This window comes from Talpa occidentalis, unplaced genomic scaffold, assembly GCF_014898055.3.
Source record: "Talpa occidentalis isolate TD23 unplaced genomic scaffold, MPIMG_talOcc4v2.1 talOcc4.9, whole genome shotgun sequence".
Classification (NCBI taxonomy): Eukaryota; Metazoa; Chordata; class Mammalia; order Eulipotyphla; family Talpidae; genus Talpa; species Talpa occidentalis.
The window spans coordinates 42576155-42720333 of NW_023605305.1; the positions used below are offsets into that span (position 1 = coordinate 42576155).

At 40.9% G+C, this 144179-nt stretch overlaps 3 protein-coding genes across 5 annotated transcripts; 1 reads left to right on the forward strand and 2 right to left on the reverse strand.

The window, feature by feature from the left end:
- Positions 1-3512: 3512 nt before the first annotated feature.
- On the reverse strand, positions 3513-19018 carry DNASE2B (deoxyribonuclease 2 beta). 2 transcript variants are annotated; one of them, XM_037498900.2, is made up of 6 exons: positions 18664-19018; positions 14548-14725; positions 11162-11243; positions 8700-8861; positions 6876-7073; positions 3513-4232 (listed from the first exon to the last, which is right to left on the reverse strand). In XM_037498900.2, the coding sequence occupies exons 1-6, from the start codon at positions 18885-18887 to the stop codon at positions 3892-3894; spliced, it is 1185 nt and encodes a 394-aa protein (XP_037354797.1). In that variant the 5' UTR covers positions 18888-19018; the 3' UTR covers positions 3513-3891. The 2 variants fall into 2 exon arrangements, with proteins under 2 accessions (XP_037354797.1, XP_037354798.1); XM_037498901.2 differs by lacking the exon at positions 18664-19018 and adding an exon at positions 16609-16626 and having other exon boundaries at positions 3516-4232.
- A 1706-nt stretch (positions 19019-20724) lies between these two features.
- LOC119235842 (uricase) lies at positions 20725-49987 on the forward strand. Its single transcript, XM_037499417.2, has 8 exons — positions 20725-21003; positions 29439-29657; positions 32083-32199; positions 32298-32376; positions 42386-42572; positions 44760-44883; positions 45891-45974; positions 49138-49987. Exons 1-8 carry the CDS (start codon positions 20896-20898, stop codon positions 49210-49212), a joined length of 993 nt encoding a protein of 330 aa, XP_037355314.1. The 5' UTR covers positions 20725-20895; the 3' UTR covers positions 49213-49987.
- Positions 49988-72207: 22220 nt separating this feature from the next.
- Positions 72208-117710, reverse strand: SAMD13 (sterile alpha motif domain containing 13). 2 transcript variants are annotated; one of them, XM_037499977.1, is made up of 4 exons: positions 117656-117710; positions 112947-113031; positions 90264-90375; positions 72208-73362 (listed from the first exon to the last, which is right to left on the reverse strand). In XM_037499977.1, exons 1-4 carry the CDS (start codon positions 117663-117665, stop codon positions 73219-73221), a joined length of 351 nt encoding a protein of 116 aa, XP_037355874.1. In that variant the 5' UTR covers positions 117666-117710; the 3' UTR covers positions 72208-73218. The 2 variants fall into 2 exon arrangements, with proteins under 2 accessions (XP_037355874.1, XP_037355875.1); XM_037499978.2 differs by lacking the exon at positions 117656-117710 and adding an exon at positions 114398-114599.
- Positions 117711-144179: the final 26469 nt, after the last annotated feature.

Sequence of the window (144179 nt, forward strand, 5' to 3'; positions counted from 1 at the left end):
ACAATAAAATTGGCACAGATCCTCTTTCATACCCTTTGAATAACGTGTAAGTTCATTGGGCTGTACTTACATTTACCCAGTGTTACTGTCTTGACTGTGAGGATATCAAGAGAACTTTTTTTTTTTTTGTGGGACCCTCACCGGTGGCCAGGGAACAAACTGGCTCTGCAGAGGCTGCGGGTAGCCTAGCAGCCCAGCACTCAACCTCTGCACCACCAGGGGAGGCCCAAGAGACCTTTGATTTGTTGTGGCCCAAGGACACTATGAATACTAGAATTCTTCAGTATTGTAACTCTTGTCAAAAAAAAGATGAGGTAGTCAGAAATAGATGCCTGAATTATAGGGAGAACCTACTTCACACTGATGCCTGAAGATTATCTGATTGTTTTCTCAGTGCTTACAATCTGATTCATTAAAGAGCTATGTGAAGGTCATATATACTGGGGATGACATTTGAGATCATGGATAGAAGACATTTGGTCCAGTCCAAAGTATCCAAAGACCTTTTGGTTTGGACCACGCATCTCAATGAAACTTCTGGATGGGACCTAGAGTCCTGTAAAGTAGATAACACATTCTATTCAGTTTTGAATAGTAAAGTTGTGTTTATCTATCTCTCCTGCTTTCTTTAAGATTTCTGATATTTCAGTACATTTCACTGTCATTGATTGGACATGGAAATATCAACTCATTGTAGGTAGTTGTGTTCTCTTCTAAAATTGCTTTGCAGAAGTTTTGATTTAGTTCTCTCTAACCATTTCTTTTTACCTTCTTTGTTTCAATACCATTCATCTTTACTGAAAAGAGAAATAAGAGTAACAAAGATTGTTTTGGGCATTTACAGATTACTATTATTTCCAATGTAATCTTAATCCAACAATAAACTGGATTTTTTAAATCTTTTTTTTTAAACATTTTTGCCAAACTTTGCAGTAAGTAGTCATTGCAGGTTCATATATCTTTGCATACAGGCTAGTGCCATTCTTCTATTCTTCTTTGTTTATTAATCTTCTTAACCTCCCATCTTTCATTTGCACCTAAATTATATATGACCTTGTGAGAAAGTAGGTTGTATAGTCACATTTCTCTACACCATTTCTCTTTTCTCCATCATGGAGAAATTACATAGTCAGAGTTTCACTTTTAATGACTTTTTAACATCTTATCTTGAACTGCATTCCTTTAAGAATCTTCTGCCATGATACAGTAATCAAGACAGTATGTAATGAGAATAAAAACAGGCACACAGATAAATAGAATAGATTCATTGGCTCAGAAATTAAACCATATGTATACATGGGCAACTAATTTATGACAAATGTGCCAAGAGCATACAATGAAGGAAGTAAAGTCCTTTTAATGGCTGGTACTGGGTACTAGGGTACCAGTACTGGGTACTAGGTACATGTAAAATAATGAAACTAACCCACTATCTTACACTATATACTAAAATCAACTCAAAATGAATCAATGACTTGAGTATAAGACTTGAAATCATAAAATACATAGAAGAGAACAAAGGTAACAAGCTCTTTGACATTGGCCTTAGTGATGTTTTTGTGGATTCATCTGCAACAGCAAGAGAAACAAAAGAAAATATAAACAAATGAAGCTACATCAAACTTAGAAGCTCCATACAGAGAAAGAAACAATCATTGGACTAAAAGCCTACCCAAGGGGAGATGTTTGCAAACCATGAATCAGACAAAGGGTTAATATCCAAAATATATAAACAACTTGCACAACTCAACAACAAGAAAATATACAATTCAATTAAAAAATGGGAAGAAGATTTAAAAAGGCATTTCACCAAAGAAGATATACAGATGGCCAACAGTCATATGGAATGATGTTCTTCATCACTGATCATTAGAGAAATGAAAATCAAAGTCATAATGAGATTTTACTTCATGCTGGTTTGAATGGCTTTTATCCACAAGTCAAGAAATAATAAATGTTGACAGGGATGTGGAGCAAAAACAGCCCTTGTCCACTGTGTCAACAGTGAGGGAATTATGTGAAGTGAAATAAGTCAGAAGGAGAAGGCTAGATACTGTATTATTTCATTAATTTGTGGGATGCGAAGAAAACAAAATCTCTTTTGACTCTGACAAAAGAATGGTGGTTACCAGAGAGGACGAAGCAGGGAGGGGATTGGTAGAAGATGCCGATTGGTTGGTGGTGGGTGGTGAATGGATATTTGGTGGCAAAGATAGTAAGAAAATGTATTCTTGGAATCCATCCAAAGTTGTAAACAAATATTATTTCAATTAAAGAGAAAAGAGAGTATCTAAGGCAGGTTGACACCTGAAATTAAGGCAGCAGTAAGGAAAGAACTAAGCAAATTTAAAAGCACAAAAATGGAAGTTCATGAAGATGGTTGACAGTTTGCAGGTGTCATCATCCATAATGAGGTGGGAGATTCTTTGGAATAGAAGTTAAGAGCATACTCATAGAGGTTATATAAAACTCTGTGTTATTGGGAAAATTATGGGAAATCTGCTAGCTTCAGTTTCCTTATCAATAAAATGAGGACAGTAACAGTTGCTTCATAACAAAGACAACCCATTTTGTTATGAAGATTAAACACTGCTGTGAAGATTAAAAAAGGAAATGTGGGGGCCTCCCTGGTGGCTTAGGGGTTAAAGACAGCGCTATCAAGCTATCGCCAGCCACAGCAGCATGAGTTCGATCCCTGGCCGGCCAGGGAGCAACCCACATGACATGGCAGACCTCTCTTGTCTCGCCCACTGCTCCCTTCAGCAGTGTATTTCAGTAGATGTGCCTGTTCTGCTCCCCACTCTGTTGGGTGAATCCTCTCACCACCCCCCACTCCACACCTCTGGCTTACACCCCAGTTCTTGTATGCATAAATAAATAAATCTTAAAAAAAAAAAGGAAAATGCGTTGACTGTTTCCTGTGAAGTAAATACTCAATATAGGAGCTACTTCTAGTTACTGTCTGTTGTGATTACTTTTGTTAAATTGTAAACTTTTTGAAATTGGGAATCATACTTCAGACTTTGTTAAGCAATTAGTACTTAATACAGATTTGTTGTCATTCATTTGTATAATAGTTGTGCTTAGTGTTAGTGATAAGAACTCCAGAAAATGAAATAAACTGGAATTAATATGATTCAATTCAATTTGTTTTCTTTATATTGTACTTTTTTATTTCTTCCAAGTTAATGGACTAGTTTTTTTTCCTTTCTCCTAAAATGACTCATATATATTTTTTAAAATATTACTTATTGGTAAACTTTCTTTTGTTTTATCACATGGGTAGAGGAATTCAGATTCAAATTCCACCAGTATTTTCATTGTTAATTCTGTGTCAGTTTCTGTTTCAGTACCTGCATTTCATAGGTTAAAAAACCAAGGCTCAGAGAGTTCAAGTGAATGGCCCAAGACAATACAATTTGTAAGTGGCAGCTGCATGAATACCAGGAGAAAAAACCAGTGGAAAAAACTTTAAGATGAAAATGACAAACTAGTATGAAGTAAAAGGACAGAGAACTGTTTTTTCTTTAAAAATATTATGTGGGGAGAAGAGTAAGGAAAGTCTTTATGAAGGAGATGAAATTGAATCTACAAGATGGTCAGTCAATCTATGAATAACTGAGAGTTGACTAATTTGGAACAAATATTTGTCCTTTTATTCCTTCGATTCTCATTTTAGTTATATGTAATAGTCAGTGTACATGACCTATAAATGCAAAGTAGACAAATTGCAAAAGTTGAAAGATGAAATTGTAAACATGGGAGAAAAGTGCTTTATCTGATATGTGGACTATAGGCAGTCACATTTTTTTAATATATAGAGAACAGATCTAATGGAAGAAGACCATTATCGGTGTTCAAAAGGACAGTATGTATGTCCTTTCAATGACTTTAGTCACAGTTCTCATAATACAAAACTAACCCTTGAAATGCTTGGTAAATATGCTGATTCTGGGTACAGATGAACCCTCCACTTCTGAAGCCTTGGTATGGACTCCGATTTAGGTCTCCAATACATGTCCAGCGATTTTTGGCGCCCTTTTTGGAAACACACCATTTGGCATGATCCTGAGAAGACCTGAAATAAGATTGTCCTGATACCTTAATTGCTTTGACATTGTAGACATGGTAAGGAAGGGAGCAGTTTGAAGGAAGCTCTTGTCTCTTCCGCTGCCAGGTTTCTGTTAACAAGTGTGTCTTCAACCACTGAGCCATCCAGGCTGCAAAGATGTCTAGAGTTTATAAGAAGAAATATAGTAAGTTTAGTATTTATACTTAGATAAGTCTCTGAAAATATCCTCTGGAATGGAAATCATTAACTGCTGATATGTGGATGTCATGCACACATTAATAAGAACATAATTGAGATAGTGAATGGGAGAACATTTTGTAAACACTAAGGTGATATGCAAATAAAAGTTATTATCATCATTACTATGATGATATTAGTGTCTGAAATATCTTCTGTTCCACACAGGCAATAAGAGCAAAAGACCTGAAAAGAACTTTGGAGAGAATTAAGTTTACAGATGTCATCAGGGGCTACCTCTTGGGGATCTTTGTAGACCATGCTAAATGTTTGGATTTTCCTAAAATCAAAGGGGATTTCTTTTTTTTTAAAGATTTTATTTATTTGTGTATACAAGAACTGGGGTACAGCTCAGCGGTGCGTGTGTGGGGAGAGGTTAGAGGATTCACCAGAGACAGAGTGGGGAGCAGAACATGCAGACTGACTGAAATACACTGCTGAGGAGAGCAGTGGGCGAGACAGGAGAGGTCTGCTGTGCCATATGGGTATCTCCCTGGCTGGCCGGGGATCGAACTTGTGCTGCAGAGTCTTTTGGACATCTTCACAGTGCTGTGCTTAACCCCCTGTGCCACCAAGGAAGCCCTCAGTGGGGAATTCTTTAAGGAGTTTTAGTGGGAAATTAATAGAAATTGGTTTGTAATCATACATATCAATTAAGAAGCACTGTGAAGGATGGATTTAAAAGGGTGTTGTAGTTAAGAGAGAGGGAAAACAGGTTTTTACAAAAACTAATGATAAACGCAGGTAAAAACTGGTGATGGCGAAAGTTTAGAGAAAATAAGACAAATGTGAGAGTTATTAAGGACCTAGGGCTGATTGAATGTGTTGATTTAATAGCGAGGTGAGAAAAAGGAGGGATGTAAAGTCTCTGGAGACTATGCAAAATATCAGAAAAAAGAGTACATTTGTGGGGGATTATGATGAGATGTGTTTGGCATGTTTGTTTTTCTGGTTTTTTTTTAAAGATTTATTTTTTTATTTTATACAAGAACAGAGTACAGGCCAGATGCACAGGAGGGCGAGAGGATTCACCAGAGACAGCGGGGAACAGAACAGCAGACTGATAGACTGACGAAATACACTGCTGAGGGGACCAGTGGGTGAGACAGGAGAGGTCTGCTGCCCCATGTAGGACCCTCCCTGGCCGGTTGGGATCAAACTGGTGCTGCAGAGGCTGCGGACAGCTTCACAGCACTGCGCTCAACCGCCTGCGCCACCAGGGGAGGCCCAATGTTTGGCATGTTGAATTTGGTGTGGCTGTACAACCTCCAACTAGAAATAGAGGACAGCACTGCAATTCAATTACCCAGGGAGTAGGCAGAGGAGGAGGATCTGGCAGAAGAGACTTAAAAGAGGTAGGAGGAAGACCAAGCTCTCTACATTCCCACAAAATAGTAACAGAGAATGTTTTAGGATGGAAAGTGTTTCAACAGTGCCAAATTCTGCAGATAATATTTCTGTCCTGTTAATTTTGGGATCCCTAACATGCCCTAACACAGGACATGGAAAGTTAGTAGGCAATCAGTACATTTTTTTCAGTCTATAAAGGATGGAAGGAAACAAGTAAGGAAGGAAGTCGTTGAGGTCAACTAAGACAGTCATTAGTAACTGGGGAGAGTTGACAGTGTCTGCAGACCGGTAAGACTACAGTGAGGAGCACTGAGCAAGTGGAATTCCTGAAGATTTTTTTTTTAAAGATTTATTTATTTATGCATGCAAGAACTGGGGTACAGACCAGAGGTGTTGGAGGGGGGGGGTGAGAGGATTCGCCAGAGACAGAGTGGGAAACAGAACAGGCAGAGTGATTGAAATACACTGCTGAGGGGAGCAGCATGCTACGCCATGAAGATTATTTTAAAAGAAATTTAGAAGAAGGTAAAAACAAAGATATAGATGATTTGAGATTGAGGGAGGGCTCTTAGGCATGTGTAGTAAGGAGACAAAGCTTGTGGAGAGGGAAATGAAGGTAAGTAGAAGAGGGAGAACAGATCCATAAAGCAGATGACTCCAAGTATCCTGAGGGGTGAGATAAGCTTCAGGGCACAACCTATATCTAGAGGCAAGTCATTCTTCAGCTTCTGTTGGGAACGGAGGAAACTAGCAAAAAGGAATGGAAACAGTGAGATTGTTGCCAGAATGTGGTGCACTATTGAAGTGGCTTTTCCTTGGGGAATCACTGTTCTATCTATGAAGGAAAAAAGTGCAGTTGGCTCTGAGGAGGCAGGGTGATGTAAAGGACATGAGAGTAAGGAAGGCTTAAAGTAACTAATGGAATGGAAGAAAGGGAGACATCTGTGGCCCAAAGCCCAACAGAAGCTGAAGACTGATTTTACTAGGCCCTGGATGGATGGTTGTGAGAGGTCCTTGTTGGATTAGCACCTCTGTTCTTCATGTGGAGTAGTCAGATGTTTAGCTTCATCCTTGTCTTTCCTTCTCCTTTTCCTCCTCCTTTCTTCCCCCCATTTTTATTCTTGCCTTGAATAATAAGAATATTTTCCCTAAGCAATCCAAAGTGATTCAAACAGCAGAGTTATATAGCTTATTGTTTGGGGATGGTTTTGCATACCGTCACGATAAGAGGTAGGCTTTGCAAAATGGAGAAATTTTTGTCCCCTGGCTGACCAAAGTGTCACAAGGCTCCGGCCAGGGAAGGTTGGTGGGTGAGACCTGGCACACAGCTGGGGCATGTGGACGAGCTCCTGGTGGAAGGTGGCTGGGATGGAACAGCTATAAATACTTGGGTTGCAGACTAAGAGCTGTGAATCTGAATCAAGAGAATAAAAAGTTGGGCGTTAAGACAAAAATGGACATACTTATAAATGATATAGATCTTGTAATTAATCAAAACAAACAAAATAAAAGCCAGTATTTTTTTTTTTTTAAGTCCATAGTCGACAAATAACTTTGTTTAAAACAGCTGACACCTATTGAGCACTTTCTGCTTCCCAGGCATTTTTCTGCAAGTTTATGCTCACAATATAGTTTAATTTATAGTAAGTTATAATTTAATTGCATAGCAACTATATAATTCTGTAAGTTCTTCTTTTATCAATTTCTTTACCTTACAGATGAATTAGTGGAGAATTTACATCACATGTCCAAGGTTATAAAACTTGACATTCCAACTCACTTTGGAATGAGGTCATATGTTTTTTTCTCCCATACACACACATACAAAAGTAGAAAACTATCTGTGTCAATCATCCAGCTCCAAAAAATGATCAGCTCATCAGTTTGTCCATCAAATCTCTATGCTATTCATCCTTGTAATCACCACGTGAACTCAGCTACTTCGACTATAGACTAGAGCTTATTCTTGGGCAGGAGGTTTGGTAATTCTTGACATAAGATGAAAGTTTGATGAAAACATTTTCTAAGCATCCTATATCTAGAGGCAAGTGATTCTTCACTTCTATTTAGCAGTCTCCTCAGTACAAAGTGATGGTAAAATAGTGTTGCTACCTCTCCTCCCTACTGTACCTTCCAAACCCGAGGGGATTTTTGGCCATTTGAGCTGAAGATTTTATTTTTTTTTAAAGATTTATTTTTATTTATACATCCAAAAACTAGGATGTAGGCCAAAGGTGTGAGGGGTGAGAGGATTCACCAGAGACAGAGTGGGGAGCAGAACAGGCAGATCTACTGAAATACACCGCTGAGGGGAACAGCGGGCAAGGCAGGAGAGGTCTGCTGCTCCATGTGGGTCAGCTCCTTGGCCGGATAGAAGTCAGGCTGTGGCGGTGACAGGTGACAGCGCTGAGCCTAATCCCTGAGCCACCAGGGAGGTCCTTGAGTTGAAGATTTTAAAGGAAGATCACTTGGCTCAGAGGTGTCAGGTTGCGGCCTGCAGGCAACATGTGGTCTGCACAATTTTTTTTATAAATAGGATTAAGACCATATTTAAAAATCAGGATCTCTCTGTCTCCATCTGACTCTGTATCTCTCTCACACACATACAACCCTACTAGGTTTCTGTTTTTTCTTAAACAATATGGAGATCTGTAATCTGCATTCCTGCAGAGCCACAGCATAATGGAGTTGAGGACTTTGAGGGAAGCAATGGTAGAGCCAGCACCCTACTTGTCACTCTTTCCACTGCCCAAGACATGTCTGTCTAGCTGTGTCACTTATTTGTTACCGGCCTTTTCCCTGTAGACATTCAAAACTCCTGTCCCTAATTAAATTCAAGATTTCAGTGAAGGATCAGTAAATCAGGGTTTACTAAGTGGCCCAAGGTCTCACTATGGCACAGTCAGTATTATTTATCTAGGTATCAGAGGATCTAGGAACAGAAAAACAAATGAAATAAAGAATTTATTGATGTATTTCCAAATTCCTTTTTCAACATGGCTCTCTATGTCTCTTTCTCTCTCATACATTTTAGTGTTACCTATTTTTTCATACTGATTGTACTTGAAAGTTACGCAGATGCCAGTTTGTCCATTTCGTCTCCCTGTGGGTGGATAATCATAGCCTTCTTCAGGAATTGGAGGAAACCCGGGAATAGAATGAATCAGCCAGAACCCCTGTACTCTGTTCCACAGCAGAAAACCTACCAAAGATACAGTTAACATAGATAAATTAGAAAAACAAAGCTTTTTTTAAATACAAAACTTCTTGTATTTTTTTTAAATAAAAATACAAAGCTGCAACATTCAACCCATTTATACTTCAGGCTAATGTTTTATTAGGCTGGTAATCACAAGGGTCATGCTCATTCTTCAAAGATTTCAAAACCAAGTTGGGTACGCATCACAGTGCCCCATTACTGATAACAAGCCACCTCAGAATGGGAGCCAGGGCAGCTACCCTGTGAAGAGTTAAAAGGAATTTCTTGTTGAAACTACATGGAAAATTTGTGTGGCAGATGCAAATTTGCTAAATTGGAATTTGACCTTGTTAAACTACATAGTTACCAGGCAAGCTTCAAATAATGTCTTCAGTGCTAAGCAGCTAAGCTATTTTCAAAAGCTGGCTGAAAAACAGAGTTGAAAGAGAAAATATCAAATGAAGACACATATTTGCAGTAAAGATTTGCAAAAAAAGACGCTCATTTATTTGTAGGAAAGTCACCCAATTCCACAAGTTCCTCAAAAAGAGGCAAAGAGAAAAAAAGGGAAGCCATTCTAAACCCCCCTGGTTGATTGTGTTCAGTAAAAATCTCTAGAATAAAATAACATGAAAGCCAGAAAGGAAGAAAACAGAAAGATTTTCATCATCTTTGACATGGCAAAAAGAACCCTAATACACATTTATGACTATTCCTATGTTTATAAATATATCAGGAGAGTTTTGGTATGTTAACTAGACTTTCCAGTTTGCTTTTGACTCTGCAAACATAAAACTCATCCATATTTGCCTTACTGATCAGGAGAAACCAAATGCCTGCCAGCTACTTCTCTTTCAAAGAACACACCTTAAGTAAGCACATGATTGTTCTCTCAATGGATATAGAATTAATGTCTGTAGGGGGAGGGAAAATGTTCAAAGTTCTATTGCCTAACAGAGATGAATGACCTTCAGGGCTCTCGTCTGCTCAGATGAATGTGCTATTTGTTTGAAATCTCAGCTTCCTGGTGTGAATGCCTTAGGATGTCAAGGGCACCGACTGGCAAAGAGAACTTCCCCACTAGACATCAAGTTCCACTCTTTCCAGTCTTTATTTCCCCTAAACCTTTGTAGCAACTAACAGGGTAGAGAGAGAGTGGTGGTGGAGGAGCTGGAGAATGTGCTGTTATAAAATTTGTCAGATTCCATGTAAATAGGACCACCAAGCAGGCAACGGAGCTACATCAAAAGCTTTCAATGCTCATGACATTTGACAGTCATTACAAATAATTTTCTTAATCAGAGGTTGCAAACTGGCAATCCCAGGTCAAATCTAACCTGCAGAAACATATTACAAGGCTTGCATTTTTAAAGCTTTGAACTCACTGCCAACTTTCAAAAACTGGCAAGATTTCCCACAAATGCTCTTTTTCAACATCTGAAAAATCGCATCTGTATGAGGCAAGCTGAGTAGTAACTGCCCCTCCAGTTAGGCATGTGTTCTCCACCTCTCCAGGTAGCTGCTAATTCAGCCCATTTTGCATGCTGGCATCACTTGCCTGGCCTTGAAAGTATTTTAGTTTAGAAATTTCTGAAGAAAGTTGTTGCCATGGCCAGTCATAGTAGTCTTAAAAAAATGTTTTACAATATATAGTATAGGAAAGTAGAAAGGATTAAATGTGCCCATCTAATATGGATTGCAAATTTTTTTGCTTTCTGGCATTTTAAATTTTCCTATAACACATACACATTCATAGTTTACAAACAGAAAACTTAAAGTTACAGAACAAAAATCACTATAATATATAATAGCATTATATAACAAAATATGTAACTAAAATTTTATACCATGCAAATATTTTAAAATACCTTTTCAAAAACATTTATTTCAGATGGAACTATATATGTAAATATATTTAAAAATATTTATATACATTTATATATATAAAGAGTGGATTTTTATATAAACTATACCTCAATAATTGTGACTAAAATATGTGTGTTTTCACACACACACAGATACACACAACTACACACTGGCTGATATTCCAGTAGTCAGTACATGGATTTTACTATAAAGCACGTACTAACCAATGTTAAGAAATAAAGTGGGATTTGTGAAAAGGAGATTGCCAGGTCAAATTGTATAATTATAATCTGAGGTAATAGAAATCATGCATTTTGATAACTAAAAATAAAGAGAAAAGCTATCTTTTTAGCATGAACTGTAAGAACATTTAGGATAGCATGTTTTAGAAAATGCTAATTTCCATAGGAAAGAGAAACGAAGAGCCTTTGACATACCTTTGGTGTGTCCATATTTTGTACTGTAATTCACAGATTTAGGGACTCCATCATTGTATATTAGATAGGCAGTATTGTTATTCTGCAGGAACATATTAGGGTTATAAGGGCATAAATCATCTGCTCACAAATGCTCACAACATCTCTACCAGCTACCCAGTCCGCAATACAGAGCTTTCATTAACACACATGAGAAGCCATCCATTCCCCTAATAGGCAGCTTTCCCATCAATATGAATTCTGTGGCACGCAAGACCTAGGACAGGAGGTCCAATCTCAATCATGCATGGTTTTGTCTTGTGTGACAGGAGCCCTGTGCATTGTGATGTGTGTGTGAGGGGGATAAACTATCTCTCTTGGTTGTTTCATAGCCATGTTTCTGGCTTAGCAACCAGTGTATAATAAAGGAGTACTTAAATATTTGCTCAGGAAATGAAGGAACAGCCAGATACGACTGTACTTCCCCCCGCCCCCCACCATTGATAGTATAAGCACAGTGCAGACCCCGCTGTCAAACTGACTTCTCTGCATACATGTGCTTCACAATGTGGTCAGAGAGCTGTGTTTAATCAGGATCCCTCATTTTCTGCTCCCCCTAGCTCCCTGATAGGGGAGGATTTTTCTTCAATCTATTTCTCCGTGTCACTTCACCTTTCTAACTTGATATTTTACTGCCTAGGAAAAGTGGTGAAACCAAAGGTGTGATTTGGATTTCTTCTGCTGAGGCAAAATAGGAGTAAATTCTCCAAACAGTAGTTCAAATCTCTGAGTGAAAATGAAGTTCTTACAGTATCTCTGTGTCATGTTTTGGAAACTTGCTTATATTTGCTCTGTGTAGTTTCATTTCCTTCGAGTCATGATACAGTGACTTTTATTGAATCCAGTAGTGTCGATACTTAGATCTCAGCGACATAATTAAAAGCAGGAAAGTTCCACCCATCTATTTTTAAAGGGTCCCTTTTTCTCAGAAAAAGAAGTCAATAACTGAGTTCTCTTACAGTACCTTAGTTATTTGAGCTAATATAAAAAAACTTTAAAAAGATGTACAACATAGTCTGTAAGGATCTTTTACTACTATGCCTAGCAATATGCAAGAAAATAAGCTGTTTTCTTATTCTCATTTTCCATAATGGACCACAGCTACCATTGGCATTCATATCCTCCTCTGGAGAACTCAGAAAGTTTTTCTATGAGCCTACCTTGAGGGTGGTAACGATGCCATTGTGTGCTTTTGGGGTGCATAGTGGAAGAACTCTGGGAAAATTCAGTAAGGAGCTTTATTCCTATAATTGATGACTAACCAGGGTTATACCAGCTAGCTAGAATTAAATAGGCTGCAACCTCAATGAAGTGAGGCTCTCTGATAAAAGGGAAAGATCACGGACTTAAAAATAGGTAAACCTATGTGCGTGCTCCTTGACAGCTCAATTCCCTTAACACATGTGTTTGGTATAGTTTGATTACTGCATACTGAACTAGAGAAGTCTTTACCTGGAGTCTAGCAGCAAAAATAGACAGACAAGGACAAATAACTGCAATATAATAGAAGTGCTAGTATGAAGGTAGAAGGAAGGTTCTTGTTTGCAAAGGCAAAGAAGGGAAATTACTCCAAATGTAACCCAGATAAATTGACCTAGGTCACCTTGACAATTGAGATTTAAAACCACTTGTTCTGATCTTGCATTTTATTCTGCGTTAGAAGTTCAACTCCAGGTCAGGAGATGGGGGAATTATGTTCTCACGGTCACTCCTGGCACCTAGTTCCAGCTTCCAAAGAACACTCAATCTCACCTGGATATCACCCACTATTGTTGCTCTTCTTTTTCTGGTTCCATGCCAATCAGACATGGAAACCAGCCCCTTTGCTGTTATTTTCTTCCCAGAATCCATCACTCAAGTCATTGTGTGTGAGCTGATTTTATGGAAGGTCTGAAACATTGACTGATTTTAAATCACCACACTGCCCTGCCCCCAATCAACTTTCTTACACATTTTTATTCCTAGCTCCCAACTATCCCCTTTTATTTTGCAGAGCAGTTTACCTCTCCCTCTTTCCTAGGCTCCGGGGCTGATTTTGCAGTCATAAAGATCATTATTATATACTGCCAAACTAAACCATCTGCTCCAGCTGAGGTAAAGGACAGAGATTTTACAATACTGCTCTTTCCTTTTCCCTCCCCCACTTTCTCTGTGGTCCGGAAGGGAAAGATGTCAGTGTTTATTTTCCCACTGCTGGCTTTTTGCTCCTAGTCTCCCATCCCCAACTTTGGAAAGCAGAAGCAGCTGCAGGCACTTTCGATTTTACACAATAAATCTATTTATCCAAAACAGGGTGGTTACTGAGATTAAGTAATTTTTAAAAGCACCTGGAACAGTGCTTGGCCCATCACATGTACTCAGACAGCATACAAATAACTTTTGACTTTGTACATTAGCTCTGAAGTTTGGCTTTAATGGCTCGTGAATAAAGTGACTATTACCACGCACAGTGACAACTTCCTACACATTTTGAGTAAATACTCAGATAAACATGTGCAGCGGAGCTAGAGCTTAATAAAGAATTGTTGTGGGCATGAGATTAGTTGACATATATAAAGGTCCAGTACAATGCAAGTGCTGAGTCCTTTTTATATATTTACTGTTCTGTAAGTTTATTGTTAGGAAATGCATACACGAGGATGTTAATTATTGTTAAATTTCACTTGTCTTCTTTGGTTGGAAAGCAGTAGTCACTGAACAGCAGGTAGTGTTTGGAACACTGGAAGATAGCCCACATTGCACCAGCAGGCATGTTTACCTGTGGCTCTTTGACTGGTTAGCTCACTGCCTGATGAAGTCCACGTAGCAGGTTACTCTCAGTCTAGGACCTTGAACTATAACCCTTAGCTCAGCCTACCATTCTGAAAGTGATTTATTGAGAGGAAGACTGGCTGGGATTCTTTTACTTGGGTCACCACTACTCATCATCACCATGGCACAAATAAGACAGCTCCTGGCATAACAATTCTAGACCTATATTGCCTGTAACAGGAGAGGGGTCTTCTCCCCATTTCCATTAGAGGTATATGAAAGCAAGTACAAAATGACGGCAGAATTTGGCAGCTGGAAGACTTCAAGATATAATTACTTCGTACTTGCTCAGAGATACCATTGGACACTCTGCCACAAGTACCAACAATTAGACATTGTTCCAGAATCGGATGACATTTTCCTTATGGTTTTGCTCACATTTATTCAGACTGTTGTTATGGGTTAATACGGAGCTAGTTTATTTCAAGTTGCTAGAACTGGAGGTTGGGTGAGTGAACATGTAAAATCCTTTTGCAAGTTTTTGATTCAGTTTCTTGCATATTATGTGATTAAATGAATGATTAAATATAACATACCTTGGAGGCATGTGCTTCATGCAGCTGTTGTAATGTCCTTCCCAAAACACTGCTGGAAGTATTGATTAGTTGCTTACTCTTCCTCCAACTTCTGGTTGTAGAATCTAGATAAAGGTACTCTAACCCAGTTTCTTTACTTTTCTTGTCTTGCCCTTTAGGTAACTTATAAAAGGCAAACCTAAAAAAGGAAATCATTATGAATTACTAAAATTTACTGCTTCCCTAGAGGCAGCCACTGTGTTAAGCACTTTTACTATTCACTTACATTTCACAGAAGGCCTCTAAATCTAAGGAAGGGGATTAGCTGAAACTCTCTGACTATCTTCCCACTCTTACCTTTGCTCCTCCCAGAGAAGGAAATGTAAATCTCGCTGGACATGTGCCAAGACATTCTCTGGCTGAGGTGGGGTGCCTGCAGAGGGAGTCTAGGTACACTGAAAGTGGTTTCTCTGTGTTCCCACTGCCCATGTGGCTGCAGTGGGGAGAAGGCCAAGACCCAGGAAGTGTACTTAGCTCATTTCTTTGCAGCTGGCTGGCTAGGTCTGAGATCTGGATTTGGGCTCCTGGGTAAGTGGAGGCTCCCTTGAGCCTCTGTCCTAAGCCACAATCTCCAGCTCAGTTTATCAAAATGTTCTACGTTGATGATTAAAGCCAAGAGCTGCTAATTAAATAGGCACTTTGCTTTCTTTCACCGCAGACTCCTGTTTGTTTATTTCTTTTGGGCATCTCACTGAGAAGACAGGCAGTTGGGCCCATGTAGCATTTGGGTGTTTTTGTATCATCTGTGCAACCCAGGGGTTCTCAATGTGCTCTATTCACATTTTGGAGCGCGTCATTATTTGTTGTGGGAGACTATTCTGTGCATAGCAGGATCCCTGGCCTCTACTTATTAGATACCAGCAGCATAGTAAGTTCTTAATGTCATCATTAATAAGGTTCTTGAAAACTGTGTCTTTTAAAAATGATATATAACAAAACTAATTTTACCATAGGCTAATTGATATAAACAAGATTTAAACTTTTATGCCATACATTCGCAGCAACATAGATGGAGCTGGTAGGGATTATGCTCGGTGAAATAAGTCAGAGGGAAAAAGAAAAATATTGGATGGTTTCACTTATAGGAGTAATATAGGGAAACTGAACCAGGGGCCAGGAAAAAAAAAAACTTGCAGGCAAATATAGAACTGAGACATATCACAAGGGAGGGGCAGGAAGAGGGGTCAAAAAAAAGGAGGGAAGAGCACAAGAGACTATGGTGAATGTTCACAGGTGATTTGGGGTGGGAATTTTATGGGGATTATACCTGAGGGGAAAAATCAAACATTATACAAAAATGAACAAAATGTAAAATAAAATAAAATAAAATAAATAAAATAAAAAGCTTTTATGGCATAGTGTTGGCCACAAAAATATGACCAAACTTTGTAATAAAGACCCAAAACACTTTTAATTAAATAGCACTAATATGATTAAACAATTTGTATTCATTCATTCATTCGTTTATTCTCCAGTTCCAGATCGGGGTCTCAGGTTGATTAGAGCCTGTCTGGACAGCTCAGGGCACATGCAGACCCCACCATGGACAGGATACCCTTCTACTGCTGGGTGCGATCCCACCCACACGCACCCAGCCTGGGTCACTTCTCACATGCCAATGAGCCTAACGTGCACATCTTTGGGATCTGGGAGGAAACCAGAGTCCCAGGAAAAATCCCACCCAGACATAGAAGAACAGGCGGACTCTACACAGACCGAGGCTCTGGCTGGAAATGATTTATTTTTCCTCATCAACATTATAACAGAATGATGTTATTCAAGGATCTGCTGTGTTCCCAAGTCATGATCATCCACATGTCTCCAAACATTATCAAAACCCTAGAAGGCAAAACTGGTCCAGCCAAATACTCTCCAGTAATGTGGGCCTCTCCAAATACCCACCATTGACACTTGAACTCTCACAGTGAACCAAATAACACACATTTACTATTAATACACGGTGGCGTCCCCGTAAAAGCACACTCTTCACCTGGTTCTTTTCTGTCTGATACTTCTACATACCTGCACTCTTTGCTGCTCCCTCCAAGCTTTCTAGGAGGGCAAGTTTCTCACATGTGGCAGGAAATGGGAAATTATTCTTCGGTGCTGATGATGGTCTCTGCCCTTTGACTCTCACTGTTACTCAGCTGCAGCAGCTTGAGACTGTGTCTTCCTATCTGCTCAACTCAGCATTCCTTCTGATTGACATTGCTAAGTCAGATGTCCATTTGGTTGTGCAAAAAAAAAAAAAAAATGTGTATCAACTGCAATCTGGCAGCCTTCCAAGGGTATGTGAACTCTCAGTATGCTGTGGCAGAAAGTAGAGTTTTTAAACATTTTTCCTGTATGATCATCTCCAATTATGTGCTGAATATCTACTTCTAGCCCAGACTGCTGAGCTAAGGTGAGGGAACCCCAAATGCAAAGATGTTCCAGAGACCTTCACCTTCCTATTTTTGAAACCAAGTTGATAATATTTTGCTCCAAATCTACTTGTTCCCTGCTATATAGGGTACACACCTACACAGTCACAAAACCAACAACCCAAACACCTCTGATTTCTTCCTCTCTCCTAGGTCCTCAGCCCATGCATTGTCAAGGCTGCTCGGAGGGTTCCTTCCTTTCTGCTTCTACTACCGCTGCTTTAACTCAGGCCCACACCTCTCCTTATCCGTGATGCTGCAAGCCTCTTAGTCTCAGGACTCTAGGCTCATCCCGCCACAGGGCTGCCACTCAGCGCACTAAGGCTTTTGTGCCCTATGTCTCTACGTCTCTGCTCACCAACCTGCTATTTCCTCACATTTTCCTGAAACACCAGCAATACTGAACTGCTTCCAAACTCCCCCCATGGCTTTCTGCCCCTGGACCTCCTCATTGCTCCTTCACTGGCCTGAGAGGCCCTTTCATCTTCCTTCTTTATCTAATGCTTATAATTGTTCTTAAAACTTAATTCAAAACTACTTCCTCAGAGAAACCGTTTGGGTTCTATGCTCTCCAATACCCCCTCTATGCTTTTAATACCTACCTGTGAGCTTCGTGGCAAGAATTATCATTTGTTCATATTGTATTTTCAAAACTCTGCACAGGGCCTGTGGTCAGTAGCTGTTTGCTAAATGACTGATTGAGAGCATCTGTGGCCGCCAGACTGATGTTTACACTGAGCTTATGTCAACTCTAATGGCAAACCCAAACACCCTAATTAAAGCGTGAGAAAGTGATCAAAGCTTTAGGAGCATCCAAGACTATTACGCAGCCCGGTATTTAGACTGACACTGCTTAGATGTCGGTTACCTACCACACACTCCAACAGCTGCCTGTGTGTTGCCTAATATATGGATTAATGAAACAGCGGTGTGTACCATCAAACGTTTTCTTGTTTTCTTAAGAAAGTGCAAGCTCCAGTGTCAAATGAAAAGAAATCTTCCTTCTGCCCCTTGTCAATATCCATAGGAATATCGGAAGCGTTCGTTAGAAAAGCCTCAACACAATGAAAGGAAACTGCCAAGTGAGAGAAGTTGCCAGCTCTACCCCACGTTGTGGCCCTGACCCTCCCCTACACCCTCACCAAAAAGCAGTGCATCAGGCCCAGGGATGGGGGGATAATGCTCAGCTCCTTCTCAGAGGGAAACCACCTCCCTCAGAAGTTTACCCCCATCTGGATATTCGGTCCATTCATGCACTAACTTCTTTCTCTTTAAAGGGGATAGGAAGTGTCCCCCTGGGGGCGCAAGGGGTTAAGCACCACACTAAGAAGCAATCCACAGCCTCTGCAGCACAAGTTCGATCCCCGGCCAGTCAGGGAGAAACCCACATGGCACAGCAGAACTCTCCTGTCTTACCCACTGCTCCCCTCAGCTTTGTATTACAGTCAATCTGCCTGTTTTGTTTCCCACTCTGTCTCTGTCCTCTCACACACACACACCCCACCCTCTGCACCTCTGGGCCTGTACCCCAGCTCTTGTATGCATAAATAAATCTTTAAAAAACTAAAGGGGAGAGGCAGTGGGGGATCCTTCTTAGGAACTTCACAGTGACTTTCTATTTGCATGTACCTACACTTCCATTTCATTTACCTACCAATCCACAGCTTCACCATCTTCATTTCTGCACGATATTGTTGTGGTCTCCAGGACCCCAAAGAAGCCAAGGAAGAGCAAAGCAAGGGTGTTTCTCAGAAGCCGTGAGGGCGCTTTTTGTCGGTGGCCTCTCTCCCCTGCCACAGCAGAGAACTTCCCCATAGGTGAAGGAATCCGAGTTTCAGGTCTCTCTTGGGCCGTGTCAGCTCTGATTTCTGATTCCATTTACCTCTTCTGTTCACTATCTGGGCATTTTCAGAATGCGATGAGTCCCATGCAATTGTGTGATTCTGTCACAACATGCCAACGTGACTCCAGCTGCCTTTGTGCTGAATTGTTTTCTGGTTTGCAGAGTCATCTAAAAGTTCTGGGCAGAAAAAAGGGATATATATAGAGAGAGACTTCACTCTTTGGCATGAATGTCATTTAGTAGGAAGTTCAGTAGACAGAGGAACTCGTGTTAATAAGTAGAGGTGCAATTAAATATACTTTGTAGTTTTTCACCCTCATGATTGTCTCTCTCTGAGGATGACAAATACTTGTGGGTCACACATTAAACAGAAATGACCCTTGTCTGTTAGTAATAATTAAAACCCTATCCATTAGTAATAATTAGAATCTATCACTTGTAATACTCTCAATACTAAGGAAATAGTTCCTGAAGGGTACTTCAAAAAGGTCAAAGAGCAAATTCAGTTGTATCTTACGAAAGATGTTTACATACCCTCTCCACCTCCTGGTTTTAGCCACTCAAGGTGGTGGTGCTTTACTTTTTAAAGAGACCTTGGTGTCCAATTGGCTGTAATGTAATCAGGTAAACATATTGATCACATGCTCTTCCGGTGAAATAAAAAATGTTACAATCATCTGTTTAGCCCAAACTATTCTTTCTCATTCTTAAAACTGAATCTGACATTGACGTTAAGAGAAAATGGCCTATTACTATAATGATTATAAAAAGGTGAGATCATTCTCTTTTGGAAGGTGGGGAGGGGTCAATAAGCATATGAAAAGAATGTCTATATGTGTGTGATGCTTTTGAATGCTGACATAGTTAATAGCAGTTTATCTGATGTCTGGTAAACATTATGACTGATCTGTTTTCTCATCAGGGATCCAGATCAGAGTCTCTTTGGGATCTAGACAAAATAGGGGGCAATTTGCAAATGGGATCACTTCTTTGGCTGGGCTGGAACTATTCAGGATTCTCAAGGTTTATAGGAAAAGTGGGGCTTGGAACTTTGTTTCTCTTAAGAAACAAAGAAACATTTTCCTGTGGTGTCCATAAAAGTGACGGAATTCTTAGCCTCATGCAAACCTTCCAGTTGGGTTCATGAATCTCCATCTTTTACAAGCTTTTCTTGGTGATGCTCGTGCACCCTAAATATTGGGACTAATTGACCTGAGGCCAAGACTGTGTTGTATATGGTAGATTCACAGTCCATCAAATTGATAAATCAAGGAATACTTTTTCTGACATTCTGTGGGTAGCGTACTGTTTTATATATGTTTTCACTGCATTTGGAAAAAGGATTTCAACTGCAACCTTTTCATCAATATTTTAAAGGTTCCATGGCATGTTCACTTTCCTAAGTTAACATGAAATAAAATATTTTTATTTATTTTATAATACCTTTTGGTAGTAAATGGAAATAGCTGCATACACCAGGCTTTGGATTCACTGATGCCTTTCAGTTATGTAAGCTAAAGATCTTTTGTTGAATAGGATATAAAATAATTCCTGTTTTCTCCTCGTTATATGCTTACACAGTGCCTGGTAAAATAGCAAATGATCCACAAAATGTTAGCTAAGAATATTTTAACTACAATTGATCCCTTTCTGTGGTTGGACTATCAGACATCTTCTGTATTAGGATGGCCCCTAAATCTAATTTTACTAAATCAATTTTATTTTAAGGTTTGCAAAAACACTGTTAGGCTGTTTGCTTTCAGATGCTGCATTCAATAGTGTTCTTATCTCCACTGTTGCTGCTGGTGGTGCTGATTGTGAGTTAATAAAGTCTCTTATGAAATCACTAGGTGTTGAACATTATACCAGAATTTTGAGGGACTCCAGGGATTTCAACATTACCGTCCAGCCTAGATTCCAGTGTGTCCCTATTTTTCTAAAAACAACAAAATACTGTGGAAAGAAACAGTGAACTTATTAGATGAAGACAAAGCAAACTGGACAAAGTGTTTTCACCCACTTCTGAAGCTTCAATACAATATTATGAAAATATCATGTCTCCTTCTCAACATAATTAACTCCAAAAATAGTAGAAAATTCCTTCATTGTAACTTGGCCAAGTATAGTGAACAAGGAGAAGTTCTTCACTTGGTAATGGGTTTTCTTATTTTATGATTGAAAGTTTACATTTATTCATTTAAAAGTTTCAATCTTTATTCTTTTTTGCTTTAGTGCTTCCCTCTTATTTAATTAGCATACTATAATTTTAAAAATTGAGATATAATTGACATATAACATTACATTAATTTGAGGTATACAACATGATTTGATAGTTGTGTTTCAAAATCATTACCACAATCAGTTAGTTAACATCCATACCCTCTACATAGTCACAAAGGTATTTTTTCTTATGATGATAAGTTTTGAGACTGCTTTCTTAACAACTTCAAATAAGCCAGAGAGTATTATTAACTATATTCACCAGGCTTTACATGATATTCTCATGATTTATTTTATTTTGTAACTGGAAGTTTGAAATTTTTGACTCTCTTTACCCACCTCTTTATTTCTTGCCTCTATTCTATGTATCTATGAACTCAGTCTTTGTTTTGTTGGTTTAGACGCTACATATACAAGTGATAACACAATATTTTATCTTTCTCTATTTGACTTCACTTTGCATAATGTACTCAAGGTCCATCCATGTTGTCACAAATGGTAGGGTTTCCTTCTTTTTCATTTTTGAATAATATTCCGTGTGTGTGTGTGTGTGTGTGTGTGTTTACCACATTGGAAAATCTCAGTCTTGATTTCTTTAAATTGTGCCTTCTCCACATTTTCTCTATCATATCCTCCTTTTAAATTTTATATCTCTTTCACATATTCTATATTCTATATGGCATTAATCCCTGACTCTTTATATGAATTTATCTTTCAGTTCTCTAATTCTCTCACTGGCAACATTAATCTATTACTTAATCTGTTTCTTCCAAATAATTAATTCTTTCTGTGTTTAATTTGTTTTACAAGCACTTGTTACTGCATTTCTAGTTCTGTTGTATTCTTTTTCAAATTTACTTGACTTCTTGTTTCTTGCTCAAGAGAAGATATACTCTATGTTGAGAAGATGTGCTCAATTTTGTCTTTTATTTCTGTAAAAATGTTAATTTTCAGATTTTTGTACATGATAATCCCAATATTCGAAGTTGCTGCAATCATACTTTTCTATAGATTGTTTCAAAAACTCTCTCTCTCTGTACCTTGCTACGGTCAATATTTTGGATTGGGGGCTTTGAGTTATCTGTGAGAACATTTTGAGATAGAAATAAAGTCTCAAAATCTGTGCTGTATTCATGAAAATTCAGTCATCCTGTGAGAACTCCCAGGAGTCAGCCCGCTAGCTTCATTTGTTTTCAATAGTTTTTTGAGTTATGGTTTATATTCCATAAAATGTCTCTGTTTAAGTTCGAACTTTTATAAGACTGTTGATGAATGGAGTACTGAGTGAAATGTACAATGTAACAGAGAAGGAAAAGGTTGATGTACTTGCTATGGGAGGAAGGAGAGGGGACTTGGAGTATTTTGATGAAAGGAATGAAACAAGTGAGTGTGCTCACCAACTTCTCTTCTGAAGGTGGAGTTCCTGATCTCTACCTTCAAAGAGTGCATTCTGATGCTCTGTATATATAAGCTCAGGCATTTATCTGGTGCTGCTTAAATGATAGTTCCTTCCATCCTTGTTTGCTTTTCTTCCATGACACAGATATTTCCTTGTCCTTGCAGATGTACTAAAAACAATCTTCTGATGATATGGTTCTGATGACCACAAATAAGCCCACATCACTAATGTTTTCAATGGTCTTTATCCAGATAAAGGTCAATGTTCAATTTAAATGTAGTTTCCTGTTGTTGAAGGCATGAAATGGAGCTTTCATCCTGCCTAAAGGGCAATCACCCTTCGATTCTCCCCCTTCTTTGTAGTGTAATCATGCTGGCTATAAACGCGACACCAATAAGAATTAGAATACTATAAATGATTGACATGCTATAAAAAGTGATGGTTTGGACAAGGGGGCATCTCTTGGTGTGTGGTAAGTTCTGTCTATAGGATTGTATACTTAAGAACTCAACAATCTCAGAAAACCCTGTCAGTCAGCCTTGTGAATTTGGGCAACTCACTTAACATCTCTGTGGTAGCTTATTTTAAAATTGGATTTTGTTTTGCCAAATTTTAGGGGGAGTTGTGAGAAATAGAAAAGGTAATGTAGGTTCCAATGGGTGGTGAATTTAGAAACGGTATAGAAATAAATTTCTATAATAGCATGACCATTCCCCTCCTGTTGGGATCAGGATGAATCTTCTCTATCATCAAAGAGTGGCAGGAGGAGCTGGCCATCCTTGGGGAATAAGGACCCTGATGTAGTGGGAAAGAGCATCTCATTAGGGGGCATATGGTTTGGATTCTCTTCCAGACTCTGTAACCACTTAACTGTGTGACCTTGACAGGTTACCTAATCCCACTGTCTCCCTTTGTCAAACTTCATAACCTCACTAAATGGTTGCTACTATAAATTTTTATTTTCAAGATTTACACCACAAGAGACATCTTTCAATGTATGTTTTTTTCCATAAAATTATCTTCAAACCACATTTTTGGAGGTCTTCATCAATTCTTTATGGGCTTCTTGGTCACAAACCTAGAAGCACTTGAGGGCCTTATTTGGTTCCCTGTCCTAAGGCTTTTGTAAAGAAACTGGCAAGAAAATTAGTATTTCCCTTTGGCAATAGGCTGAGGTTTGAAAGTAACTGAGAACCTGTAAATGGAGTCCTCACTAGGTAACAGGTCACCCTTTCTTTCTACCATAATTATGCATATGAATTGTTATACTGTTCTTGAAACACCTACTTGACAAATCCCTTTAGAGTCACACTTTGAACACCTCAGGGCATAACCCCCCTTGGTAGCAAAAATAAACTACAGCCTAAAGCAACATGACATTTTCTACTAGATATCAACATTTTTCCATCTGACATTTAGTAGATCCTAGGCAGCCAAAAAAAATAATACCAGCTGCCTCTAAGGTTATTATTCATCATTATTGTTCTATCATTATGTATTGTTAAGATCCATCAAAGTGATATTAAGATTGTTCATATGAGTGCTTCTTTTTCTCGTATTACCATTTTTCTCTGAAGTCTTTTTGCTAACAAATGCCCAAGAAATTAGTCAGGCAAAGGAAAAAACTAAGCAGAGAAATAGAAGAACTGCTTTGGTCCATTCCAAAGACACATATAGAGGGAAAGACTATCCCCTCACCCAGGCCTTTCATCTAATGCAGCACACGGAAATGGAATTGGTATTATACAGGTGTAATGGGCCCTACATACTTATAGTAGTTTTTAAGTCAGAAAGAAAAAGAAACATATCAGATGGTTTCACTTGGAGGAGGAATGTAGAGGAAACAAATAAGGGATCGGGGCGGGGGGAATCATAAAAAATTAAAAAACAAAATCAACAGGCAACTATAAATCAGAGACATTCTGTAGGAAGGAGGAGAGTGAAGGATCAAAACAGGGTTGGGAAGAGCACAAGGGACTATGGTGATGGGAATGGGGGAATTGGTGGTGGGAATTCCATGGGGACAACACCTGAGAGGAGAAAGCATACATGTACAAGAACGATCTAAAATATATATATAATAAAATAAATAATTAATTTAAAAAGTTTTTCTAAGACTTAAGAGAAAACGGTAGTCATTTAAATATTTAAGCTTATCAATTTTTTCCTTATTTTTCTTAGTAATTTTTCCTCCTTAAGTCCACCTCCTGGGCCTTCTAGAAGTTAACAGACTTCAGGCTAAGTACCCATAGACTTATAGTGAAAACCTACGTCATTTTTAATATGGCCTGGAAATAAGAAAACACTCACTATGTCATTGTAGATATAAAAATTCCGAAGATACATTTAAAATCTCTGAGTCCTCGCCAACATTACTTGTAAGCAAATAATCTTCTTTACCCCTTTATATGTCAAGATACGTCTAGGAATGGAGAATTAACTTTTTTTTTAATTGAAGTAACTGTATTAAATATTATGTAAGTTTCAGGTGTGCATCATTGAAAATCAACAAGTCTAGATACTGTATCAAGTTCACCGTTGAGAAAAAAGGGGATTTTTCTTTGTGTAGAGCCAGGTCAAGATTTATTCTTATTGATATTTTGTCCAGTGTGTTACTCACTTGAGGAAGTTGATGAACTTATGAATTGATGACTCAAGGAAATTTGTGACTTTGTTTCCTCAAGCCACTCAAGTCTGAGGAAGGTCAAGCACAGATGAATGCAGGAGATGGCCGTGTCTCTGTGTCAGTCTTTGATTTTAGCCATCCCGGTTCTGTATTGGTGTGTAGCCTGGGTATTTATTCTTAATGGTACCTGGAAGTAACTGTGATGTAAAATATCTATCAAAGATAATTATAACATTTATTGAACACATACTATTTGCCAGCCACTTCTTTTTGAGTGTGTAGAAGAACTGGGGTGTAGACTGGAGGTATGGGGCTCAGAGGATTCACCAGAGACACAGCGGGGAGAAGAGCAGGTGAATTTACTGAAATACACTGCCAACGGGAGCAGTGGACAAGACAGGAGATTGAACTCAGGCTTAGCAATGCTAGTACAGTGACTTAACCTCTAGGCCACCAGGAAGGCCCCAGGCACTTTTTTTAAAGTTTAAAGGCACTTAATGTTTTTTCTCATGTAATCCTCACCACAATCCTGAGGGGTGGACAATGCTATTATCCTTATTTTATAGATGGAGAAATTTGCCTCCATTCATAGAATAGGTGTCAGAACAAAGATTCACATTTGGCTGCTTGCCTCCAGAGCCCACAGCCCACCCTCTCAGCACCTGCCCACCCTCCAGAAGAGAGCAAACTTCACATTTCACTGTTCTGTTACCTTGGACATGACCCCCGCACCACACTCAGCATTAGACACACTAAGAATCTGGCATCTGCTTCTGATTTTTCTGAAGAATTATGAGACTGGGGAGGCCTTATTGAGGAACAGTTGCAGTTGTGGTCTGGACCATTATTCCATCAGGTCCTGCTGAGAGACTCTTGGGCACCTCACACTGTTCTTGCTCTATCCTGCTCTAGTCTCTAGTGGTTAGTCCTTTTAATTCCTGCTCATTGCTATGTAAACTTGGTAACTCAAGTTGTGTTAGAGTGTCACCGCCTGGGCAGGAATTGGCTAAGGAGCGCTAACCTTTCCCCTGTGTGCTGTGCATGAACTCTGGGGTGGCTGTGCTGGGGTTCTCTGTCTTAGCCTCATGAACATGCCATGTGGCACTGAGTCTGTCTACACTCAATCCTGCCCTTCCTGGGTAGCTCTGTCCTCTGGGTAGCTGTGCCTATAATCTCTAAGGGTGTGGTGACCCCAGGGCAAAAGATATCTTCCCCCATTTTCTCAGGAAGAGGAACCTTTTGAAATAGAGTCTGGGCTGATTTAATACCAAAATCTTTGGGTATTTTAACTAACTCTTCCGTGTCCACTCACAAGCAGTGGAAGTGGTGGTACTTCATTCATTGACGACAAATTCATCAAGCACCTATTTATGTTCCAGGCACTGTGCACTGGGGTTCCTATGATGGCTAGGATGGAAATTTTTCCTGCTTTCATACTTTGCCAGTTTGGAATGAATAAGACTCATGAAGAGGAGATTAGAATTCAATTTAATATAGACTCTGATAAGGCGTAATGGAGAATTTTGAGCACCTACTACTCCAGGCTTGACTGGCTAGGACAGGTTACCCAGCGGACGTGACATCTGTGACTCGAAGGATGACTAGAAGTTAGGAAGGTAAAGAGGGTGACAGTCTGGTAGAGAGGAAGGAAAGAGTTTCAAGAAAGAAGGAATAATAAATTTAACAGCCTGCAGGTAGAGAAAGCGTGCGAGGTTGGACAGACCTAGTGAGCTTAGGTTAGCTGAAGCAGAGTTTGAAATAGGGAGGGGTGAGCAGGTGTGGGGTTGTGAAGGGTGGCCACCATTAATTTTTCTGTGTCAGGTACGGACCACTTCTGTTCATGGATTAATCACCGTCACTTGGGTATCTGGTGGCAGTGTACTGAAGAGTCACATTTGTGGAGTTGTGTATGCTGGGAATGATGGATGATCTCAGAGACCTTTGGTCCTGGTTCTAGCCTGTACCATCCAAGGGCCCCAAGTCAGTCATTCTTCTCCCTTTCCTAGGTGGAATCCCTGTTGCCCAAGACACACATAGTTTTCCTGCTGCTGCCAGCAGTGTTCTGCACTCCAAAATTTAGAGTCTTTACTCAAGGTCCCCAATGATGCCTCTTTCCCTATCAGCCCTATTGTTTTTGAAATAATATTGGTTTACAACACTTTATATGATTTAGGAATAGGTTCACACCTATTCCTCAGATGTTTGTCACCGTATCACATCCACCACAGTCCTCCACCCACCATAGGCCACTAGGCCTCTTCCCCATTTTATTTCTGCCCCTTCCTTTTTTACCCCTCTGGTAGCCTCAATTCTATAGTCAGACCTTTAGGGTTTGTTTTGGTTAAGTTTTGTTTGTCGTATTGTTTCTCCATATTCCACATATGAATGAAATAATCTTGTATTGTCTTTCTCTATCTGACTTATTTCACATAGCATAATCCCCTCCTGTTCCATCTATGTTACTGCAAATGGCAAGAGTTTGCCTTTTTTTTTTTTTAACAACTGAGTAATATTCTGTTGTGCATCTATATCTCGTCTTAATCTACTCCTGTTTCCTGGGGCGCTAAGGTTGTTTCCATCACTTGGCTATTAAAAATACTATAAATAGTATTACACTGAACTTGGGAGAGCATATATCTCTTCAAATTAGTGTTTTTCATTCTTTGGGTAGATATCTAGGGGTAGAATTGCTTATTAGGCTTTCTTCTTTTTTTTAAGATTTATTTATGCATACAAGAACTAGGGTACAAGTGAGAGGTGTGGGGGGTGAGAGGATTCACCAGAGACAGAGTGGGGAACAGAACAGGCAGATTGACTGGAATACACCGCTGAGGGGAGCAGCGGGTGAGTCAGGAGAGGTCTGCTGCACCATGTGGGTATCTCCCTGGCGGGGGATCAAACTTATGCTGCAGTGGCTGAGGAGAGCTTCATAGATTGCGTCTTAACCCCTTGTGCCACCAGGGAGGCACTTATTAGGCTTTCTTAAGTCTTCTTTTTTTGGTTTTCTAATTGACACTTTTCTGAAGATGCATCAAGACCTAAAGATTGGGTCACAGGCTTTTGAGGAGCCTTTCCAAGAGTTGCCCTTTAAAGGTGTCCCTCCCATATCGGAATGACTGAATTCAGACACTGCAAACCTCCAGAATATATTCAACCACCAACAGAAGCATGCACCACCAGTTTCTCTCACCAGTGGCTGACAGCCTCCCTCCCCCACTTTGATTAAGAACAAAACAATAACTTCTGATGTTGGTTAGTATTTTAAAATTCCTTCCAGAGGACCTGGTGATTTTTTTTACCAAAACACTGTTAGGCAGCCTTTGGCCTCTCTGCTTATTACCTAAGTCTGTCACACTCCCAGACTCTCCCTGCATGTTGTTTTTGATTTGCTTTTATTTTTGTCACCTTTTTCCATTACCATTTTAATGTTCAATTTCCATGCTAAGTAAAATAGGTTTTCTGTCCCTGTTTCCTCCTACCTCTCCTCTCAAACACCAATAAAGCCCAGGGGCCGTTCTCACAGATCCTAGTTGCAGGGAGGACATTTTCACTAGTGAAGGCTCTAGCTTCAGACAAGGGCACTAATGAATCAATCATCAGGCTTTTATTAAGTGTCTCTCTGCTAAAAGCATAGCTTTCTCGGCAGCCAGATGGCCCTAGCTCTGCACTCCTGAAGGTAATCTGGACCCAGTCACTAATTACTCTTCTTCCCAGCAGCAGAGAGAAACAGCAATTTTTAAATTGTTTCTATTGATCACAGGACCTTTTCTCCAGAATATCACTCTCTATAAAAAAGGGAATATAATCATTTCTAGTTAACATAGTTTAAAAAAAGTTATAGAAGAAAGGCAGTTTATATAGTGAGTAGGAATACACAATTTGCAGTCAGCAGACCAGGGTGTGAATCCGGGCTTCATCCTGTACTAGCTATGAGAAGAAAGGGAAGTCATTTTGCACCTCAGTTTCTCTTTCTGCAAAATGGAAATCATATTTCACAGATCTATCTATTTCACAGATCTATCTATTTAATCATATTTCACAGATCTATTTCACAGATCTGTTTCACAGATCTATTTGACAGAGGAGGTACTGTTGCTTTTGTTATTAAGAAAGTCATCTGTCTGTCTGATTTTAGACCAATCTGATATATTTTCATCTTTTTTGGGGGATTCTCCTTTCTCCATACAAGTCCCCATTTTTCTTCAAAGGTGGGGCATGATCTTGCTGTCACTAATACTCTGTCTAACTTTTTATAATTACAGCGAAAATTAAGGTTTAAAGAAGCTGACGTTTTTCTTTCATTTCTCTTTCCTCAATGAGATGATTATGTTCTCTTTATAGAATGATGAGGTGGAGTTTGTTCGAACTGGCTATGGGAAGGACATGGTAAAAGTTCTCCACATTCGACGAGATGGAAAATATCACACCATTAAAGAGGTGGCAACTTCAGTGCAACTCACACTGGCCTCCAAAAAAGATTACCTGCATGGAGATAATTCAGATATCATCCCGACAGACACCATCAAGAACACAGTACATGTTTTGGCAAAATTAAAAGGGGTATGTGCTTCCTTTTCCTAAGATGCTGCCAGTCTTGATGCAGAATTCACTGTACATGTGGATATTATTTTTTCATTTCAAGTTCCCTTAATTTTTTAAAAAGATTTATTTATTTATTTATACAAGAACCGGGGTACAGGCCAGATGCGTGGGAGGGTGAGAGGCTGCACCAGAGACAGAGCAGGGAATAGAACAGGCAGACTGACGAAATACACTGCTGAGGGCAGCAGCGGATGTGGCAGGAGAGGTCTGTTGTGCCATGTGGGTAACTGGCCTGGAATCAAACTCGGGCTGCAGAGGCTGCAGACAGCTTCACAGCGCTGCGCTCAACTACCTGCACCACCAGGGGAGGCCCAGTTCCCTTAACTTTAAAACCCACTTTTACACTTAAGTCATTAAAAAATTCTTTTTCTATTCAAACATTTGCAACCTCACAGAAAAACTTATGTTAAAAGAAAACATTTCTTTGTTTTCTTTTCTTCATTCTCAACTGACTGCAACATCTTTTAGGCAAAGAAACCTATTCAACAGCTATACATCCCGTTTCTTAATTATCATCACTGGCAAATCAAGACCCTGACAGGATTTCAGGAAACAATATAATACATTTTTGTCATGTATTTCTTGAAGTCATAATTTTTTTCCTTTAGAATGGTGAGCATATGTAGAAGAAAATACTTTTTATTTTCCTGTTGTTATTACAGAAGAAATTTTTAGTATAAGATACATTTTGAAATCTATTAGCCCAACTTTTAATGCCTTCTTGATTTTCTCAACTCCATAACCACTTACTATCTGTGTGTGGTGGTAACTGTACTCTTCAAAGGGGTCTCATAGCTGATAGAATCTCTTTTTTAGCACTTGAGCCTCAGGTTTCTTTATGTGTAAGTGAAGTGTTGTTGGATCACCAGCAGATAATTTTATTTGTGAAAGAAGCCTAAAAAGACAAGAAATGTATACTGGATATCTTCTTTTCTCGTATTTTTGTATGAACTCTGCATTCAGTGCATGAAATGAATAAGGTAATTGAAATATAATTTCTGCAGGACCTGTCTCCAACCTGAACCTTTCTCTTGCTTAACCAGCATTGCCCAGCAAGCAAGATAGGCCTATGGAAATAGGCATCACTTAAAAAAAAATAAACTGAAAATTGCTTCTGTATTGCCTTGTCAAAAACAGCCTGGTAACAGGTCTACACTCTGTAAAAGAGCAAAAAGGAACGGACCTGGATATTATAAACAACTTAAATTCATTCTTTGTAGAGAGAGTGACCATATAATTTTTTTATCCAAACCAGGACACTTTTGAGAGTGAGATCAGATCTATTAATAATTATTCTGGAGCAACAGGTATAAACAGATCTGTCCCAGGGAAACCTGTCCAATGGCCCACCATAATTATCAGCAAAAGCATAAATTGTAAGCTATGCTAGGACCATATAAACATGACCTCGAGATTCATATGAGGAATTTATATGGAAATGAAAAGTTGCTTTGTGAGATGGAGAGGTAGGGATGGTCAATAGAATGCCAGTATACAAGACAAGGAAACTTCAGGACCCTTAATTTACACTTTTCCTTAAGAAACTATGATGCCTGTTTGCTGACTTGATAAAGAGACCCTAGAATTGTGGAGTATATTATAATACTGTCTTGGTATTGGTGATGTCTAGCTTGCTGGGAGGAGAATCTGAATGTTAAGTTACTTTTTAGTTCATCCATTGATGAACACATCCTCTTTGCAAAACGGGCTTCTTTGAAAATCAGGATAGAGCCTAGCCTGGTGATGGTGATCTATTTACTACACTTAGAAACTCTGATGAAAAACTGGCATAAGGGTCAGAATGGGGCATTTGCAATTGTATAGGGGAATATAAAAATAAAATTTATTATTTAAAAAAAAAAACTGGCATAAGGACCAATACATTCCTCTCTCAAGATTCTTTCTGTGTTTCTCTGATTCTAAAAAGCACTTGATCGAGAAAGAGAGTTCCATGGGTATTTAAATTTTATTTTTATTATTTATTTATTTATTATTTTTAAACAGCTTTATTAAGATACTTCACAAACCATGAAATTCACCCACTTAAAGTATATAATTCGGTGGGTTTGGTATATTACATAATTAATTTTAATAAGCTGTGGCAAAACATATATCACATGAAATTTACCATTTTAGCCATGGTTGCATGTACCGTTCAGTGGCCTTAATTACTTTCACTATGTTGTGTAACTCATCACCACTATCTATTTATAAAACATTTTCGTCACTCCAACAGGTATTCTGTAACCATTAAGCAAAAACTGCTCATTCCTCTCCCCCACTTCCCCCCAGTTCCAGGCAACCTCTAATCTACTCTATTTTTAAATTTTATTTTTAAATGGAGCAAGTTTTTTTGCTCACTAGTGTTTTCTTTTTTTTCTAGATCAAAAGCATAGAAGTCTTTGCTATGAATATCTGTGAGCATTTCCTTTCTTCTTTTAACCATGTCACCCGAGCTCAAGTCTACGTGGAAGAAGTCCCTTGGAAACGTTTTGAAAAGGTTACCCCACTTATTTGTGCTCTAAGTTTAATGAACAAAATTGGCTTTATGACATATGCTGAGAGTTTACTGGAAATGATTTTTTTTCTGATTTTCAGAATGGGGTTAAACATGTGCATGCATTTATTCACACTGCCACTGGAACGCACTTCTGTGAGGTTGAGCAGATGAGGAGTGGTAAGAAAATATTTTTCATTTCTCTGACTTTTTCTTCTCAACAACTCTGTTTATTAACACTGAGAGAAACCATAGCGAATTTTGAGGCCTTTTCAATCTGAGGTGGCAGTGAACGGTGTACCTTTAGGTTACATTGAAGAAGGACTTATTTTTTATCTTAAAAATATAAAAATAAAACAATATGATACCTTTTACAACAAATTTGAGGGCTGAATGAAGCAGATAATTTTCATTACCTGATTTTGAGGTGAAGGAAAAAAAAGAAGGTTGATAAGAACCCAAATCTCTGAATTTTCTGACCAGTGCTTTTTACATATAATTATAATTATAATAATTTTTATAAAAATATCTAGTAAACAACAATCAAGTTCTGACATTTTATTTGCATAATAATAAAACCACCTTTATAATTACAATTATTAGGAACTGAGCCTCATTTAAAAGAGCAATAACAGGGCCTTCCCAGTGGTGTAGCGGTTGAGTGCTGGGTTGCGAAGCTGCCAGCTTTGATCCCAGGCTGCTCCCCGGCCACCGGAGGAGGGTCCCACATGGCGCGCAGACCTCTCCTGCCACCCGCTGCTCCCCTCAGCAGTGTACTTCGGTCCTTCTGCCTGCTCTGCTCCCCGCTCTGACTCTGGTGAATTCTCTCACCTCCCTTGCTTCTGACTGTACCCAGTGCTTGTATAAATAAATAAATAAATAAATAAATCTTAAAAAAAAATAAAAGAGCAATAACAATTATATCATTCTTTCTATTTACCATGAAATTTAAAAATTAACTGTGGGTCATATATAAAATATAGACCTTACTAACACTGATTGAAATTTAAAAATTCCTAAGGCTGTCTTCCATTGATTTGTTGAGTTTGCCAGATCAGAGTTCAGTAATAGACTGAGTGAGACCAGGGAGCTCTAAGAAACATGGAACTAAACATGGTAGAAATGTTTCTATTTTAATACAAAATAAACTTTAATGATCATTATAAATTGAGAGTATGAACTCTGAACTCTTTTCTTTCTCTCTCTTCTTCTCTTTCCTGGCTATTCCTTTCTGTTCATTTCCTTTTCTTTCTGTATCTCCTTCTCTTTCTTCCCTACTTCTCTTCAGTCTGAAATTATAGTGACACTTCATAAAAATCAGAAATATTATAAAGGTAATAAAATATAAGTCCCTTCTCATTCTAATTTCTGTTGGATGATGCCTTCCCTTAGAAAGTTCTAATCTAGCTATCATTTAAACTTTGTCACTGTATTAAATTGTAAACACAGCTAAGGCCTTTTCAGTGATTAAAAGTAATGACAGGAGAGGAAATATTCCAATTGATTTTTTCACATCAAGGTCTAATTAACCAAATGACTTTAGAAAAATTGTTCAGAATGTGCTGGACATTGGAGAAAGAAAATTGCAGGCAGAGGAAACAGAATGTATGTGGGTAGGAGGCATAGAGGGGTAGAAGAGGGAAATTAAAAGAATTTGAGTACCAGTCTTATGCTAATCACCATACTGGGCAAATAATTTTATTGTAGAAATGGCAAAGAATTTGAGGAATGGGAGCAAGTCCAAAGGGTCTAGTTAGTAGAATGTAAGAGGCAGGAATGAACATGAAGAGGTTGATTTGGGCTGAATTTTTAAGGGCCTGGTGTACCATACTAACAAGATTGATGTAATTTTGAAGGCAGTTTTGAACAGTGGTGGAGCTGGTAGATCTTGGAATCACTCTACACTGAATTTGAATCTGAGTTCTGCCACTTAATAACTTTATGCCTATGAGCAAGTTATTTACACTACCTCACCACCAATGGTTTTTCATTGGTAAGGTGAGGATAACAGTGTCTTCTGTCAATGATTGTCAAGAGAATTAAAGGAGACAAATGTCAATTTAGCAGAGTACTTGGTACATAGGAAGCACTCCTTAAATGACAGTTATCATTATTATTACTATAGTTATTATTACTGACAAGGAAAATTGAGATGCAGGGAAGATGTGTGTGTTGGGGAATGCACCAATCCAGAAAGTTATTCAGGAGCCCAGTTTGATTCGACCATTAATTTTTTTAATTTGATAATGAATATTTAGCTATTTTTATTGCAATAACATTGGTTTCCTGACAACGTATTTGATTTAGGGGAATAGGTTCACGCCTCCTTTGATATATGTCACCACACCACACCCCCTCCAAATCACCCATAGTTCTTTACCATATAGATCATTGCACTCCCTCCCCACTTTGTTTTCTACACCCTCCCTCCCCCTCTAGTAATCTCAGTTATGCAATATTATTTCTAGGGTTTATTTTAATTTTGTTTTATTTTTTGCAATGTTTTGTTTCTCTATATTCCACATATGAATGAAATTATGCAGTATTTGTCTTTTTCCTCTTGACTTATTTCACTTAACATAATCCCCTCCAGTTCCATCCATGTTGTCACAAAGAGCAAGAGTTTGTCTTTTTTGTAGTTGAGTAGTATCCCATCATGTATATATATCACATCTTAATCCACTAATCTGTCATTTGGGTACTTAAGTTGTTTCCATAACGTGGCTGTTGTAAAGAATTAAAACAGTGCTGCAATGAGCATAGGAACGCATGTATTTCTGGTATTATTTTTTTCATCCTTCAGGTAAATTTCCACAAAAATAGAGATGATTGGTGACTTCTACAAGAATATTCTAGCAGAGTATGAGGTGGACATAAGAAATCAGGCTGTTCTTCACACCCTTGTTCTTTCCAGGAATTGCCACAAGTTGTCAATCTGAATTCTAGACAACTGGCTGCTACAGTGTGGAAAACTAGTCACCATATTTAGCGTAAGGCTTTTGCTTTCTGCAGGAGGTTACAGTGCCTCAGGGTATTGCCATCTTTGTGGCTGTGTTCCCAAAGTTCCAGGTTGATGCATCCAGAGTCCAGCCACACACAAATATCAAGTGAAGCTGGCAGGAATCAGGGTAGGGAGAGAAGCATAGGAGCCCTTACATATATGCAGTGTGTGCTTGTGCACAGAGATTGTATGAATGTGTGTTTCTTTCAGTGTTACAACTGTGAAGATAATACTTGTATTCTCCTTTGGAGTGTAGGCTCTATGTTCTTTTGGTAGCAATGTTTGGTTCATCATTTGATTATTATACATGAGCTAAATTTGCAGATATTTTGAGATCAGTCAATGTGTGATCACTGTCATAAAAATTGCCTTTGCATAGCCTTAACTGAATAAAATAACCATCCACATTCTCTCTCTCTTTCTCTCTCCTCCCCCCTTCTCATGCACACTCATGCACGCACACACCAATTCACATGGTGAATGCTGTTGCTATAAAGCTCTAAGTAAGGCTTTCGGTGAGGAACTTAGTAGGATGGGGAGAGTTCTGCCCCCTTGAATACATGTACTTACATTCAGCCATGCAGCTCCCCAAATAGATTTTCCCCAACAGGATATGTAAATAGGTTTCTCCTGGTGAATTGGATTCATTCTTATCAATTCAACATTTATAGAGATCCTACCAAATCCTAACCACGAGAACTGCTGTAAAATTAATATTACACTATTTTTTTTCTTGTGGATATTTTAGTTACATCAGTAAATATACTTATAGATATTTTAAAGTCTGCTACTTCCATGGGAGAATATTGAGAGAGACAAATAAATTTTGTCACCCAAAAGAATGAGGGCTGGTGTTATGTTTGTGACTTCCTAAGCTGTGCAAAGAGAAGTTAAGTCCTGCATGTGTGGTAGAGACTCATGGTTTAGGTGTTATATGGATCCTCAATTTTTTCTTCTCATGAGTCTCTGTGAACTACAAGCTTAGTCAAGTCTTGATGTCATCAGAAGGGTTGAATCACTAATTTGAACTAACTTGACTCTCAAACCTCTGTGTTATTTGAATTATAATGCACAATGATTTAAACATCACATTTCTCCCAATCTGATACTAAATATAAAAATTCAGCTAAAGCATAGCTAAGTGGAGAAATGAAAGATGGAGAAGAGATGCCAAATAAGAAATCCTGCCTTTTAGTAGTGAAACAAAGATCCATTGACATGGACAATAGATTAAGAGGTGTCACGCTGAGCAGATGGAAGAAGAGAAATGTGGAAAATAGAAGACCTAGGACAGAAGTGACCACTGCCAAGAAGGCTGTTTGTGTTCTAATATCAAGACTCAATGCTCCTCAGTTCCTCCAAAAGAAAAGTTCTTGGCAAACACAAGGTCTTTTAAAATCATCTTAATTATTTAACTCATTTTACAAAGCCCAGTTAACTTCCTTCCATCCGGATGATGTCACCTCTCCCCCCTCAGAGCTGCAGGGAAGAAGTTTTCACTCACCCTGTGTGAGCTAAATGGACTCTCAAAGGCAAATGATATTTAATTGATCTTCACTTTTTCTAGCACTTTTTACAAGTTTGAGGTTTTCTACTAGAATGATTTAATATAATTTTAAAATATCCTCCTTTTAGCTATTTATGTCCTTTCTGGGGGTGTTAAATGCGGAAGCAATTATCCTCTTCATGACAGGATTTTTTTCTTGGCTCAGGAGAGCTTTGTGCTTTGTGACACCTGATGCGTAGGTAAGGAGTTGGGCTTGTTTTCTATTAATTCCCAGTGAGCTTCTTTCCCTTAGAGAGCTAAAGGGTAGGATGTATGCTTCTCTGAGAGATAAATCACAATCTGTTAAGTGTGTAGGAGGACACTAAAAGCTAGAAAAGATTATGTTCTAGCAAAGTAAAATGTAAAAATCTTTATTTTGCATTACTCTATAACCATGGCAGAAAAGGGGTGGGGGATGCTGATTAAGTAGTTTCATGGGAAGGAACATAGAAAAGGACACTCTTTTTGGTTGAATTACTTCTTTTTGGTCTAAATTGGAATCTTTTTTAGACTGTGTGAAGCATCATATTTTTAGTTGATGGGTCCATGAATTTGAAAGGCTCAGGTTCTTAAGTGTTCAGGAAGCTGGGGCCCAGCCAATAGAGAGATAAAATAAGCTCTCTGATTTCATCCAGTATCTAATGTGTGCCAAGGAAGTATTTTTTCACATTCACAGGGAGAGTTATCTGTTGTTGTTTTTCATAGAACAATGAGTGCACCAGAGTAGATGGTTTGTGTTCTGCTAGAACGGTGGCAATAGTTAATTGTCTTTGGGAATGTGAGACATCTTATTCTGTGTGAAATTGAGGTTAAAACACATTAGAAAACACAACTGCTTTCTCCAGTTTCAGATTCCAGCAAGAAAGTAGATCTTTTCAAAGTTGCCTAGTAAGACTGACACGACCCTAAAATAAATATATCTCGTCTTAGCATTGGGGATGGAAAGGGATGGTACATCTGAAGTACTTTTCAGAATTCAGTGAGCCTTTGGGAGACATGGGGAATATTTAGAGGTGGTTGAAATTGGTAAGAAAAAGTCGATTATGGCAAAATCATCATAAAAGCCTTAGATGGAGCATTCTACTAAGTTCTTTCTGTGTATTTTCTCAGACATCTATCACTCACTAGGCATGAGGATCACCTCCATTTAACAGATAAGAAAATCAAGGTAGAGAGGGGTTAAGTAATTTTTTGAAGGGAAAAGTGCTTGTAAAGAGGAGAGAGGCATGGAGGGCACTGGGTTTGAATCAGTCCCAAGGCTATGGACAAACCACTGTGCAACACTGCATCCCGGAATCCTTGCGAAATTAAGACCATTGGAGAAACAGAAGTCTCATTGACTTACCGGAATGCTAGTGATCAAGGTCAGCTGTCTAGGAAAAGATGAACTGGGGAAAGATTGCCTTTGGTTTTCCATCACTTCTTCTTATCCCCTTTCAAGGGTTGTCACTACTTCTAGCCTGACTCCTGATTGCAAGCCTATGCTTCATTTCTACAGGGTTTTTTTTTTTCCCTCCAGGAGTAAATTATAATTTTAATTTCTAAAGACTTAAGGAGTCACACCTTTCGTGAGTCTTTCTATTTCAATAGTGAATTTTTAAGGAATAAAAAGTTTTCAAGGAAAGTAGGAGCCATTTCTAAAAATAATGCTTCAATTTCCATTTCAGATCCATGGAGATGGTACTTTCAGGTTGGAGGTGTCTGAGGCCCCCACAGCACACTGGAAGGGGAGGTGGCAACCTTCTTGACTCCTGGAAAGGAGTCAAAGGAAGGAGAAAACATTGTGTGGAGGGGGAGTGATCCAAAAAGGAGGTGGTAAAGCTTGGAATCTCATAATGGGTGCTGTGTTTAAACTCCACCTCTGCCAGTTTTTCTATGCAATGATGGACACATAATTAAGTCACCTGTATAAAGAAAATTAACATAATGGAGTTGTGAGGATGAAGTAAGATAAAGACTGAAAAAAGCAGTAACCAATTGCATGCTAACAGTCAAATCTTCTTAGTTAAAGTGGACCCCTGACCCCCTCCTATCCCAGGGGAGGGGCTTTGAGAATTGAGTGGCTGGAGGGGTGCAATCATCAAGAAGGGAAGCAGAAAAGATTGGTGAAGACTTGTTTGGAAGGGAAATAGACTAAGTTGTGAGATACTTATTTCATGAAGTGAATCAGTCCTGTTGCACTCACTTGTTCATTCAACCAGCAGATACTTGTTGATGCTTCCGCAGTGCTTTTGCATTTGAAATTTAGACGCACTTGGATCAGCTCTATACTGCATTTAGAAATGCTGATCTTGGAGAACTATGTCTGCATACATTTATAATTTGATAAAACCAGCCAGCTTAAGTCATTGCTGGTATCTTTCTCTTGAATCTTCTTCAGATTTAACTTCCAGAGAGAACTTCAGAATGTGAGACAAAGATTGTTTTATATCTTACTATTTTATCCTGGAACATCTGGCCAGAATCCCTTATTTAATTAGTACCAATTTAGTAAGAAGATCTAGCACTAGTTACTGGTCATTTCTCTCTGCTATGTGAACATATGTGACTGGGAAATCATCAAACTATCGCATTATGTACCTGTTTCTGAAACTCCACAGCCACTGAGTTAACCACAACCACATTGAAACCACCCAGGTGCTAGAAACCATTGGATTATTAAGATCTCCTCTGGATTTTTTTTAAAAGATTTATTTATTTATTTATACAAGCACTGGGTACAGTCAGAAGCGCGGGAGGGTGGGAGAATTCACCAGAACCAGAGCAGGGAACAGAACAGGCAGACTAATGAAACACACTGCTGAGGGGAGCAGTGGGCACAGCAGGAGAGGTCTGTGTCGCACCATGTGGGACCCTCGCCTGTGGCCGGGGATTGAACCGGCACTGCAGAGGCTGCAGGCAGCTTCGCAGCCCAGAGCTCAACCGCTGCGCCACTGGGGGAGGCCCTCTTCTCTGGATTTTAATTAAGGATCATGAGTTTCATTTTTGTCCTTAAACTAAGACCATGCACATTATAGTGATGCCTGACATCTACAGCCCCTGACTGAAGATTAAATAAGTCAGGAAATGTAGGAATTAGTCTAGACTCACTATGAAACTCACTATGAAACTCACTAAACTCACTATGAAACTAAAAAGAGGTGACTTTAGTCATTCTGCTATAACACTGTACTTTGGAGGTTTTGTACCCAATTGTCCCTGAATGTCCTAGCCTCACCAGCCTGTGCATATCTATAAGACCATCGTGATGTTGCCATGGTGATGTTAATTCCTGAAATTTCCTGGTCTTGTAGCTCTATCATTAAAAAACTGCTGGACCTTTCTGGCCAAACTCTTTCCTTCTGATGGCCTGAAGAACGGTCTCACACGTGCTCAGGGAGAAGTTTGCACCCGCCGGCTATAGCTGCAACCCCGGCTCTACTCAGCTTCTGCTGAACCAGTTGCCTGTGCTCTTTGGGAAGAATATTGCTCTCCACAGAGCATCATCCCCTGGGGCTTCCCAGTGAGTCAACTGGCATCATGTTCTCTTCAGGCTTCACTGAACTCTGGAACTACACTATGTCCCACATGGAAAAAAGAGAATCTTCCTTTCCTAACTCTGTACCCCACCTGTCACTTGGGCCTGCTGCTGGAAATGTTCAACACAGTCAACAGATTCTTCAGAAAGGGAACTGTTTATTACCCCATTACTTCTCCCATTCATCTCATGAGGTGATCTGAAGGGCTGTAGGCGATACCTACCACCTCCTTCATTGTTTTCAGTTCTGCCCCCTGCCCCCAGGTTCACATGAACCAACTTGTCCTTTTCCATTCAGTCATTTCCAAAAGCCTTTGCAGCTATCTACTTAGGCAGATCTATACCTTGTGGGTGATAATCTCATCTTCCTATTCTGGTAGGTTCAGCCAGACCCACCCTATTTCCCGTTCATGAAGTTGTATTGGTTCACCGAGCTCATAACCACAAGATAACTGAGAGCCCACCCGAGTCTGGTTGTGGTAGGAGCCATCAGTCAGTGTAGACAATCACTTGAGGACTACTCTCCATCCCGCTCTATCTCCCCCACCCCAAAGAAAAAAGGGAATCACAGTGGCAGACAGAGGAACTGTTCAGGAGGAACTTTTTTTTTTTAAATACATTTTATTTTTATATTTCCCATACAATTGCAATCCCCTTATTTTGACCCCCATCCTTTCCCTCCCCCCCCCACCATCCATAGAGTGTCTCTGTTCAGAGTTGTTTGATTTTCACTTTCTTATAGTTATTCATTTTCCTGGTCCCTTATTTAAGTTTTCTAGATTCCTGCTATGAGTGAGACCATCCAGTAATTTTCTTTTTCTTTCTGGCTTATTTCGCTGAGCATGATCCCTTCCAGCGCCATCCATGTTGCTGCAAATTGCATGTGTTTGTCTTTTTTGAATGCTGAGTAATATTCCATGGTATATATGTACCACATCTTCTTGATCCAGTCATCTATTTTTGGGCATTTGGGTTGTTTCCAAAGCTTAGCTATTGTAAATAATGCTGATATAAACATAGGGGTGCAGGTGCTCTTTGGAATTGATGTTTCTGTGTCCTTTGGGTAAATACCTAGGAGTGGAATTGCTGGATCATATGGAAGCTCTATGTTTAGTAGGTCCAGAAATCTCCACACAGCTCTCAGGAGGAACTTGTTAACTCATTTCAGTAGGATTGTTTGTTGAGTGAGCTGGAGTTCAAAGTGCAGAAGGTAAATTGGCTTGGTACACACCTGCATGTAGCTGAGAGGAGGACATTCATTTCCTTGGACTTCAATACAACATGGAGGCAAATTCTCTGATTTTCAGTTATCCTAGGGGAGGAGAGGGCAAGGAGTCGAGGTGTATAGACAGAGGAAATGTTACAGGGCAGGGAGAGGGGCACCCCAGAACCCCCAAACCTGCCTGCTCTAAATAGGTTCTACCATCTGCCACATCAAGACAAAACATATAGACTTTTAATGGAAAGGAACTTTAATACAATTAGTGTGTAATACAGAAAAGACAAAATATAGTTTGCAAATCAAACACCCAATGTTACCCATCCCCTCATGGGTAAATGTCTGGCCAAACAGGATTGACCCAAAGCAAAGCCCGAAAGCCAGCCACCAGTCTAAAGTATCTTCTGGCAGGGAACCATGGAAAAGGGTCAGAAACAGCCAGACAAGTCTGGGAGGAAAAGAGCAAAATCAAAATCAAGAGAAAAATTGCCATTGTCAACCTCCCCATGGGTCTCTCACCCACGTCTGTTTCACCCAGTCCAGGACCAAGAAGCAAGCCCATGCGCCTCCTCCAGGTCTCCTTCTGGCTCTCCATCCTGCTTCCTTCCTTCTTCAGTCTCCTCCCCAGCTACCTCATCTCCTTGCTCAGCTCCACCCACTTTGGTGGGGCAGGGAACCTGGAACCTCCCCTTTTCCTGGGGACCACCCTGTTACAGAAACAGCAACCCATCCTCATCACTTCAACTTCAGAAGAGACAGGGAGACAGAAAACATGGGCCAGGATGCAGTTTTTGTACAAATATAACATGTCATGTTCTAATGCCCTGGATCCTCAGGACCAGGTAGCAGTAAAAAGGAATTGTTTTGCTTATGACCTCATCCCCTCTTACATTTTTACTTAAATAGGAACTCCTGTCATTCATTCTGGAATCAAAGACCTCAAGGTCCTGAAAACAACCCAGTCTGGATTTGAAGGATTTATCAAGGACCAGTTCACCACCCTCCCTGAGGTGAAGGACCGCTGCTTTGCCACCCAAGTGTACTGCAAGTGGCGCTACCAGCGGAGCAGAGACGTGGACTTTGAGACCACCTGGTATGAGGGTGTGCTGGGGTCTGGTGCTGGCGCAGGTGGTGAGATGGTGTCTGCCCTCTTCCCAAGCCCGGGAATGCATGGAGTCTTTGATCTGACAGGGAAATTTAGAGGCCATTTGTAGTGGCAGGAAGGCACAGAGCAGAATCTCTATGATCCGAGCAGATGGGTAAAGGAGAATCCTGGAGCCCTTGGTGGTGGCTTTTTCAGGCTTTAATTGAGTTTTTACAAGGCTGGGGGGCCAGGGGGCCGGGAGGCTGGCAGGCCTCCCACCCCCTGGCGAATCTTCACTCTTTCTGGGCTCTCTTACCTTCTCTTGTGGTCTCTGCTTCTACTTTGCTGCTCTGCTAGTTCTTCTCTTTCTTGTTATCTCTTCTGTTGATTTCTTTGGTGTCCCCGTGATGCTGCCCTTATAAGCCCAGTCTCCCAGCCCAGGTGTGTCCACCTATGCTTGCCCACAGCCTACTCCAGGTGTCCACCATCAGGCATGCATGTAGGAATGCAAGGATCATTCATTAATGTTAATAGTGGGAGGGTGGAAAAGCCTGACAATTTTTTACTTGGCCCACACCATTCAACATCCCCATTGCTCAAAATCCCCCTTTTCTTTTTCTTTTTTTTTTTGGATTTGGAATACCAAAGACACTGGTCTTTGAATTAGTAAATCTTCACTTGAATCTTAGATGCTGTTAGCTACAAAACCTTGGAACAGCTAATTTCTGTTTTTAAAATACTTAAATCAGTAGTTCTCAAACATTACTACATATCAGAATCACCTGGAGAGCTTGTTAAAGTGCAAATCTCTGGGCCTAGCCTGAGCGATTCTGATTCTGTAGGTCTGAGAACTTGCATTTGTTTAACAAACTCCCAGGTGACACCAAAGCTGTTGGACCAGGGGCCATACTTTAAGAAGCATGGTCTCAAGTGAGGATAATGATGTTTGGCCTTACTACCTTGTAGTGGATGCTGAGAGGGCTAAACTAGGATAACTAACTTATCTCAGTTTGCCAAGAACTTTCTAAATTTAACACTGAAATTCCCATGTTCCAGGAAACTGCTTGATCCCAGACAAAGTGGGGCAATTGGTCAACCTTGGCTAAACTCAAAATGAGATGGTCATATTCACAGAAGCAATGAATACATGATAAATACCTCAATTGTGTTAAGGCTATGGCTACTGGTTATTGCAAGGGTATGGTACAGTATCCTTGACAAACTGTAATTAGGCCTCTAAAATCACAGAGTTGGCATTTTGATCAGGTATCTCGTCATCTCATTCCTTAGCTGAAATTCTCTTTGTTAGCAGCTTGTACCCTGCGAAGAACTGGAATCTGCTCTCCACCCCCCCAACTCCCTCCACTGGTATAGTTTTGTTCTGCTCCTTTAATTTTTTGATAAGGGTGAAAACGCTCTAAGAAAATCTTACCTTGATCTTTTTTCCTTTTTAGTTTATAAGCATTCCACATGAGTAGAAAAGAGCCTCGCGGTACTATTAGGACCTCCCACTGAAGAGAGGGAGTTAGTGTGGATACTTGACGTTTAGTATATGAGCTGCTGAAGCCAATGCAGATCCCTTAACTTTGAAGTTCAGATTCCTTATCTATAAGTTGGGGATAATAGTAGCACCTGCCTCCGGCACAGTGAGAGAATTTGATGAAGTAGTCTCATAAAATACTTAGCATAGAGTTTAGTATGTAAGAAAAGCCCTAAATATGTACCAATTCCAGGAACTAGTCAAGCCCATCCCCAAGGGGGTTAGAATTCTTAAGAGTTCACTTCATTGGTTCTTCAAACATAAAGAGAGATATACTAGACACTGGTGCCATGTTATGAAGATCACCTACTGATGCTCAGTACCCTGTGGAATTGTGGTAGTGGGTGGGGGGGGGGAGGGAGAGAGAGAAAGAAAAATAGAGAGAAGGGAGGAAGGGAAGGAGAGAGGAGAGAGAGAGAGCATGCTCGCACATGGGTAAGGGAATGTGGAATGTGATTTTTTTTGCATTACATGATATTAATCTCTTGAATTCATGATATTACATGATATTACCTGTATCTTGAATTACATGATATTAATCAGCAATAAAATTGTTTTCTCAGGGGAAAAGGTTACAGCTTCTTAGTTTACAGTGAATAATTTCTGAAAGATCGTTGTGTGAGAGTCCTCTGTTCTCTTTCTTTTATGTGTTTTAGGGACACTGTTCGGGAAATTGTCCTTGCAAAATTTGCTGGCCCCTATGACAAAGGCGAGTACTCACCCTCTGTCCAGAAGACCCTCTATGACATCCAGGTGCTCTGCCTGAGCCACGTTCCTGAGGTATGCTTTGTCATTTGCCTTTCTGAGAACTGAGAGAACTCGTTGTGTCTCCCATCAGGTCTGAGAAAGAGTTGAGAATTAAAATAAGAAAGTGGAAGACACAAGAAATCTGACATCTGTTGTTGTTCAAAAGCTTGATATAGCAAGTGAGAAGAGAGCAAAAAATGGAAAAATCTGTCCAACCTGAAAACACAGACCATTGCTGTAGTTCTTTAGTTTTGTTGAAAATTCTTTGAATCTCTTGAAGCTGCTACACTTGAAGCCTTATATTCAGGAATCTGGAGGAGGGGCAATTAGACCAAGGATCTATATTTCAGGGGGTGCAGCAGATGAAAGCTAGAGAGAGATTTCATCCATTCACCTATTCATCTATCCATCCATCCATTTGATATTATTGAATGATTATCAGGTCTCCATCAGAGTGGGCTAAGGGGCAGAGGATTTAGGGAGTTGTGAGAGAGAAATTGGCCTGAGCCAGGAGCTGGGCACTGGCACTTCACACACCACCATGTCCTCCGTGGCACTCCAAGGAGTCAGGAAATTTTAAATTAGTAGCTGACTTTCCAGGTTGTTATGAAGGTATATTTGTCAAGTTAGAAGGATAGAACATACTTCACTTAAGATCTTAGCTTGATTTGTAACTTTTACATCTTTAGACATCTGGTATGTGGGCCTCTAATTATATACTCTTACCCCAGGGCCTGCAATGGTAGGGATAGGCCTGGTAAGGAGGGAATGCAACGAAGAGGACTTTAGGAGTTTGAGTGGCCGCAACCAGGAGACAGGTTGAGCGCTGAAGAAGTCTCTAGGTTTCTGAGAAGCTGGTTTTGTATATAGAGGGGAGAAGGGTGGACTGGCAGAAGAGAACAGTGGCAGCAATAGAGGAACGCAAGAGGCTATCTCAGGGACAGAGGTGGTGCCTGAGTGATAGGCAGTGGGGGAGGTGGGGAGTGACAGCAGCGAGTTAGACTCACAGTCACCCATCTTACACATATTGTGGATTCCAGATAGAAGATATGGAAATCAGCCTGCCGAATATTCACTACTTTAACATAGACATGTCCAAAATGGGACTGATCAACAAGGAAGAGGTAAGATATTTAAAAAATATTTAAAGCACAGCTTCCTTCCTCTTGCTCCTCCCTTACCCCTCTTAATAAACTTGGGACTTAACAGCCATTGCTTCTGGAAAATTTATAGTTGCCTCTGATTAGAGCCCTCTTAGACTCCAGGCCTTTTAATACCTGAAGGTGGAGTACTCTAGAAGTGAATGAATGATTACAGAGGAGGGTTAGAAGCCGCAGCCAAATGGAAGACAAAGAAAGAACAGACTGTGCCCGAGGAAACAGCTCTGAGATCTACTTCTCGGAAAAATGCCACACAAGGTCACATTATTCTCCCATCGTGAGGTGACGGGGAGAGGAGAGCAGCTCTATTTTCATTTTGTCCATCACCTTTAACTTTCAATCAAGTAGTTAATGCACACAACAGGCACAGAAAAGATGAAAAAGTATTTGTGTTTCTAATTGTAGCTTAAAAAAGCAGATGAGGAAGTTCAGTTTTTTGAAAGAAAAACCTAATTGGAAAATGTGTTCACCCTGTCGTATTCTCAGCCCTGAGAGGGGCTGAGCCAGCGTAACTGACTAGTTTGACTGATCTCCCGAGAGAAAACCTGTAGTGACCATCCTGAGAAATCAGAATGTCCCTCCCCCCGAAACCTCTTGCAGAATGGCAAGATTTTTCTATTTGATCCATTCCCGTACAGGCTTCTATAATTTTGGCAGCTTCTTTTAGTGTGTGTAGAGGGAGTGAAATAGGGACATACCATTAATTGAAATGGCTCTGCTACCCTTAAATCATAGCCTTTGGTGAACAAAGGCCAGTGTCCAGAATGTCCTGCATTCTGGGTCTGTGGCCCAGCAGTCACAGCAGCCTTAGTGGTCACATCCCTCTGGCCAGTCCCCTTGTTTCTGTCCTGCTTGTGGCTCCATCATACTCAGTGTCACCACAGAGGTAGGTGGAGGCTGCAGAGAGGAGCTGGAATTTAAAGGTTGTGCTTTGATGCCTGGTCTGGCTGAAATAGAATGCTAAGTTGCAAAAGAGAACAAGCTTGATTTACATGCTGTGAGAAGAGAGAAAAAAAAAAAAAAAAAAGGAAAAATCTGTCCATCCTGAAAACACAGGCCATGGCTATAGTTCTTTAGTTTTGTTGCAAATTCTGAGTCTCTTGAACCTGCTACACTTTAAGCCTCATATTCAGGAAACTGGAGGAGGGGCAATTAGATCAAGGGTCTATGTTTCAGGGGGTGCAGAGGATGAAAGATACAGAGAAATTTCATCCATTCATCCATCCATCCATCCATCCATTTGATATTATTAAGTGGTTATCATGCCTCCATCAGAGTGGGCAAAGGGCAATTGAAAAAGGACTGTTAACTTCAGAGGAAGGAAAGGATATTGATCATAATGCCATTAATGAGAATGTCAAGCCTTTTTTAAAAGATTAGTTTCTAAAAGATTACTGGCAAAGTTAAGAGAAAGCTGGCTTTGAGACTGTGACAGCCCCATCACCAGTAGGAGTTCCCTCTTGGCTGAAGAATTCCTTAAGTCACTTGTGATGCTGGAAATGTAGTAATGAAATGAAAGTAATACTGGTCATGGCCATCACTGGTGAAACAAATGCACCCCAAACAGGAAAAGGGTCAACTGTCATGACTAGAGCAGTACTTAGATGAGGACTCCTCCAGAGAGAGGGGGTGCTCAGGGATGCTTCTGAGGCCCTCCTGACATTTTGGGCCTGCACTGAACCCAGTTCTAAGGCTGGCTGATGGGCTGCGGCCTTTCTGTAAGTCAGCTCCCTCCTACAGCCCAGCCAGGGACCCAGAGGCAGGAGGCCTGGGTTCCTTTGGGTCAGGCTCTGCAAAAAGGCACCAGGGAGACTGAACAAGCTGTCCTGTGTCTGTGTCTGCACTTTGGGGATGCTTTGGAGCCACTCTCAGGCCCTCCTAAAGCATGGAGTACAAAGTAAAGGCAACACATGAGAAGCACGGAGTCAGGACAAACTGACAAGAGAAGGGAAGTGATAAATGACAGGGCAGGAAGACAGGAGGATTCTAAGTATCTGCAGCCATTTAGCATCAGACTAGCAGTCCTGAGGGCCTCAGCTGCTCCTGAGGGCACAGCGCTATTATAGCCTTGGACAGTGATTGATGTTCAAAGTGAGTCATCAAAAAAAAGGTCAAATTATCATCACTACATATAATTTAAAAAGCAGGGATATGTAATAAACTTGAGAAACATTTGTATCTCAATGATCAAAAATTTCATAAACAAATTATCTGGAAAATCAAGTCATTTCTCAACTATTACCAGAAAAAAATGTATTACCATACTTTAAGTATGTTAGCAGGAAACATGCATTTTCATGTTTAGTTGTGTTTGTTGATTTAATATTGATTCACAGAAAAAAAAAGGAGAGACCTACTTTATTTATTTCATATATTTTTTACATCATTTTTCATTTTTGTGCAATATATGAATTTTCACCTCAGTTATAGTCCCCATGAAATTCCCACCACCCATTCACCCATGATCTATCACCATTGTCCCTTGTGCTCTTCCCACCCTTGTTATGATCCTACTCCCTTCTCCCCCCCTGCAGAATGTCTCTGGTTTATAATCGTCTGTTGATTTTGATTTTTACTTCATTATAGTTACTTTTTTAAAAATTATATTTACTTTATTATATTTACTTTGTTTTTCCTGATCCCTTATTTGGATCCTCTACATTCCTCCTATAAATAAGACCATCCAATATTTTTCTTTTTCTTTCTGGCTTATTTCACTGAACATGATCCCTTCCACTTCCATCCATGTTGCTGAAAATTGCATAAGTTTATCTTTTTCATTGCACATCTTCTTGATCCAGTCATCTATTTTTGTGCATTTGGGTTGTTTCCATAGCTTACCTATTGTAAATAGTGTTGGAGAGGATGTGGAGAAAAACGAACTCTTTGCACTACTGGTGGGAGTGCAAACTGGTGCAACCACTATGGAAAGCTGTGTGGAGGTTCCTCAACCTACTAAAAATGGAGCTTCCATATGATCCAGCAATTCCACTCTAGGTATCTACCCAAAGGACACAAAGACATTAATCCAAAAGGACACCTGCACCCCTATGTTTATTGCAGCACTATTTACAATAGGGGAGACCTATTTTAATGCCTCTGAAGTTGCCATGTGGTTTTTCTGCAGGTCTTGCTGCCATTAGACAATCCGTTTGGCAGGATTACTGGTACAGTTAAGAGGAAGCTGACTTCAAGGCTGTGACATCGCCATCACCAGTAGGAGTTCCCTTTGGGCTGAAGAATTCCCGAAGCTACTTGTGAGGCTGGAAATGTAGCATGCAGATTATCAGCCGAGTATGTTGATTTAGAGTGCTCATTTCCCTCCTAGATGAAAGAATTCCTCTCTTCTACTCAGCAGTAATTATAACATGCTTTGTGGATAGTTTACTTCCCAAATGCTAAGCAATATTTGAACAATCATAATCAACATTTCTTCTTAATAATCTTGTGCCTACCTATCTTATAGAAGCTTTAGAATCAACAAAGAAAATAATCATGAATTAATGGAGGTGTCTAATCACAAGTTTCAGAAGCAAGTATTGTTTTCAAACTGATGTTAGAACTTTGCTTCTGAAACTTTGCTTCTGAAACTTTGCTTCTGAAATACAGAAAATGTAATGATAAAATCATATTTTGAAAAATATCATTAGGTTGAATATTTGGATTTTTAAGGATGCTCTAGCATATGTATCATTGGGAGTCTATTTCTTAATGTATTGGCTTTGTAATTTTTACAACATTTAGAGAATATTCAGTGCACATTGGGGCACTGGAAAAACATGCAAATTATTTTAATTTGAATAATGCATCACTTGGTACAAAGAGTCACATTTAATAAATGCCAGGTTAATACATAGATGGATGAATATACATATAGAAAAAAGACTAGAGGCTATATATGAAAATATCAGCAATGATGATTTCTGGGTGGTGGGATTATGAGTGAGTTTTATTTTTTTGCCATGTGATTTTCTGAATCCTCCAAATTGAACATTTATTACTTTTATAATCAGAAAAATAAATATAATAGATGATTTTAAAATGCATCTAGATTTGAGTGATGATTGCCTTCGTATCAACTAGCGCTACAAATGTATATGCCATAAAGCTTCATAAACTATAAATTTTAGGAACCCATGGTGAAGACCTGTTCACCTGAACATTCTAGATGACCTTCCTCCACTTTTTTTTTAAAGATTTATTTATTTATTTATACAAGTACTGGGTACAGTCAGAAGCGCGGGAGGGTGAGAGAATTCACCAGAGCCAGAGTAGGGAGCAGAACAGGCAGACTGAAGAAGTACACTACTGAGGGGAGCAGCAGGTGCGGCGGAGAGGTCTGCGCGCCATGTGGGACCCTCCCCAGAGGCCGGGGATCGAACTGGTGCTGCAGAAGTTGCGGGCAGCTTCACAGCCCAGTGCTCAACCACTGTGCCACCGGGGAGGCCCACCTTCCTCCACTTTTAAAATCTCCATTTATCTAAAAAAATTTAAGTCTCCCATTAAAAGATGCTTATATAAGAGCACTTGGAATTATTTGATAGCTCTTCTTCATTCACCTTAAATAGTACTATTTAAAGAAGTTTGGTGTATCTTTAATTGCACAGATTCATTTAAATCCTAGCTGCCCCTAGGGTTTACAGAAGATGACAAGTTTCATCTTCTGTAAAATGGAGGTGAAATGCATCCCACCTCATAAGTTTTGAAGATTAAATAGGTTAATCTTTCTCAAATGTTAGGTAGTATTAATGCCTGGTACTTAGAAATTCCTATATATGTTTATTAAATGAAATAGCCTGCATATTTTTCACTTGTTATTATACCCAGGTAGAAAGTTATTACTGGGCTGTGTGGATGAGATGAGAATTGGGATGTCTGAGAGCAGCAAACCCTAGAAAATGCTGGAGGCCATTCACAAGCTAGTACCTGCTTGAAAAGGACATGAAATAAATATAAAATCACTATGTGCCATATTGAATACTCATGTTATAAAACAGGTTCCTTCATCATGTTATTTACATGGTCACATGGCTAGTACATTTTATTCCTTTACTTATTTGACAATTCTGTTTTCAAAAAGGAATTTAGAGCCTAACATTATTTTTCCTAAAAAAAGAATAACTAAGTGAAACACTTCTTCCTTCATATTTCCTTGGTCATGTAAATTTTAGAAACATTGTTTGCTGTAAAAAAGAAAACTGTTAGAGCAGAATTCTTAGAAATTGTGGCATGTTTTATACTTATATGTATTTTTGCTTCTCCAGGCTTATAAAATGTTTATTGTAAAGGGTTGCAAATGAACTATTGGATGATATATCCCAGATTTGTGGCAAGAAAACCTGTAGAATATGATATTTCAAGGACTAGGGTTCTGTCTTATGGAGGATGTCTTCTTGCAGTTTGGATAGTAAAGCTGACAACCAGGCTCTGAGTTCTACCTGCTTCTTTCTGCCCTAACTGTAAATACCTGTGAGGCAATTTGTTTTAAAACACTTGGTAATTTTGTTATGGAAGGCTCCATGGACCCTACTCCAATTTTTTGGGAAACAAAGCTGTTCTCACAACACTCTTCCCTGCCCTGTCTCCATTCTTACTTCTACTCCACCTCAAGTATTGGGTTGTCAGAAAAGTCATGACGCATTTTTGCTTGAAAAACATAGAAAAAGTACACCATGATTTTTTCCAGCAACCCAATACTTTCATGGGGAAATAGTGTAGGGGATCCCAGCACATTTACTGCCTGGGTGGTTGTTTGCTTGTCCTCAATGGGGCTTGATGTTTTGACAGCCAAGATTCTGGCTAAGACTTGTTCCAAATCATCTAAATCTCATCTCATAACTTTTCATTGAGACAGACTCAGAAAATGTGTCTTGTTCCTTTTTCTTTTCAGGGTCAGACTTAAGTTCATTTCATTCTCTAACCTGTATTTTCCCCCCAATATAATAGAAAAAAATTCTGTTAAGACAGCATTTTACTTATTTGTCACTGAGACAGAATGTACCTTTTCAATCACCTGCAAGATTCAACTACAGAAATCTGAACTTCTGTCTAACCTCCTAACCCTCCTTTCAGAAAAAAACATTTTCTTTCCTTCAGACTCAGGGCTGAACGAACTTGGTCTTTTGTAATCTGCTTTGCAAAACCTTTGTGTAACTTCAGCTTCTTGACCTGCATTTATGAAGAATCCAAAGTTTCTTTCTAAAGACATGGATTTTAAGTCTCCTAACCAGACACACCAGCTTCTACTTGCTTTCAAATACTGGAAATATAATCGCTTTGTGTTTTTCATCATCTTTGTTTTCATTTCTTTCAGAGCTCAGCTACTTCTCAGTCTCCTATTTGCCCATACTCTTTCTCAGAAATTCCTAGGTTTTTTGATCCTTAGGACATCCTATTGAAAATATAATGGCTCTAACCCTTCTTCCCAGGAAAGTGCTCATTCCTGTCTCTACAGGTGCCTCAGCATCTACTGAGGAAGTATTTTAAGCTCTCTCCTTTATATGGGGACTTTAATGGTTATCTTGATAATACCATAAAAATTTACCACCTAAGGAATATATTCAACCAAATTAGAAGATACATGATCACCTTTACCCAAGAAAGGGAAATAAAGAGTATTTAGAATGAAAGAGAAGGATCCGAAGTGTGTTAGTTTCTTGAAGCTGCTATAACAAATTAACACAATCTTGGTGATTCATAACCTTATTCCCAAATTGTTCTGCAAACCAGAAGTCCAAAATCAAGAGGTTAGCAGGCTTCCCAGACTCTAAAGGAGAGTCTATTCTTGTTCTTTCAGCTTCTGGAATCTTCAGCACTTCTTTTCTGCTAGTCTCCCATGTGTAACTCTTAGAAGAGCAGTTGTCATTGAATTTAGGACCCTCCCAGTTAACCCAAAGTGATCTCTTCATCTTTAAGATCTGTAACTTAATGATGTCTACAAATAATTTTTTTCACATAAGGTCACATTTACAAGATTCTGGCAATTCGGATGTAAATGTAGGATTTGGGGTTTACCACTCAATCCACTTCACCAAGTCAAGGGACAGCAAGCTTCTCGAGGACACCTCTCATGGTACATAGTGGATCTTTAGCTACACACAGGCTACCATTCCCTTCAGATAGGGGAGATCTCAGGAACCATTTGACAACTCAGGGATAGCATTAGGGACTCAGGTTCATTACATCCTTTGTTCTGCCATCCTCACTTGTGGTAATGTTTCCCCTATGGCCCCAAGTGGGTAATAAATCTCCTGTTAATAATGTTGTGTTGTGGGGCCTCCCTGGTGGCACAAGGGGTTAAGTGTCAGCACTATGAAGCTATCCGCAGCTACTACAACACGAGTTCCATCCCCAGCCATGGAGTCAACCCACTTGGTGCAGCAGACCTCGCCTGTCTCACCTGCTGCTCCCCTCAGCAGTGTATTTCAGTCAGTCTGCCTGTTCTGTTTCCCACTCTGTCTCTGGTAAATCCTCTCACACCCCCATACCACTGGCCTGTACCCCAGTTCTTTTTTTAACATTTGATTAATATATTTTAGTATCACAAAACACACACAGAGGGGAAATTTAAAAGGATGAGATAAAATGAAAATACTTAGGAAGGAATAGATCATTTTGAGCAGATGGAGAAGTGGGCATTCTCCACAGTGTACCCCAGTTCTTGTATGCGTAAATAAATCTTTTTTAAAAATAATGTTATGTTGCATCATCCAGATTTCCCTTGGGACCAAAGCCCTAAGATGCCAGAAGTGTTGGTCTCTATGGCTTATCGTTGGGTCTCTCTGCAGGAATTGCAGTTGCTGAAGGAAGCTGTCTAACCCTAGTTTATACCTGCTCACTGGGAGCCTTCCATATTCAGTGCTAATCAATGTGGGAAATACAAAATCCTGATCCTTTTGCTTTAAATAGGACAACGCAGGGCCATTCCAGCTCCAGGGTTCCTGATAGGCTGAGGCCACTGTTATAACTGTTATAATTTAACTTCTTCCTCTGTCTGTTAGTGCCTCTCATACTCCTTATAGGCACCAGTTCAGAGAGCACGCTTCAAAAAAACCCCTGCATGAAAATCTCAGGGCCTCAATGTATGTTTCTTGAGGTGTGGTTCTAAAAAAGAGGCTTTAAAATGGGGTTTTTGGAGATGATCACCCACATCCAGTTAGAAACGATCAACTTGAATGTTGTAGTTATGCAACAGTTAACCTTTCCCGAGAAATGAATTGAGATGTATAATGGAAGATGGGAATGTACTGGCCAGGGACATATCTCAAATGCTTAAGAGATTTGGAAGAAGTAATTACTATGAAGACTGTGAAATTTGGATGGGTGTCAGTGGGGACCATTAATGTATTAAGAAAGACAATGGAAACCTGGGGATGATTAATAGCCACTGTAAGGAAGAGTATGAAAGCTTCCTTGGCAGTATATAAAAAGACTACAGCCAGATGACAAAAAATGTTTAAGGTTGGACCCAGGATGTCATTATAAGAATAACAGAGCTCTGAGGAAGACTGCATTCTCAATCCTGACAAATCTGCCACACAAAGGTCAGGGTCCTGATAGATGCACCTAAAATACTGAATTTTCAGATTTCCCTGATTTCTCTGGGTCTACAAGTAGAATATTTTTTCCTGTTTAAATCTACTAACCACTCTCTTGCTTGATGCCATTGCAGAGGCTTATGCCTAACAAGAAAAAAGTGCCTCTTAGCATCTATTCTCTACCCCACTCCTGGCTCTCAGACTTCAAATTGGACCAAATCATATCAAAAATGAGTCAGAGACTGGTCAAGACTGCTAAGGGAGGAAAGGGCCAAAAGAGTGAAATGACTCAGTCAATATACAGGAGTGAAAGAATGTGTAATACTTTAATACACATACATGTGTATATATATATATATATATAGAATATAGCAAAAGTATAAATACACATAACACTGGGTCTTAAGGATGCTAGTTAAATCCTATCAGATGTTCAACTCAAGGGCCTCTATGGTGGCGCAAGGGGTTAAGCACAGAACTGTGAAGCTGTCCACAGCCTCTGCAGCACCAGTTCAATCCCCAGCCAGCCAGGGAGCTACCCACATGGCACAACAGACCTCTCCTGACTCGCCCGCAGCTCCCCTCAGCAGTGTATTTCGGTCAGTCTGTCTGTTCTGTTCCCCACTCTGTCTCTGATGAATCCTCTCTCTCTCTCTCTCTCTCTCTCTCTCTCTCTCTCTCTCACATACACACACACACACACACACACACACACCCCTCTGGCCTGTGCCCCAGTTCTTGTATGCATAAATAAATAGATCTTTAAAAAAATGATTTTCAAATCAACAAGGAACAGAAACATTTTCTACTCACATGGAATGGAATTTTGTATGCTTTTAGGGTCTACATTAACTCTCTTGCACTTTGTTTACGGGACCTGGACCATCTGGATAGTCCATTGAACATCATATTGTTTCATTGGTCCATGATATCATGATAATTGGACTAAATGAATAAGAAGTGACTCTGGAGAAGGGTAGAGAAACCCATTAGAGGCCACCTTATTAGTTTAGTTTTTAGGAATCCAGTGGTCCGGGCAGGAATTGGTAAAATCTGCTCCACCACCTTTTTCTATAAGTAAATTTTTGTTGGAACATGGTCACGACAATTTGTTTATGTGTTGTCTATGGTTGCTTTCATGCTGAAATGACAGAGTTGAATAGTTGCAATAGAGACTAATTGGCCCACAAAGCCCAAAATATTTACTCCCTGGCCCTTGACAGAAAAAGTTTGATGACTCCTGTCTAGAGCCTCCCTTTGAATATAAAAAACACATCACTCTATCTCAAACTTTTTACCTTTAAGAAATATGGACACAAACTATATCCATAAAAATAAACTCCAAATAGATTAAAGATTTAAATATAAGACCTGCAATGGTAAAATACATAGAAGAAAACATTGCTAATACATTTCATGATATCAAAAATAAAGCTATTATTGGTGACTCAACCCCTAGGGCAAGGCAATTAAAAACAAAAATAAACAACTGGATTACCTCAAGTTAAAAAGCTTCTATACAGTAAAAGAAAATACATGATTAACTAGACACCCCGATTAAATGGAAGAAAATATTTGTATAATATATAACTAATAAGGTATTAATATCAAAGGAATATAAAAACTCAGTCAACAATAAAAAAACAATAACCCAATTAATAATTGGACAGCAGACTTGGCCAATTCACCCAAAAGGACATCCAAAAGACCAAAAGATATATGAAAAAATGTTCATTGCCACTTCTAATAAGAGAGATGCAAATTAAAACTATAGTGAGTTACCATCTTAAGCCAGTAAGAACAGCACATTAAAAACACCTCCAGGGCCTCCCTGGGTTAAGTCTCAGCACTATCAGCAGCCACTGAAGCACGAGTTCAATGCCTAGCCAGGGAGCTAATCCACAAGGTGCAGCAGACCTCTCCTGTCTCACCCACTGCTCCCCTCAGCAGTGTATTTCAGTCAGTCTGCCTGTTCTGCTCCCCACTCTGTCTCTGGTGAATCCTCTCACCACCCCCAACCCCCTCACCCCAGCACCTCTGGCCTATACCCCAGCTCTGGTATGCATAAATAAATAAATCTTAAAAAAAAAAAAACAATATGCCCAACATATTTGGAGATGATGTGGAAAAAAAGGAACCTTATTACACTGTTGGTGGGAAGGTAAACTGGTATAACCACTATGGAAAGCCTCCTGGACTTACCTTGAAAAAATGGAAATCCTGTGTGACCCAGCAGTCTTGAACTATTCACAGACTATGAAACCATCAACACAAACACCGCTGATATTCCACAATGTTCATGGCAGCATTATTTGCGAGAGCTAGGAGATAGAAGCAGCATAAATGATCATGTTTCTCTTGATCGAAGTTAACTCAGGGCCAGAAACCATTCAACTAAAGGTAAATCTTGAGCACCAAAGAATGCAGGAATTAGTCAAATCAGCCAATACTAAACTGTTTACTCTGCACTGTCTTATCTTTCCCATGGAAACCCCAAAAATGACTCAGGCCTAGGTTGTCTCTTATTTACACTTCTAACTACTGACCAGACCTGATGCTTGTCCTGTAGTTCTATAGCTTTCCTATAGAAAGGAGATTGTGCTCCTTTCTTCAGAAAATATAAGTGATAAATTCTTTCAAATAATTACCTCTTCATGTTGTCACTTAGTCATCTTTATCAATTAAGCCTAAGCATAAGTAACTGTGGGAGTGGACTTTAAATGTGAAGATCTTTGCATCATATAATGTTTATCAAAGGATATCAACCATAGGAAAAGCATTGATCAACCAAGTAGACAGAATGACTTGGCCAGAGGGTGCCAGTCAACTTTTGTCACTGGCAACACCAGTGCTGGCATGATGAGCTCATTAACAGAGTAGCCATGCCAACAGAGATGGAGGCCATACCTGGACCCCCAGGCATGGGATACTACTTTGTATTACTGACCATAACTGTTGCTAACAAATATCCAACTTTCTAGCAGTAGAGACTAATATCAGGTGAGATCTTGCTAAAGCACCAATTCTTGAGAAGACTAACCATCACTTGGCAGCAAGTTGAATGTGCTGCACCCCTGCCGCTCTGAAAGGGCTGGTCCCTCATCTGAACTAGAATTGTTATATGTATGGTCCTGGGGAAGGCAGTCAAAAGTATCTGACTACCTGCCGACCTATGAGCTGGATCAGGGTAATTGATGGTATCTCATCCCCTCCCTTTGGAATGTGAGTTACAGTCTTGCTGTTGATTTTTAATTTAATCTTACGGTGGTTGTGGAACATACTTTGTTTGATTTTAATCCTTTCCAATTAAATTCAATGATTTATGTCCTTGTGTATGATCTATTCTGGACAACATTTTATGCGCCCTTGAAATCTGTGTATTTGGTTTTGAGGTCATACAGGAACATTCTGTTCATACATAGAAGTCTTTGCTAAATTAACATAGCAAGGTTTAAATGATAGCCAGCTAAGCTTGTCCTTACTAAACACTGAAATGTCTCTAATGAGAAAAGCTGTTCTCCAAAATATGCTGGTCTGGGACATTATTCCTGCATTACTCCTGCAAGAAGGCATCTGTACCATTATCCAAACAGAATGCTGGATATTCATACCAGATGAATCAGCTAATGTATCATCTTCATCAAATCACATGAGAACACAAATGAATGCCCTGAGTGATCGAACATCCAGCCTAGGGAAACGAGTAAATAGTGGTTTGGATGATGGGGCTCTTGGTGGAAAAAGTTGTCACTGATTTGGAAATCAGTCATAACCAGTGTTTTTCACCTTGCATATGAATATGTTGCTGTGATCTGCACCACCTATGTAGCCAGAGAGATGCCAAAAGAGCTCCTTCCAAAAGCTCTTGTTCAAGTTGCATTATGGATGGTAGGGGGTGGGGCACATAAGATTGTATGAGCTAGTCAGGAGTGTTGGGCAAAGCAGTTAAAAAATGGGACCATCTATTTGACCCAAGAGCTAGACTCTGGTGATTGGAAAGTCAACCAGTGAAATAAAATAATGGGCCCTGCAAAAGAAGCATCAGCAGAGAAAACACCATGCGGGCCATCAGACTCTGTGGGTAACATGGCCCTTATTTCTTATGCTTGTGTGAGTAAGGGAACACCAGGGATAGAGTGGCTCCTTTAATATGTCCTTTCTTTTTTTAAGATTTATTTATTTATGTATACAAGAGCTGGGGTACAGGACAGAGGTGGGGGAGCAGTGAGAGGATTCACCAGAGGCAGAGTGGGGAACAAAACAGGTAGATTGAAGTACACTGCTGAGGGGAGCAGCGGGCAAGCTAGGGAGGTCTGCTGCATCATGTGGGTAGCTCCCTGGCCGGCCGGGGGGCTCAAACTTGTGCCACAGTGGCTGCGGACTGCTTCATAGGTTGTGTCTTAACCCCTTGCACCACCAGGAAGGCTCCTAATATGTCCTTGTTGAGAAACTGCATAGCACACCGTGGCAGGGAGTGGGGTGAATGGCGCCTCAGTGGGCTGGCCTCGCCTGTGGGCTGTTTGACTGACCACAGTTGCTGGAGGCTGAGGCTCAGGTTAAAATGTTGGATTAAGAGCTAAGATTAAAGAAGCATACCCTAGGTTCTTAAGGGAAAGTTGGTATCTTCTCTGTCCCTTGAACAGGTAAGTGTAATCAATCTTGGAAATGTAAACATTTCAGGAGATAACCAATACAGTCTGCCAATCACTGATGATAACAAGGGTGAAGACAGAGGGTTTTTAAAATATAGAATGCTAAAGAAGCTCCCTTGCCATTCTAGTTTTCATTAGGAATTGAAGATTCCAAATGGTGAAAGAAAATGAACAATAAGGTAAAGTAAAGTAGGTAAGGAGAAGAGAATTTTGGGGGAAGGTAAGGAAGGAAATAAAGGACATAGGTTTTGTCTGATAAAGGAGGTGGGGGAAGAAATTTGGGGAAAGTTGCAGAAGTTTTGTGGAAAAGGATTCTCAAAAGGAATTTATGTGGTCAACATGACGAAGGTTGGAATAGATTAACTAAATTTAAAAAAGGAGGACCTCCCCTGGTGGCGCAGGTGTTTGAGCACCACGCTATGAAGCTGTCCGCAGCCTCTGCAGTGCTGGTTCCATCCCAGCCGGCCGGCGAGGGTCCCACATGGCGCAGCAGACCTCTCCTGTCTCGCCCGCTGCTCCCCTCAGCAGTGTATTTCGTCAGTCTGCCTGTTCTGTTCTGTGTCTCTGGTGGATCCTCTCACACTCCTGTGCATCTGGCCTGTACCCGGTTCTTGTATAAAATAAATAAATAAATCTTTAAAAAATTAATTAATTAATTAAAAAGGAAAAAATGCATGTCACAGAAATAACTGAATTTCCTTGTCAATTGCTTTATAATGATCTTTCATCAGGTCTTTAACCATGGGCATTTAAAAAGTCTTTATATTTACAGCTGATAACTGAGATCAATTTGCCTTTCCTTGGGAGGCATAGCAGTGAACATTTCCAGTGCTTTCCCCAAGCTTTTGCACAGTCCCACAATAAGTCATGGGCTGGAACTGGAGACCTGTCCCTGTTCTCCTTCCCACATCAATAAAATAGGCCAAGAAAATGTTAGCACGTGGAGACTTGCCTCTGCTGCAGGACACTGCAGGCTTAGCTAGAACATCTACACAGGTGAAGATAGGTAGTGAATTTGAAAGAGTGAGGTAGAGGGGCAGTGCCCAATAAAAAGGTCACTGCCTGTGGTTTCTTCACCTGTGTGCACAATTGTAAGACCACAATGATGGGGCTTATTTATAAGCAGGGACTACAACGAGTTCCTAAGGCCACAAGTGACTGGCTGTCTCACCCCAGATAGTGTCCACAGTGTCCAGAAGTCCCAAACAAAAGGCCGCTTATCCAACATGGCACGATCCTCTCCATGAGAGCCTAGAGCTCGTGGCACCAGCAAGCAGCAGGCCAAGATCCAACTCACCAGAGCTGAAGCTGCTCACAGCGGGGCCGCTGAGAAGACACCATAGCAACAGTCTGAAAGTCAGGATGGGATACTGGACCAGACAGCAATGGTGCTCGATGACCAGGATTGGTTAACAGCTGTCAGAGGTGACCTGGACACAGACTGCTAGTCACACATCAGCAGTGCAGCGCAGCACTGGCCAGTAGTGCTGGTCACCAGAGGTAGCATTAGAAACACCAGCTCTTTTGTGAGTTTTTGGCCCATACCAATGACAAACAGTTGAGGCACCAGGCTAGGGGGACTTTTATACTCCTTCCAGGCCATGTCAGAGGAAGGCTGGGGCAGGTGTGGCCAGCCCAGCCTCTGCAAAGCTCTTTGGCTTCTCTGAGAAGCTTCCAGTTTCTCTTTGTTTGGAGGTTGGCTACTGGATGCTTCTTTTTTTCTTCTTCAGAGGCCAGGAAGAGCGCCTCCCTCAGGAACAGAGAGCACAAGTGGGAGAGTGAAAGCTTGAGTGCCGAGCTGGTGACTGCCCTGCCTTTATCCTCTCTAAGGGTGCCGCCCCAGCCCTCTCCCCCCACCTAAAATTCTGATTGGACCATTTTTAATCCTATAGCTAATTGGATCATTTACCAATGAGCTCATAGCTCACACCTGATGGGTCCATTCTACAATCCAGGCACCAAATCCACAGGCCTCTCTGCTGCCTCCAGCTGGAGGGAGTCACAGTGCTGGAGTTGGCACAATGGGGCACCCTGCAGCCTGACCCAGGAGCTGCATGTCCTAGGGCAGCATGTTAGGAGACCACTTCTGTCCGCCATCACTGCTGGCCTCTGCCTGTTGCCTGAGCCCCAGTGGAGCAACTGTGGCGTGCGATAAAATGCTGTAATGGGAGCAGGCAGCAGGGCAAAGCGGGTAAAGGAGAGTCCTGGAGCCCTAGGTGGCTTTTTCAGGTATTTAATTATCTTTCTACACCATGTGTAGTGAGGTAACCAGGTTGGGGGTTGCTCTCTGGGATCCAGGCCTCTCTGGGATTCTCTGCCACTCTCCACTGCACTCTGTTGTACTGACCTCTGCAGCCCCTATATGCTCAGTCTCCAGGCTCAGTTGTGCCCAGTTATGCACGCCCACACCATACCCCAGGTGTTCACCATCAGGCATGCGTGCCCTGAGCCCATGCTCCCAAGCACCTCCTGCATTCAAGGCCACAGGTGATAGCCACAGAGGCCAACAGTGCCAAAGTCTGAGCAATCTTCATTTACCCTACAAATGCCTACCACCTGCTGTTGCTTGCATTGCCTGCAGTTATTTTCTGGGGCTGGGCACTGGGACCCTGAAAAAGGAGGGTCTTCAGTTTCAAATTCACAGAAAATTCAAGACACTGCCACTGCCATAAATGTTCAGAGAGTTTGGTTGTGTCAGACACGTGGTCCAGAAGCCGTGATTGCTAAGAGACTAGTCTATCCAGCCGCTGAGACTGTGAAAGAGGCACAAGCCTTTGTAGGGATTTGGCACGTGGGAGATTTGTTGCCACATGATGCTTCCTGTCCTTATTCTTTTTTTTTTTTAAAGATTTATTTATTTTTATACAAGAACCGGGGTATAGGCCAGATGTGCGGAAGGGTGAGAGGATTCACCTGAAACAGAGTGGGGAACAGAGCAGGCAGAAGGACCGAAATACGCTGCTGAGAGGAGCAGCGGGCGAGACAGGAGAGGTCTGCCCTGCCATGTGGGTATCTCCATGGCCGGCAGGAATCGAACCGGCGCTGTAGAGGCTGTGGACAGCTTCGTAGCGCTCAACCACCTGCACCACCAGGGAGGCCCTTCCTCTCCTTATTCATCCTGTAAATAAAGGGCATGTGTTGAGCTGGGAATCAGAGCAGAAAAACTGCCTTCCAGAAAGCAAAATGCCTAGTGGAACAGATTAAAGCTCTGGGCATCTCCCAAGTGGGACTACGATTTGAGTTAGATATGCCTGTGAGTTAGGAGTCAGACACGTGGCATAGATGCTAGAAGGGACGTGTACTCCTAGGGTTTGCATGGCATGGATGGTGGGAAGCTGAGGGCTGAATGATCAAGAGCAGGCCTTTGTGGAGGCAGGATATGTGTAAGGATATTTGGATTCACCTGCGGAGACCTGAGGCAGTCCTCATTTTTTTCCACATCCTGGCTCAGGGGGCATGGACACCCCTGGCAATCAGGAAGCTGATGCCCTCTTTAAAATACTTGCCATAGAAAATGACCCTTCAGAAGATACAGCAGATCAGACACATAGAAGGGACCACAGAGAATGACGCATTGCCAAGTTGTCCTTGTCATACAGTAACTTAATGCAGTAAGAGCTTTACCTGTGTATTGTAAACAATAACAACACCCAAAGCCAAAGGAGGTTGGATCTATCCACTGGAATTCTCAAGTTAAGGAGTGGTAGGCAAATTGATCATACTGGCACCCTCACTCGAAGTGATGTTTTGTATGGACACTGCATCTGGCCTAACCTGCAAATAGAAGGGTTGATAGAAAGAAAAATGAAATAGCCAAGCAGCAGACTATATTACTAACAGATAAAACCACTTTGGCTGGGTCGACTAAAGTATGGTCTGTCTTTAACATTTAAATGATCAACCAGTGGGGCCTCTTGCCTAAATGCCAGATTGAGAGCCGTGGTGAGGTCCTTGAAGATACCTCAATGATATGAAACACACAGGAAGCACGCAATGCCCCAACTCTTCACAGTGGAACCAAGTGTGAAGTTGATGACAAAGCCAAGCCCCACCGCACCTGGGGTAGGAACCATCTACTGGAATTTGCAATGAGAGCTATCCCATCAGAATAGGTCAGTTTCTTGGCACCTCTAGGTGAAAGGGAACTACCCATTGTCCACTGGGATCCTATTGTCCTGGTGCAAGCTGGTTGTGTTGAAATGCACAATGTCTTTTTTTGTTGTTTTTAAAAATTTATGCATACAAGAACTGAGGTACAGGCGCCAGAGGAATATCCGCCAGAGACAGAGGGAACAGAACAGGCAGACTGACTGTAGCACACTGCTGAGGGGAGCAGCGGGCAGGCCAGGAGAGGTCTGCTGCACCATGTGGGTAGCTCCCTGGCCAGAGCTCAAACTCGTGCTACAGTGGCTGCAGACAGCTTCATAGGCTGTGTCCCAACCCCCTGTACCACCAGGGAGGCCCGAAATGCACTATGTCTAGAATGGAACGTGCACCATTGAATGAGGGAGAAAGTGGAGTTCCTGGTCTGGCATATCCACCTCCCAGCCCATCTCCCCACACCTGACAGTGTTCCCTCCCCTGGTCAATGTGTTTGGCATGCACAACGAGGTCAAGTTCCTAAAGCTGCCAACCTCCCCCTCTTCAAGGCCAGGGAGGCACATTCTGTTCACACATAAAAGCCCTTAGTGAATTCATCCAGCAAATCTTAAATGATAGCCAACAAAGCCTTTCCTTACTGAACACTGAAGTGTCTCTAATGAGAAAAGCTGTCTGCTGTCCTCCAAAATAGAAGGGCCTTGGCCTTTATTATTGCTTCACATTGAGGCATCTGTGTCATTATCCAAACAGAACACTATGTATCCACACCTGATGAATCAACGAATGTGTCATCTTTATTAAATCACATGAAGGCATCAGAGAATGCCCTGAATGATCCAACCTTCAACCTAGGGGAATTAGGATGTGGTTCAAATATGGGACTCTTGGTGGGAAAATTGTCACTGATTTTGGGGAATCATTATCTTAACATGTGTTTTTTCCCTTCATGTGCCCACATTGTTGCCGTGGCATCTGCCTCCAATGTAGCCAGGCAGTTACCAACTGAGCCACCTCCAAGCTAATGAAACCTCTTGCTGACTACCCAGGGCGCATCAGAAGGTGGGACAGGGGATGGCAGGTGAGACTGTAAGAGTTGGTCAGGACCGGCAGAGTGTTGGGAAGGCACTAAAGAATGTGATCACCCACTGACTCAAGAGTTGGACATGGGCCATGAGAAGCTTCTTGTCTCCTTGCCTTGGAAGGTGGGTTATAGCCCCTTAGAATGTGTGCTCCCAGATACCACTCCAAGGATACCGCCTGAGAAGACATGTTGCACTGTGTAGGTTCTCTTGCTCATTGAAACTGCCACTGTAGGGTAAATGGTTTTTCAGGCTTTTCTGCCCTGCCACGGTTAGGATTGCCCTGCCACGGTTAGGATTGCCCTGCCAGATGGGTACCTGCAGTGGTTACATTGTTGCAAGCTATCTTATTTACTTCTGTGGGCTGTGGGAGGAGTATTGAGAGAGTCACAGAGAGAACCAGAAACAGAGGAGGCAGGAGAGAGAAGGGTAGAAAGAAGGCTTGAGAAGAAGCCCAGAGTGAAGACTTGCTGGGGGCTTGGCCTCATGGCCCCCAGGCACCCCTGCCTGCCGTGTAAATGGTTGCTGAACTACATGTAAAGCTCAAGAAAAGCCTGAGAAAGCCACCGAGGGCTGCAGGACTCCTCCTTTACCTGTCTGCTCAGATCATAGAAAACCTGCTCTGTGACCATCTTGCCCCTACAGCCACCTACCAGTCTGGAGCAATTTGCCTTTTCCTTTTGTCTCGCTCTGCCATCTATTTATGGGACTGATTTCTGCTGACACTTGGGATGCTCTGGAGGTTGCAATCTAACGTATGGGTATGGAGGTATGGATTTGCCTTTCTGGCCCACGGGGACTCAGATAACAGCACCCTCTAAGGGATTATACAATTCTGCATAATATCACTCAGACCAAAGGACCAAAGCTCTACCAAAGATAAAAGAGATGCAGCAATCTGTAAATGATCATATGACCCACTTGGTCTTATCACATCTTATTATCAGAAGCTGGTGGCTGATAAAGTGCTGGAATGATTTTTTTTCAAGATTTATTTATTTATGCATACAAGAACTGGGGTGCAAACCAGAGGTGCGGGGGTTAAGAGGATTCACCAGAGAGATTGGGGAACAGAACAGGTAGATCTACTGAAATACACTGCTGGGGGGAGCAGCGGGCAAGCCAGGAGAGGTCTGCTGCACCATGTGGGTTGCTTCTGGCCTGTGGGGGATCGAAATTGTGCTGCAGTGTCTGGCGAAAATGTGATAGTGCTGACTTTGAGCCCTGCGCCACCAGGGAGGCCCTGGAATGATCTTTTAAAGGTGTTAGCTTGGACATGATAGCATATGTGCATGGGATACCATTCTCCAGGATGCAGTGTATTACTCTTACATGGTGCTATGTCTCTTAAAGATGGAGCACTTGGGCCTGTTAACCAAAGGATTGAAATGGGAATGACCCCATCCTTCCCAGTGACTCACTTGGAAAACTGGAGCTTATCCATCCCCTCAACACTAGACTCTGATTGGGTAGTAGTCCTAGTTCTAGAAAAGGGAGACAACTTCCAACAGGGGACACAGAGTGATTTAAATTTGAGGCTGTAAAGTTGTACAATTAGCAAACTTGACAATATATAAGAAAAAACAGCTGTTGCCAGCCTCCTGCACAGCCAAGAAGGAATCATAATCAGACCAAAATCTGAGAACATTTATGCAGGGGAAACGACATTGTAGAACATAATAATGCTATGAGTTTTAATTGAATGGTGGAGTAGATCCGTGTCACAAATAACTCAAGTTGGGTTCTTAGAAAATTAAAGAAATTGAATGCTTAAATTTCTAGTTGGATTTATTTATTTTCCATGGGAGGCAGCTGAAGCAAGATTTTACAGATAAGTCAGGAGTGGATCTGGGGCCAGAACCCAGGTCTCCTGACCCCTGTTGTAGTGCCAGGAATGGCCAGAGCAGGTTTTCTACAATTCCAGCAGACCAGACGGGTAAAGGAGCGTCCTGGAGCCCTCGGTGGCTTTCTCAGGCTTTTATTGAGCTTTAGCATGTAGTACAGCAACCAGGTACACGGCAGGCAAGGGTGACAGGGGGCCAGCTCCCAGCAAGTTTCCCTCTCCGCTTCTCTGGCATTCTTTCTCCCCTTCTCTCTTCCTGCTTCTGCTTCTCTTGGTGGGTATCTCAATACTGCTCACATGACCCACAGAAGTAAACAACATAACTTACAGCAATGTAACAACTGCAGGTGCCCCATCAGGCAGGGCAATCTTAATGGTGGGAGGGCAGAAAAGCCTGAAAACCATTTACCTTACACCTGTCCAGAGTTCCTTTCCCCCTCCACTCTGGATCCGTAGTTCTCGGTTTCCTTTTTAACTAAGTGTGGGTTAAGCCACCAGTAAGTTACTCTGCATTCTGTGTGTGCATCCTGCAAAAGGCTGATGAATACAGACATTCTGGTGGCTGGGAGAAGTTCCCTTAGCATTAAAAATTTATTAGGAAATCTTCCCAAATAGACAATTGAACAGACTGATGTCAAACTAATTGACTCAAAATAATGATGCAGATCTATTGATATTTAAATTTTTTATTGCTGAGAAGTTCCCTGTTTATTTTTGACCCACACTTTTTTATTAAAGATTTATTTATTTATGCATACAAGAACTGGGTGTGAGGGGTGAGAGGATTCACCAGAGACAGAGTGGGGAGCAGAACAGGATCTACTGAAATACACTGCTGAGGGGAGCAGCAGGAGAGACAGGAGAGGTCTGCTGTGCCATGTGGGTCACCTCCATAGCCAGGGATGAACTTGTGCTGCAGTGGCTACTGATAGCTACTGTGTTAACCACTTGTGCCAGCAGGGATGCCCAGACCCACGCATGTCTTTATTAAAATCACAAAGGTAGAAGAGGTGTCCCTTTCATTCTTCTCACAAGACCATTCTGAAAGTCATTGAATGTTCATCTTGGACTAGGGACAGGATGGATAGAGAATGCACCAAATGCCTCAAACTAACTTCTCTAGCTTTTTGGGGACCAATAAAAACTAACAAGCATTTTGCTCAGCACATTTCCCTTAACTCAGCATACCAATTTTTCATGGAGCTTAAATAATGTAAGTTTTTCCTCTTTTATGTGCCCTCAAGAAGATAAAGCATCTCCAAATCACTCAGTCTTCAAGGACCTAAGAAAGCAATGCTTTTATCTTTTAGCAATTATTAGGATGTACCAAATGAGCAGTAATTTTGGCTCAGTATGTTTGCTAATTCTATGACTTGGTTGGACCCGAAATGGAGTGATATCATAGTAATTAAACCATATTTTAATGCAGTTTTCATGTACTACCAACCACTGTGCAATGTACTCTCATTCAATCCCCAGCAACCCTATGAGACTGGCATTTTGGAAGGATTGCTAGCTTCTCCACAGCTCTACCATCCTGTCCTTGTTTAGCTGAATAACTGGCTGCCTGAAATAAAGACTACAGTTTCCAACCTCTGTTGCCACTGGTATGACCAAACAATTAAGTTCTGTTAAAGGGATCTAAGTGGAAGTGCTATTTGCAAATTCTCAAAGCAGATTCCCCTCTTTACTTCTTTTTCCCTTGATTGGAATACAGTTGTGATTACTGAACATAAGCAGCCATCTTAGACACAGGAAGATATGAGATAGTGATCGTGGTTCACCCGTGCACCACCACCATAGTCCCTTGTGTAAGAACACATTCCTTCCTCTGTTTTCACCCCCTCCTACCCCTCCCTTGCAGAGTGTCTCTGATTAATAGTTGCCTGTTAATTTTGTTTTTTAATTTATTACAATTATTTTTTTCCTGGCCCCTTATTTGGTTCCTCTACCTATAAGTGAGACCATTCTTATTTTTCTTTTTCCTTCTGGCTTATTTCACTGAGCATGATCCCTTCCAGTTCCATCCATGTTGCTGCAAATGGCATGAGTTTATCTTTTTTGATTGCTGAGTAATATCCCATTGTGTATATGCACCACAGCTTCTTGATACAATCATCTATTTTTGGGCATTTGGGTTGCTTCCATGTCTTACCTATTGTAAATAGTGCTGCTGTAAATATAGGGGTGCAGACCTCCTTTTGAATTAGTGTTTTTGTGTCCTTTGGGTAGATTCCCGGGAGTGGAATTGCTGGGTCATATGAAACTTCACACAGCTTTCCATAGTAGTTGGACCAGTTTGCACTACCACCAGCAGTGTAGGAGAGTTTCTTTTTCTCCACATCCTCACCAACATTTGTTGTTTCCTGTTCTTTTAATATGTGCCATTCTTGCTGGTGTAAGGTGGTATCTCATTGTGGTTTTGATTTGCATTTCCCTGATTACAAGCCAAGACTAATTCTTAAAGGCAGGAGCTCCTGGTTGCTTAAAGAGTTTTACAAGTTTTTCCCCCAAATATGCTTATAATATCATGAGTTTAGTGGTATTATTTTTCAAATTGCATATTTCTTAGAATGTAAAAATAAGATAATTCATTGAAAGAAAATGAAGTACTACTTACTGAGTGATTCTGCTACCTTCAATCCGGAAAGATGTTTAACTTGAAATTTTTGCCTTGGGAACATCCACAGGTGACAGAGCTGGAAGCTTTGGTGGCTGATCTTTCCTTGGTTGCTTTACCTGATGTTTCCAGAAGCTTAAGGCCTCTAAGCTGTGTGACCTAAACTGCCCCTTCGGAGGTGCCCACATGACACCATGAGCTATCTTGTGACACATTTTCTTATCTTGTTGCTTGTAAGTCTGTGTTGGGAGCCTGCTGCCCTAAAGGGAGGTGGAATTTTGGGAGAATACCTGTTTACTCTGCATACAGAATTCCAGGACATTAGCAGTTCTGCAAACAGAACTTCTTCCCAGAATCCACTCCTGTTCTCTGAGGACGTGCTGGCTTGTGCGCATGTTTCCTACTAACTAGAAAAGCTTGTTTTCAGCAGTAACTTATTAATCTGTATAAGCAAAAATACAATTGTGTGCTATTTTCTTGTTCCTTTGTTCGTATCTTTAATAGAAGCTTGGGCTGGGAGAGTGAAAGGCAGAGCTGCTCTTGATGGCACTCTCCCCAGCCTCCCCCCACTGCAAATTCATTTAGACTCTGAGTCTTCATTAATGGCAGAGAACTTCATCGGCTGTCCTGTCTGCAGCAGGTCTGGTTGCCTGGCCAGGGCCTGCTCCACAGGTAATATGTTCAGTACTACTTACACCTTTACTCACTAATCTCTTCCCCACCTGCACTTTGATAAAGGTGATAATCCTGCCCTGTGGAAGAGGAGTCACATTTTCTATTTGCAATTGTCTGGTTTCATGATTACTCTCTAAAGACAACTGTAGGCAGGATCCCCCTGCCTAACTGAGGTAAAGCAACATCATCTTCACTGCCCACTTGTGAGCAGCAAACACTTCTCTTACTTTTCTCACAGGGTTCGCCATTATTCTGTCTCCTGGCTAGATCAGACATAGGTCCTCGAGGTTTACAAAAGCATAAAATAGCCACAGTTAGAAAATGATTGTTTGACTCTCTTTCCCCTTGTGAGGTACTACCACCACGGGCTGAAAATGGTGCTCAGACTATAGTTACGTGTGGAGCTGCAGTGTGGAGCTAATGAACAGCTATCGGATGTTCCCATTGCTTTCACTCCTTCCTATGACTTTTGTTCTTGGTTTAGAAACAGAAATAACAAGTTTTCTCCTAAAAGGCATGTCTATCCTGCAGCAGTCAGCTCTTTGAACATTTAACTTCATCCTCCAAAGCATTGCAGAAAACACTTAATGGCTCTGTGCCCGGACCTGACCCCAGCAGATCCCGTTGGCAGTGACCATCAAGTGCAGATGGATCACCACCAGCAAGTACTTTTTGCATTTGACTTCCAAATATGGGAGTGGTTGGGCAACTGTGAGTCATTAGATCTTTTCAAATTAAATTCCTTCCAAGATGTATTTCACTAATGCAATGGAAGGACAATGTGTGTCCCTGACAGTGGGACAAAATTTATGCTCATATAAGATTTTCATCGAGGAGGATGGAATAACAAGACAGGCACCAAGTGGCCTCTTTTTCTTCCTATTCATCATGTCCAATTTGTATCAAAAATGATGCTCAAATTTGCTGCACATTTCAATGCAACATGCCAGCGTCTTTTCAACGAAATTGACATGCAACCTCCAGCTCCTGAATCAGACTTACCCTAAAGAGGCTCTCTTTGTGTTCTTTGCTTTAGATCAAGATCCTAACAGTTAATACAAAAATGTGAGGTTGTCCATTGCATGATATTAGGGAATGAAAGAGACTGTAATAAATTGGAGCAAATATTAGTTATAAAAGAATGCAAATATTATAGTTATAAAATAACACACATACTGCTCTGGCCACAGGAAATCATGTCAGCTTAGATCCCACTGAAAAACAACCAGTTTGTGACCTTGCCTTTAAATCAAATCATTAAATCTCCTTTGCAGAGTCTGAATAAGAGATTCAAAGGTGGGGTGGGAGGGGAGATGGAGGGGTGATTCCTTTTTTAGATCCCTTGTGATTCTGTTATCCGGCTTGCCTTTTTGGTTCAGAATAATCAAATTCCACAGTAAACAACTCTCACATAAATGTGTTGGCGTCAGGGCGTGCTCATCCCCACTTACATTCATGAAGTGGTTTCCTACCTGGCAGTGTAATCGCTAAGAGGTGCAGACCCAGGCACATTGATAGAAATCCAGTGTGATCTGCAAAGGAATCAGACGTCTCTGGTTTCACAGCTGTCTGGAGACAAAGCCTGCCTACCTGCTGAATTTCAAGTACTTCCAGCCTCCCTCTATGTCCTATTTTGATCACACTGCTTTCCCCCTGGGCTGGAGGAGGGAGGCAAGAGAATGCCTTCGGCACTTGCCAAAGCACACATGCCCCGCCTGTCTTAAGCTTTTATTCTGGTTTAGGAAAGGCAGACTATCTTTAATTTGCTAATTTTGCCTGAAGGCTGTCAACAGAGGCCGAGGAATGATTTGATTCTTTTGGGTTTGTTTTTTAATTAGCATATTTTCCTTTCCTCCCCCCCCCCCCCCCCCCCCGCCACTCTCTGGCAAGCATTTATAGAGCAATCCAGGCTTGAAACTTAGTTAAGCAGTGTTAGTGACTAAAGCTTCCAATAGTTGTGGGAGGTGACTGTGATAAAAACATCCAGAGACTAAAAGGAGTGTGAGCCCCAGTTCAAATCTAGAGAAAAATACAACTTAAGACAGATACACTTCGGTGTTTTTTACTCTAAGTGTTCAATGGCCCGCTGACAATTGTCCCCCAATCCCTTCTCCCTTAGTTACAGAATAATGGGGCTTTTGAATTTTAGTTGGCCCTGTGGTCTCAAAGAAAAAGAAGAAATATTTCAGGCTTTCCTAGCTTCTCAGTTAGGTGTAGAATTGTGAATTCTGGATGGCAAGCTATACGAGGCAGCAACACGTGTAATTTCCTCAAAGTGTCCTTACAGGATAAATTCTTCTTTCCTTCTCCAACATCTACTAAGTTTTATATGTAGAAAGATGAGTTTTTATCTGGAGGGAAGGGCCATAGCTTTCTCCAGAATTTAAAAAACAAAACCAAGGAAATGGTGTACAAGGAAATAAAAACGTCTGTGGCTAAAATGACACCTAACATTGGTTGCTGGGTGGGGGTAAGAGAAGGTATAAGGCCTACTTGGACAATTCAGCTATAGATTTATCTACATAGATTTATCACATATAGATTTATATATTATTTTTAAATTTAAAGGTTTTATTTTTTAAGGCTTCACCTTCTCTCTGTGGTTTCAAGGAAAGCCCTTAATCCTTAATTCCAACAGAAGAAGCAACCAAACAGATCAAATATCAAATATGTTTGAATAAACATAAATAAACTGAAGCAATGCTTTATTGTGAACACAAAGCACCAATTCAACAAGGCATTGACACACAGAGATTGAACAAATGTCTCTTTGAACAGAGATGTAATGAGCCCACTTTTTCAAGTTCTTAAAAACAAGTACTCAAACCAGAATCAAACAAAGCAATTGGAGCAATTAAAAAAATATTACACCATCATGAAGGAATATATATATAAAAATATTCTGTACTAGTAACAAGGTTTTTGATTTATAATTCTTGGCAAATTTCTTCAGAAGCAAATTATTTTAAATACAAACTATAAGGTAAAGAAATGCTTTCTTCAGAAACAAAAAACCAATTATAAAGCAAATCTATGCAGAAAATACCATTACCCTTGTGTGAAAGCTAGCAGAACGTGGATGGATATCCCCAGTACACAACAGTTTCTCTTTTGAGAGCTACCTTTCTGCTCCTGAAGGGGCACGATGGACGTTCATTTCAAACATTGCAGCATATCCCAGTGAAACCTTAATAAGGTCAAGTGGAGGACCCTCTATAAAAAAGGGTGTCGGCAATTCCATCCAAATATAAGCACTAAGGAGCAGAGGATTCAAGGGAGACAGCAATCCCTTTCTTTCTTCCCCTCCCCATGTTTTCCTGTTTTACATTTTCCTATGTCCTATAACCAAAAGATGTTTCGTTTCATCTGATTCTTTTTTAAGGATTTTGGGCAATCTATGAAGACATGAAGCAAATCCTCATGACTTCAAAGCCTTTCTGGGGATGGGTGTCTAATCATGTCAAAGAACATTCCATTTGACAGATCCCACAAGAAAACCATCCCGTCCACCTGCTGTCCTTGCTCCTCCTGGCTGAAGGTAGGTCAGCCGACGGATTGCCTAGTCTATCCAATAGGATAACGTTTCATTTGGTTGAAATTCTTTACATATACACATGTATGTATTCTGTTTACAAAGTTTCATCACATGAAACTAAATTATGTCATTATGTATATTTTGAGGTCTAAGACCCCAATTTGTACTATGAAGAGTTGTTCTTTAAATGCTTAGTCTGTAGAGGTTTTATGTGATACTCGTAGATTTTCAAAGCAGGCCCCAACTTTAACTGAAGTCCTGTCAATACATCATTTCTTGTCATCAATAGCAGGGATTTTCCATCAATTTCCTATAATGGAAGCAGAGAGTAAAGCCAACATGTAAGTCCAAAAGTTCAAGGATAATGAAGAAAAAAAGGAAGTTCAAAGGAAAACACCCTACTACTGTCCACAAACTAAAAACATTCTTTTTTTTATTGTACCAAAGTGAATAAAAATGGGATTCTATCATGTTCATGCGCCCTCTTCTACTTTTATTTGTGAATTAAATACAATTTCTAGCTGGATCTTGTTTGCAAGATCACATCACAAATGTCACAGCTTTAAAAACTGATATCAAGTTTGGTGTGAGCCAAGTTTGGATGTTGCTTTGTCAAAGGAGTAATGAATGAGGCCTTCCATTTACAAAATATATAAAAGTTTATACAGAATTTGTGTGTCCTTAATTCCTAAACAACTCTCTAAGTTAGAACAAGCAGGCGTTATCTTCTTAATTTTACAAACCAACCGAGAAACTAATCTGTCGAAGAACAAGAATTTAGGACACGATGGCATAGGATAGGAACTCTCCTCTACCTATTGGCAAAGCACGTTCTTTTAACGCCCTTCTGTTTCTCTTGAAGCTTAAAACTTGCAAGTTGACCACAGATCTGAGGCATACAGCAGGGGAGGAGGAGGAAGGGTCAAAACAGGGGAGAGGGCATCCCTGGTGGCGCAAGGGGTTAAGCTCCGCACTATGAAGCAATCCGCAGCCTCTGCGGCACAAGTTTGATCCCCGGCCGACCAGGGAGCAACCCACATGGCTAGGCAGACCTCTCCTGTCTCGTTCGCTGCTCCCCTCAGCAGTGTATTTAGGTCAGTCTGCCTGTTCTGTTCCCAACTCTGTCTCCGGTGAATCCTCTCACCCCCTGCATCTCCAGCCTGTACCTCAGCTCTTGTACGCATAAATAAATAAATCTTTAAAACAAAACAAAACAGGGGAGAGAAGAGCACAAGAGACTACGGGTGATGGATTGTGGGTGCTTTGGTGATAAGAGAACTATAGGGACAGAACAAATACTGTCCAAATATTAACTATGATGTAAAGGGAAAAAAAGTATACATGTGTTGTTGTCCAGACCAATGGGGACCAGAGTCTTGGGTTTTCTGCAGTCTTGTCAGTCACAATGGACAGTGGAAAAAGATCCCATCCTCTGTGAACTTATTTTCTATCTCCCTGAAAATCAACCTCTCATACTGAGGGCCCTACCAGTCTCCCTTTTAATGGATCCCCAAGATTTCAAATAAGGCGGTGACGGGTGGAACACTTCCCACCACACATTTCCTCCCCTGGTCTGCTCAGAGTCCATTCCCCAAACCTTGAGGCACCCAACTAGATATCCTTCATTTCAGGTACCCTGGAGACTACAAAGCTCAGACTACAAAGCTTTGGGGTGAAATAAAAATGAAAGGGATGAGGACCCCAATTATAGAACAGCGGTTTGGGACTTTGAAAATGGAAGCACTGAGAAGAATGCTGAATGCCACCTGTGCATTGTGGTGAGAAGCTGTCTATAGTGGGGTAAGAGATGGACCAACTATGCATAATTGTGAAGCCTAAACATAGCTTTTCATGATTCTATGCATGTCTGTGCCCACCTCCCCCATTGACAGACAAGGGGTGCAAGTATACAGTGTGTAGCTGCAACTTCATAAAACACTGACTCCCTCTTACTCCATCCCCATGTATTTTGTGAGGCTGTGAAAAATACGTGCCTTGTTATGTCCAAGTGTGTAGGAGGAAGCACTGGGCTAGGTGACTGAACACCCCCTTTGTGACCTTAGGTAAGCCCCTTCCTTTTATCTCTTCAGTCGGTAATGTAAGGATTTGGGGTTCTGACAGGATTCCCTGAGATACTCTTGCAAATGCTCCCAGGCTACAAGTTACACACTCGCTTGTCTTTATTCCTCAACAGGACCATGGTTCTCATTTCACTGGTCAGCCACCTAACACAAACCAGAGCCAAAGGACAAGGAAGTACTTCCAACTAGTCTGCTGTGGTTTTGAGTTTTAGAAACTTTTATTTTGGTGACTACTAGAAAACAAACTGTCTCACATTAACTTGCCGAGAAGACTATTAAAAACTATCACACATAAAAAAGCAGTCAGTTGATAGGGCAAGACTAGAAAATTACTTAAGGAGCTAGGAATTGACTTCCCAATCAGAAAGTATTTTTTTTTTTTTCCTATTTAGGCAGCCCGTCATCCCCAAAGACAGTGTAAGACTCGCAGGTATGAGATTTGTCAAAGGAACAACTGTTGACATCTGAAGACTACAGTAGGGGTTCTGAAGGCAATGATTGTCGGGCCACAGGAATCTGAATCCAAGATTACTTCAAAGCTTATGCTTTATCTTACATACTGAATGATTCATTGGAATGCTTAAAAAAAAAAAAAACAGTGATCCCCTCTTTCCTCTGCTGTGGTTTGTTTGCATTTAACTTAATACACATTTTAAACAAGGCACCAGGGAGACAATACTGCTTTTATTTCTATACGAAAAGAAAACATCCTTGAATAACTGAAAGCAAAATTTTGAACCTCTGCTATGCAAAAAGTCCTTCTACAACTCAGCATTTCTGTCAAAGGCCCTGTATATATCCATGAAAAAGGCTTAAATTTGGATTTTACTTAGGACAAAACGGAAAATCATATTTCATACACAGTTTGATTTTCCCTTTGTTCAGGAGCCACGCTGCAGTTCACATCAGACTAGGGTTGGTAAAAGAAAGTTCCATCTGGAAACTCTCACTTAAAAAATTTCGAAATGAATATAATTCATACAGACAACAAAACTTTCCTCTTAAGCCATGACTACAGCAGCTCAGATGAATGTGTGCGGAATGGGACATAATGGAAAGTCAGATTGGGGGTTCAAGCAATCCACAAACTGAACCTTGTTTCTGTAACCATGAAATTCTTGGGGGAGCCAAAATGTCACAGTTGGTGGTTTCTCACCCTCGAGCTTACAACTGTGGCCTGACATGACTCAGGCCCAGGGTTCAGCAATAACGGGGTTTATTTATAAAGGGGAGAGAGATAGAGAAGTTGGGAGAAAGAGAGAGAGAAGTTGGGAGAATGAGGTAAGAATTAAGGGCAAGGCCAGAAGCAACAGCAACGGTTTGAAGGTTAAAGGTAGAAGGTCTTGAAGGTCACAGAGGTCTCGAAGGTCTCTGTGAAGGTGTCTGTGTGGTGGCACCACAGCAATCAGCAACAGCAATCTGAAGGCCGGGGGGGGGGGGGGGGGGCAGCACTGAACATCGAACCAGTCAACACCAAAAGGCACCGGGGGTGGTGCTAGATGAGTCAGGGGCCGGGACCAGTGTTACAGCTATAGTAGGCATAGAGCCAACAGTAACCAGCTCTTTTAGACACACCTAGGACAGGGCCAGTGGCCAGTCAGCAGGTCATATCAGAGACAGAACTGGAGGTCAGGTTGCAAAGGCATGGTGCCAGGGACGGGGTTCAGTGTTACAGTTCAATGAAGGTCTTCTGATGAATCTGACTCCCTCTCCCACTGCCTCTTCCAGTCTCCAAGTTTCCAATTCTTTTTTTCTCCAGATCTCCTTTCTCCTCAAGCTCCCTCTAAGCTGGTTGGAACCTGGCTTAAATACCTCCAGGGTGCCTGCCTTTCAAACCTGATTGGTCCTTTTAGCTGATTGGCACCCTTGAGAGCTCCAATCATATCGGTCCTTTTATAATCCTGTATTTGCATAAAGAACCATAAGAAATGGGGTGTTTGGGGGTGTGGGGCGCCAATAGACATGCATTGAGGTTAGAGCAGGCTCCTGGGCTGGAGCTAGCCAGGAGCTGGCCTCAGTGTGGCCGGAGGCAAGCTACACCTAATAACCCTTCACCTGGTCTGGGTCTAATAATTTAGGGGGCCCTGCTTCTAGGTCCCTGTTTCAGTTTCCACAACTTACTGTGTGACCCTGGGTAAGTGACTTAACTTCTCCAAGCCTGAGTTTTCTTACTTGTAAAATGGAAATAAAATTTTGGAGATTAGAAATGATTCACAGGAGGCCTCTAATGCAGCATCTGACATACAGCAGGTTCTCAGTGACTCCCAAGTGGGAATTTGTAGGCTTTGAAAGAAACGAGATGTATTCTCATTCCAACTCCAACTTCTGCTTCCTTTCCTGCCTGAAAGCCACTCTTTGCTAGAAGGATGCAGGCATATTTTTGTGAAATTAAAAAAGTTCAAAGTTCAAAGACCTAAGTCATTTATCTCATAAAACCTGGGATAGTTCCTTGATTAAGAAAGCTAATCAGGGCCTCCCCGTTGGCGCAGCGGTTGAGCGCTGGGTTGCGAAGCTGCCCACAGCCTCTGCAGCGCCGGTTCGATCCCTAGTCGCCAACTAGGGTCCCACATGGTGTGCAGACCTCTCCTGTCACCCGCTGCTCCCCTCAGCAGTGTACTTCATCAATCTGCCTTCTGCTCTCCTCTCTGGCTCTGGTGAATCCTCTCACCCTCCCGTGCTTCTGACTGTACCCAGTGCTTGCTTGTATAAATAAATAAATAAATCTTTTTTAAAACAAAGGTAGCCCTAAACTTAAAAAAAAAAAAAAAAAAGCTAATCAATCACTTGTTACATGACTTTTACAAAATACTTTGCGGCAAGTGAAATTCAAAATTTGCCCACCAGTATGGTGTATGAGAATGAACATGAGACTGGAAACTGGAAGAGAGGTGTTAATAAGACTCTCCACGATGAACAACTCCTTTAGATTCCAGTCTATTTATTTAGTATAAATGAAGGGCTGAAAGTATGACCAGTTTCAGTTAAAGAAACAAAAAACCCATGATTTTGTTTTGACTTTAATCATCATGTACACACAAAATCTTGAGATCCTGTATTCATTTCTGTGTTAAGGAATAGTTATGTGTTAAGGAATAATCATTTGAAACTTTTCACATTGTGAATATTGTGTCAGAATAACCAAATTTTTGTTAAGCAATAATATTAAAAATGTTTGCATACTTACTATGTTCCAGCAAGTACCCATGCATCGCAGTATGGTTTAAGGATGACAGATGTAAATTTCAAAAAAAAAGGCAAGACCTTAGATCTAAAAATAAATGTGTAGGATCCACAGATTTTAGAGCTCAGTAGATAAGCATGTGTTGTAGCATAAGACACCATCTTATTGCTCATTAGGTAGGGCCTGGGGCAAATTATTTAATCTCTCCAGGCCTCATTTCCTTATCTACATGAGGGGGAAAAAGTGGTGACTGTAATTCACAGATGAGATGAAAGGATTATTGAGATAACACATGTGAAGTAGATTCCAGAAAACTATCAGATTCAAAAGTCTCATAGGAAAGTCTCTCTGTGAAGGAACAGAGTAGCAACTCCCTCCCAGTGAGGGAGTTTTCTTTTTCTACTTCAGTCTTCCCACTCACATTTTCTAGAACTTTCTTTGTAACAACTCTCTTGCCATTCACTATCTGACTGCAAGTGGTGACCACCCTAAAGCCTGCCATTCTACTGCTTACAAAGGCTACAAATGTACCAGAAGAAGGAGGACCTGGGCTAGAGCTCAGGGACACAAAAGTGGAAAATCCTGTGTCCAATATGGGGGTCACATCACGGAAGGACTAGAATTCCCTGGATCTGCCCGCACAGTCAGTGGAAAAATTACCTCCTGAGAAGAGAAGACATTTTGAAAGTCATAGTGTGGCCTCCCAAACCACAGAGCCTCCTCCTTCAGATAGTTTTCGTTTTCTCTATTTATCCTGTTGATAAGGATCCCCCTAGACTTGTCTGTTTCTTGGCATTAGACAAGACCATTTGCACCTCTGCTAGTTGTTTGAATTTCTCCTCAGGTACCCCCTCATTTTCCAGGTTCTTGTCTGGGTATACCTAAAGAGCTAACTGATGATAAGCCTTTTCAATATCCGGGGAGAAAGCACTCTTAGTACTCTGTAGTCATTCAACATGTTTTTTCAAAGGGCCTTTCTTCACTGAGTCACAGAGTTTATTTTCTGAAGAATTTCCAAATATTTATGAAAAGGGAGACAGTGAGCTACACAACTCTACACCAAGACCTTTTGAATCTTATCACACGGTTCTTGGAACAGTCCCTTCTTTATTTTTTTTAAGATTTATTTTTATTTTTATACAAAAGCTGGAGTACAGGCCAGAGGCGTGGGAGGGTGAGATGATTTGCCAGAGACAGAGTGGGGAGCAGAACAGGCAGACTGACTGAAATACACTGCTGAGGGGAGCAGCGGGTCCAACAGGAGAGGTCTGCCACACCACGTGGGATTCTCGCCAGCCGGCGGGGATCGAACCCTCACTGCAGAGGCTGCAGACAGCTTCACAGCGCTACGCTCAACCTGCTGCACCACCGGGGAGGTCCCAGGAACAGTCCCTTCTTGAGGAGAAATTCCTCTATAACAGTCCCTATCCCTCCTTGCCCTCCAAGCTTAGTGTGGGTGGAGTGACTGTGATCTCAACATCATCGGTCAGTGACTCTCAGCTGGTGCTGTGCCTGCCTTGTGTTCCTATTGGTAGACAATTTGGGGTGGATAACCTACATACTGAGGAAACTTCGCCTTGCTTGAAAAAAATCAATAGATAAGCATGTGTTGTAGCATAAGACACCAAGTAACTTGTTAACAAAGAGAAACTATGGATAAAGCTAAAAGAAGTCTTTACCTTATTTGTTAAATAATCAGAAGCAAAATGGATCTCGCACTAATCAGTTGCAAGATTCATTTTGACTCACTGTGAGGGCTAATGCCTTCTGTGACTCAATGTATCCTCCAATGTTATTCAGTATTTGCTCCTTGAACAAAGTGGGTGATAAAGGTGCTCTATTAAACATCTAAAAAATCTTTTTACACATTTCTGATGAAGGCAAAAGAAAGAAATCCACTTCATGAAATGAGGAAACTGGATCACAGACATGTCTGCCTAGATTTAAAAAAAGAATAGACTTAGGGAACAAAATTGGAAGTGAAGGCTTCCCACGTATGGTTAGATAAGACGTCTTCAGTTCATCTTTTCATGTTGAACGCCTTTTTGCAATCTATCTCTGGACTTGAGAATAAAACCAAATAGCAGCATCAAAATAGCAAATTTGTTGTAAAAATGGATTTAAATATCAAATGTACTAGGGGCTGCTGGTTGCTCCTTTGCAAGGATACACAACTACGCACTTGCCAGACTCCCTTGCAGGCTAGTATAGTCACACGACTACACTTTGACCGCATGTGAAGGGATGAGGTGCAGCTGTCAGGCTTGGCACCTCCAGCTATCCACACATTCTCCTCCTTGCCCTTTACCATGACACCAACTGGATGCCAAAGCCCAGATGATTTTGAAAGCTTCTGGCTCTTGAAGCAGAACATCCCCACCATCTCATCCTATTCATATGGACAAGAAGTAAACTTCTACTATAATTTAGCCATTGCTCTAATACACCAACCACTTCTACAACGTCTTTACTTTTAAAAATGACTCCTATAATGTCATTAGCCAGCAAGAGTCCTAACCCATTACACTAGAACTCCAATATCCCATTCTATCTCTCTCTCCTCACTCCCATTATATTCACTTTTTCATTTCAGCTCCACTTTCTCTAGCTTATGAGTGCCCTTCAGACTCTTCTGTACTAAGTCTGAACCTCTTAATTGACCTTTGAACTAATTTTTAACATGCAAGCTCTCTTAGGTTATCAGCTTTCCATGTGCCCATGCCATGAACCCAAGAGCAATCTAGAATTTAGGTTCTTTCTCTTACACTTGGTGCAGTTGGGGAGAAAAAAAAAAAATCAAGAGACCATAAATAAAAAACACTATATATGCACAGTGTACCAATCTCAGCTGGGCCGACAGTATACTACAACAGTTCTTTTATCTATCTCTGATCAGTTCCCTCTCCCATTCTCCTTGGTGGCCATTCTTAACTTCTCTTCTCTAGTTCTTCATTACACCTCTACCCACCCCTTCTACTCCAAGCAGAGGGGCTTGCCACTTGTTCAGCAAAAGAAACAGAAGCTGTCAGGAATTTTCTTAATGCTCCTGAGGACGAGGGCAATCTCAGCTATGTCTGCACATCTCACCTATGTTCCCAGCTCAGAGAAAGATATCCCTGTCTTGCTGAGAACTAATCCATATATATTCATTTTTCAAAATATTTTATTCACTAAATTGAACCATCATTATATTATGACTGGTATTACATTTTTTAAAAGATTTATTTTACTTACTTATACATACAAGAGCTGAGGTGTAGGCCAGAGGTGGAGGTGTGGGGGGAATGAGAGGATTTGCCAGAGACAGAGTGGGGAGCAGAACAGACAGATCTACTGAAATACACTGCTAAAGGGAGCAGCAGTCGAGACAGGAGAGGTCTGCTGTGCCATGTGGGTTAGGTCCCTGGCCGGGGATCAAACTCGTGTTGCAGTGACTGTGGATAGTTTGACAGTGCTGAGACTCAACCCCTCACGCCACCAGGGAGGCCCTGACATTACACTTTTTAGTGTTACATGGCAATACAAACACCACACACACAACATGGTCTAGATCACTTAATTATTTCTAAGCGTTCAAATCAGCAATATTAATTACATTCACAATGTTGTGCAACCATCACCACTATCTCTTTTTTTGACTCTTGCATTATCTCAAAAAAAAAAAAACACCAAAACTACAATAATTCCCTACTTCACCCTCCCTCCCAACCACACACATAAATGGAAACATACAAATACTTGCCTGGCTTATTTCACTTAGGAATGTTTTCTGAGCTCATCCATACTGCAGCATGTTTCAGAACGTCATTCCTCTTTATACTTGAATAATACTCTATTGCATGTGTATACCACATTTTGTTTATCCATTCCTCTGTTCATGGCTACTTGGGTTATTCCCACCTTTTGGTTATTGTGAAAAATACTGCAATGAACATCAGTGTACAAGTAGCTGTTTGGGTCCTTCTTTACAATTCTTTTGGACAGAATTTCTGGGTTACACGTTAATTCTTTGCTTAACATTTTGAAGCACTGTCAAACAGTTTCTACAGTAGCCATACCATTTATATTCCTACCAGCAGTGTACAAAGGTTCCAATTTTTCCATATCCTTGCCCTTCCTTAGTTTTTGATATCCCTTTTCTTACCCTCAGGGAATCTGTTTCATTTAACAACTCTCAATTTCTTTCAATTTTAGCTTGTCCAATTCTTCTGGCAACTTTCCTGAATGTAAATATGTTTTGAGTGTCTGCTCTAGCAACTGGCTCTCCCTCAGGTAAGGTCTCATTTTGGTGCCAAGCAAACCAGTCTGTCCGTTCTCTGGCCCTCTCCCTATCTTCCTTTCTTATACCTTCATGCCCTGCTGCAAACCTCTAATTCCAAGTTACTTGGAGTTCTCAAGATGAACTGTGTAACTTCATACCTCCTTGCATTTGTATCTGATCCTCCCTCTGCCCATAATCTTCTGTTCTTTCTCTAAATGGTTCTCATACCTAAGATGGCCTTATTAAAGTAATGAGTAAGATAATAATAAATGAGTAAAATGATAATGAGGATTATTTTACTGCAATAGTTTTTTATGTATTTTAATGTGTGAGAAGAAGCTATAATAACTGTGGAAACAACTGAACAAGCAAATGAGTCAGACATGTACTATCTTATAATGTCTTATAACTGTTCTTATTTCAAATGATGATTTAAACAACCATTTCAGATTCTCGGTTTATAGAAAACTATTCTATTTCAGTAACAAACTCAAGAGGTTCTTTCCTTATCAGTTTTGCTTTCAAGTCTCATGACTATTTTTTTTTTTATTGTTAGCCTTGCCCATTTGCTTTTTCTTTCAACTCTTCAAAAATTTTATGGACTGAAAGGACACATTCACAGAGTTAGAGTTGCCACCTCCCCTGCTGACAATGCTATAAAAATTTTTAAGCACTTCAGAAGGCTTCAATGGCTAAGACATGTCAGGTGTCAATGCACTCTTAATATTTTCAGTACTTGATATTGTTAAATACTGGTAGATAATAAAATTGATTTTATGAAATTTATCTAAACTCCAATTTGTGGGACATTAACTCATCTAATTCCGAGCTGGACTAAACACACAGCTAATGAAGCTTAAGTTTTGCCTTAACAGTTTTGTAATTTTTTTCCCCAAGGAGGGCTCTTAAAATTGGATAAGCCTAGGGCTCCACAAAAGCTGGATTTGTCCTGCGTCTAATTAGAAATATCCATGTAGAGTAGCTACAACTGAAATCCATGTGTTCAGGGCTGCTCTGTGGGCCTCCCTGTTTTACTAGTCCACTTAATCTCATTTGTGCTACTTCTATTTATTAAGTCATTGGTCTTAAAAATATATCCAAAGCTAGCCATAGCCATCCGAAAAGATATGCAATCTTTTTGTTTCAAATGAGTGACTTGAACCACTAGTTGAGCACTGCAGAGTTAGATATGGTTGTTAGTCATGTGGTCTGGGGGGAGGGAGGAGAGAGTAGTGTAAAATGAATTTGTCACAATGAGTTGTGCGTTTTTTGTCATGACACTGAGAAAAAAATTATCTTAGAGAGCTATCATTTTCTTTCTGTTTTTTTTTTTTAAAGATTTATTTATTTATTTATTTATTTATTTATTTATACAAGCACTGGGTACAGTCAGAAGTGCGGGAGGGTGAGAGAATTCACCAGAGCCAGAGCAGGGACCAGAACAGGCAGACTGACGAAGTACACTGCTGAGGGGAGCAGCCGGCATGGCAGAAGAGGTCTGCGCGCCATGTGGGACCCTCACCGGTGGGCCGGGGATCCAACCGGCGCTGCAGAGGCTGCGGGCAGCTTCGCAGCCCAGTGCTCAACCGCTGCGTCACCAGGGGAGGCCCAGAGAGCTATCAGAGACTTCTCTCTCTGAGGCTAGTCAGAGAGTTCTCTCTTAAAAACTAAAGCTCTTAGAAAAGTAAAATTGCTCAGTTACTTGTGACTCTTGAAAACCAAGCAAGCCAGATCCCTTGCAGCTGCTGATTTTTTATCATCTAGTCACATCAATTCAACTGTGCACCTACAACTTTAAGTGGTTTTGCGCTTTATGCTGTGCATCAAAATAATAGTTCATGAGGGCTAGTTCCAAGAGAACCCTTGACTCTTAAAAGCAGGAGCCTGAGCAATATTCTGCTGCAACTCCACATGCACTGAGTCCTAGAAAGGCAAACTCTCCAGCATCCCTCAGTGACCATGAGACAATCAGGAGGAAAGGAACCGGAAGTCATGACTCTCATTCATGCCCTTCATTAACAGATCTGTCTGCTGAGAGACACTTAGGAAAACAGCTACCGCCCTATCCTGAATGTTGCAAAGGGACAGATGGACAGTGTGGTCATGGCTGCCTTTTCACAGCATGGTTCCCCCTGCTGCTTGCACATCTGAGCCAGTGAACCCTCTGGAACACCATGTTAATGAGGCCCGTGGGCTAGCCTCTACACATAACAGGTACAACCCTGAAGACACAAGCCACAGGTGAACTTGTAGGAGAGTGACATCACCAGTCATAAAACAGAGATACAACCAGATCAGTAATACAACTGAAAACACACACACTGTTGGTACTGGGTCACTTGGGGTGAGCGGGGAGAAGTGGGGAAGAGACTGGACTGGATCTTAAGGCTTCCCTCCTGACAGAACTTTTGGCTTGTCATTCTGGCTCACGCATAGCCAGAAGAACTTGATGGAGGAAACAGGACCGGAGGGAAGCGTCATGGAGATGACCGTCACGTGACAGTGTGCCCGCATAGAGAAAAGGAGGTGATGCAGAGATCACAGCTTAATCCAGCTGCCTCTCCACAACTCGGGGACATGCGCCATCATTTCTGCCCTTCGGATAAATCTCACTCAGTGGCCTGGCATCTTCTAAGGGGGCAAGATGCTAGAAAGCCACATCTGAGTCTGGTTGCTACAGCAACAGAGTATCCGGTTACATGCTGCCGGATCAACCACGAAGATACACACTCTCCTGAAAGCCAGTCCATCTGAGGGTGAACATGCCTGGCATCAACATTTGTACCTTATGTACCAGTCGGCTTAGGCTGCAATTTATAACGAGACATCATTGATTGGGTGGTTGAAACAACAGACATTTTTTTCCTCACAGTTTTAGAGGCGGGAAATCCAACAGCAGTGTCCACATGGTTAGGCTCATAGTGCGGGTCCTTTCCCTGGCATGCAGAAGGCCACCCTCTTGCACCCGTACATGGCAGAGAAAGAATAAGCTCTCCGGTCCCTTCATTTTAGAGAACGAATGGTATGAGGGCTCCACCCCCTGACCTCACATAAATTGAAGTACCCCCATCCCACCACCTAATGCCATCATTGGGAGTAAGGTTCCAATATATGAATTGGGGGAGGGGGACACATTCATTCAATCCATAACAGTGAGGAAACTTAGCTCCCCATCATTGGAAACTGGGTTATCCTTTCTGGACCTGACTTCTCCTAAGGTGATTTAGGGGATGCTCTCCATCCCCACCCTACTTCCTTGCAATGGCAGGACAAAGCCTTCCCTGAAGATATTTAAGGGTATGGCCCTTATGGTTTCTCAGCTGCTGAGACCTAGAAGGATCCTGTGTTTGGATGGGGGTGGCCTGCTGTCTTCCCATCTGGGATGCTCTGGATAGGTGACTATGGACCCCTTAACGTTCATTGCCAGGAAGATCCCAGGAGGCGGAAACACAGTAGGCCTCTGAAGCAGAGTGATGGAAGAGATTGGCTAGCACTCTAGGGGATCCTGGTCCTCTGTCCTCATGAAAATCACAGCTGCTACTCGTTTTATCAGCTTGGGCCTGGCTGTTGATTCCCTCCTCACTTTCTTACCTCCTTGAAGAAGAGGAAAATGATAAGAATTTCACAGCAGGAGAAAGACTGGGATCCTACCCAGAGAAAAACTCAAGGCAGGCTCTTTTCCCCAAGCACCATCCTTTTCATGAGAATGCAGGAACTTGAGCTTCTGGACCACACTGGCAAAACTCCAGTCTCTTAGGAATTCATTTCTTAGGTTTCCCAAGTTGGTTCCCTTTTGCTTCACCGTCCCTGGTGCCAGAGTGATGTCTTCCCTTGGAGAAAAGGCCTACTCTGGCCCAAGCTCAGAGCTGGCCCAGCTCCATTTCTGCACAGAATCTGGGAGGGTCCTAAGAACAGTGCCCTCCCCCCAACTTGCGTTATCTGCATTGGAGGGTCTCAGCAAAACCTCAATCTAAAGAACACTTTCAGTCAGCTGGGATTATGGCCAGGAGACCTTTTAGCGAGGTCCTTCTTCTTGTTAACCTTTCACGATATTATTTAAATTTAATTTTAGAAACAAGTTACTCAATTGCAATGACACAAAGGGACATTATACTATTAAAAACCCAAATAAAATATGTTCCAGCTGATTGACCTTCCACTTTCCAACCTGAGCTGTCTGCCTCAAAATTTTTATTACAAAAATTTCCAAGGACAGGGGGCCTCCCTGGTGGCACAAGGGGTTAAGCACTGCACTATGAAGCAAACTGCAGCCTCTGCAGCACGAGTTCAATCCCCAGCCAGCCAGGGAGCAACCCACATGGCGCAACAGACCTTTCCTGTCTTGCCTACTGCTCCCCTCAGCAGTATATTTCAGTCAGTCTGCCTTTTCTGTTCCCCACTCTGTCTCTGGTGAATCCTCTCACCCGCTGCGTCTCTGGCCTGTACCCCAGCTCTTGTATGCATAAATAAATAAATCTAAAAAAAAAAATTTCCAAAGACAAAGCTGTAAGACTACTATAGTAAATACCCATATTCCCACCACCTATATTCGACAAATAACATTTTCTATGATTTTATTATGTCTACCCATCTACTTATCCCTCTATCCAATTCATAATCCATAGTTTGATGCCTTTCAAACTAAGTTGTATACATCACTATAATTCTCTCCTAAAATACTTCAACTTACATACCCTTAATAGTTTAATATTTTTTATAGCCCTTTTCTACTTAGGGTAAAATTTACAGGTTGGTCATACATAAATGTGAATCATTTGCACATGCATTTGCAGTCACAAAAGCAGATACCTTTATGTGGGTCTGCTAAACTTAAGCAGCCTGTTCAGCTGCCATTATGGTTACCTACAGTTCTGCATTCCTATACAAAGGTCAGAACTGCCCAGTCACAGTCATATGAGTCAAACCTTACAAGGTGTTTTTTCAAATCCAATCAAGAGCAGAAAGCTTGATCACGCTGGGAAGGGTATGCATCACGAGGTATGACTGGGAATGCCTGGGGTGCCGAGGACCGATATATGACAAGGGACCCCAGAAGCTGATCAGTAAAATGCCTTGTTGATAAGATTAGGACCATGGCCAAGGGTCTGGGGTCCAGTTTCAATTACAACTCGGTCATCAAGCTGATAATATGGTCAGCAGACATTCCTGAGTTTCACTCATCCTTTTCTCCTTGTCCTCCTAACGCACGTAGCTGATGCTGTATGATTAGTCTAGCAATAAAAATGGCCAGAATCTTGCTCTCAGCAGCATCCTGCATTATGTAGCCTGCGCCACGACTCCTGTGTCTTTGTCAGTGTGGTGTTGCCCAACGCAACACCTTTACCCCAAGCCCACAGAGCATCGCCGTCAGCCAGAAAATCACTCCCCTTCCTAATCACTCCCCACCTATCCACAAGCAACTGTTGTGGTTTTTTCCTACCATTGATACATTTCCTGATCTTAGTCTTTATCAAAATAGAACTGCTGTGGTCTCAATGGTGTCTCCCCAAATAGTATGCTGAAACCTTACCCCTAAGGGACATTAAGCATAACAGCAATGGTACGAGAAGGTGGGGCCTTCGGGAGGTGATTCAGTCATGAGGGCTGTACTCTCATGAATGGGATTAGTGGCCTTTTAAAGGAGGCCCCAGAAAGCTTTGTTATGCCTTCCTTTATGCCTTCCGCTACATGAAACACAGCAAAAGACAACTATTTGGCCTCCCTGGTGGTGCAAGAGGGTTAGCACAACACTGTGAAGCTATCTGCAGCAACTGCAGCACAAGTTCGATTCGCAGCCAAGGAAGTGGCCCACATGGCACAGTGGACCTCTCCTGTCTCGCTCACTGCTCCCCTCAGCAGTGTATTTCAGTCGGTCTGCCTGTCCTGTTCCCCACTCTGTCTCTGGTGAGTCCTCTCACCCCCCTGCACCTGTACCCCAGTTCTTTTATGTATAAATATATAAATAAATCTTTAAAAAAAAGACAACTATTTAGGAAGATACCAGCCACCCATCCTGTTGGCGCTTTAATCTTGATCTCTCTAGCTTTAAGAATTGTAAGAAATAAATGTTTGCTGTTCATGAGTCACCCAGTTTATGGCATTTTTGTTATAGCAGTTACAGGGTAATAAGACAGGAACTGTTAAGTATGGTCTTTTTGTGTAAAGCTTCCTCGCTCAGCATGTTTTGAGTGCCAATCAAACTGTTGTATGTATCAGTAGTTCATTCCTTCTTATTACTGGGTAGTATCCCATTGTGAGATTTTACCAATGTGTCCAGTGTACTAACTGGACACTTAAGCTTCCAGTTTGGGACAATTATAAGATTTATGAATAGATCATGAATATTCTGCATAAAGATAAGCTCAAGTTTGTAAAATTCCTTTGCAGACATGTTTTCACACTTTTGGGGAAATACTCAGGAAATGAAATTGCTGGCTCCTGGGGTAGATGCATGAGTGTTTATTTTACACTCCCCCAGTGATGCAGGAGCATGGGGTTGCTCCACACCCTCACGTCCATGTGGATTTATCCATCTTTCTAATTTCAGCTGTTTTGGTGGGTGTGGAATGATTTCTGCTGCTATTTTGGCAAACCCTCCAAATTAACAAGAAATATATATATACAAGGATCAGGATGAAGGAAATAGTGATTGAAGGAGGGCTAGAGATCACCATAAATGATGATAGTAAAATTCACCAATCCAAACGCAGTTGAAGAGAAAAGAAACAGCTAAAGGGAGGTGAAAGCCACACTCAGACACATCCGCAGTTTATAGTTCTGTCAAGCATATTACAATATTAGAAAAGTAAATTTAGGACTCAGAAAACTGCAGACTTCCTTAGGGTAGGAACCCTACTTCCCTACAGAGCTCGTTTGCTGTGGCCACAAAGTGCTCCCCCAGTTTGCTTTCTTAAGGTCAAAGCCCCTTCAGTACCAGCCTTGAGCCACTTCAGCCTGAAAAATGGAGTCAGCAATCACCCAGACAATTGGAAGGAATCCCCTGCTCCTCCCTCCTTATTTCCAGTAGGAACCCTGGACCTGAGAGATGGGAAGTAACATTTTGGGGGCATCTACACCATGCCAGGCCCCACCCTTGGCACTGGGCATGCGCTATGCTTCATCCTCACAACACCAACCTATCAAGTGAGGCACTGACAATCTCATGGTATAGATGTGAAACCAAGATTCAAAGATAACTTGCCTGGGGCCACACAGAAGCAGAAGCAGGATTTGACTCTGAATCCTGTTTTCTGTCCACCCCACTTTACTAAGCACTGCAAGGCAAACTGGAGGAAGTTCAGTAGCTGAGTTGGTGCCGAGGCCAGCAGTAGACAGTGCTCAGGCCTTTCAGACCTGCCTCCTTTTCCTGTCTTTTCTGTTCTCTAGTGTGTTTGTGTTGAAGGTCTGGCTGTTACGTCTTTCAGAAGAAGCGGGTGTGAATAACCTTCAGCCCTCTCCTCTGCAGTGGCTACTGTGTCTCAGGCTTGCATTTCTTTCTTGCAGGAAGGAGGCATTAATTTGTTGCTTTTTTTCTCCCCATCCCCACCTACCTCAGTTTCTTAGGGCCTGGTGTGACCATATACAGGACACACAGAGACCCTCACTGATCCTCTCCCTCCTCATTCCCATCTGCTCCCTCTGAGGAAGGGAGGGAGTTGTGTTCATCATGTTTCTCTTGAGTCAGTTACCTGCTCCTGAAAAGCACTAGCTTGCTCCTCAAATCCCGCTGTTCGGAAATAGTTGACGACATCCATCACGGCCCAGTCTGCAGGATCAGGGGGTCTCCCATTCTCCATGGAACTGCAAAACACAAACCCAGACTGTTGTCATGGCAGAGCATGTACGAGCGAGAGCACAGGCTCACGACTCAGGCCCAAAGCAGGCCTGGGCCAGCTGGCTGGAAGCTCGGCCCTCTCCTCCCTCATAGGCCCAGATCCCAGGTACTTCCCTCGGGGTCATAAGCATCCTTGTGTTTCTTAGGTTGGGAAGATTATAACTCTTATTGGCTCAGTCACTGCTTTCCTAAGAAAACATTAGATCTTTCAAATAAAGTATTTCCTCAGGAACTGTTTTCTTTTATCCAGGGATACAAAGAATGGCCCAGTGACTTCTGGGGGCCCACGGTATATTCACACTCCTGAGTTAGAAACAGTGGACCTTTTACATGTACCACCTTTCCCCTCCTCATCCCCATCTCCACATGGCCAGGGAGAAAGCCACTTCTGGCTATGTTGTCCCCTTTCACAGCTCCGGGATGTTCTACATGCTTATGATTCCAGCCACTTACAGGGCCTCTCCTTTGCCTCTACCTTATAAAATCCTACCATTCCTACCAGCTAAAATTCCACTTCGTCTGTGAGGTATTTTCTGGCTCCATCAGGTAAATGTTTTAGCTATCACCTCCTCTCAATTGAAGAACTCCATTCAAATTTCCATTTCTACACCGGATTATATACTCTGCTTATTTGACAATCTTTAGACTGTCCATGAAAATAGGAGATGTGGGTTAGGGGTACGTATTTGGGGCCAGGTCACTTCTTGCTTTGTTATTTCTTTTCTTTCTTTTTTTTTTTTTTTTTTTTATTTATTTATTTACTTATTTATTTACTTTTATTTATACAAGAACTGGGATACAGGCCAGATGCGCGGGAGGGTGAGAGGATTCACCAGAGACAGAGTGGGGACCAGAACAGGCAGAACGACTGAAAACACTGCTGAGGGGAGCTGAGGGGAACAGCGGGTGAGACAGGAGAGGTCTGCCGCCCCATGTGGGTATCTCCCTGGCCAGCTAGGAATCGAACCCGTGCTGCAGAGGCCATGGACAGCTTTACAGCGCTGCGCTCAACTGCTGTGCCACTGGGGAGGCCCATCTCACTTTGTTATTTCTAATTTCAAGCACATCATTAGTGCTCAAATGAGCAGATGATGAGCAAGCATTTGTCTGAAACGGGTCTACGCGGAACCTGCCTCACTGACTGTAGAGGGCAGGAACAGGGGGGAAGTGGTCAGGGGGAGAATGACAAGGACCTACAGCTACTTTGTCTTATTTCTATGTTTCAGGAATATTTATCCGATTCCTCTATAGCACATCCAAGGTGATTCTTCCAGAGTGTAAATCAAATCACATCATTCTCCCACTTAAAATTCTTGAAATGTTCCCATGGCCTTAAGATAAAGTGCATATAGCTTAACTTGGTTTAAGACAGTTCCTCAGGACAAAGCATAGATTGGGAAGAAGCTAGGAAGTGCCTCCTAGGTCTCCATGGAATACAGTGGTGAGCAAAACAGACATGGTCCTTACTTTGTGGACTGATAAAGAAGTGCTTTTCCATTTGGCCAACACTGCTCAGTAATCATACAACCTGATGTTCCACTGCACACAGCTGTGGCGGACCATACTGGGGTGGTATAAGGGCCAAAGGGAGGCTTTCCTGTGGAAGTATATTTTTTTAAATATTTATTTATTTATGCATACAAGAGCTGGGGTACAGGCCAGAGATGTGGAGGGTGAGAGGATTCACCAGAGACAGTGGGGAACAGAACAGGCAGATTGACCCAAGTACATTGCTGAGGGGAGCAGCAGGCAAGTCAGGAGAGGTCTGCTGTGCCATGTGGGTTTCTCCCTGGCCGGCCGGGGATGGAACTCGTGCTGCAGAGGCTGCGGATTGCTTCATAGTATGGTGCTTAACCCCTTGCGCCACGAGGGAGGCCCAGAAGTTTCTCTTGAGGTAAAAGCAGTCCAAGTATGAAGAAGTCAGGTGAAGATTATTCCAAACTCTGTGTCAGAAACACATACAGCCAGGGACAATGCAGGTCAGGAAGGTGCCAAGCAGGATGCTGCATTGTGTCTGTGAGCAATGGCGACTTGTTAAATCTATAATGGGGGCGACCTGATCAGATTTACATTTTGAAAAAGAGAGTCTCGTAGTTGGACAGGGGGAGAAAGTAACACCAGTGAGCAGTCTATTACAATTATCCAAACAAGAGATCATGGTGAACATGGCGAACCCAACAAGAGTGGAGTGCCGATTTAAAAGATATCAGATAAAATCAGCATGACTTGGTGGTGGTGAAGACCCAGGGAACAAAGGAGATGGAAATGTCATGGAACTGGACGGATGGTGGCAACTTCACTTAGATGGCATGACCAGTCTTAGTGGGAAATGTTGAAATTTAAGGTAACATCTCTATCCAAGTGGAAATTTAATGTGGGACATGAGTCAGGAGCTCAAAGCAGATGGATGAGTGGGATACAGGTACATTTGGGAGGCATTTAGATGGTAGCTGAAACTCTGGGGAAGGAGAGAACTAAGCTTAGAATAACCTTGGAGGGGCTCAACATTTAGTGAAGGGTGAAAGCTTTCATGCTGCTCTCAATGGAAATGAAATTGCCCGGATGTTGAAAGTACAGAAAGTCTGGCTGTACTTCTGCCTCACCCCCAGCACAATATTTTGTTCTAGAAGGAATTTAAAATATTTGATTATAGCACAAACTTCTATCCTAGCTAAAGAAAAGGGACTAATCAATAACGTGAGTGATCAATAATTTCTCAACACCACACTAATTTAAAAACATCTAGGGTCAACACTTACTTAGACTTAAGAAAATACTTAATGTGCTTTTCCATTTGGGCTTAAAGATTGTTAATCTATAAACATTTCATGCCTGGGTACACACACTTGTGGTGTGACTGTGTGAGTGTGTGCGCGCGCACGTACATACCCGCACCCACACCATTCTATTGTTTAACAGGCAATATGTATAAAGGGAAAAAAAATCTATCACCTTAGCATTTTCACACATGAACTATATACTTTATTATTTTTTTAAAAGATTTATTTTTATATAAGAACCAGGGTACAGGCCAGATGCGTGGGAGAGTGAGAGGATTCACCAGAGACAGAGCAGAGACCAGAACAGGCAGACTGACTGAAACACACTGCTGAGGGGAGCAGCAGGCGAGACAGGAGAGGTCTGCTTTGCCATGTGGGATTCTCGCTGGCTAGCCGGGATCAAACAGGCCCTGCAGAGGCTGCGGACAGCTTCACAGCTCAGCACTCAACCGCCTGCGCCACCAGGGAGGCCCATGAACTATATACTTTAAAATCAAAACTAAATGGGTTTTAAAATATTATCCACAGGCTGGGATTTTTCCATCAATCTCTTAGCATAAGCAATCTCAAGCTGACACTTGGGCCTCTCTTCAAGGTACCATTTCCCTTCCTTGCTTAAGATGGGCTTCAAGAATGTGTGGAAAGGAGTTCACTGGTCTAATAAATCTTTTAAGTTTTCTAATCACCTCACTTTTAGCAGTGAGCACAGAGTCTCATTGGATAAACTTTGAAGTGCCTCAGAAATATCTGATTCAACCTCACTGTGCCTGACTTCAGTTAGCTGCCTTACCTTGCAAAGAATAGTTACCTAATTGTAATAACAAAATAGGCTACACTGTAATTTTAGGAAGGGGACTTTCTTGATTCTTACTGCTAGAAGGTGACACATCACCTCCATATCCTGCAGTATACCTGAGCACTAGCATTACCACAGAGAATAAAGACAGCAAAACGGCGAGCAGTGTACCATGAAGAACAGGAGCCCTGTGGGACTGAGCTTCCCTCCCAGGCAGGGTGACAGGATCCAAGCAGAAGAAATGAGTGGTTAGATACCAATCAATGATTTAATGATTAATCCACCCAAATTAAAGTCTGATAGTCCAAGAAAGAAAATTAAACAAAATAGAAAAAAAAATCACAGTATTAATACGACCACTCATATCCTGAAAGACAAACTCAATCTTTCTTCATCTGCAGCTCTCCAGTACCTAGCACAGGAATGAGTGGCACAGTTGATACACTGTGGAGTCAATACATTGCAGAGATGTGGTTTATAGAATTTTAGAATCTACAATATGGTTTTCACACACCGCCCAGTATCAGTCTCCCACCTTGTGACCTGGCTGTGGTAACTTGTTTTATAGAACTAAGACTGAGAAAAGTCAAGAAAGCTAAGAAACTCACCCTAAACCACCACACAGTAGATAAAGTCAGGATTAGATTCCGTGTGTGTTTAGAAAGGAGTTGACTGTTCTGATAAATCTTTCAAGTTTTCTAATCAGTTACTTCTAGCGGTGGGCAGAGTCTCATTGGATAATGCCTCAGAAATATCTGATTCACCCTCATTGTGGCTGGTTATATATATAGATCTAGATATAGATCTAAAAGTATACTGTCTAAAGGTATACTACTAAAAGTATACTGTCTTCTCAGTAATGCATTAGATGCAGGGCTACAGGGATAGGAATGCACAGTCTCTGCCCTCAAGAAGCAGGCAGTCTGGGGAGGGGAAGCAGTTGTGTAAGCAGAAAATTTTAAGTCCTGTTGGAATGGAGGGTGGACAAGTCCATTACAGACACATCCCAGAAGGGCAGGATAGGTCTGCCTGATTAGGACATTTGAAGATTTTCAACAGCAATTCTGAAAGGCATCTATTGCTACTGCTTCTCATAGACGCTAGACTATTTAGAGAGGGATCCTTATTTGAGAAGGGATGACTTACAGAGGCAGATGTAGGCAGACACACAATGCCACTTCTAGGTTATTTATGTTAAGGTGTGACAGATGATATTGCCTGGCCCTTACGAGAAAGCCGGAGAGGATCCAAGGCAACATGGTCATGTGGGGCTGGGGGGGTAAAGAGAAGGTAATCAAAGTGCCATGGCCGGATAATATCTGACATGAGACCATTTCACAGGATGAATTTAAGCGTCACCCTTCCCCACTGAGAAACTCATATATCTCCTCTAGAACTGATATTTGTGGCCAAACTGAGACACTTTATTTCTTTATAAGTGGATTATTCTCTCCAAAGCTTTTGTTATAACTTGTGCATGTCAGATTCCAGAAGAATTTAAATGGCACTGTTTAAAACACCTCCCAGATGGTGGTTCCCTTCGTGGCAGCTAATTTTGCACTGATGAAATGAGATGGCAGATATAAAATTCCCATTATCACTTGATAGCTATTCACGATCATTGTAACAAAATGTTTCTTAAAATATAACGTATAAAGTTGATAAATTCATAAATAATTTTTCATGCATGGAATCTAAACTACTCACATGTATTTATTTTATTACAACACTACAACAAAATTAACAAGAAATGAAGGGCAGAATTTGTCTACAATTCCACACTTAATCAAATCAGTGCTTCTATTTAACCCAGTCACCTTTTAGTCCTCATGCATATGGTTAGGTACATCGTATATTGACAGAAATTATATCATGCGTGAATAATTCACACTGGGAAACAATTATCTCTTAATTAAACAATCACCTCACTTTTAAAGAGAACTAGAGAGATACAATAAATAACAAATTTGGCAGATATATGTAGATTGAGACCTTATGAGTGTTTTCATGGTGGCACATTATCATTTTAAGTGCACGTATAAAAGTCTCCATTTCCCCCTTTTTAGTGAAGGCAGGAGGGAAATAGGTGAAACTCTTCCTCTGACTCTAGCACAGTTATAATATATGGTACTTATGATATTATAGATTCTCAGAGCTGATCAGACCAAAAGGATTCTTTGGAGAAATATAATCCACGTATGATTTCAAAACCCATTTATACTCATAAATTGCATTTCTGCTTCAAAGTTCAGAGGAAACTTTGAAGGCACTAGTTCATGTATTATTGTAACAGGGTGGTCCCCATGAAAAGGGGATTTTCCAGGTTCCGCCCTACCCAAGGGAGGGTGGAGGTGAGCAGGGAGAAGTTGGAGAGGAGACTCAAGAAGAAAAGAAGCAGGATGGAGAGCCAGGAGACCTGGAGGAGGCACATGCAGCAGAGAGATACATGAAGAAACCACTGGCTTCTTGGTCCTGGACTGGGTGAAACAGATGTGGGAGACCGACCCATGGGGAGGTTAACAATGGCACCTTTTATCTTGATTTTGATTTTGCTATTTTCCTTCCAGACTTGTCTGGCTGTTTCTGACCCTTTTCTATGGGTCCCTGCCAGAAGGTACTTTAGACTTGTGGCAGGCTTTTGGCCCTTGCTCTGGGTCAATCCTATTTGGCTGGACTTTTACCCATGAGGGGACGGGTAACTATGGGTACTTGATTTAGAAACTATATTCTCTGCCTTTCCTGTATTACACACTAATTGTATTAAAGTTCCTTTCCATTAAAGATCTTATATGTTTTGTATCAATATGGCGGATGGCAGAACCTATTTAGAGCAGGCAGGTTTGGGGGTTCTGGGTGCCCTTCTCCCTGCCCTGTAATGTTATGATCTATTTATCACATTACTCTTTTACAAAGCTAATTATCATTGTTACTTATGTTTCCACTTCAGAAATACACTCTGTGTATAGCCTTGATCTTTATAACTTATTTTCAAAATTAAATTAACCTACTCTTTGCTCAGATCTTAAAATGGCCTCAGGCTAAATGCAATATAATTCTGATTTAATAAATTAATATTGATTGCTTTGCCCATGACATATCTAAGAAAGAAGCAACTAAATTGAGCTTTAGTTTTATCTTCATTCCGTTCTCCCTCTCCCTTAATCCTAACAAGCTGGGATCTGGCTAAAAGGCAGGCTCAAAAAGAGAAAGCATAATTCAAAGATTCTTGAAAGGACATTTTTTTTTTTAACATTCAGGTAAATAAGAGCTGACTGCATTTAGCAGCAGCATGCCCAAGCAATGAAAGCACTGAGAAAGCAAATGATTTCTTCATGCCTTCTGTATATTTCAAATTCTTCAGCTTGGCTTTCAGTGATCTGATTCCAGGCTCATTTCCCATTCCAAGAAGTGAGCAACATCCCAGATTTTGCCACATCTATAGCTCTGCTCATGCCAATCAAGGCACTGTATATTCAAGGTACTGGTTAAATGTCCTCTTCTCATTGTTGCCAGCCAATCTTTTATTCCAATCATGAATTATTTTAACCTGCCTACTATGAGCCAGCCACTTCATAAGTACTGGAACTCATTGTCTAGTGAAGAGGAAAACCTCTTATTAGCTGCATGATGAAGAGAGTCACATGTTTCCTGCCTTATTCCAAGAAGTGGTTAAGGGATAGGAAGAACAGAGAGATGGAAGAAGTAAAAGTCGTCATGGTGATGTGAGTCGGGCTATGCTAAAAGTGTGGCTGGGAGGCTCTGGAACCTGACTCAGCAGCGACAACAGGAGCATGTCCTAGGGACAGAGGGGGCGCTTTCCTGCATCATTTCTTCCCTCTCTGATACACTATCTTTGCCCAGGTTGACGGCAATCGTCTGAAATCACATGGCACTCTGTCCTTGTCATATCTCTGCCAGGATTGTCTCCCCCAGACCCATCCTATTCTTTCTGAAAACAAAGAAGCCTGTAACTGCCTCTTTCCTCACCGGTTCTTAACTCTCTAGTTCTAATAAAGTCCTCTGAACTAGTGTAAATAAGGACAGTCCATTCGAGGGGACGCAGTGGATTTCTCTTTGTATTCGCTATCAAACACAGTTCATGCTACAATTCACGCTAAACACAAATGACTGCTTAATATCCCAATGAATTAATACTAAACACATTAAATTGAATAAAATAAAAAGCTGAAACATTAAAATTAGTACTTCGTGTCCCAGTAATAGTAAAGACACTGGCTCAAAGACCACCTGAAGAGTATCCCCTCCCTACTCTGGGCCAAAGCACAGCAGTCACTATTCCAAAGAACTTAGGTGTGGTTTTAGTGCTTAGACAAATTCAGTTTTCTATAGTAATATCACATACACACCACAAACTATGTATGCAAAAATGCCAATTCTTCAGGGTTGCTAATGTATAAAGGATATAAAATGCCTGTCTGTCAGTTGTGCTGGTCTTGATTAAAATTTCTGTTGTTTCCATGCTTAAAATACAATATAGTTAGATTTTATAGTTTTCTACATTTCTGTTGTTTTCATGCTTAAAATACAAGATTTTACAGTTTTCAACATTTCACTCTTCTAAAATACATACATCTATAAGGCAGTTATTTGCAACGGTCAAAATAGTATAAATCAAAAGAGTAAATTGACTCAATTCTTTTTTTTTTTTTTTTTTTTAATAGAGGCATGCTTTATTTATTTGTTTTGTTTGTTTGTTTTTGTTTATACATGCACTGGGTACAGTCAGAAGCGTGGGAGGGTGAGAGAATTCACCAGAGCCAGAGCGGGGAGCAGAGCAGGCAGAAGGACTGAAGTACACTGCTGAGGGGAGCAGCGGGCTGCAGGAGAGGTCTGCGCGCCATGTGGGACCCTCCTCCGGTGGCTGGGGAGCAGCCGGGGATCGAACCGGCGCCTCGGGCGCAGGCAGCTTCGCAACCCAGCGCTCAACCGCTGCGCCACCGGGGAGGCCCATATTGACTCAATTCTTAACACAAGTTATCATTTCATCTAAGGGAAAAACAAACAGTTATTTATCATGACACCATATAAGACTGCACAGCGCACCCACCCAATTCCTATGCTATAGCCCTAACCCTCAATGTGACTGGATTTGGAGATACGGTTTTCAGTACAAAGGGCAATTAAGTCAGGTCACACTGTCTGTTAGGATTGGTGGCCTTAAAAGAAGAAACTTGGGCCTCCCTGGTGGCTGAGGGGGTTAAGCCTCAGCACTATGAAGCTATCAGCAGCCACTGCAGCACGAGTTTGATCCCTGTCCAGGGAGCTGAACCACATGGCATGGGCAGACTTCTCTCTCAACTGCTGCTCCCCTCGGCAGTGTATTTCAGTAGATCTGCCTGTTCTGCTCCCTACTCTGTCTCTGGTGAATCTTCTAACCGCCCCCACCCCGCCCGACACACACACACACCTATGGCCTACACCCCAGTTCTTGTATGCATTAATAGATAAATCTTTAAAAAGGAAAAAGAAGAAACTTGTACATATACTGAGCAAACTCCACTTGAGGGAGCAGTAAGAAGATGGCCATCTACAAACCAGGAAGAACGCCCTCACCAGTAACTGAATGGACTAGCACCTTATCTTGGGTTTCCCAGTCTGAAGAACTGTTTGAGATAAATTTCTGTTGTTTAAGCCACTCAGTCTTTGGTATCTTGTCATGTTTGTTGTGTAAAAATGGTAAAGATGATCAAGTGGATAATACTGAGGAATATCTTTAGCAAATATGTAATGGCTTTGGCAATTTTCTTCTCAACAATGAAAAAAGAATCAATGAAACCAGTCTCTTGTAATAAAAATTAAATGTCCAGCAGAGTATTCTAAATGATTTTAAATAGAATCTAAGTTTATTGATTTGTCCAGCAGTAAAAGGCTTGGATTCATGTGTAAAAGACGAAATAATTTTTAATGGACATACAGTTATATTTAGCTATGTTAGAATATTTTGAAAAAAATCTAAAATGTTGATTCACAGAAAGTGAATGATTTTTCAATCATGCCACCAAACAATTGCCTGAACAATCCATTTTTTAAAAAAATAACTAAGAACAACTGATTCCAAATGTGGGAAAAAAAAAAAGCCTTTCTTGATTTTTTGATAAATAGTACAATACCAAAGACACTACCTAATTAATACCTGGGGTGTGCTTAGTCTCAAAAATTTCCAAATTGATGAATCAATGTTGATTTAGGCCTGAAAAACTCAACTCAGTTAAGATATCTTTAAATATTTTATATCTTTCAAAGAAGAAATTCAGCTATATTCAAAAAATGAATTCAATTCTAACTTCAACCACTGAGATTTAAGAAACTCTAGATTTAATGAAAATTTAAAAGAGGAAACTGAGGGACGACTATTTTTAGGAGAAAAATACTGAGGATCACTGACAAGAGCGATTCATCAAACATTGTGTGCCTGTGGACCATTCAAGACAAAGCCACACATTGAGGAGAAACTACCAGGAGGAGCTATCTGAATAAGAGAGATTTTATGAGGAGAAGAGAAAGAAGAATCAGATGAAAAAACAAGTGTGCTGAAGAAAGATGTCAAAAATCCACAAGGCAAAAAGGGAGGGAAGAAAGCATCAGAGGAAGTTCTCTGCTTTGGTCTTGGAAGAATAAATCGAGAAGCACAGACAGGCACTGCACTCAGAGTGTTATAGGACAGGGAGAGGGGCAGCCCAAGCCCCGCAAACCTGCCTATTCTAAATGGGTTCTGCCATCCGCCGCATCAACACAAAACATAGGAGACTTTAATGGGAAGGAACTTTAATTAAACTAGGAAACAACACAGGTAAGGCAAAGAGTCTAGTTTCTAAATGAAGCACCCAAAGTTACCCATCCCCTCGTGGGTAAAAGTCCATCCATATGGGATCGGCCCAGAACAAGGCCCCAAAGCCTGCTACAAGTCTAAAGCATCTTCCAGTGGGGACCCACAGCAAAGGGTCACAAACAACCGGACAAGCCCGGAAGGAAAAGAGCAAAATCAACATCAAGATAAAAGCTGCCATTGTCACCTCCCCACGGGTCTCACCCACATCTGTGTCACCCAGTCCACGACCAAAAGACAAGCGCAGTTTCTTTACGTGTCTCTAGGCTCCATGCGCCTCCTCCAGGTCTCCTTCTGGCTCCATCCTGCTCCTTCCTCAGTCTCCTCTGCAGCTTCTCCTCTTCCTGCTCAGCTCCACCCTCTCTTGGGTGGGGCAGGGAACCTCCCCCTTTCCTGGGGACCACCCTGTTACAAGAGCATCCCTCAGTGTGGGGAGAAACCAGAGTACCTCGTATCAGCTGGGACCAACCCTGACAGAGAGACAAAAAAAATAAAAATAAAAAAAATAGTAATAAAATAAATAAAATAAAAGACCTCCAAAAAATAAGGGGGGGAGACAAAAGAGATGGTGAGAAAGTTCAAATCCGGGCAGAACAAAAATATGAGTGGGGGGAGAAGGCAGCTGTTGGAGTGGAAACTAGAGTTGTCCACACCCACTCTGGAGAGGAGAAAGCTGTCTGCTGTGGATCTAGCTGTGGGAGATAGCGCATGAGTGCTGTGGTGACTCAGGCCGAGGGGTGTCCCAGTGAGGAAGGCAAAGCTTAGAAAGGTAAGATACCTGTGACCCATTTCCTGCTGGGAATCAAGTAGATACAGTGAGGCTGCACTGGAGCAGCACCAAAGACAGCCCACAGACTGCAGAGACACAGGTCTCAGTCTCAGACAGAAGGGCCAGCTGCACTGACACAGGCATGAGCAAAGTCGGTGCACAGCACTCTGATGAGTGACGGCCCCTCCAGGGCCCACCCCAACCATGGAAGGCTCAGCTATAGTCACCTCCCCCTGACACACAGCACCATCACACGGAAAAGGGACACTCTGCAACCTTAATGTACAGAAAGCAAATAATGAGAAGATGAGAAAACACAACAAATAGCTACCTTAGTCCTCGGGGGAAATACTATACCACAGAGAGAGAACAAATTTCTAGAAGGCAAACACAATAACATGGAAGATTTCTTCTTCTTATCAGATAAACAATTCAAAATTGTTTAAAATTTGACATTTCAAATTCAAAGAATTCAAAATTCAAAGAAATGGAGGAGAGCTCAGAAAAGCTGATTTATACAAGAAAATTCAGAAAAACAAATGAATGTCCTGTGAGAGAAGATGAATGAACAGAATATCAAAACTGAAGCTTTATTTTTTATTTGTATTTATGTATTTTTATGGTATTGTTCATTTTTATGCATTGTTTAATTTCTCCTCTCAGGTGTATTCCCATAAAATTCCCACCACCAAGACACCCATGGACTGTCCCCATAGTCTCTTGTGCTCTTCCCTCCCTGCAAAACTGAAGCTTTAAATAAGAAAATGGAGATGCGGGCCTCCCCGGTGGCACAGCGGTTGAGTGCTGGGTTGCGAGGCTGCCCGTAGCCTCTGCAGCGCAGGTTCAATCCCCGGCTGCTCCCCGGCCACCGGAGGAGGGTCCCGCATGGCGCGCAGACCTCTCTTGCCGCCCGCTGCTCCCCTCAGCAGTGTACTTCGGTCCTTCTGCCTGCTCTGCTCCCCGCTCTGGCTCTGGTGAATTCTCTCACCCTCCCATGCTTCTGACTGTACCCAGTGCTTATATAAATAAATAAATAAATCTTAAAAAAAAAAAAAAAACCCTCTTTAAAAAAAAAGAAAATGGAGATGCAGAATGTAAAAAGATCAATAGAGGAGATTAAAAAATTTCTAGAGAAAGCTAAGGAAGTAAAATAGAGCAAATGAAAGATCAAATCAATGACCTTGAAGGTGAAAATGCACAGAAAATAAATGAAGAAACACTTCTAGAATTATCTGATGCCACAAGGAAAAGCAATATAATAATAATCGGTATCCAGAAGGGGAAGAGAGAGCTCTAGAAGGGGACAGGAAACTTATTTAAAGAAATAACAGGAAAATTTCACAAATCTAGAAAAGGAACTAAACACACAAGCTAGAAAAGAATACCAGGGACGCCCTGGTGGTGCAAGGGGATAAGCACCACACTATGAAGCAATCCGCAGCCTCTGCAGCAGTTCAATCCCCAGCCGGCCAGGGAGCAACCCACATGGTGCAGCAGACCTCTCCTGTCTCGCCTGCTGCTCCCCTCAGCAGTGTATTTCAGTCAGTCTGCCTGTTCTGTTTCTCACTCTGTCTCTGGTGAATCCTCTCACCCCCTGCATCTCTGGCCTGTACCCCAACTCTTATATGCATAAATAAATAAATCTTTAAAAAATTAAAAAAAAATACCAGTTTACATAAAACAGAGCGAGGCTGGCACCAAGACACACAGTGAAACTTCCAAAAATTCAAGACAATGAAAGAATACTGAAGATGGGTAAAGGGAAGAAGCAGAATACCTATAAAGGAATCTGATCAATCTAACATCTGACTTCTCTGAAGAAACACTACCAGCAAGGAGACATTGGAAAGATGTGATCAAAATACTTAAAGATTAAAAACTGGCAGCCAATATTACTCCATCCTGCAAGACTCACCTTCAGATATAGGGGAGAAATAGGGAGCTTCTCAGACAAACAGAAACTGAAGGAGTTTGCTAATACTAGACCCTCCCACTACCCCCCCACACACCTGAAATGCTAAAATGAGCTTTTGTATCTAAATAGAAGGGAAGAACATTCACAAAAAAATGTACAAGGAAACAGAACCACAAAATTCATGGACAAGATGGCAACAGACCTTCATCTATCAATAATCTCTCTTAGTGCAAATGGGCTGAACTCACCAATTAAAAGACACAGAGTGTCTGGTTGGATTAAAAAATGGAATCTAATTTTCTGCTATTTCCAGGCAGCACAACTTAGCTCCAAAATAAACACTGCCTCAGAGTAAAGGTTTCAAAAACAATCCTTAAAAGCAAATGGGAACCAAAGGAAAGTGGGGACAATCATATAAGTATCAAATAAAATAGACTTCTACCTAAAATAGGTAAAAAGAGACAGAGATGGACACTATAGAATGATTAAGGGAACAATAATTCAGAAATACATAACATTCATCAACATATATACATCAAATGAAGGTTCATCAAAAAATATAAGATAATTACTAGCAAGTCTGAAAATAGACAACAGTAAAACACATCTGTGGCAGGGGGTTTCAATACCCCACTGTCACCAATGGATCTGTTAACCAGATAGAAAATAAATAAGAACACAATAGTCTTAAAGAAAGTACTAGACCACATAGACTTCATAGGCATTTTTAGGACACTGTGACCCTGAAAAACCTGAATACACATTCTTCTCGAGTGCATATGGAACACTTTCCAGGATTGATCCCATATTGGGTCAGAAGACAAATATCAAAAAATTTATAATGAATGAAATCATACCTAGTGTCTTCTCTCACCACCCATAAAGACATCAAAGTAGAAATCAATCACAAAATAAATCAGGGAAAACTCTAATATGTGGATACTGAACAACACAATACTGAATGATTGTTGGGTTAATGAGGAAATCAAAGAAGAAATTTAAAAAGTACTTCAAGACAAATGACAACGAGGATACAACATCCTATAATTTATGGGAGACAGCAAAAGCAGTATTGAGATGGAAGTATACATCAAATCAGGACCAATCAAGAAATAAGAAAGAGCTCAAATAAATAATCTCAAGAGGAAATCCTATACTTTCAAAACATAAACAATAATGTCAAACATTTTCTCAAGAAAAATTTAAAAAATAAATAAATGAAATTGTCAAGGGAGTAAGGTTACATTTATCCTGTCAAAGTCTTTTAGATAAATAACTTTGCCAAATTAGAAGGCCTGAAAGATGTTTTATCATTTTTTCCCTTCTCTTGCAACAATGACACAAGAATCCATTGTCCAGCACTGGTGTAAGACTGTCCCAAGATTTCTACAACAAGGTCTCCTCCAGCTTTTGGAATTAAGTGAGGATATTTATAGGACAAAAGTGGGACTGAAGAAAAAATAATTCACCTTGGAGTCAGAAGAATTGAATTTAAACCTCAAAGTTGCCAACTTTCTCATGTGACCCTCAGTTACTCCTCTGAACCCCAGTTTATCCCATAGGGGAAAAAAGACTGCAATAACATTTGTCATATCTAATGTTGCAATAGTTATATAAAATAATATTTGAAAAAAATAGCACAACACATGAATCCCTGTGGTGCTCTGATGCTTTGTGAATTTGAATGTAAAGACTATCACTGCTGTATCACTTCATAGTCTACAGGTGCCTTCTTTCCATCTTCACAATAACCATCTACCCTATTTTACAGTCAAAAGAACTAAGGCAGAGAGAAATTAAGTGATTTACTTATTAAACATTCTTTTGGTAGTTAAGAAATACAAGCAAGGTCAAACCCAAGTCTTCTGAACCTTACTTGTCTGAGTCAAAAATCTCTTTCCATTGCTTTTTTCCCTGTTTCTTTCTTTTTTTTTTTTTCATAGAGAATTGGGGTGTAGGCCAAAGATGAGAAGATTCACCAGAGACAGAGTAGGGAGCAGAAATAGGTAGATTTACTGAAATTCACAGCTGAGGGGAGCAGCGGGTGAGAGGTCTCTTGTACCCTATGTGGGTTAGCTCAGCCATAGAGTCTGAGACTTAACCCCAGGGCACTTTTCTGAGCTTCATTTAATTTCACCTTGGTCTCCAAATCTGGGCTAGTTTTGCTTCTTCCCTAAAGGAAAACAAATTTTCATTCTCAACTAGCATCTGGCTAGCTTTAAAAAAGTTAATAATTTCAGGGGCCTCCCAGGTGGTGCAAGGGGTTAAGCACCACACTATGAAGCAGTCTGCAGCCTCTGCAGCATGAGTTTGATCCCCGGCGGCCAGAGGCGAAGCTAACCTCTCTTATCTCACCCGCTGCAAACCTCAGCAGTGTACTTCAGTCAGTCTGCCTGTTCTGTTCTATGAATCCTCTGTCTCTGGTGAACCCTCTCACCTTCCACATCTCTGGCCTGTACCCTGTCTCTTGTATGCATAAATAAATAAATCTTTTTAAAAAATTAACAATTTCAGACTTATAGAAAATTTTCAAGAACAGTACAAAAATCCCACATATCCTTCACCCAGATTCCTTCAAATGCTTACATTTTACCACCATTCCCCTTCTGTGTTAAGCAAGGGGAATGCAGGCAGAGGAAGCTTCCAGGTTGAAATGAGTCTTTTCAGAGTCTTAAGCAGAAAAGCCAAAATATATTAATTAGTTTTTGATTCCTAGAAGTATCACACATTCCTCATGTGGAGCTTAGATTGGAGCTATGCTTCTCAATGGGGTAGATTTTGACCCCCAGGGGTCATCTGGCAATGTCTGGAGACATTTTGGATTGTCGGAAATGGAGAGGGAGTCACTACTAGCACATAGTAAATAGAGACAAGATGTGTTTAAACACCGTAAAATGATAATAAATAAATAAATAAACACCATAAAATGGACTGGATACCATCACTCTCATTCACACACACACACACACACACACACACACACCCCATAACAAAGAATTACCTTGTTCAAAATGCCAATAGTGGAGAAGTTGAAAATTCTTCACCTTGTTCAAGTTTTAACCAAATTTTGTCTGTTAACCAAGTTCAATAACTGTTAGGACCTCAGCATCAACATCATCAGAGAACATGTTAGAAATGCAAGTTCTCAGGCCCATGAGCAATCAGAAACTGTAGAGGTGTGGCTCAGTAATCTGCATTTTAATATGCCTTCTAACTGGGGCCTCCCTGGTGGCCTAGGGGTTAAGTCTCAGCGATATCACCTCTACGGCCTGAGTTCGATCCTGGCCAAGGAGCTAACCTACATATGAGCCAGCAGAGCTCTCCTATCCCACCCGCTGATCCTCTCAGCAGTGCATTTCAGTAAATCCACCTGCTCTATTTCCCAATCTGTCTCGGGTAATTCCTTGGTTAGAGTACAAAGATGGGTCTTATCTTAAAAAACAATGAACAATATTTTAAGGAATAAAATTAGTAATTTAAAAACATGCCAGGACAAAGATCAAGAATATTTATAGGGGGTCTCCCCAGTGGCGCAGCTGATTGAGTGCCCCGCTGTGAAGCTGTCCACAGCCTCTGCAGTGTGAGTTCGATTCCAGCCTGCAAGCAAGAATGCCACACGGTGCAGCAGACCTCTCCTGTCTCGCCCGCTGCTCCCCTCAGCAGTGTATTTCAGTCAGTCTGCCTGTTTTGCTCCCCGCTCTGCCTCTGGTGAGGTGAATCCTCTCACCCTCCCATGCCTCTGGCCTGTACCCCAGCTCTTGTATAAAAAAATAAATAAATCTTTAAAAAAAAGAATATTTATAGGAATATAAAAATATCTAGTACCTAAAAAGGTTAAATGCACAATAGTTGATATTCAATCACAAATGACCAGTCATGCAAAGAAGCAGAAAAATACGACATATAATACAAGAAAAACTTATCAATTGAAACTGAGAAATTACAGAATTTAGTAGACAAAGATACTGGAACAATTATGATGACTGTATTTTATGTCTGAAAACTATAGGGGAGATTGAATATGTGGAGACATGGAAGATATAAAAAAGGATCCAAGTTGAACTTCTCGAAATGAAAACCATGTCTGAAATAAAAAAAGCACTGGGTTGGATTAACAAGAGATTATATATTCCTGGAGAAAAGATTAAGGAATTTAAAGGCAAAGCAATAGAAACTATCCAAAACAAACAGAGAAAAAAAATTTTTTAAATTATTAATAGATACTAGATGATCTGATGATTTTACTCACATGTGAAACGTTGAGAAATAAAACAAAGCACCTGACAAAATTAAACTAAAACAAACACTGGAAATATGACTGCAGAATTGAGGCTACTGAAGGGGAAACTTGAGGGTAGGGTCAAAAGGGGGAGGAAACCAGTGGTCTATGCAAAGGGCAAGGGTGTTTGGAAGTGGGTGTAGTGTGGTGACCTACATCTGAGGAGGTGTGAGCATGGTACTTCAATAATAAGAAAATATTAAAAGAATAGAGCATCAGTAAATTATAGCACAGCACAAAGGACCGCACAAAGTGATGAAATATACCTGGTGTCCCCTAAAGAAGTAGAGGTATCAAAAATATCTGAAAAAATAATGGTTGAAAAATTTTCCAAACTTAATGAAAACTAAGCCCACAAATCCAAAATACATAATACATACATAAAGCAAACTACATGCACAAGATAAAGACTATACTGAGTCTCAAATTACTTAAGTGTCAATGATAAAGAGAAAATCTTAAATGCAGACAGAAAAAAAATGCATTAGTAAAGAAGAACAAAGTTTTAAAAAAAGACTAAATGTTTTATCTTTTTTTATATAAGTTTCTTTTTTTTTTTTTTTAAAGATTTATTTATTTATTTATACAAGCACTGGGTACAGTCAGAAGCGCGGGAGGGTGAGAGAATTCACCAGAGCCAGAGCGGGGAGCAGAACAGGCAGAAGGACCTAAGCACACTGCTGAGGGGAGCAGCGGGCGGCAGGAGAGGTCTGCGTGCCGTGCAGGACCCTCCTCCGGTGGCCGGGGAGCAGCCAGGGATCGAACCGGCGCTGCAGAGGCTGCGGGCAGCTTCGCAACCTGCGCTCAACCGCTGCGCCACCAGGGAGGCCCTAAATGTTTTATCTTAAGATCAGGAACAAGTGCCTTCCTGGTGGCGCAGGGGGTTAAGCACAGCACTATGAAGCAATTTGCAGCTTCTGCAGCGCAGGTTTGATTCCTGGCCGGTCAGGCACAACAGACCTCTCCTGTCTCGCCCACTGCTTTCCTCAGCAGTGTATTTCAGTCAGTCTGCCAGTTCTGTTCCCTATGCTGTTTCTGGTGAATCCTCTCGACCCACCCCATGCCCCCGCACCTCTGGCCTGTATCCCAGTTCTTGTATGCATAAATAAATAAATCTTTAAAAGAAAAGATCAGGAACAAATCTAGAATGACTAATCTCACTACTTGTATTCAACATTTTACTGGCAGCCTATTCCGTGCAGTGAGGTAGGAAAAAGAACTAAAGGGTCCACACTGGAAGAGAAACAGTGAAAGTTTCTGTATTCATAAGACATAGTTATCTATGTTAAATATCTGCTGTACTCCACCAAAAATCTACTGGAAGTAATAAGTGAGTTTTCAATGCTGTAGGATACATGGGCAGTATAAAAATCAGTTGTATTTCTATATACTAGTAACCAACAATTTAAAAAGCCATACCATTTATAATAGCATGTAAAAATGAAATATATAGGGATGTATCTGACCGAAATGTGCAAGACTACACTCTAAAAACTACAAAACTTTGCCTAGAAAAATTAAATATAAATAATTGGAGAAAAATGCTTTGTGAATGGGTGGAAGACATAATGTTGCCAAATTGTCAAATTTTTCTTAAGTTGATCTACAACTCAATGCAATGCCAATCAAATTGCAGCACAGAACCTGGAAAAGAATTGAATAATTCTAAAATTCATATGGAAATGCAAAGGGCGTAGCAGAACCAAAACTAATTTGAAAAAGAGCAAAGTTGGATGGATAATACTACCTGATTTCAAGATTTATTATAAAGCTGGATATCAGAACAGTGTTGCACTAAGATAAATATATGCAAAAATATCAATGGAATACAAATAGAGAGTTCAGAAATAGACACACACATATACAATCAATTATTTTTCAACAAAGTTGCAGAAACAATTCAACAAATGGTGCTGGAACAATTGGCTATCCATAGGCAAAAAAATAAAAATTCCACCATGACCTCCATGAACAGAAACAATTAATTCCTTATCTTGCACCATACATAAAAATTAACTCAAAAATTATAGTTCTAAATCTAAGGAAATAAAAGAGACAGTCTTTGTGACTTTAAGCAAGGCAAACATTTCCTAGATATGACGCTAAAGTACTGTTCATAAAATTAAAAATTAATAAAGTGTACTTCATCAAAATTAAAAATTCCTGCACTTTGAAAGACACTTGGTACAGAGTGAAAAGACAAATCACATATTCCAAGAAAATATTCTCAAGTCATGTATATGATAAAGGAATTATATCTAGAATATAGAAAAACTCTCTAAACAATCATATTTTTACAAGCTAGCCCAGCAAAGAGATGGACAAAAGATTTACACAATATGGAAAATGATATACCGATGGCAAATAAGCACCTGAAAAGATGCTCAACATCATTTACTCATAAGAAAATGAAAAGTGGGGCCTCCCTGGTGGCATAAAGGGTTTAGACAAAACCCATGAAGCTATCTGCAGCCACTGCAGCATGAGTTCGATCCCTGGCCAGGAAGATACCCACTTGGCGCAGCAGACCTCTCCTGTCTCGCCCACTGCTTTCCTCAGCAGTGCATTTCAGTCGATCTGCCTGTTCTGTTCCCCACTCTATCTTTGGTGAATCCTCTCACCCTCGCCCCACACCTCGGGCCTGTACCCCGATTCTTGTATGCATAAGTAAATAAATCTTTTTTTAAATTTTTTTTTTTAAAAAAAAGGGCTTTCCCTGGTGGCACAGCGGTTGAGTGCTGGGTTGCGAAGCTGCCCGCAGCCTCTGCAGCGCCAGTTTGATCTCCGGCCACCATTGAGGGTCCCACATGGCACCACAGACCTCTCCTCCCACGCCCGCTGCTCCCCTCAGCAGTGTATTTCGTCAGTCTGTCTGTTCTGTTCCCTGCTCTGGCTCTGGTGAATTCTCTCACCCTCCCGCGCTTCTAACGGTACCTAGTGCTTGTATAAATAAATAAATAAATAAATCTTTAAAAAAAAAAAAAAGAAAATTAAAAGTAAACTCATTTAATATAATGTCTAATATGAAAAAAAAAAGATCATAGCAAGTTTGTGAAGATATAGAACAACTGAATGTTTATACGTGCTTGTAGGAATGTAAAACGTAGGAATGTAAAACGGGACAACCAGCTTGGAAGTCTCTTTAAAAGTTACACATACCCCTAACATTTAGCCCAGCCATTCCATTCCTTAACATTTATTCCAGAGAAGCTAAAGGATAGGTCCACATGCAGACCTGAACATAAACAGTCAAAGTAGCATTATTTGTAATAACCAAAAAAGGAAGCAACCCAAACTCTGTCAACAAGAGGATAGTGAACAAATTGTTCCACAGTCAGGCCTCACTTAATGCTATCAATAGGTTCTTGGAAACAGCAACTTGAAGTGAAATGAATTATAACAAAAGCAGGTCCTTGAATAATGTAATTTTGTTCAGAATAGGGAGGATGTTTTTATCTCATCCAAGTTCTACAAAATGATACCGAATAAAGGATGTTATTCAAGAACTTGCTGTAGAGCTGAGAAAGGAAGGGTTCCAGTGACATATCCACATAATGAAATATTACTCAGCAGGAACAAGTAATGAACTATTGCCACACACTATAATATGGATGAATCCCAAGTTAATTATCCTGGGTGAAAGAAATCTGACCACTCTCCCTCCCAAATATATTCTGAATAAAATCATTAATATAAAATTCAAGCAAAAGTAAATTATCTCTAGTGATGACTAGTAATAAGTGGTTGCCTGTGGGTACAGGAGCAGGCAAGGACAGGAGGGAGAATTTACAAAGGGTTATGAGGACATTTTGGGGGTGAAGGACATGCTCATTACCTTAAATGTGGTAAAGGTTTCATGGGTGTATACACATGTCAAAACTTACCAGATTTTTAATGCATGGAGTTTGTCAATTGTATATCAATAAAGTTGTTAGCTCTTGAAACTAAGTTCAATTCATCATCAGTTATCACCAGTCATGTTAGTACATTAGCCATATAAAGTTTTGATAACCACATGTGGTTAATGTCTACCATTTTGGAGAGCACAATGTAAAACATTTCCATCACCACTCAAAGTACTACTGGACAACACTGATCTAATTCACACATAAACAAGCATCTGTTTCTCTTATTTCTCCTACATCTAGCTACCCCAGACTTTAAGTACTGAATAAGCATGGCAGCATGGCATTGATACATTACTGATAAATTACCTGAGGATTTTTAAAAGCAGATTTTTATTAAGCTTATTTTAATGCAACTTTGCAGCAAAGCAAAATATACATTTTGTTCTTAAACATAATGCTTCCATGGATAGCATTTAATTCGTTTTCTCCAAAGCTCAAGTTGAGGGTAATTTTAAACTAAACAGCATATAAAAAAAAACAAAACAGATAACACACTCTTGGAACTTACTTTCTCCTTGTAATCAAAGTGTTATAACTTCAAGACAACACCTAAATGAGAATATAAATTTTTCCCCTATATTCACAGATAGTTCATGACTTAGTCTGATATATGTAGCACGTTTCAAAATATGCTACAAAATGCAAATGAAGTTTCCTATTTTAAAGAGTTAGACATAAACTCACAACAAATATAATCAGGAGTTTCAAAGGTGAGAACAGACATTAAAATGGAACACTGTGGTGATACACATGGAAATGTTTCACATTCAACTAACAGTTCATAAAATTAGGACAGAGAAGTTGATGAACTTAGTATTCTCCCTGAAGCTCTTTTCCTTCCTTCACTATAGCTCTCAATTTTGAGAGAGGTGATTAAAAAGATTCACATTCTATTTTCTGCCCCCATTCTCGTAACCTATGGACTTGGAAGGCAGAGTCTATGTTTGCTGGGTGTTTTTGTTTCAATACACAGAATGCAGGGCTGAAATTCTCAGCCTTCCTGTTCCAAAGCTTATACACTAACCCTTTCTGCACAGTTTGACCTCTGAGTCATCTCTCTCTTAGAAATGGAATACAGAAAAAGGCAACTGGGGTTGGGGGCAGAAGGGAGGCTGGTGACCATACAGACCAACCAAGATAACTCCTAAGCAGTGCATTGTAGTAGAAAAGCAAGAAGTACAAAAATAGAAACCAAGTCCCTCTGTTGTTTGCAGAAGCAAACTCACAAGGCAGTTTCACTTACTTTTTTACACCGACAGAGCCATTTTCCTTGTTTTCCATGTCAACAGATAGCATGGGAAGGCTGCAGGGATCCTTTACTTCAGCAACTAATCAATAAGGGAAAAAAGCTTGTGTTTAATTCTTAGAATGTGAAAGAAGAATATATATTCTGAATTGGAAACATAATGATCCCTTTTACAGCTTCACACCGGTTCATGTATATTTGTTTAAATCTCTCGCTCCCTCAGCGATTGGAGAGATGTGATTAAACCCAAAGAACTGGAGGAGACGGATTTGGGTGCTTTCATCTGTACTGGCACTCCCACCCTTGACAAATAAGCATTTGCAAATGAAATCGAATCCTCGTTCCAAACAAGTGCTCTGTGAATTGGCACAGCGTCCTCTGAGTACCAAGCTCTCACTTAAGACATTGCAACTCGTAAATGAGTCAAAGTCAAGAAAACAATCCCCCTTTTCCTGGCCCCTTCCCACCATGGGTTTGAATTCTTGTTTTCTTACAGCATGTTTTTTGTTGTTTTTTTTTTTAGGTCCACTCCCACTGCTCCTATAATTTTTTCATTGCAATGCAGAAGGGCACTTAAAGCTTTTGTCAGCAAGTATTCCCCCACCTCACATATTCGAGAGCCTCAAAAACCTGTCCATGCTGTAGTAAAGCAGGATGCTCACAAAAATGTCAGATAGCCCCTTAGCATAGAAAGGTGTTTGTGTGTGTGTGTGCGCGTGCGTGCGTGTGCGTGTGTAAGAGAAGGGAGGCAGCTCATTAGATTTATGTAAAAATCACCAAAACATTCAAGAGATATAGTAGTAGCATCCATCACTGTCTTTTTGTTTAGTAGGATGAAGACTATGAAAAAATAAAAACCCCTCACAATTAATATGCAATTAGCAAGATGAAAAAGGCATGAACAAAACTGCTTAAAAAATAGTTCTGAAACGTGCTTGTTCTTCTACAGCTGAAGCCATAAATTAAATACATTTCCTCTCAAATCACTTTATACTTCGGCACTCCTTCCCTAGGGATTACTCTGACATGACAAGTGCATCATTTAGTACATTCACAAGATTTTATCACTGTTAGAGAAGTAGATGATTAACAAATAATACTGTGTGGGATCATCTCCACTACACACACACACACACACACACACAAACTTGCAGTTGCTAAACCACTTCCATCATTCATAGAGAAATCCAACATTTAATATACATATAGATATTAACATACATTCACACACCGTTACAGAGTAGACAGAAGATAGTGCAGCTCCAAGCCAAAAGAATGATTTCACTTCAGTTGGAAACTGTTATACATTCACCATTTCTAAGCATCTCAGAAACAAAACAAAACAAAACAAAACACTCACAATGATACTCTGCAACACCACACTACATTGTATTACTATTATTATTATATTATTTTCTTTTTTGTGGAAGAGTAAAAAGAAAACCTACCTAGAAGCAACTAAAACATGTCATTTTTTATAGGCTTATCAAGAACAGCCAAAGAAACCCCAATGTTTTCTTTCACAAAGTAGGCTGGCAAAGGAATTCAATAAGGAGGTACAATTTGACACAGTGAAATAAAACCAGGCTGGCTCTCAGCCAACATGACGTTAGGAATCACACACGAGCTGCACCAACTGCCTTCTGGTTCATGGCTGACTTTTTAAAGCTACAGTGTGCCTGTTCACTTTTGCTAACTACCTTCAGCACAATTAGTGGAAGTGCATGAATCACGAGCTCCCGAGTTGCAGAATTCTCACTGCACCTGTCTTGTACAAAGAAAAACAAGCAATAGCCATAGCCTCTTATTTTCTCCCTTTCCTCCGTTCTTTCTGTCTTTGCTGTTGGTCTGAGCATGAATGTCAAACTATTTCTTTTTCTATCATGTGGGAGAAAAAAAGAAGAGAAAGAACCCAGTGCTTGGGAGCTATAACTAGCGAACACTCCTGCGATACTCTTTCTTCCTAATAGAGACTCGTGGACAAAGTTCCCAAGGCTGCCTTTTAAATAATCCCTTTGTGAGAATCAGAAAAGCACTGCCAGCAGAAAATCCCTTTACATCATTATGTGGGAAGTAACATACTCCAGAAAAGATGCAAAATAGATGACCAGATCTGAGAATGCCCACATTCTTTTATTTTGCCATTTGTGGTGCCAGATGAAGTCAGCAAAAATCAAAACAAGACAAACCTTACTCTACAAAATGAAAACAATTAGGTTGGGAGATTTAATTTTAACTGTTTATCCCAGCTGCACGAAACAGCATACATAATTCAGCAAACTCAACCACCACATATTATCTATGAGCACCTGGTACTATATCAGTTAGTCATAAAAAAGAAGATATTGTGCCAGTGTGCCCCCATTCCCCATCCTAAATTCCAGTTTGAAAATTTGGATATGGAATAAGGAAGCTGGGCGTGATCTTTTGTTTAAGTTATCCAGTCTTACAGTTCTCATGCTTGGCTGGGAACCACTGCTCCAGGAAAACATGTCCATGCACCAATGTGCTGCACACACACAGGACACATACATGGTTGTCAATTAAATAAACACCAATCAATATTGGACACTTCTGGGTCAAAATGCCAATAAAATCACTCAAGATAGGGCAGAGAACACAGGTTCTCAAAAAGGATCCTAGGAAAAAATCATCTGTTGCTATATAACATTGTAGCTACCAGACAATATGGAGAAAAAAGCTGTTATTCTCCCTTTTCCTTACTAATTTTTAAGGGCAGTACAAGAGCAGAAACTACCATCTAAATTTGCAACCTGAGTTTCAAAAGTCAGGATTTTTTTTTCTCCTTACTTATTCCAAGATAATACCAGAAAAGTTCAACTTCCTGAAAGATTATTGCTGAGAAAGAATCCAAGTGCTTTCTCTGCCCACCTGCCCCTTTGAAAAAGCAAACAATGATAATTAGAGATGAATCTCAAGTGTTCATATACTTTTGAGTAACTATTTTGTTTTTTTGCATGTGGCTCAAACAGGTGGCTCTTTATCACCACCAATCAAAATCAAGTCTTCTTGAGGTAGCTCTTTCACCAGTAGATTTCAAATGCTTTTGTACTTGACCTGAAACTCCTGAACTCTTCTCCAACTAAATTCAAATGGAGGTAGGCCAGGCTGTGAGGCCTGCTCGCAAGGGAAGGGGATGAGTATGTCCTGTTAGCACCATCTTTCTATTGCTTAGAAGGAAACCAAGTTCAGTTCATCACAGCTGAACGCAGAGAAGCAAAGAAAATATTGTTACACCCAACTCTTCCCGAGACACACTCACAGAAGAAAAGATTATATGAAATTTTTTCCAAGAATTTCTTCCTATATATAGAAAAGGACATCCTCTGCTGTTTTGCCTGCTGTGATCAAAAGTTTGCCTTACAGATGAGGGTGAGGGCTTCAGGTGTTGTAGGAAACCATCCCTATTTTATTAAAAAAAATAAAAGCTGCAAAGACACTCTAAATTCTAATAGGTTTCACTTTGCAGTGTGTTGCTAACTAATAAATTGACATTTATGAGTATGTGTATTGTGTATATAAATGTATATTATATGCATATTAGTATATATACTATATGTCTACTTCCTCTTCACTATCTCCAACAAACTCTTCTCTGCCTCCAACAAACTCTTCTCTGCTAATAAAAATGATGATATGTGTGTGTACTGGTGCATGAGACATGTGTGTAACAAAAATGAAGAGTGTGTGTAATGTATGTGTGTAATGAGTGTAACTTATGTGTTATGTATAATGCATGTGCGTGTCTGTGTGGTAGAGTGTCAACGTGTCTGGTGATAGAGAGGAATGCAGACAAACAAGACCTCTGTCCGGGATATGGGATGTGTTAAAAAAAGAAAAAAAATCATGGAGATCTTGGTGTGGGGATACCAAATTAGAACTTTCCGGATCAGTTGGGAATGGGCTCCGGCAAGAGGGAAAGTGGGTCAAGACGGGCATGGGTACTGGTGCCTGCCTAGGATTTCTCTTATAGATCAGCACTCACCCCCCAGAGAAGAGGGGGCGCCATCCCCAAGGAGCCAGCCCCCCTGCCTCCCGACTCAGACAGAATCAGCCCTTAGGAGGGTCCAGTCAGCATTGCTGAGCGCGGACCTGAGTCCACGAGGCAGGAGAAGAAATCTCCAGAAGTCTCCCCAGAGCAGAGCTGAGCTGAGTGCGTCCCTAGAAGTGTCTTAAGGGAAAGTGAGGCGCAGCCTGAAGAGGGGGTGCTGGGGGGCAGGAGAAGGGAAGTCAAGAAGCCCCTTGGACCAGCCACGCCGACTGAGAGACAAACGACTCGCTTGTGACACCAGCGACTGGGAAGAAAAGTTTCAGGCTAAGACTTTCGAGAAGGACGTCTTAGTCTAGGGGCTCCCTGGGAGAGCCCGTCTCTGGAGGGGGAGTGGCGCTCGCTGCACCCAGCGGAGCCGTGCCACTACCCGGTCGCATCCTGCAAGTTTTGCCCCTTAGCCCCGGGCGGATCCCAGCTCTCCGCAGGGCAGGGCGCGCTTCTGCCCCCTTTTCCACTCCAGGGTGACAGATTCCACGCTCACGGGTGCAACAAGCGGCAGGAGCACTGGACACACAGCAGAGACGAAGGAGGGCAGGGCTGTTTTTATTGTATTTTTCTTCGTTTCTTTTCATCCGGGAGAAGGGAGAGCACAGGCGCGTTCCCACTGCCCTCTCGGCACGAGCGGATCACTTACCTCCCCACATGGCCAGCGCCGGGAGGCTTTCCCCCGCGCGGAGCTCGCCTGCAGCCACGCGCCCAGCCCCGGAGCAGCCCGCCGCGCGCGCGGCATGCCGGGACTTGTAGTCCCGGGGCACTTGTAGTCCTCCGCGGGCTGGCTGGGTGGGGCGAGGGTCCGACAGCTGGGCGGGAAGGAAGGCGGGGGGAGGCCAGGAAGGGAAGGACTTGGGCAGGGACTTTGTAAATATTGGGGAGGATATTTGCACGAACTTAAAACCTCCAGGGAACTGGGTGGGGTAGGGTGCGCTGGGGGGTGGGGGAGGGGAGAGGGCCCTCCTAGCCAAAGATATTTTAAAATTGAGGGTTTTCAGGAGAATACCATTTTCGTTCTTACTCACACATGCAACTCCGATGAAGTTTTAACTGGGTTTTGGCAGTAATGACAAGTAGAGTTCCCGGCCAAGTTCATATTATTTAGGGCCTTACTCTCCCTTCATCCTGAACAAACGCGTGGCATTCTTTGCTTGGAACAGCTAATATTCTGTTGCTCACAAAACTGCTTAAAGCCCCGGGCATGTTACAGGATGAATAATTGCACTTTACAGTTTGTAGAGCACTCTACACTTTGTAAAGCACTTTTTACTTTATTGGTTTATTATATGCAACCATAAAGCAGCACTGAGTTTGGCAGAGAAAAGCTCAAGATGCAGGAAGCTTTTTTTGTATTCTCACCTGCTCTGGTGGGAGCCACTCCCTATTATTCAATTGTTTCTCCAACCCTTAGCAGCTAAAAAAAGAAAGTGGGGAGGGGAGCTGCTGACATATTGGGGAGGGGGGGCGAGGTAAAACAAGGGGCACTTGCTGTACGGACTTTCTTGAAATAGCTGATCAATAAATCCTTATTCTACAAGGAAATAGCATGACCAAAAGAAGAATCTGTGGGCTGGAAGAGTGGAATAGGGAGGAAAAGACAGTTGTGATAATGCTAGAAACTGAACTCAGGCACACCTTGGAAATATTGCCGGTTGGGTTCCAGACCACTGCAATAAAGCCAATTTCACAATATAGCCAGTCAGAAGAGCTATTTGATTTCCCAGTGCATATAAAAGTTTTGTTTAAACTGTAGACTATTAAATGTGCAATAGTATTATGTCTAAAAAATAAACATACCTTAATTAAAAATACTTTAGTGGACCTCCCCGGTGGCACAGCGGGTTGAGCGCAGCGCTGTGAAGCTGTCCGCAGCCTCTGCAGTGCAGGCTCCATCCAGGTGGGCCAGGGGAGAATCCCATGTGGCGCAGCAGACCTCTCCTGTCTCACCCACTGCTCTCCTCAGCAGTGTATTTCAGTCAGTCTGCCTGTTTTGTTCCCCACTCTGTCTCTGGTGAAACCTCTCATCCTCCCATGCCTCTGGTCTGTACCCCAGCTCATGTATATAAGTAAATAAATCTTAAAAAAAAACAAAAAAAAACCACCAAAAATATACTTTAGTGCTTAAAAAATGCTCACCATCAACTGAGCCTCCAGTGAGCTAATGGCTGCTGACTTATCAGGGTGGTGGTTGCTGAAGGTTGAGGTGGTTGTGGCAAGTTCTTAAAATAAGATAACAATGAGGTTTGCTAAATAAATCTGTAGAGGGAGATACTGTTTGTTAGTATTTTACCCACAGTAGGCCTTTTTTCATAGTTGGAGTCCAACCTCTCAAATCCTGCTGCTGCTTATATCAACTAAATTTATGTAATACTTGAAATTCTTTGCTTTCATTTCAACAATATTCACAGCATCTTTGCCAGGAGTAAATTCCATCTCAATAAAGCACTTTGGGGCCTCCCCGGTGGCGCAGCGGTTGAGCGCTGGGTTGCAAGGCTGCCCGCAGCCTCTGCAGCGCCGGTTCGATCCCCTGCCGCCAGGGGAGCGTCCCACTTGGCGCTCAGACCTCTTCTGCTGCCTGCTGCTCCCCTCAGCAGTGTACCTCGGTTCTTCTGCCTGCTCTGCATCCTGCTCTGGTGAATTCTCTCACCCTCCCGCGCTTCTGACTGTACCCAGTGCTTGTATAAATAAATACATAAATAAATCTTTAAAAAAAAAAAAAAGAAAGCACTTTGGTCATCCATAAGAAGCAATTATTTATGTGTTAAAGTTTTATCATGAGATTAAAGCAATTTAGTCACATGTTCAGGCTCCACTTCTAATTCTAGTTCTTTTGCTATTTCCTCCAAATCTATAGTGACTTCCTCCACTGAAGTCTTGAACTCCTCAAAGTCATCCATGAGGGTCAGAATCGACTGTTTCCAAACTTCTGTAGGTGTTGACTTTTTTCCCCTGAAAATAATAATTTTAATGAATAACTGATGGGGTTAAAAAAAACTACATTAAAATAGACATTGTTATGTTCTCCCCAACTAATACTTACTGATAGGATGTGAGGGACCCTGGATATAATAGGAAAGAGTACATTTTTCTAAATGAGGGGGAAAAATTGCTTGATAGAATATCCAAAAATATAAATTGAAGAGTAAAACAAAACCGTCCATCACATTTATAACACAGTATTACAATTTGGAGAGAGGAACTAAAAAAGTGAGACAATACTTTGCAGAAAAGTTAATTAGCACACTAGAAGCAGCAACATCAGAAAATCCTTATGAACGTACCTTCAAAATAATAATTTAGATTTTCTGTCATAGAGACACTGGTTGTGAACTGACACCTCTCACCTGTTAATAGATATGAACAACTCAGTTCAGAATAACATCTGGAAAATCATCACATCACCATGGTTTCAAGAAGATTATCATAAAACTAAGAGTGAAGGCATGTTCCACACTAGGGATTCAACTGCTTCTGTGGAGACTGTGTTTACCGAGTCATGTGTGGTATTAGAGAGAAAATGTTTTGTAGGAATGAGGGTACCACAGGGGGATGGAGAGGAGAGAAAAGCAAAGTTGGGAGGGAAGCACAATAGACTATGATGGTGGACAAGGACAATCGATGGGTGTTTTAATGGTGGGTGTGGTGTGGCAATAACACCTGAAGGGGAGACCCCATAACTCTCAATCATATACAACCTTGTAAGTAAACCAATGAAAAATAAACAATTTACAATAATAAAAATAAATCAATTAAAAAAACGGGTAAACATTTTGTTTAAAAAGTTAAATCTTGAGCCTTCTCTGGTGGTGCAGCGGTTGAGCACTGGGCTGCGAAGCTGCCCACAGCCTCTGCAGCGCTGGTTCGATCCCCGGCCTCACATGGCACGCAGACCTCTCCTGCTGTGTCCATGGCTCCCCTCAGCAGTGTATTTTATCAATCTTCCTGTTCTGTTCCCTGCTCTGGCGCTGGTGAGTTCTCTCACCCTCCCACGCTTCTGACTGTACCCAGTGCTTGTATAAATAAATAAATAAATAAATCTTTTTTTAAAAAAAAGTTGAATCTCTGGTTTATAGGTTATTGCTCTCTGTTTTTGAAAACAAATTATATAGGAGGAAATGACCTTACCTCCCAAAATAGTCAATAACCAAAATTTCCATATGTAAAGGGAAAAAAGAAAACATTTTCAGAATATATAGAGCTCCCTTTCTTATTTAAAATGCCAGGGCCTCCCTGGTGGCACAAGGGGTTAAGACACAACCTATGAAGCTATCCACAGCCACTGCAACATGAGTTCGATCTCTGGCCATCAAGTTACCCACACAGCACAGCAGACCTCTCCTGATTTGCCTGCTGCCTCCCTCAGCAGTGTACTTCGGTCTTTCTGCCTGCTCTGCTCCCTGCTCTGTCTCTGGTGAATCCTCTCACCCTCCTGCATATCTGGTCTGACCCCAGTTCTTGTATAAATAAGTAAATCTTTTTTTAAAAAAAGTCTGTGAGATCTAGCTGACTTGTTTGAGAATAAGGTGAATTATTTTCTTTCCTCTTCCTTCCTGTTTACCTGTGTAATATTTAAATCATTCACATATAAAATGTACTGGTGTGCTGAATGTTGATGCTCACAACCTTTGGCCAGTCACTCAGTGCTGGATGAGCTGGGACATGAGGAAAATCTGTTATGACTGAAGAAAGGAGAAAGTGAGATATTGATTTACTTATTTTAATTTTTTTTAGTTGTAACTACATTTGTTAACTAAGTACTCTGAGTGCCTTGTAATAGTATAAGAAGTAATTAAAAAAAAAAAAAACTATCAACACCAGAGAAATAAAAATGCAGCTATGTAGCTATAGCATCCTACAAAGTTATTGAGATTAAGTTGTGACTGAATTTTTAAGCTTCCTGGCAACCCAAACCTGAAGAAAGCATGTAATTGCATATATGATTCTCACTGACTCTAAATGAAAATATAACAGCTTACTCAAGGGTAAAATTTTCATAACACTAGATCTGAAAAAAAAAAATCACCTGGAGCAGGGTTCTTCATGAATTTGATTAGTAAATACAATAGAAGCATTGAAGTAGTTATTCCTCACAGCATTGCTTACTGAAAGCTGATAATCTGGCATTGAAATACCATCCAGAAAAATTCCTGTGGTTCTAAGACAATATGATCCAAGTCCATTCAGATGATAAAATCTTCTCTTTGGAGAAATAAATAGTACTATTGGTTGAATTGTGTCCCCTCTTCAAAATATGTCGAAGCCCTAATCTTCAAAACTTTAGAATGTAACCTTATTAGGAAATAAAGTCTTTGCAGATATAATTAGTTAAGATGAAGTCATACTGGAGTAGGGGAAAAGGCCTTATTCCTGGTGTCCTTGTGTGAAGAAGAAAGACACAGACAGGAAGATACTAGCTGAAGACACAGAATCACACAGGAGAGGATGAAGGTAGAGACTGTAGTTTTGCTGCTACAAGCTAAGAACACCTGGGGTGAAAGAAGCTGGATGAGGCCAGGAAGGATCCGCCCCAAGATGTTTCAGAAAGAGCCTGCCCTTGCCTGCACCTTCATTTCAGACTCTGGCTTCTAGACTGAGAGAACAAAGTTTTGTTATTTAAGGCATCCAGTTTGTAGTACTTGATTATGGCAACCTTAGGAATCTGTATTTCAATCAAATGTTAGTTCCCTCTGTCAGAATTTGGTATGTCATGACCAGTAGAAAGCTGGATAGGAAACTAAAGTGGGTTTTATGTGCTGATATTGAAGATGGACCCATAGGCTTTCTTTTTTTAAAGATTTATTTATTTATGCATACAAGAACAGCGGTACAGGCCAGAGGTGTATGTGTGGGGGTGCGGTGAGAGGATTCCCCAGAGACAGAGCAGGGAGCAGAACAGGCGTATTGACTGAAATACACTGCTGAGAGAAGCAGCTGGCAAGACAGGAGAGGTCTGCTGCGCCATGTGGGTCAGTTCCCTGACCTGGGATCGAACTCGTGCTGCAGTGGCTGCAGATAGTTTCTCAGGTTGCATCTTAACCCCTTGCACCACCAGGGAGGCCCCAGGGCCCATGGGCTTTAAATGAAAATCTACAAATATCTGGTAAGATAAACCACCCTTGTAAACATCAGCCACTTAAGATTCAGACCTACAAAGTAGCTGACACACCCACCTGGAGGAAGGGCCAAGTGCATGTTTGGAAACTGGAAAAATCCAGCTTTGCTTTTAACAGTGGGTAATTTGACTTTTTTTTTCACATGAAATAAATGAGCATTGTGGAGATAATTTAGTTTACAAAGTTTACAAAACAGGTGATACCTGTCCCATACTGCAAAATTTGAAGTTGCACATGATTACAACTGTAAATCAGTTTAAAAATGTAGAAAAATTTTAGTATAATTGATATACCAGGATGTATAGCAATGAGCAGATAGAAGATCAAATTTTCTGTTGAACTAGCCCAAATCATTGACATTTCATAACTGAAATCCAGGATTTCTGTCTTTATTTTCTCTACAGTAGGAAGGATGGATATACTGATATTCCAAAAACTGTCTTTCTTCTTTACTTTCCTTTTTTCTTCTCATTCAGAGACTTTTATTCCCAAGCAGATGGTATTAAGAAGCAAAAGTTTGTGCAATCTCATCTCCTTATCCAAAGGTCAAGTTTTTGGACATTCTCCAAAACACATCAACAGTCCAGAGATATGGAAAGGAAGGGGTAAGTGTTGAGAGTTAGAAATAACCACAAACCCCTGAATTAAAATCATGAAGTAGATAGTGTGTGGTCAGTTGAAGACAGACTCAGTTACAGGAGAAAGACACATTAAAGAGCAGACTTAGGATGACATTGGTTTACATATAATAATGGGTATTAGTTACTTGGTAATAGCTGGTCTCAGAATCAGATCTAGGGACAGATAGGGATCCAGTGGTTAGTTTCTTATGTCCTAAAACATAAGCAATTAGAAATAATAAAAATCTTACATAAAAATATATAGAGGACTTTCCTTGCGCCGAAGCACTTACCATGAATGATACAATATTTAATTCATCTTTTAAATATAAGAACAAATTTAAAAAGTAATATGAGTATGTTTAATATCTTAAAATAAATTATAAACGTTATGAAACTGTGAGGAAGGCGAGACTATAAATATGCCCATCAAATTTGAAAAAGAACAAAATAGAACATGTAGGAATTTTTTAAATTGAAATTAAAAACACAGTGGAAGAATTGAGAGTTGAGAGCACAGTTTAGGAGACCATTTAGGATGTGGCAAGTGTAGATTGGAGGCTCTTACAAAGGATGCAGCACATCCCTGTATTGCTGTACTATTGCTGGCAAATATGACAGAAAGGTTAGGAGTAATAGAGGCTAGAGTGATGGGTTCAATATACCTCTAACCAGAATTTCTAGAGGAGACAAGAGGGGAGGGAACAAAACACAGTTTTTTTTAATATTTATTTTTATTTATTTATGCATACAAGAACTGGGGTCTAGGCCAGAGGTGCGGGAGGTGAGAGGATTCACTGAAATACACTGCTGAGGGGGCAGGGGAGAGATAGGAGAGGTCTGCTGCGCCATGTGGGTCAGCTTCCTCGCTGGGGATCAAACTTGTGCCGCAATGGCTGGCGGTAGCTTGATAAAGTACTGAGACAACCCCTGTGCCACCGGGGAGGCTCACAATGCACAATTTGAGGGAACAAAGACTATGACATTTTTAGAATGAATGAAAGCTAGTAACCTCAAATTCTAAAACCTAAAGAATATCCAGTGAGATAAATTTAAACCACACATGTGTACGTGCACACACATACACACACACACTTAAACATGTAAAACTTCAGAATTCCAAAGACAAAGAGAAGATATTAAAATTAGCCAAAGAAAAAAATACAGATTCATGGGCCTTCCCTGGTGGCGCAGCGGTTGAGCGCTGGGCTGCGAAGCTGCCCGGGACCTCTGCAGCACCTGTTCGATCCCCGGCCGCCAGGCGAGGGTCCCACATGGCGCGACAGACCTCTCCTGCCGTGCCTGCTGCTCCCCTCAGCAGTATGCTTCATCGGTCTGCCTGTTCTGTTCCCTGCTCTGGCTCTGGTGAATTCTCTCACCCCCTGCGCTTCTGACTGTACCCAGTGCTTGTATAAATAAATAAATCTTAAAAAAAAAAAAAAAAAGAAAAAAATACAGATTCATGAAAAAGGAATGACGATGAGACAGCTGAATTCTCTGCAAAATATGTTTAATGTGTTTAGAGATAGTAGCACTAAAATAGAAAATTATTTATCCTTTAGAACTCTTGGTCAGAATAAGTGAGATTATGTTGTGGTTACAATTAGCTCTGAAACCTCTGTAATTTAGTTTACAAAAGTTTACCTCTTGCTTTCTGCAGCTGATGTGGGCCATGGGAACTCCGCTCCACCTGCTCACTCACCCACCAAGTCAAAAGAAGCCACAAGACCTATGAGATTACTCCAGAAGGGATAGAGGGCCACTGAGGAACCAGGGGTCTAAATGTCTGTCTGGAAATGAAACATGATTTCCAATCACAATCCACTGGATAAAATGAGTCAAAGTTACAAACTACCAGGTCTCCCTGCTGGCACAGGGGTTAAAGTCTCAGTGCTATCAAGCTATTGCCAGCCACTGCAACGTGAGTTCAATCCCCAGCCAGAAGCTAACTTACATGGCACAGGAGACCTCTCCTGTCTTGCCAGCTGCTCCACTTAGCAGTGTTTTTCAGTAAATCTGCTCCCCACTCTGTCTCTGGTGAATCCTCTAACCTCTGGCCTACACGCCATTCTTTCAATAAATAAATAAATAAATAAATAAATAAATAAATAAATAAATAAACAAACAGTTAAAACTAGAGGAAGGAAAATTTTGGAATTAAGAAATGAATGGATTAAAAGGAGGCAAGAGTGAGACAAAAGGAAAGGAAAATCAGAACAAACAGAAAGTTAAAAGTTGACAATAGAAATAAAATTTATCAATAAAAGTAAATAAACTAAACTTCCAATCGAAAGAAATGTTGTGAGATATGATAAGAAAACCAAAATCTATGCCTGTGTTGTGTATGAAAGACACACTGAAAACAAAGAACAGTTGAAACTAAAAAGATTTAGAAGTGGTATTTTCGGCAAATTTTAACCAAACAGAATTGGAGTATGTGTATCATATTAAGTAGATGTTAGGCAAAAAAGTTTTATGGTAGACAAGGGAAATCGTTTAATAATGATAAAAGGTTTCATTCACAGAAGGATAAAATGACTCCAAATTTTCGCATACTTTGTAACATAACTTTGATAACATAAAAGGATATTTGACATATTTACAAAGATAAATGTCAAATTCTCCACATCAATGAATAAATCATAATGAAATATAGAAAATATTCTAACTGCATATAATAAACAATAATAAAACCCCAAGCACTACCAATTTTACCAAAACTTGAATGCAACTACAGATGTCTTAGAGGGAAATTTAAGCCTAGATGTTTATATTAGAAATTAAGAAGGGGGCCTCCTCTGGTGGCGCAGGCGGTTGAGTGCAGCGCTGTGAAGCTGTCTGCAGCCTCCATGGAGCCAGTTCGATCCCGGCCTGCTGGCGAGGGTCTCACATGGCGCAGTAGATCTCCCCTGTCTTGCCTGCTGCTTCCCTCAGCAGTGTATTTCGTCAGTCTGCCTGTTCTGTTCCCTGCTCTGTCTCTGGTGAATCCTCTCACCCTCCCGCACATCTGGCCTGTACCCCGGTTCTTGTATAAATAAATAAATAAATCTTAAAAAAAAGAAATTAAGAAGGGTTGAAAATTATTGAGCTAATCTATGAGAAATTATAAAAAGAACAACAAAATGAATTAAATAGAGCAGCAGAAAGTAATAAGTCCAGGAATTAATGTAATAGAAAGCAAAGATAATGAAATTCAGTAATGCCAAAAGTTAAGTTTTCAAAGCAGTCAGTATAATCAACAAATTTCTAGACTGATTTATCTGGAATAAAAAGAGAGAAGGCAAAAAATAAACAATTTTAGGAATTCTGAAAATGGCAGAGATGTGAAAAAATTAGTAAATATGCAACTTGATGTTATATTTGAAATTTTAGACAAAAATATCAAATTAATACATGATGACTAATTTTATTCTCAGAACACAGGATGTTTTAACTTTAGAAAGTTAATTAATATAATTCACCAAATCATAGATTAATACAAATAAACACACATTCATCTCAGTAGGTTCATCTCAGTAGGATGATTTTATAGAAATCATCCTATAAAAATATTAATTCATGTTAAAACAAAAAAAGCAAAGAAACAAATAAAAACTCTAAGTCATTGAAAGATAAAAGCTAACTTCCTTAAGCTGATAAAGAATATTTATTAAAAAGTCCAACTTTACTCACTGGTGAAAGGTTAGGAACATTCTTTAAAAATTAATAAGAAGTCAGAGATGCTTTCTAATACTACATCTAGCCAACACAAAAAGTCATCATTATTTACGTTTGATCAAATAAAATGCAGGTTCTTCTTACATCGTTTCTCAAAGTTGGCTTCTGAGACCTAGAGTTCATGTTGTCAACTGGCACGTTAGGCATTTTCCACTAGTTTGACTTCTACCCAATTTACTCCTCCCTCAAATGATCATACCTCTCATCTCCTTAAAATCATCCATGCCTCTCCTCATTGTTAAGATTCAAGTTCAACCATCTGAGTTTAGCAGCCACTGTATATCACCCTCATCTATTCCCCTAAACCCCTTCTTTAGCTTCATCATATGGACCAGAAACTCTGCATATTGGCGTTTTACACCTCTGTGCCTTAGGATATGCTGCTTTCTCTGACCAGAAACACTACTCTCTTCATCTAACTAATTCCTATCCAGCCTTCAAAATTCTGGAACCTCACTTTATACCTGCCCCCAATATTTATTTTGAAGCCTCACCTCTGCTTTCCCAAATTTGTGTATATCAGGGTGCCAACTGCTCTCCATTGTGTACATTCAATGTCCACCTTCTCTAATACTCTGTAGTGATAGTAATGAATATTACTTATCAGCATTCTAGGCAATTTGCAAACATTATTTTTAATTCCCAGAAGTTCTTATCTTTAGTAGCATGTTAAGGTTGAGGGAACAGAAGCTTAAAGAGTGAGGAATAAGTCCCTGGTCATGCCATTGTAATGTCAGCATCACACTCACAGCTGGTTCTGCAATGTCTCATTTGACTCTGTCTCACAACACCTGGTATGAGTGCTTCCACTTTCCAGGTTAGATGGATGTGGGTAGATGGCCATAGGTCTGTGTTTCGAAGAAAGAAAACAAAACCAAATCTGAAGTCAGACCTAGACGACAAATGCTTGGGCTTTGTCTCTTCCTCTGCCTAATTGCTAAGATAGGAGATTTCCTAAACACAGAGCAGATCCAGAAGCAATTAGTTTAGCAAGTGGGCTGCTAAGTGAAGAATTTGGCACTGGACGCTGCAGATCAATAGGAGGATGGAAAGAGTAACTTCAACCAGAGACAACTTGTTGCCCCTTTAGTGCAACTTTTCTTTGCAGAAGAAATATGTTATCATGCAATCTTTATATTAGCTCTTTAGATGGGGTGATAGAAATTTGCTATCTTTGTGTGCAGCTGTGACCAGAGATTGATGTGGGACTTCATTTTAGTGTGTGTGCGTGCATACTGCCTGCCTTTGGTTTGTGTCCAAGACTGCTGTTTTCTGAAAATAGAAACTGTTACTGCCTCTGACTCAGTCCCTCTTACTTATGTTCTCTCCAGTACATTTGTCCTAAAAGAATCAACCCTTCTCTAGTTATTTGCAACATGTCGATTTGTGAAATGTTCAAGTTATTACCAAGAGACTTAAATCTTCTTTTATTAATTCCTGGAAGTTGCTGTCACATGAATCAGAGGAAATGCATATCTTTTATGTTGTCTGCCTAAGGCTATTCAAGGTCATAAAGCCCTGAGTCCCATGAGTAAGGTAACAGAGTTTGTTAAAGCCACCCCTTTGGGGTGCATCATACCTCATTTGGGGGAGAATGAGAATCTGCCTCTGAATTAGCCTTCTTAACTTGCCACGACTTGCTGACATCCTCTTTATTCCCTTTCCAGCAATGCATCTCCTCCCTTTCCCCTTTAATATCGTCCCTTTAAGTGTTTAACAAGACATTCTCTGCACCCCATGTAACAGGAAGTGGTAATGCTGCAAGGTCTGAGCACCTGCAGAGGCTCCCTCTGTGTTCTAACCAGTTGCTCCGTCTCCACACAGCACCTCTACAAAAAAACCCTGAGAAGAATTCCGCTTCCCTGCCCCCACCCACCTTCCTGCTCTGAACTTGGAGACTTAAGCAGTGATGGTTACTTTTCAGCTGTTCTTATATTTTCTTTGATTGGGTATTCTGGGCATTTAATTCCCTGTGATGCAAACTCTTAGTTGCATGTGAAGAAGTCTATTTCTCCCTAACTTACTATTCAATCAATATAGTCTTGCTTGGCTAAACAGCAGAACCTGGTCTATTTTCTGCCTCTAATTCGGTTTTCTCTCAGATAAGAAAATCAAGTATATGGGACCAAGCATGTACCTGGTACAATCAGTAACTAACTTTCTTCCTTTATACTTTTTTTACATTTAGTGTTTTCCCTCCAGTTATATTGAGAGGTAATTGACATATATCTCTCTATAAGTTAAGGTGTACAGCATAGTGGTTTGACTTCTATATGTTGTGAAAAGATTACCTCACTAAGTTTGGTCAACGCCCATGATACAGATATAAAAAAAAAGAAAAAGGAAAACATTTTTGCTTGTGGTAAGAAGTCTTAGGATTACTTCCTTAGCAAGAGTTTGCTAACCATATTCATCAAACTGTACTTCCTAGGTCGTTCTTTTTTTTTTTTTTAAAGATTTATTTTATTTATTTATACAAGCACTGGGTACAGTCAGAAGCGCGGGAGGGTGAGAGAATTCACCAGAACCAGAGGGGAGAGCAGAGCAGGCAGAAGGACCGAAGTACACTGCTGAGGGGAGCAGCGGGCAGCAGGAGAGGTCTGCGCGCCATGTGGGACCCTCACCCGGCGGCCGGGGATGAACCGGCGCTGCAAAGGCTGCGGGCAGCTTCGCAACCGAGCGCTCAACCACTGCACCACCGGGGAGGCCCCCTAGGTCGTTCTTTATCTTATAATTGGAAGTTTGTATTTTTTTTACCATCTTTATCCAATGCTCCCAACCCCTGACTCTCATAACCACAAATCTGATGTCTTTGTATGAGTTTCTTAAAGTTTTTAGACTCTACATGTAAATGATAACATAGAGTTTTGGTCTTTCTTTGACTCATTTTGCTTCATATAATGCCCTCATTGGCAATCCATGTTGTCTCAAGTGGCAGAATTTCATTCTTATTTTGGTTTACTAATATACCAGTGGGGTGTGTATATGTGTGAGTGTGTGTGTGCGTATACATAACATACACACATTTATATGCATATCTCAAATGACTATATATTCATCCATCGATGGTTGCTTCCACAAAGTATTTTTATAATGAAAGTAACACAGGCATATCAATGGTCCAGAACTAAATTTCTAGGATCACATATAGAATTTCCCAATTGTATCTCCTGCTAACAGTGTGGAAAGCATACTTCCAGTCTTTTCTAGGCATTTCCTAAAAACAAAATAAGTTGAAATAAGAGAAAATGAACTAAAATCAACAAAGAATAGGGGCCTCCCTGGTGGCGCAAGGGGTTAAGCACTGCACTATGAAGCAATCTGCAGCCTCTGCAGCATGAGTTCGATCCCCAGCCAGCCAGGGAGCAACCCACATGGCACAGCAGACCTCTCCTGTCTCGCTCGCTGCTCCCCTCAGCAGTGTATTTCAGTCAGTCTGCCTGTTCTGCTCTCCACTCTGTCTCTGGTGAATCCTCTGACCCCCCGCGTCTCTGGCCTTTACCCCAGCTCTTGTATGCATAAATAAATAAATCTTTAAAAATAAATCATACACAGAACACATTTTATATACACAAAAGAATGCTACCAAATATAGTATTCTACAATTTGACTTTTATCATTTAATAATCATTGTGCTAGTGTTTCTATGCTAGTGTATTTGTGTGTCTTTTTTTATATACAAGTTATAGAAATCAAACTCGAACTATCTCAAATCAAAAAAGAGAATTTCTCCCCAAGAGTGGGGAAAGAGATGTGGGACAGGTCTTCCAAAGAAATAGCTGCAGGGACCCAATGGTGTGTTCCAATGCCTCTCTTGTCCTTTCTCAACACTCATGCTCTGTTTAGGTCTCATTCCTTCCTAGAGCAAAGCAAGCTTGTTTATTCCACACAGAGAGACAGCTGACGTTGTCAGGCTTACATCATTCCAGGTCTGACTGGGGAACCTTGAGCTCAGTATTTTGTGTCTCTAAACTGTAGCTCTGTCATGCCAGCTGCCATCCCCTGTGGCTCATGCTCCTCAGTTTCTCCCTGGGGCTAGCTGGCCTCACGCCAGGGGTGGATGCTAGGAATCCTGGAAGCAGGAGATTGCTTCCAGAAAGCGGGTCCCTGTGGGTGAAAATGCTGTGCCCCTCCTGGGAGGAGCACAACCACCTCCTGGAGGAGCCACCTGAGGGCAGAATCTTGGAGTCCAAGTTCTCAGCCTGGGCCTGGTCTTAGCAAGCTGATGCTGGAACTTCATTTTATTGTACGCAATTTTGAGGCTAGGGGAATAGTAGCCTGGACTATAAATCCTTAATCAAATGTCTCTTTCAACAATGAATAGTCTGGGAACGCTGCTGCCCAGTTTCTGGGACTGTGGTCACTTGTCTTCCCAGGAATTTCCAGAGTTATGCCTCATTATTTCAAAATTATGCTTCAGAAGCCCTAGCATACTGGTGCCTACCAGCAGAACTTTCTTAAAATAAAGATTCCTGGACCCTCTCCCTTGACACTGAATCAGCAGATTTGGGGTAAGGCCTGGAATGCATAATTTAAAAAAGTAACACACCTGATTTTAAGATCAAGCAGATTTGAGAAAGATATACATAAATCTTCCCGCATTACTTTCTTGTTTTTCTTTAGTCTTCTAAAGGGCAGCAACTGGGTAGTGTAAGCTCCCTTTCTTGCAACTGGCCAATTGTTTTTAATAGATAGATGTATTCAAATCTCTTCCTGACTTTTATCCACACCAGATGTTTATTCCTAAGAGAGGTGTAGGATGGACTGTTCCTCCTAAGTTAGGAGAAGATGTAGGTTTTTTCTGTCCTGAAACTTATAAAATTGGGAGACGCTCCCTTTAAGAAAAAAAATAAAAATATGAATACAGTCAAGTATAAAGCCTTGGACGAGGCCTTGCAAGTGAAGGACCTGAAGCTTATATGATCTTTATGGCAATTCTGACTCTGACTCTGAACAGTTTTCTCATTTTGGAGCAAATCAAAAGAACTGCTATTCAAATTGTCGGGTCCTCTTTCTCTCTCTCTCTCTCTCTCTCTCTCTCTTTCTATATATATATAGATATATGAATAAATAAGTCTTAAATATATAATATTCTTTTATATTTAAAAATATATAATAAATCTTAAATATATTTTTATTTTATTTATTTACACATATTTTATTTATTTACTTATTTTACTTATTTATACATACAAGAGCTGGGTTATAAGCAAGAAGTGCGTGGGTGAGAGGATTCACCAGAGACAGAGTGGGGAGCAGAACAGGCAGATCTACTGAAATACACTGCTGAGGGGAGCAGCGGGTGGGACAGAAGAGGTCTGCCGCACCATGTGGGTAGCTCTCTGGCCGGGTATTAAAGTCTTGCTGTAGGGCCTCCCCTGGTGGCACAGGTGGTTGAGCGCAGTGCTGTGAAGCTGTCTGTAGCCTTTACAGTGTAGGTTTGATCCCGGCCGGCAGGTGAGAATCCCACTTGTCAAGCAGACCTCTCTTGTCTCACCCGCTGCTCCCCTCAGCAGTGTATTTCGTCAGTCTGCCTGTTCTGTTCCCTGCTCTGTCTCTGGTGAATCCTCTCACCCTCCTGAGCATCTGGCCTGTACCCCGGTTCTTGTGTAAATGAATAAATAAATCTTTTTTAAAAAAATAAATAAATAAACTCTTGCAGTGGCTGCGGGTAGATTCATAGTGCTGAGACTTAATCCCTTGCGCCACCAGGCAGGCCCAACTCTTCAATATATATTATGTGAACTAATTTTTGGCCAATAAAAAAGGCGGGGGGAAGGGGAAGGCCACAGAAAGAGTTGGTTTTCACTTAGAAGAGTTTGAAGCTGAGTTTATAACCACAACGTGGTAGCACAGGCTGTTTGGTGATGAATTTACTTGTTATTTCCTAAATTTCCTAAAACTACAGAAAGAACAATATGGTTTCTTTACAAACCACCTCCCATCACCGTTTGGACCACGTCTCCTACTACTTTGCACCTGGCTTGTTCCTTTTCAACCACATTGGTCTTCCCTGAGCGCAACTGTTAATGCTTTCATTTTAGGGCCTCTGTACCTGGGGTTCCTCTTCTTGAAAAGGTGTTGTCTTGAAAGGGTGTCACAGAAAAAGACCTGTGGGCTCAGAAAAGCTAAGAGCTTTGACCAAGTGATTAAAAACCAAGAAAACATCCAGCATGTTTTTCCACTGTTCTCACTCTTGCATATCCTCTTGTGTTCATATCACATTCAGTCAGTCAGGAAGCCCTTATGACTTCATCTTCAAAACATGCTCTGAGTTCAATCATTTCTTCCATCTGTTCCATTACCTCTTGGGTGGAGGCCACCATCACCTCTTGTCTGCATTCCCACCAGCCTCTGATCAGATCACCCTGCTCTTTTCCCACCTCCCTATAGCTATCTCAAGGCAGCAACCAAAGTGGTCCTTTAAAATATAAGTTAGATGCATGTGCCTCCTCTGCTTAAAACCCTCTAATGACTCCCAGGTTCCTCCAGAGTAAACACCAATATTCCTACAAAGACCTAAAAAGCTGTAAAGTGGTGCTGTCCGAGTTGGTAACCACTGGCCATGTGAGGCTAAAGAGCATTTGGATGTGGTTGGTCTGAATTGAGGTGTAAATACAAACCAGATTTTGAACAGTTTGAAAAAAAAAAGAATGTAAAATATCTCACTATTATTTTCATAGTATTACATATTGAAATGAAAATATTTTGACTATATTGGACAAATAGCATATTAATTTCATTGATTTCTCTTTTTCAGTTTGGTTACAAGACAAGTTAAAATTTATTATGTGGTTTACATTTCTGGCTTGAATTCTATTTCTATTAGACAGCACTGGTCTGTTGTGTCTGGCCCCTCCCTAAGATCTTTCCCTATTCTGTCTTTTGCTCTCTCCTGTTCTTCACTTCAATCCAGCCACCTTGGCCTCCTATCTATTCTTTTTTTTTTTGTTTTTTGGTTTTTGGGTTTTTTTTATTATAAATTTTATTTGTATATTCCCCATACAATTGCGACCCCCTTATTTTGACCCCAATCCCTCCCCTCCCCGCCTCCCACCCCCCATAGAGTGTCTCTGCTTCATAGTTGTTTGTTGATTTTGATTTTTACTTTCTTATAGTTATTCTTTTTCCTGGTCGCTTATTTAAGTTTTCTAGATTCCTGCTTCCTTTCTATTCTTAAGCTATAGTTCAGACATCATAACATATCAGATATCCTCCTATCTCATGCTTTTGCACTTGTTTCCACTTTTTTCTTTTTCTTCAATTATCTGGATAGTTTGTTTCTTAACCTTCTCTGAACTTTATTTACACTTCACTTTCTCAAGTGAAGTCTTCCTGACCACCCATCTCCATTTCTTTGTTAGCACCTTTCCTAATTTTTTATTTTTTACAGGCCAGAGTTGCAAGAGTGAGAGGCTTCACCAGAGACAGAGTGGGGAACAGAACAAGCAGACTGACTGAGGTACACTGCTGAGGGGAGCAGTGGGTGAGACAGGAAAAGTCTGCTGCGCCATATGTGGGTTAGCTCCCTGGCTGGAATCGAACTCAGGCCATAGAGGTGATAGTGCAGAAACTTAACCCTTAGGCCACCAGGGAGGCCCCTAGTTTTTCATACTTTTTTAACAGGAATTCTAGATCTGGATGGATCTATGGACACTAAGGACATTTCACAAAGAAAATAAAAATGTTTGAAGAAAGCTATTATGTTTGATTATATAATGAAATACTTGTTATAACCTAAAGGATTTAAACTGTTCATTTATTTGACTAACCAACACAATTACTGAGCATTAATTAATGCCAGTTGTTGTTTTAGGTCCCTGGAACAAACAGATATATACGACACCATCTTCAAAGAACTAACAGTCTAGTGTGTGTGTATTGATGGTGGTGATGGGTTTGAAAACAGGATGTATTAGTTTCCAATCATGTCTATAACAAATTGCCACAAACTTAGGGGTTTAATACACAATTTTTCTCTTACAGTTTCGGAGGTCAGCTATCCAAAATTGATCTTATTTGGCTAAAATCCTGATGCCAGGAGGTTGCATCCCTTCCAGAGTCTCTAGAGGAGTATCTGTTTTCCTGCCTTTTTTAACTTCAAGTGACTTCTTATGACCCCATCCTCCACCTTCAGAGTGCTTCCTTCCAAGGGGCCTCCCCGGTGGCGCAGCGGTTGAGCGCTGGGTTGCGAAGCTGCCTGCAGCCTCTGCAGCCGGTTCGATCCCCGGCTGCTCCCCGGCCATCGGAGGAGGGTCCCACATGGCGTGCAGACCTCTCCTGCAGCCCGCTGCTCCCCTCAGCAGTGTACTTCGGTCCTTCTGCCTGCTCTGCTCCCCGCTCTGGCTCTGGTGAATTCTCTCACCCTCCCACGCTTCTGACTGTACCCAGTGCATGTATAAACCAAACAAACAAATAATAAATAAATAAATAAATAAGACATGCCTCTAGAAAAATTAAAAAAAAAAAGAAAAAAAAAACAAAACAAAACAAAACAGTTTAGAGTGCTTCCTTCCAATTTCTGCTTCCATCAGCACATTGTACTTCTGTCAGAAGTGATGTGACATAGCACTCCCCTTCACATCTGCCATTCTCCTGGCCACCTAGACTAACTCTGATACAAGGCAGGGAGGACTATACAAAGATGTGAACAGCAGGAGGTGGGGGGTCCTTGGGGGTCATCTTGGAGTCTCACTACCACAGTATTCTTGGGGTTATAAGAGTTTCCCAACAAATGGCATTGATTAATGCTCAGTAAATATGTTGGTTAGTCAAATAAATGAACAGTTTGAATCCTTTAGGTTATAACAAGTATTTCATTACATAATCAAACATAATAGCTTTCTTCAAACATTTTTATTTTCATTGTGAAATGTCCTTAGTGTCCATAGATCCATATAGATCTAGAATTCCTGTTAAAAAATGTAGTTTCCCCACTACGGGATTTGCACATCAAAGACATCTTTACAGACACATCACCCAAAGCAGTGATAGTGAAGGCAAAGATAAACAGCTGGGACTACATCAAATTAAAGAGCTTCTGCACAGCAAAAGAGACAATAACAAAAACAAAGAGAAACCCCACCAACTGGGAGAACATTTTTGCACCCAACACTAATGATAAAGGACTGATCACAAAAATCTGCAAAGAGCTGATGAGACTCAGCAACAACAAAGAAAATAATCCAGTCAAAAAATGGGCAGAAGAGCTAAAAAGAAACTTCTCTGAAGAGGAAATGCAAATGGCCAACAGGCATATGAAAAAATGTTCAACATCACTTGTCATCAGGGAAATGCAAATCAAAACTACCATGAGATACCATCTCACACCAGTGAGAATGGCACATATTAAAAAAACTAGCAACAACAAATGTTGGCGAGGGTGTGGAGAAAAAGGAACTCTCCTGCACTGTTGGTGGGAGTGCAAACTGGTCCAATCACTATGGAGAGCTGTGTGGAGATTTCTGGACCTACTAAACATAGAGCTTCCATATGATCCAGCAATTCCACTCCTAGGTATTTACCCAAAGGACACAGAAACATCAATTCCAAAGAGCACCTGCACCCCTATGTTTATAGCAGCACTATTTACAATAGCTAAGCTTTGGAAACAACCCAAATGCCCAAAAGTAGATGACTGGATCAAGAAGATGTGGTACATATATACCATGGAATATTACTCAGCATTCAAAAAAGATAAACACATGCAATTTGCAGCAACATGGATGGCGCTGGAAGGGATCATGCTCAGCGAAATAAGCCAAAAAGAAAAAGAAAAATACCGGATGGTCTCACTCATAGCAGGAATCTAGAAAACTTAAATAAGGGACCAGGAAAATGAATATAAGAAAGTGAAAATCAAAATCAACAAAAAACTATGAACCAGAGACACTTTTTGGGGGGTGGGGGGCGGGAGGGGAAGAATTGGGGTCAGAATGGGGCGTTTGCAATTGTATGGGGGAATATAAAAATAAAATTTAAGATTAAAAAAAAAATAAATAAATTTAAAAAAAAAAAAAATGTAGTTTCCCAATGCTGGTATATGTGCTGCCGAAGCGAGCACTAGTTTCCCAATGCTGGAATGTAGGCAGTCATGACAGATTGGCACTGATGAATTTGGAATGGGAAGGGAGAGCTAATTCATAGAGGGCCTGTACATTATGACCAAAGAGCTTGGAGATAATACTTTTATTTATTTATTAATTTTTATTTTTTTAATATATTTTTTTAATTTAAATTTTATTTTTATATTCCCCATACAATTACAACCCCCTTATTTTTACCCCAATCCCTCCTTTCCCCGCCCCCCACCCCCATAGAGTGTCTCTTGTTCATAGTTGTTTGTTGATTTTGATAGATAATACTTTAATTGAGAGAGCACTGTTGCAGGAATTTAGTCAGAAGAGCACCATGGCCATATTGATTTTTAGAATGATTGCTGTGTGTGGCAATGTTGTGTGGAGGGTGGAGCAGAGGGTAAAGAGATTAGGGAGAAAGAGAGGCTAAGAGGCTACTGCAATAGTGCAAGAGAGAAAGAACAAGACTTCCTATCAGGCAATGGTGGTGTGGGAGTGCTGAGGCCACAGCTTCAGGGCATATTCACAAGGTAAAATGGTAAAGAAGACAAAGTGAGGGAAGCCCTCAGGTGACTGTCAGGCTGCTGGTTTGCAGAAGGGATAGTTGACATTAAATTAATATAGAAAAGTTATGGTTGACATGAGAGTGGAAAAATTAAGATGCCTACATTTGAACATGCTGTGTCTCAGCTGCTTATGGGATATTCAAGGCAGTTAGAGGGACTAACTACAGCAACCGGTTGAGACTGAGAATTTCCCAGGGCCAGACAGTGATTGTCACTTTGTGTTGGGGCTGTGTCCCAGCCTAAGCAAAATTACTGGTTGCCATTCTGATATTAGCATCGTCCTGGTAACAGCCACTTTGTAGCTGTGTGCTACAGTCTGTGCTGTACAAATTGCATTCATTTATTTCACTTCATCCTCACACCCACTGAGATAGGTTGTGTTATTATTTCCTCCTCATAGATGAGGAACTGATATCAGTACTAATATTATCCCATTTGATAGATGAGGCAATAGGCTTAACAAGTATAAACAGCATTGTTCCAGGTTCTACAGTGAGTACATGATCTTTTGACTGGTGATCTTGTGCCCTTAATTGAACAGCCACTTCAGTGTGCTTTATAATGACAGACACTTTCCAGCAGGGTTGGGGTGGTGATTTACCACCCAAAATGTGAGAGACAGCAAATAAAGCAGGAACAAGGTCAGAATCCACATACGCAGTGGAGGGAGGGTCAGATAGTTGGTCTCTTCCTGTTACATGGATGGAGACTCTGGCATATTGGCAATGTTTGTTAGCTTTCCCTTGGACTCTTTGCCAGTTTTTTGCTATTTCTGAAAAAAATATGAGAAAATACTTTTATTCATTTTTAAAACCCCACATCATTTTCTGCCACAAAAAAAAAGTACAGTGTCCCGTCAGGTGGCCTTTCAAGCCTAAGATTGATGCAAAGGGAGTTTTACCACAGCACATTTTTCATCAAGGAGAAAGGGCAGTGGGTGTGGGAAGGATGTCAGACAGAACAGGTCTTCTGTTTAAAGAGGATTCCCACAATGGCAGATAAATTGGTCTGGAAAAAGCTACCAAGCACTCATTATGTAAAAGTGAAACTGAAAAAAAAAGGAAGGTTCTCATATCTAAGGTTGTAATGTGGAATTTAAGAAGAGATAAGGGAAATAGCTTCAAGTACAGCTTGATAAATAGCTTCTGGACTGTTCACTGTTCAAAGGAAGCTCTGGCTTCCAAACCTCTATCTTCAAGCAGCTCTGAGTATAAAGAGCCTGGGGTCCCACCCACAGGAGAGCAAAACTGTGAGACTCTCTACAGTTGTCTGGAATTTTCCCAAGAAAGCAAAAGACAAGGCTAAATATAGGCTTTCACCTTGAGATGTCATAAAGGTAATAAAAACAGGGCATGGTGAGATAGGAGAGGTTGATTGGCAACACTCTCACTTCACATTTTATGTGAGTTTCTAAGCAACAGAGTTTATTGAAACTAGAGAAGTAGGGAAGTGAGTGATGAGCCAAGTTTACCCAAGGAGGTGCCGCAGTTTTGGACATCAGAGACTGCGTCTTCCATGCCTGCTCCTGTTATGTGGACAGATCCATCTCCCTGACCTGACCCCACTCTACATCCTGCCTCTCCACCCCAACAAGCTCAGAAGCTGGTAAAATCTCCAGCATGTTGGAGACATTCAGTCAGCTCTGGTCTCCTTGCTCCCACTGATCCATGAAAATATGTCACACTTTTCTATCTTATCTAAGAACCACCCGATGTTAGTAGGAAAATAGGTTCCAATGTCCTTTCGTATTTGTTAGGTAAATGAAGCAGCTCAGGGGAGACCTACAGTGGTGTTCAGTCATTATCCAACTTCTGGAACACAAATCTCCCTGTAGTGTATAGGCTTTGGATCTAAGCAGAATTTTGGTCCTGGTTTTGAGTTTCAAACATTAACACTTACTCAAAATTAATTTAATTAAAACTCATCAGTTGAATTTTTTTCTTGACTAGTTTTAGCACATGATGCTCTTCACTTTGGAAAATGCTTGACTTTTTTTTTTTATAGTGTGAATACAGATTTTATTGTTAAGATGAAGGCAAAATAAAGGTTTTTACAGAGTGACACAAAGTCATAATCATATTCTGAAACTAATCAAAAGAAAAGATTGGTCATAATTATCCATTTAAAATAATAACCTTTCATTCAGTACATAATATGTTAAAAAATGTATATTACTAGAATGTCCCAATCTGTAGTATATGCTCTGAAAATTATTATATGTACAATTAATATGGATAAGATACCTATAATATTATAAACATTATATAAAAAGATAATGTCAATCTCATAGGTAATCTAAAATATTGAGCTGTTTACCGCTCTCACCATACGTTTTATTGCCTCTCAATGTTAAGTGAATTTAGAACTGTCTATACAGATCAAATTACATATCTATGGCATAGGAGGAAAAAAAAGAATAGAAAGCAGCTAGAATGAGGTAGACTTAGCTAAATGCAAACAGAAATCTTTGCCACATATATTAAGGAGAATAAAGCTATTCTATTTAGATAAATGTTTCTTAAACTAAGGATCAGTGCCCCCAAAACAGGAAAGATAGACTAGAACTCCGTACCTGAAAGTTTCAAAAGAGTTACAGAACCCAGAACTACAGAATTCTAAGAATTACTTGTGAATGGCAATAATAAAATCTGTGTAATGTAAAGAGAAGAAACTATGTTCTTTACCTCACTAGGCTTTACCTTACATAATATTTTTTTTGAGACATTAAAAAACAACATTTATTTCCACATGACTAAATATTGTCTTTTTTAAATCTCATTTTATTTATTTTTTTATTTAAATTTTATTTATTTTTTTATTTAAATTTTATTTTTTTATTCCCCATATAATTACAACCCCCTTATTTTGACCCCAAGCCCTCCTTTCCCCACCCCCCACCCCCCATAGAGTGTCTCTGGTTCATGGTTGTTTGTTGATTTTGATTTTTTCTTTCTTACAGTTATTCATTTTCCTGGTCCCTTATTTAAGTTTTCTAGAGTCCTGCTATGAGTGAGACCATCCGGTATTTTTCTTTTTCTTTCTGGCTTATTTCGCTGAGCATGATCCCTTCCTGCTCCATCCATGTTGCTCCAAATTGCATGTGTTTATCTTTTTCGAATGCTGAGTAATATTCCATGGTGTATATGTACCACATCTTCTTGATCCAGTCATCTATTTTTGGGCATTTGGGTTGTTTCCAAAGCTTAGCTATTGTAAATAGTGCTGCTATAAACATAGGGGTGCAGGTGCTCTTTGGAATTGATGTTTCTGTGTCCTTTGGGTAAATACCTAGGAGTGGAATTGCTGGATCATATGGAAGCTCTATGTTTAGTAGGTCCAGAAATCTCCACACAGCTCTCCATAGTGGTTGGACCAGTTTGCACTCCCACCAGCAGTGCAGGAGAGTTCCTTTTTCTCCACAACCTCGCCAACATTTGTTGTTGCTAGTTTTTTTAATATATGTCATTCTCACTGGTGTAAGATGGTATCTCATGGTAGTTTTGATTTGCAGGAAAATGCTAGACTTTTTTATTTTCCATTCAATGAAATGAATAGTAAATTAAAAAAAAAAAAGATTAGCAACTTCCCCAGTCTGAGTTAACAATTAATTAATATGGTGCATAGTTGCCTGTCAGTATACCTATTTGTGCTAATAATGTCAACATGCACAACAAATGGGCTCAGGAAAGTAAAAACTGTGTGAGGACTGCCTAGCAGGAAACGAATCCCCATCCCAGGAGGCCAACAATAATGAAGTCAAGTGTTGAATATGTAAAGATTTATGTGACATGTTAGCACATTATTACAAATTTTATTACTAAGTCAGTCATGGGAAATCAGTTCAGAGCCAGAAAGAAGTCAGTTTATGGACAAATTCAGCCTTCAGTTGGAAACTCTTGCTACAGTCACAAAATCTTTCAGGACTGGTTGGTCAGTATCTCCTGAACTTTAAGATCAAGATATTAATGTGTTGGCTGAGCAACAGTATTCTGTTTGCTCAATTTGTCCAAGTTTTCTAGAATTATTTTTATACTTCTACTCTATAAACATGGTCTGTTGAAGAAATCATTTTATTGTGTTACTGAAATGAACACTATTTAAGAGGCTTCCAGAGAACTGAAATTTCATAAATGTACTTCTGGGTGGAGCTGGATAACTTTGGTATTCTTGCCTATTCTCAGGGACACCTCTCGCCCTCACCAGACGAAACATAGGCCCTTGTGGGGGGAATATGCAGCCGGTGCACTGTCCTCCTGAGCCCCATGTGGAACCAGCCACAGAAGCCCTAGCACTCCCTTGGACTTTAACTCCTGTCTTCTCCCCTCAACTTGTCATCTTGTTAGTTCTTCCAATTAAGTAAATCTGCCCAGCTGATGCGCTTCCTGCTTCTTCCTTCTCCTCTGTTCAATTTGTTTCCTATTCTTTGACCTGATGCTTATTTCTTTTTTTTAAAGATTTATTTATTTATGCATACAAGAACTGGGGTACAGGCCAGAGGTGCGGGGAGTGAGAGGATTCATCAGAGACAGAGTGGGGAGCAGAACAGGCAGATTGACTAAAATACACTGCTGAGGGGAGCAGCGGGCAAGTCAAGAGATCTCTGTGGTTGGGGATCGAACTCATGCTGCAGTAGTTGTGGATAGCTTCAGAGGCTGCGTCTCAACCCCTTGCTCCACCAGGGAGGCCCTGATGCTTATTTCAAACACCAATCTTGGTAGCAGGACTGGCTGCATATTCTCATTCCATTTTTTTTCAATTCTACTTTTTCTATTTATTTATTGTAGTAAGTTATAAATAACATAAAAATTACCATTTTAAATATAACAGTTCCCTGGCATTAAGAATATTCACATTGTTGTGTAATTATCAGCAACATCCATCTCTAGGGCTTTTACATCTTCCCAGACTTAAACGCCATATCCACTAAACAATAATTCCTCATTTCCTTGCCCTCCCAACCACCAGCTTCTTATGGAAACCACCAGTCAACATTCTGTTGCTATGAATTGACTACTCTAGGGCACTTCATATAAGTGGACTCTTAACATATTTGTCCTTTGTGACTAGTTTATTCACCTGGCACGAGGCCATCGAGGTTCATTCATATCTTGGCAAGCGTCAGAATTTCCTTCAGGTGAAAAAATATTCCACTGTATACTGGAATATACATAGACCAGATTTTGTTTACCTCTTCATCTCTCATTGGAAATTTGGGCTGCTTTCAACTTTTGACTATTGTGAATAGTGCTCTGTGAACATGGGTGTACAGATAATTGTTCAAGTGTCTGCTTTCAATTATTGTAGGGATATACCCAGAACTTGGAATTGCTGGATTGTATGGTAATTCTATTTTTCAGAATGCTATTTTCTTCCATGGCTAGCTCCCACTCTATGTGCCCACCAGCAATGCACAAGGCTCCCAATTTCTCCTGATCTTTTTTTTAAAGATTTATTTATTTATGCATACAAGAGCTGGGGTATAGGCCAGAGTGGGGGGCATAACAAGCTGATCTACTGAAATACACTACTGAGGTGAGCAACGGGTGAGACAGGAGAGGTCTGCTGCACCATGTGGGTAGCTACCTGGCCTGCTGGGGATTGAACTCATGCTGCAGTGGCTGGTGATAGCTTGATAGCACTGTGTCTTTAACCCTGTGTCACCAGGGAGGCCCAACATGTTTCTCTCTCCTCTCTCTTTCTCTTCCCATCCCCCCAATCTGATAATAACCATCCTCGTACTGTGAAGTAATAACTCACTACAGTTTGATTTGCACTTTCCTAACTTTTAGTGATGTGTACATTTTAATGTACTTGTTGGTCATTTGTATATTTTCTTTTCAGAAAGAAATATTGAAATACTTTATCCCTTTTCTAATTAGGTTGCTTGTTTTTGAGTCAGAAATCTGGATTTTGGGCCTCCCCGGTGGCGCAGCGGTTGAGCGCTGGGTTGCGAAGCTGCCTGCGGCCTCTGCAGCCGGTTCGATCCCCGGCTGCTCCCCGGCCGCCGGAGGAGGGTCCCACATGGCAAGCAGACCTCTCCTGCCGCCCGCTGCTCCCCTCAGCAGTGTACTTCGG

Coding starts and splice junctions, on each gene's coding strand:
- DNASE2B (XM_037498900.2), bottom strand. CDS start 18,887: ATGGAATCAGAAATCAGAGCTGACACGGCCCAAGAGAGACCTGAAACT. Junction 14,726..18,663: donor GATGGTGAAGCTGTGGATTG/GTAGGTAAATGA, acceptor TTCCTTTTTTAG/GTTTGCCTTTTATAAGTTAC. Junction 4,233..6,875: donor GCCTACCTCTTATCGTGACG/GTATGCAAAACC, acceptor TATAAACTCTAG/ACATCTTTGCAGCCTGGATG.
- LOC119235842 (XM_037499417.2), top strand. CDS start 20,896: ATGAAAATATCATGTCTCCTTCTCAACATAATTAACTCCAAAAATAGT. Junction 32,377..42,385: donor GGTTGAGCAGATGAGGAGTG/GTAAGAAAATAT, acceptor TTACTTAAATAG/GAACTCCTGTCATTCATTCT. Junction 44,884..45,890: donor GCCTGAGCCACGTTCCTGAG/GTATGCTTTGTC, acceptor TGTGGATTCCAG/ATAGAAGATATGGAAATCAG.
- SAMD13 (XM_037499977.1), bottom strand. Junction 90,376..112,946: donor GGCTCTGTCGGTGTAAAAAA/GTAAGTGAAACT, acceptor TGTGTTTTGCAG/TTCCATGGAGAATGGGAGAC. Junction 73,363..90,263: donor CTAGTGCTTTTCAGGAGCAG/GTAACTGACTCA, acceptor CTTCCATTATAG/GAAATTGATGGAAAATCCCT.